Here is a 144,179-nt window from a genome sequence, read left to right as displayed (position 1 = left end):
GATTTCACATGATCTGACCAATTCCATCTGTAAAGCCCTACACACATCTCTGTTATTTCTGTATATACAGAAAAATAAAACTAGGCAGCCATCCAGCATTTGTATAAACGTGCTCTGTAATGAAGTGGGAGAAAAAAAGCATGCTAATAATACATAAATACAAACCAAGAAGCTGCCTGGTAGGGCAATAGTTAGTAGCCAGTAAGCTCAAGAAAGTGTGCTTGCTATTTACTAGCTTGTAGATATTATTGTAATACAAGAAAGAAATCTGATCCATAAACAAGACTGAAAAGAAAGAAAAGGTCAAAAAACCAATCTTATTTCATCACAAATATGCCAGACAAGTTATCAATATGTTAAAAGGATCCAAGCCCAACAGTAAATCTCAAGAACAGTTCTATCAGTTCTGTGAAATGATAAATTCCACAACTAGGAAAATAATTTAAAACATGTAGCAATACAATGTACATAGTGAGAGATAAAACAGCAAAGGTGAAATCATAGCGCTATGTCCTTACTGAACACTCTAGTAAGGATTTGCAGTTGACCTACAAGTCAGAGGCTCTTGACAACAGATTTTAAGGCCAGAGGTGAGTATTTGATTGTCTGCTTGCTATAATGTAAGGAATTTTAGTTAACTATCACTGACAGACAGCCAAATGCCTTAGATCAACTGAAGTATGGTTTCAGAAAACCACCACTTGATTTGAAAGCAGCAAGAAAAGAGACAATCTACCATTATACTGAATAGTTTGTTCTCTTGGGACGTCAAACAATGCTGAACTGAATGTCCATAGTCTGGCAAGAACTTGAATTTTAGTCTATCATTTCAGAGTTTCAACCAGACTGGCTCGCTATAAAGGAACATGATCATCATTGTCCACACCACTGTCACCATTTCAAAGAAGAAGATTGAATAAACATTGAAAAGTCTGAGACTTCAGCCTAGAAGTGGAGAAAGGGTGAGGGGCAGAATCAAACAAAAGCCAGCTTTCTGTTTTTCTTATTGACTAGCTAAGATTCCTAATCTACCTTCTTCTCCTATGCCCCCTCTCCATGTTAGAGATTTGATCGTCCTGGTGTCTACTTCCCCAGCAGTTTGCACAAAAAATTGGTATGTCCAAGTTTTGCCATGCAAAGAAGAGGCACAGCAATAATTACATTCATTGCTCTTTAAGAATCTTCACTTTCAGCATTTAATTAAATTTGTACCTATGCAGAGGGCAAAAGTGTCTGTCAGTATGCATGTCACAGTGGTTGGTGATCCTTCTAATCCTGTCATTGACCAATAAATACTAACACTTGAAAATCCTCTGTTAATGAACATGACTTCAGTAACAACAGTAGGTGACAGATATCTCCAGGCTGTTCCATCATATGCACATTTTTAACTTATTAAATCAAGTCTTTGTTTTCCTAAATACTTCCTGAAACTCAGACAAGAACATACAAGAAGTATAAATTTTCTGGAAACTGCTCAACTCTTCCATGCTCTCTTTACATAACTGTTCACAAAGCTTTTTCTTCTGGTTATGTATTTACCCAAAAGGTTTTATTAGAAATTTATCTTGCTTTGTACAACAGAATTGCATTGTAAGTGTTAATATCAGTTTAATCAATCTTTGTTTCTGTAACAAAAGAACATTTTAAAAAGAGGAAAGAATAAGAACTAAGCACAGATGAGTAAAGGAGAGTAATGCACGATGTAAATGCAGAGGTAAAGGGTGAATAAGAATTAAAGTTGACCTAATTAGTCTTGTCTTCAGCCATGTGTGAGCACCAACCATAAGTCAATAAAAATCAAGAAGCTGCCCCTGTTTGTTATACGTCCATAAAACCTAATGGAGACACAAAAGAGTCTGTCAATAAGGTAGCTCAAAGTCCCCTTTTCCTTTACCATAACCAATGGGTGAGAAAGGTGTCTAAGCTTAGCCAGGGAGGTAGTGGTATAAGCTATTATTCTTAGTAAGTATCCCTCTGGCCCAGTGTGGCTGCAGAGTCCCTGGAATCCTTCCCAACATAGTACACCAGAATATTTTGCAACAAAAAAAGATGTAAAACACACAAACATCCATAACTTTGTGTTTGTTTATCCGTCACTGAAAAACATTGCAGGTATAACATGTATGTTCATTTTAAAGGTCATTCACACACGAATCTCTTACAATTCTTTTCTTAAAGAAGTAACTGAGGTTTTGTTCAGAGAAAAATTCTGTTTTGATTTGTCTCTCCATGCCTTTATTTGTTTCACAGTCTGGACTGAGGATAAAGACAATGCGCAAAAGATGGTTATTTGTAAGCATTGCTAGCAGGGATTGAGTGTCAGCTGGCAACCCAGAGAAAAAGACCGTTTTCTCAGGTCCAGTTCTAGTCTGAACAAATGTTTCACTGTGAAATATCAAAATCTGAGCTATTCCTTCTTCCACATGCACAACAGGTTTTGCAAAATGAAAACTAGTGTATGTTAGTGCTTTTAAATCTGGGCTATAAGTAAACCTCTAACGTTTGCGTCAGCTTTGTTGGACTATTATAATGTATTTCACTTCAACCAAGAGCATCAACTGGTTAAATTAATATCCTTTCCATGCTACCACAGAAAAATACAAAGGGACTTAAATCCATCCCCTAGCTCTATATGCATTAGGAGGCAATATACCATTGATTGCTTCAAGTGCTTTCAATATTAGTAGTTTCAGACACAACAGAACTTACATAGGCAAGGCTAGCCTGTTCTGAGACATACATATTCCCTCTGCCCCCTTCACTGCTGCGAATGCACAAAAAAGGTCAAACACAGTCTGTTCTGCACCTCCAACAAAAATGTTCCTTCCCTGCCTAGCATATATGCCACATACATACCTCTTAATCATCTGTTTCTCGCCCGCATTATAGCAACAGGTTAAGAGCACAGCACAATTACTCTGTGCTTTAGTTACCTCCAAAAGGCAAATTTTGCAGAGCAATCGGAAAAACTGAAGTCATTAAAACCTGCCCAAGGCTTGGGCCAGGACCTTAACATGTACGGGGTTGAGTGGCAGAAGTACCAAACACCATATCTGCCACCAATGCCAGTAGAAACAGCTCTTGCTCACTGTCTGAAAATTAGGCCACTGCATTTTAAGTTACCATGTAATCTCAGATTACTTTAGAAAAATCATTCTGCCTTTCATGCTCAAGACAAAAAGTGATGAACTCAACAAGGATCCAGAAGGAAATTTCTCCCAGAACATAACAGGAAAGGCGTCGAGATTGCAGATACACTATCTTGCAGAGCACTGCATGGAAATCAAAAGGCATACATGCGCTGTACATCAGGGGACAGCAAAAGCCAGCTGCTTCCCTCAGCATCAGGGAGCCAAGGGGGACAGGAGCAAAACACAGAAGGCAGACCCAGTGCTGGCAGCAGTGTCCAGCAGAGCCACAAGCACAGCAAGCAGAAAGTCCAGTCCAGTGAGAAAAAACACTGGGGCAGAGAAAGGGCTGGAAACAATGCAGCAAACCCATAGAAGTGGTCTACGCAGGATGCAGGATGAGCAGCCGGAGACAGGTTACCTCAGGAAAAGAATAAACTCCTAAACTTGAGCTTAAATGGGGCTCCTGGGACCATTGCAGGGGTGGATGCCCCAGGTGAGGCATGTCAGGGCCATTCAACCTCATTAGTATCCTAAAGGCCCTGTCACTTTAAGATATTGCCGCTGCCTCTTACTGCAGTGGACAAGGAAGGATTTGGGGGGGGGGGAACGGACACGGACCTAACCGAAAAAAAAACCCCAACAAAAATACAGCAACAAACCAAACTCAAAAAAAAAATCAGTTCTGTGTCTCTTTCCTCTTAAGCTTTTGTGCTGACCATCTTTGTGCTGAGGACACAAGATCTACAGCTCTTCTTAGAGAAATTAAAAGGAAAACACAGACTTAGTCCTTCAAAAAAGAAAAGCCCAAATGCAAACAGTCCTGCAGGTCAGCCCCCTAATGCCTAATTTATTTGAACAGATGTGTATCAAAGCTAGCAGAATTAAGTGTCTCCTTTTGTTAGCTGTAAGCCATTTTAAGTAGAAGTCCAAAAATGTCATAATATTTAGTATTTAATCTATTCAGGTGCAGATTCAATGGGATGTGTGGGGGAAAATATCTCTTTTGTAATGCTTTTTATCCCTCTCCTTTTACAGTGAAAAAAAAAAAGCCACTCACAGTGGTTTTCTCTATTCTTGGAATTTTTTGACAATTAATTGCCAGTGGGTACAGTTTAACTGGAGATAATATCAATGAGAATGGCATTGTTACCAAAGGTTCGGGAGCTTACAATCTCATTTCATGTCTGAGTGCATATAAGCAATCTCAAGTTACAGTTTAACTGTAGTTAAGGCCTGTAGAGCTGCACTTTCTTAGACATAAACAGATCCCACCTGTCCTGGGTTCAGCTGTAACAGTTATTTTTCTTGGTAGCTGGTGCAGTGCTGTGTTTTGGCTTTAGTTTGAGAACAATGCTGATAACACACCGATGTTTTTAGTTGTTGCTCAGTAGTGCTTACCCTGATCTAAGGACTTTTCAGTCTCTCATGCTCTGCCCGGGAGGAGGGGAAGCCGGGCGGAAGCAGAGACAGGACACCTGACCCAAACTAGCCAAAGGGGTATTCTATACCACAGCATATCATGCCCAGTATATAAACTGGGGGGAGTTACCCGGAACGGGCAGATCACTGGGTCAGGCTGGGTATCGGTCGGCGGGTGGTGAGCAATTGTATAGTGCATCACTTGCATTTATTGTTGGGTGTTTTCCCTCGCCTTTTCAGTTTTGCATTCTCTCCCCTCGTTACTTCCCTTATTATTATTATTATTGGTGGTTTTGTACTATACTTTAGTTTTTGGACTGTTCTTAAACCTGTGGGGTTTACATTCTTTTGATTCTCTCGGTTGGTGCGATATTGCCGCCGGTGCACTGTTGTGGTCACGATTGACGCCTGTTGCTCTTTGACCTTCAGCAATCCCACAACCAAAGGATCCTCTGAGAGACCAGGCAAGGTGGACAGCTACTTGATCTCCTTCTCCAAGGCAGCTATACCAAAATCCCATTGGTACCCTTTTGGGTCTTTGAAGTACCCTCTCCTGAGATAGTCTATGCCAAGGATGCATGCAGCATCTGGACCAGTCACAATGGGGTGCTTTTACCACTCCTTCCCTGTCAGGCTGATTTCAGCCTTCAGTACAGTCAACTCTTGGGATCCTCCTGTCTCTCCAGAAATATAAATGGGTTCCACCCCTTGATACCTTGATGGCATCAGGGTACACTGTGCACCGGTATCTACTAGAGCCTTATACTCCTGTGGGACTGATGTGCCAAGCCATCTGATGCACACAGTCCAGTAAACCCGGTTGTCCCTCTCCTCCACCTGGCTGGAAGCTGGGCCCCTCTAATAGCGATCATAAGATTCTCCACTTCTTGTACAAAGGGATTAGAATTCCTTATCATAGGAGTCGGAGTAAAATCAGCTCTTCCACTCCATCTGGGAAGCTACTCACCAGAGACCAAAGCAGCAACTTTCTTGGGAGGCTCATCCTTGACCGTTGTTTTGCTTTTCAATTCACACACTTGTTCCTCCAGAACTGAGGTAGGTTTTCCATCCCACTTTCTCATGCCTTCTCTGTGATCCCACAGGTAAAACCATAGGGTGCCCTGTGACGTGTACCTCCTATATGCTCCCTCTTGAGCAACAGGACACCTTCTATTAATAGCTGAGATGTGGGTCTGTACACGTGGGGAGCTGAATCAGGCCACTGCTAATTTTTCCCAGCACCATGATTGTCACAGGTGTGACCGCCTGGGACTGCCCAGAAGAAAATGCAGAATGTGGAGACAGTTCCCCATGAGCACTGTAAAGATCATTAGTATTATCACAGGTTCTAAGATTTGAAAGAACTTTTCAGCTGTGTTTTGGTTTTGATGTGCTTTCCACTCCTAATACTCCATTTATATCCCAGATCAGATGAGAAAGTATTGACTGCAACCCATGTTCATAATCAAAGAAACAAATACAATGATTATGCCTTTTAAAGGGATCTTATGTAGTGTTGTATTCTCCTTTTCATGAAAAACAACCACACGACACCAAATGCCTGGCCACAGAGCTTTAAGAGAGATACTGCTGTCCTGAGCCTGCTGAGTCAGGAAGAGGAGCAGTGACAGAGCCACCTGCCACCTCCTGCAAGTGTCACAACTAGTGTGTCAATTAGTACCAGAGAAAGGCAAAATTAAATTTGCCATCTTTAACTACTTTGAGGATTTTGATATACACAAAGAAGCAACTCACTTGCCTGTCTTGTAGCCATTCTGTGAATAACAAGAAAATTTCTGCCACTTTCTCACTTCCACAGTGAAAACCAACTTTGCTCTGGCATTAAACCCAGCTGAGTTTTTCCTGACTCTGCTGTGTACTGTGTCTCAGAAGTCAACCCCTGAAATACTTCACAGAACCAGAGAGAAAGATGTAGGCTGTACTTTGTATGACTTCCGAAGCTAAGTTTTTGGGACAAATAGCAAATGTCAGTGAGCTGTGTCATAAAATCCTAAGTTTTTTCGGTGGATTTATGATAATACAAGCAGCTGTAGGGGAAGAATTTCCTGCCGGAGCAGAAGGTGGTGTGGGAAGTTGTGAGGGGTGAGGTCCAGCATGCTGATGGGCGGCTACACTTAAAAGGAAAAAGGCTTGAATGAAGTAAGTCAGAGACACACTTGATTCTGAAATGAACTGACAGTTCATTTATCTTGCTATGAAGATCATCTTCACATCTTTCCTAATTTTGTTTTATGTAGTGTATTCATACTACTTTTATGACAATTACAGGAAGCGATAAAATTGTTTTACTGCTCCTCAGAGGTGCTATTGTCTCCAATTTGCTTGGTACTATGGTCTTCACTAGTTAGCCCAGAAATACACATCAGAGATAACTACACCATACACCATTTGAGAGGCTGGAAATAATTAAACATGTTTTCATTACTCAATTGGCCTGGAAAAAGTGAATATATTTCAAGCACCAGTTCTGAAATACTCTTTCAAATGCTGGCAGCCAGTTACATCAAAACCTTCAAAAAACCTTGAATATATTGTCAGAAATACACAGCAATGGGCAAAATAGTGAGCTGTGTGATCCGTGAAATACATATTATTTCCTTAAAGGAAAGAAAGTATATACCTCTGCAGAAAACAAAACAAAACAAAAAACCAAAGTGACGATATGAAAAATATGAATGTAATAACAAAGAATACTTAACAGAAACAACTGTCTATAAGCACTGAAGCTAACTGAAACTACAAATACACATAACTTTGAAAATCAAGCCAGCAAAATTTTCTTCTTCAGATTTGCCATGTAATTAAAATTCAGCAAATAGTTTCACTGCAAAATAGCACATTGTGATATATGAACAAGAGATTACCTTTGTTAAACAACTTCAGTTTTGATAGTCCTGCCCTACATATCCTCTGATTCAGCTGCAGCTTTATTTTTACAAAAATAAAAGGCTAGAGCCTACAAAGGACTTAGGTGACTAAAAAATCAGGCACAGAAGCCTCTGTGCTGAGTGCACAGGCTCCCTGCAAAGTCCATTCAGGGAGCCAGACTCCTCACAGCAGCATGCCAAAGGGAAGCTGGCGGGGGGTTGAAGCCACTCAGTGTTCCTCCAGCTCAGCAATCACTAGATGGCAATTAGCCAACAGGGACACTCTGTCGTCAGGAGCACACCACAAACGTCACTCACCCTTCCTCAAGTGTGGGACCAAGTGGCACAGGAGCACTTGCTGTTCCTGATCTCCAGCCCCAATCATTCTCCTGGAGGGAGAACCTATGTTTGTTCCTTTCCTCATGCTGAAGTGGGCAGACGTTTTACTTTATAAATAACCCACAGGCCCAGGCTGTCACAGTGGAAGTGTACCCTTTTTGTTTCGGGTCCTGAGCTGCCTGAGGTGTGTATCTATAACCTTCTTAACTGGTCTGCCCATCTTTAATTCAGGTGCACCAAGCACTGGACACTTTGTAAATGGGCTTTTGCAGAATTATTGCTCTTTTATATGAAATGTGCATAGGACAGCAAAGAGCTTTTAGGAAATTTATTTAGAGATCTTAGAGCTGTGTAGGCACTAGAAGTTCTGTTTCATGAAGAATTTCCAACATATAACAAACCACCTAGACTCCAAACCATCCAGGAAGGTAAGTTTTAGCAGGGGTGACTCAAAGGAGGGAAAATTACTGTAGCTGATCAAACTTTCCAAGTGTTATAATTTACAGAGTGGGATAAAATACAACAGAAACAGAAAGTAAAATGCAACGGGTAAAATCAAAAGCAAAACTTCATTGTTATGAAAATAGTTAAATTAGATTTTGTAACATTGTGGTGATTATTTCTTTGTCCCCCACAAAATGAAACTTTGCAAATTGTATCAAATATAAGAAATGCAGTCTTGACGGAATCATACATTTCAACAGAATATGATCCCCTCAAGATTTCTTTGTCCTAGACTGTTTCTTAAATCTTTCAATTCTTTGAAATTCAGAAATCATTCTGAATAGACACAAAATTTACCTTTAAGCCTGCTTGTTGCCAGAGCAATTAGAAACATTATTAGATGAAACAGAAAACTATAAGAAAAGCTCTTTCTTCACCAAGTATTTCAAATTAGCTTTCAAAACCTAATATCTCTGATGGTTTGTGAAATGTGGGGATATGTTTACTGTTAACATCAACAGGAAACTGCTTGCTTCAGCCTGCCTTTACAAATGAAGCGAATCAGATACAAAATTGTTTGTCAGTGACTTCAAATTTGAAATAACACATTCTTCTTGAAGCTAAGACAAATGCAATTTAACTGACTTATAAAATACTTTTATATTTAAAACTGTCATTCCTATGATCTGATGTTTTTCATGACTTGACAGTTACATTAAAACAAAAATAAATTTAAATCTGAAACAAATATGCCTCCACGGTTGTAATTTGAACTTCAACCAATAAAAAAATCAAATGTCAACAACGAAATGTGTTCAACCTAAAACAATATCAATATTAGAAGAGGCATTTTCCTCTTTTCATTCTTTTCATTTGAACTTCTAAACATTATTATCTCAAAATATTTATAAAAATTAAACATGTATTTACTTAATTGAAACCATTCATGAACCACCAAGCTCTTTCATAAAATTATGCAAAGAGAAAAAAGAAAAAAAAATAAATTCATTAGTTCTTATTTTTATTTTACTACAATGAGAGTGAAGCTCTGTAAAACGTTCCTGAATCAAATCAAACAAGTTTTGGTTAGTAATTGAAAGCAAAATAGTCATGCCTCAAGGATGATTCATCTTGCTGTAAATTCTTTTTTCTACAATTACAGTTGAAACATACATCTCCAGTGACATAGGTACATATACGCAGAATCTAACTGAAGATCTCACTCAAATCACTAAGGTTAGTTTTCATTGACCTCAAAGGGTAAATGTAGTCTTATGGCCTACCTGTGGATGAGCAACAATACTTGCTTTCACATGCAAAGTACATTTTGTCCATTTACAGCTATAAGAACATGCACCAGAATGTACATAAGCAGCTTTATTTTTAAATAAAATGTGTAGCAGCTACATATAAACTCATCCCATAAATGGGTAATTCGGTGGTTTCCTCTTAAAAATATAACTTAACCAGACATACCAATGTTAAATGAGCTTGGTGTAATGAAAATCATTGTACTTGTTACTGTTGTATTATATTTAAAACAAGCCTGCAAGTGACAAGAAAAAATAAAAGATAGGTTCTAATTGCTCCTGCAAGGAAGACACTTCATAAAACTTCAGACTGCCTAACCTAGTCCAGCAAAGCCAAAGGCAGATTTACTGAATGCCCATGTTTCCCTTAAAGGAAGGAAAACAAGGACAAACTCAACATCACATTAATACACTCTAGTCAAGTAGCTCTATGGAAAGTTGAAAACTTCAGGAACAGGACATTCAGACTTTGACCTTGGGCTGCAACTCAGGACTTATTAGACACCTGGGAATCCACAGAGAGCCCATGAAGCAAAGGCATTTTCTTACACGAAGCCCTAGGTAAAAAACAAACAATAACACTTAAGATTAAAACTAATTTTTTTCAACATTAATTTTTTTCTTAAATGCAAATAATGATCACATGACCCTTCATATCTTTCAGCCCTATGTGATGTTTAGGCTGACAGTCTTTTTGTTATTTTGGGGAGGACTGAAGACTCTGCTGCCTATTTAAAGGAGCTTAGAGGATGAGGAGCTGCTGAACTGAGGCCTCTGCAACAGCAAAAAGTGGTGTTAGGGTCGTAACAAATAATACAGTACCAACAATTTAATGAAGCATTTCTTTTTGTGCATTAGTTAAAAATTAATTTAGAATCCAGAAGTCTGATCCTGATTTCAAGAAAATTTATGTTTAAACACCCACTGAATTGTACAAAGGAGAGAGAAACTTCTAAATTATTGACCACTGCTGCTTATGTTGTCTGTTTGCAGTTCAGGTGTCTGGTTTCTTAAGGGATTTTTGACTGATTCAGAGTCGCCTTATCTTAAACACTGACCAAACTCAGGCAGGCACAGACATAATCTCTACCACAGTAGGATCAGTCTGACGAACCAAGGCAATGCATCACTCCCATGACACTGGGTTTTTCTAACACATGGAATTACACTAAATAGCACATGCTTCACCTTTGCTCTCCCAGCTGTTCAGAGCAAGCATAGCGAGTTTTGGTTGTACTAGATCATCACTGCTCTTCATATCGGTAACAGAAGGATATCTAAACAAGTAGTCCCGGCTCCAAACTCTTCTTAGGAGTCACCTTCCAGTCTGCTGGTCCTTCAGGATCTCTTTATTTCAGTAGCATTTTCACAGACTTGGTTGTTTAAGGCTAGGAGAAATTTAGATTTTGCAGGAAAAGGAAATATTTGTGATTGAAATGAGTGATAAACAAAACACACACAAAAAAAAAATAAAATCCAGCTTTCTAAGACAGAAAAAGTTTTCTTTTTAAGGCTGAAAGAAAAGTTTCTGTGTAAAAGCTTGTCTGCTTTTTTCAACTACAGTTAGTTTAGCTTCCATAGGCTTAACAAAAATTCTTCCTATGCAACATCAGGATTCCTTGAACTAAAAGTGGTAAAAGTAGTATAAATCTGACAAATAGTAGCTAAGATGTTCCAGATATAAGGATGCAAAACCCAATTTGCACAATTAGAACACCATATTTAAGGGCAATAAAGTCAGTTTTGTTCCTTACATTTTGAAAATTTGTTCTTTTTCATTTTGTTTTCTTATTCAATTTCTTTTGGTATGTACTATTAAGATTAGGTGTGCCTTATTTTTATAAATCAGGGTAGTTCTATCTCACCCAAAAAGGCAGATTTATGCTTACTAAGAATTTGAAGATTGTATAATTAGCTGCAAAGTAAGAGCAGAAGAGAACATTTCATTGCAGAACAGAGCATAATTAAAATTCACTTACTTTGGTTTTTTAAAACGTACATCTTCTAAATTGCTTTTTTAGATGACTAGATGGTGACAGTTAGGCAAACTGACTGAAGCAAGCAATATAACAAAATAATCCAAGGTAAAATATCACAAAAACAATAAGAAGGGATTCTTTAATCTTTTCAATGGAGCTGGTCTGAAAATAATGATAAAATTTAATTTTAAATATAGTCCAGTATAAAATGAGCTTTACTTTTGTATTATTTGATTCTGCCTGTTTTACTTCTTTACTAGCTATATCTTTAGTGTAATTATATGTTTAAGTATCCTTAGCAGCAGTATGTTCTTACCTGTAATGACTGCAAGTAGGTATGAATAGGTGTGGGAGGAAAAGAAGATTTTCTGTCTTGTAACTAGATAGTTTGCTTTTTTACTATTTCTTTTTTATCTTAAGTCACAGCAACTTGGCAACATTTTTCTGACAATCAAAATATTTAGTTTTGCTAAATTTTGGAAGTTTGTTCAGAAAAAAGATTAACTTCTCTTGATAGAACAAAAGATATCCTGTTTCTTGTCTTCAGTGCTACCAAAGGGAGATGCAAGATGTAGTAATCTACAGAACAGTATAGAAACATGGCAAATTTTATTAAAGAGGTGCTTTCTTACTGTAATCTTACAGCTTCCTCTGATCCAAAGTTCAAGGTCTTCCTGAGTAGCAGGTTGTATCTTATGTTTATTAGCCTTTGATAGACTATTGTTCTCTGAATCTGCTTAGTGAGTTTTTAAATTTATGTTAACATACTGTAGCAACAAGTTACACACATTAATACTTTTTTATGTAGGAAAAAACCACTACACAAACCCAACATTTTTGTTTGGTTTGAAACTACTATATGAGATTTAATTTGATTTCCATTGCTTCCTGTATTCAGAGAAACAGTGAATATTCTATTGCATATAAACATGCCTTCCCCAAGCAAATAATGCTGCTTTAGATCTCAGTAATTTCTCCCTTATTTATGTGTGTGTGTGGTTCTGTCTTGTGTAATCCTAACATATTTGTATGTCCTTAACTTAGAAGCCAGCCATTTGTTTCTTTTATCAACCTTCTCTTCTTTCAATTCACCTTATCTTGTTTTACTGTATCGCATTTTAGAACAAGACGATCAGGAATTAATTCAATATTGAATCTGTGGGCAATCAAACAATATATATGGTAACACATGATGTTTTCTATTTCATACTCAGTCATTTTTCTAGTATTTCTTAAGCTTTGATGATTGTTTTTTTAAAAAAAATATTTTTCTTAATATAACTTGACAACATTAAAAATGTCCACAACTGCAGAAGGCCTTCTTTGCTTTCTAGAGTGAAGGAGGAATAAAGTTTGACATTAAAGGTTTCAAGTTGACATCTACAAGTTCTTAAACAAAAAAAAAAAAAGAAGAAAAAATACATTGTCAGATTGGAATCTTGATATAGACAGAGTGATCTAAGTGAATATGAACAACAAATGGTGCAGCTAATACATTATAGAATCATAGAATAGTTAGGGTTGGAAAGGACCTTAAGATCATCTAGTTCCAAACCCCCTGCCATGGGCAGGGATGCCTCACACTAGACCATGTCACCAGCTGCATAAAATGCCCTGCACAGAATCCCTCCATCACACTGGCATTTTCAGACTGGCTTTTCCTACCACGGTTGTATTTGGATATGTTTTTCAGCAGCTGTGCTGTCTTTGACTTTCTGCCCAAACACAGGAAAGTTTTCAATTCTCAGAAGTTACTGTAAACACTAAACAACAGAAGAAACCCCAACACGCCCCCATCACATACTGAATGCCTTTTGTGCTATTCAGTCTCCCATTTTGGAGACTGAAACTGGATGAATTATTAACTTCTGCCGGCAATCCAGTGTCTTTGCTGGGAACAAACTATCTATTTCACTATCTTGCCCTCTGGAGTGCTTGCTTAGCTCCTGGTCTGCCCTTCCCCACCATGGAATTTGCACTACAAACCCGTGCAAAGGAGAGCATCACCCATGCTGCTGAAGCTGCTAACATCACTCCCCCTTCCTGACCATTTGCCTCTTCACATCCAAAACCAAGAAGGAATCATTGGCCCTTCTTGTCCAATTGCAAATGTGATTCTTATTTTCGAAATAACTGATGCTTTTAATGGGAATTTTTCCTTCAGTGTCTCATTCTGAACACTCTGACTTAGTGAAGCCTATTTGCATGAATGATATTTGAAAATAACTGTAAATGACCTCTCCAATTCTATTTGAACCATACATTTAGACAAAAAGAATGATAAGATTTTTCAATTAAAAAGAAAAGGAAATTGGTTATGTGACACTTAAGAGTTTTATCAGGTCTTCAGTGATCTGTAGAAAGTTAAATATTTGTTTTGCAAAGCAAATTCCACAGCACATTCATCATCACTGTTCAGTTCTATGGGATACAATTTTGCTGTGGGAGCACAAGACAGAAGTCAGGGTTCCAGTCCTCCATTGAAATACAGATGTTGATTTTATTTCTGACCTAGAAAATGTCACTTAACTTTGAGTCTTTCACCTACTAGATTTAAATAGGCTGCATTATTTTTACCTATATCAAAAGGATACATGATTGTGAAAATCATGTTTTAAATGGCTCTTATGAGGGCATGCAATGGGAGTGGAGATGTACTATTTTTTTCTCTCAGTCTCAGGATGTTTAATCATGTTGGGTGGTGTGATGTAATAGGGACAACAAACATGGTAAATGCTCACTACACTTTATCCTGCTCATCTGCCAATGGTTATTCTGACTACTACCTTTGCAGCAAGGAAAAAAGAGCACATTTTAATGCAAACTGAAATGGGGAAAACTCTTTAACATATTTGCATAAGCTGAAATTGCTGATTTCTGAGATTCCTGCTGAGATTCCTGCGGCTGAGGTGTTGGCCTTGAGATGGATAACTGCTTCCGATGCCTGCCACCATATCAGAGCCAGGATGTACCCACATTTTTCAAAGAACGGGCCAGGAGTACTTTCCTGGCAGATCATCCAGATGATGCTTTCCTATCATCTCCTTGGAGATGGTCTCTGCAGTTGCTGGCGACCTAAAGATACAGGAAGGAGGTAGGGGTACACACACACGCGGCTGCTGAAGAGAAGACGTGCTTGAGTCCTGAAGCAGATATTTCCTTTGCACAGTCAGGGCTACCCTGTAAAGTTGTTTTACTTCTATGATCTCCTTTTTGAGAGGGGAATTTCTAAATTAGGCCAATGAAGGCCTTAATGGCCTTAATGGCACAAGCTAGCTTTTAATTCATATTTACACTGAAACCTCAGCTCACTGTTCCAGCAGCATAAAAGGCTATAAAATTCAAATAAATTATATTCATAGCCACTGCAAGGCCTCCTTACAGTGTGAAAGTGACAGAAATGAGATGCCGGCACGTTTGCAAAGTACTTTGAAGGGAGCCTTGTTTTATAAATTGGAAAGCATTATAATCTTTCAACTTGCTACCTCGTGAAGGTTTCTTGTCTTTCCTCCTTTTATTATGAGGACAGGTTTGGCTGCAATCACTTTACACCCTTGGCTGACAAGAGTATATGGTGCTGCCATCCACGACACTATCCCTACTAACCTGATGAGCATGCTGGGGAGGCTTCCTCCTACCAGATCCTTCACCACCCCAAAGGCTGTCAAACCTGTTGTCACTCACATATTTGGAGTGTGGCCGCTCCAGCATGAGATGTGTGTGGAGGAAGCTGAAAAGGTACAAGAAATGGGAATAAATTTGGAAGAGAATGGAAAAAAAGAATATAAGGAGAACTTTGCTAATAATACCATACAATAAACTACAGAACAATGATCCACAGAGTGCTAAAACTGACTGGTAAAAGAATTGGAAATGCTGTTGTAATGAACAGATATGCTTCAAGTATATGTTTAACTTCCTTAGGTCAGATCTAGAATTCTTTATTTAGTCATTAGTACAGGTCTTGAAATGGATATGCCTTTTTTTTTTACTTTACTCCAGATAAAGAACTGCAAATTTGGCCTTGTCTGCATGATCCATTCCTGGCAGTATCAAACTGAAGTCTTTAACATTTGGGTTTGATAACCTACTGTTCACAAGCAATTTATCAAAAGCATTATTAAGTTAAAGACTAGCTGATTGCAAAAGATTTTTCTATTTGATTTAACAAAAGTGACACAGTAACCAAACACACACACTCTGCTGTCTGTGATTTATCTATATGACACTTTTATCTCAAAAAATTGAACAAAAATAGTGATAAATAGGTCAGAGACCATGAGTTCTACTTTCCCATCAAAAGTTAAACCCCAGCGTCACATACGGAGTGAAGAGTTGCTCATGTAAATCTTCAGCATGACAGACCTGAATCTTTTCTCACCAAAATCACTACAACTTAGAAGGTAGTCTAGTGAACCAGTGCACCAGTATCAAAGAGCCCAGAAGAAAGCCACTCCCAGAGTCCTAGTTATGTAAAAAGCAAGGTGATGCTTTTTAGAAACCTCATCCTGAAAGGAAATCTGATATCTATAATTTCATTTTCTTAGGAGAAAAGAACCTTGATAACTCTGTCAAGGAATGTTGTAAATCTGGATGTTGGAGAAAGAGAGCAAGGGTGACTGAAATACCACAGTGCAGTGGTTCATGCTTTCTGTTTAACTGAACTTCTTTTACATTGCTTACACAAGGATATGCATTACTCAGAAGATTACATGCTCACAAACTGTTAAAAAGCCTATGCAAAAAACAATCTATAAAGAGGAAGCTGAGGTGCCTTAGTTTATTGAGTCACTTAGGTCCTAAGACTGTACTTACAGCCTTAATATTCAGGCTAAAAATCAGTCATGAATTCTCATTCATCACCAATGGAACTTTTGTTCCTGTTTCATGGGCCCAGTACACCAAAACATTAGACTTCCTCTGCCAGTGGCACACCTATGTAACACTTTGCTGGAGTTTTGTACCCCAAGTCTTAACTTAAAAGGTCCTGATACATACTTTTTTCCAAGCCTTGCAATAAAATTCAAGGAAAAAAGAGTAAAATTGAGATGAGTGATACGAGTTAACATACATTTCATGAAAGTTGTGTTAAGAGTATATACACTAAGATAATTTCCAGTAGAATAGAATTATGCCGCAAAGTGCCTGGAACCTTATCTTGCTGTCCCACCAATTTCATGCTACAATTTATTTCAGGCAAGTTAATCCTTATTTCTGGCTATATTTAGTTAAGAATTGTGGCCACTGGTGGTGAAACTGGTCCATTTAATATGTTATCCCAACAGAGGGAACTTTAAAGCAAATTAAAGAGAAAACTGACTTGAAACAATTGCACACAACCAGCTGTCCAGTGACAGAACTGATTTGAGTATAAACTGACCTGAATTGTGAGTGATTCAAAATTTCTTGGCTTAGAGGAGAGAGGATATTTGCAGCATGAGATCACATGATCTCTGAGCAACAGGATTTTCATAGGAAATCCATGTCCCTGTAGAGACTGAACAGCAGGGCAAAAGCAGATAACTTTCAGAAGTCATTGCTTTAAATAACTGTAAAAACTTTCTCTATTGTACCTTTCGTAAGCCATAATTCACCACATTTTTTGCAATCACAATTATGAAATTGTACTGTTATTGGTTACTAAATAGCTGAGCTAATATTGAATGCATGCTAGCACAGTTCATGAGGGCAGTCTGTACAAGACCCTTCTGACAGATAAGGGTAACCAGAGCTATTTAATAGGGAAACTGAAGCAAGGAGATGAAATTATTTATATAAATCTGTTGTATATAAGTATCTCTCTCTGCTGAGGTCCCTGATAAGTTGATATTTGCTGCCTATCTCTCTTTATCTATGTCATTGTGCCAAAAGGAGCAATATTAGTGTCTAATAGCAATAGTGACAAAGGTACTTCAGCAATTTTCTTCTCTTCTGCCCTTCAGGATATAGCCAGAGAAATGTAGATAAGTAGAGTGACTGATTCCTAAGCTTTGTTTAAAAGAAATACTCAGAGCCTATCTGTTTACTCATGGGCACAAAACAGGTGATTTTCTCTAGAGAAGAAGACAGTACAGAGAGGACTCTCTGAATATTACTTATAGCATGAGAATTCAGCATTATCTCTATGGGATCAGAAGTTCAGAGCGAAGTTTGAGGTACTGTTTTTTGCTACACTGAAATTCTGAGCTGATTTCATTCTTTCAGTACTTACCATGGCAAGAGGCTGACATGACAGCAGAGCCGTTGTCTGTGAAAGGAACTGTGACTACTGTTTCCGTCTATCTGAGGTTATGTATCTTCCAACTTAACCCCTATTTAATTGTCCTTAAACCCAAACACTGATGTTGCTCTGCTCTTAATTACTACATGTAGTGAGGCATTGCTCAAAGACACACCAGAAAAATAGAAATTTGGATTCACAGCCTCCATTTATTTAACCAGATTATAAAGATAATATACTCAGAAGACAGAAATAACACCAAAAATACAGAGATGAACTTTCTAGGAGTTTTATAAATGTGCCAAGTCTTCAACATCCACTTATGAGTTCTTTGTAGAATAATTCTAGTGAATACATTTATAAATGTATTTCCAGCTTCTTTCTGGAACTCATGCATGATTTCTCCATTTTCCTGAGATGCAAACACTGGTGAAATGATGGGTGCAGTTTGGTCTTTAAAACGTAACTGGAAAAATCATTGCTGCAACAGTATAGTATCTCTTTAGTTTTTCTTCCTTCCGAGTTACTTCTCATTAGCTCCATCCCAGAGGCAGCTTTTAGTGCAGCTGTTCCTGCCATAGCATTTGCCTTGTGCTAGCTGTTTTCAGTTTCTGTCCTCCATAGGAGAGTTTCATGCTTATCTTGTCATCTTTCTGAGGCAGCACATATCATACCGAGAGTCAATAATAAAAGAGTTCAAATCCAAGTCAAGACAAACACCCAACTAATGATTATCCAAAGTAGACAAACTATGAAAGATGCCACCACTGTCATTCACTTTACTGCATTTAAGTCTATTCGAACAGCCAATGAGGGAAAGAGATAAGCCACTTGTCACAGGATGTCCAGAATGCACTCCAAAACCAGTGAGAGCTTACTGAATGAATGGTTTCCATGCAATGTTGGCAGGGCAGAGCCTGCCTCTGGGGTAACAGTCTACATCAACAGGCAGGCTGTACTCTGTGATTTATGAGGGTCTGAACCATGGCTTGAGATCTGATTTACTTGGCTAGTCCACTGCCTTTAAAAGGAATCCCAAGGATAAGGAGGTGAGTTTTAATGGTGAAATATAATGAATGTTCTTTAAGTTTTGATTATTGGTGACACCTACTCTTTAACCTGACTAATTCAGTTATTCCTGAGGATGCAAGTTACTGGATTAGCTTAAGGAAATTATTCTTAAAACTAAACTTTTTTTCCTGTAGAAAGAGAGAGGTCCAAACTTCAGTCTTAAGCCCCACAACCTAGACCAAAGACAACCAAAATACTGTCTTAGAATCATGCAATAATTTTGGATAGAAAAGACATCCAGAGACCATTAGTCCAACATTCACTCAAAGCAGAGCAAATATCTAAGTTAGATTTAGCTTTGAAAGACTGAGTAACTCAGGGTCCTATCCAGCTTCATCCAGTAGAGAGTCCAGCTAAAAAGCAGCTAGTCCTCACTGAGAAAAGGTCAAACTGTCACCACTCTCTGCTTGTTCTGAAACCAGTGCCTGCTCAGGGAGCAGGCAATTGACCTAAGAGGAAAGATATGCCTGTGGTTCCATACTGTCCTGGTTTCAGCTGCAACACATACATGCCTGGATCTTTTGTCAGAAAGATCCAGGCATGGATGGATGGAGCTTGATTGTTTCTTTTCATTCTGTTTAATAAAGCAATGCAGATTGAGCACACTGAACAATGAAAAATTGCTCTTCTGTGTGCCCATGTGAAAAATACTCCATGGAGTTTTTACCGGATTTTGCTAATGCATGTAGAAAATGCATCTTTCAAGCAAAAGGAAAAAGGATCTGGAGAGCACTCTGGGACTTTTTCTAGGAACTGTGCTCTTCTTAGGAGCTAGAGATACCGGATACAAGAGAAATTTCAACAAGATCATAAGTGGCATGGGCCCAAGCCCAAAATATAAGCATCAAAAACTTACAAAAGAAAATATGGAAAGGAGAAAACTCAGGATATGACAGCCCCATTGACTATTTCACTTCCTTTGAAACACAGAATCTGCCTACTTTCCATTAAAGATCTCAATGAGTACTTTTCTACGCTAAGAAATGTTCATGAGCTTTCCCAGTCAATTAGACCAGATCTCAGAAAGACTTTTTGGCTTGCTGTGGCTCTGCTCTAGCCATTTCCTAAGTAATTACTTCAATACATTTCTCATTTAATACCAATAGCGACCTTTACAGTTGAAGCTGAAATACAAGCAGTGAGGTGTGGATTGTTTTTTCTCATTCAATGGTATCAAGTGTGAATTAGTTTGATAAACACAGTAGCAAAAACCTGATCCAACAGACATCTGTCAGTGATCAGGGAATGCGTTTCTTTCAATGCAGGTAGGATCATAAAATCAGGAATAACTGTGCTTAATATAAAGATAGAGAGGACATAAGCTATTCATGAATCAATCAAAGAGGTCATAGCCTGAGTTGTTCACTGATTCATACACCATTTGTACCTGATTTTGCTCTGCATTAGATACCTTTATTCTCTATTTTTAACTCTTCTTGTTTGAGAAAACTGCTCACTCAAATGTCATATGCTTCCAAAGCCAAATATAGATACAAATTTCTTTGGGTTTTAGACATATGCATGGTGTTAAAATTCACAGTGATGCATGTTAGGGAAAGATCCTGTTCTGATTTCACACTTCTGACAATCTGGAGCACCTCTTTCTACTTCAGTGAAGACACAGTCATTGAATCATAGCAGAATGTGGGTCTTTGACTTTAGGGTGGCTTGTAAACTATTGAAGGCGTATTTTAATTCCCCCAAAAAATACGCATACCATGAACAAAAATTTTGCACACCTGTCTTTCAAAACAGAAGAGCACAGATAAAAGGTTGGAACTACATAAAATTATGTATAAACCTCAGGGATCAGATTTTAAAATATTTCAACTCCTAAATGTGCAGAACTACCTTAGAAAGGTGAGGTGCCTTTGAAAAACCGTCTAGCAACCTATCTGCTTTTTAAGACAACAATATAGCTTTTAAAAACTGTTCCCAAGTAAGTCAGGATATTAGTCAATAGGCAACTACACAAGAAACAGCTACAAATAACTGTGCATCCCCTTTATAAAAAAGAATCCTGGCTTGAACAAGCAAATGAATTTGGCTAATTTTACACATTTTGCACATATGTAGGAACTGCTTAGCTATATGGGTAATGTTTGAAGAAAATGCCTCATTTACTCATGCAAAGGCTATTAAGGCTTCTACAAAGCAGAAAATTAGTTAATACACTCAAAAACTTATTGTCTTTAAAATACTTAAAGGCAATTATGCAGGTTTGCATTTCTTCCCATGCCTGATACCAATGTTGATGAATTTGGTGACAAAAATATTGAAGATGTATACTAAAAGCAGGGAGAGATGAAGGTGCTGGTAAACATCTTCAATTTTGTTTGATAAATTCTGTTATTTTCAAATTTAACTGCCTGTTAAATTACAAGTCTGTCAAACAGAATTGAAAAGAACCCCCTACAATTCAGACATAATTTCAGCCCAAAATTTACCAAGAAAATTGATTAAATGAAACAGGAAAAAAGAAAAAGAAGAATGGCTGAATCTAGGTAATAAATTCTTTATGAAGTATTTTTTGGACTTCATCTTATAAGTTCACAGTCTGAATATCCACTTCTGAACTCCTATCTTAGTACGTGCCAACAGGGATTTATATCTCCAGTGACTGTATCCAAAAAATCCATCATCCTGATTTATTTTCTGTCTTTTGCCACATTAGTTGTAAATCTAAAGGGCATGACGTGGTGTCCCCAAGTATCCTGTAAAAAGCAAAATTGCAAAAAGACAAGAAAATATAAAAGCTTCTGCTTGTATGTTCATTAGAACCATGGCAAGAGAGGTATCTCCTTGGGACAGTGCCATTATCCTAGCTTTACAGCTGACACCAAAATAGTACAGTAACTGGATGCGCATAAATAGCATAGATAATTATATTCCCTTTCATTAATTCCAAAACATCTGTGCATGAGTCCACAGTTATAGTAAGACTTTTCAAATGTCAAAGTGATGCTGGTAAACCAATACTACCATGCATGACACTATGCTATGATGAGCTCTCAGGTCAGCCAGGGCTACCTCATGGGTGGCCCCAGTCTCATCCTGCTCCAAGTGGTCCTGTTGACCACAGCCAGTGAAAGAGCTCATGTGGGGACAGCATTCTAGTTCCTCAGCTGCATTTACACATACAAGCTCTCCTCAATGTCTTGCTGGTTCATAGAATACTGCTTCGCTGACATTTGCTGTAACTTTTTGTTTTGCTGAGTCAGTTTCCCTTAAAATAAAGATTTGCTCACATGAACATCAGCACTTTCTCCAAGTGACCTCATATTCATTAACCTCTTTGGAGATATTATTTGTAAGCTAGCAGGCATGTCTCCTCTTTCTTCTAAATTTAGTTCCTTGTACTTTCATCTTCCTTTTTTGACAAAGAGAAAGCTGATAAATCCCTATTTTCATTTAAGTTACAAGATCTCCCAAGCTCTTCTTTATATTTTTCATCTCAGAATTAGTGTTGTATTTTGTCTAGATTTTATTTTTATGTTTAAAACATAAAATATATGTTTTAAAATATAATGTTTTGAAATAGAAACAAATGGGATTAAATAACTTTTTATTCGTGAGGCACAATTTAACAATGAGCTGAAAATGGATTATAACTGTGACCAACAATTAGGCAAAATTCTTTGATGGCTTCATGTCTTTGTTATTGAAAGAAGGACTTAACAGAAGATGTGAATGACACAAATGTACATAATTTTAGAACCAAAATTAGTATCTGGGAAAAGCATATGCCTAAATTCAAGGATGTTTCTAAGATTTCATTCAGAAAAGAATGAAAAAAAAGAAAGGATGAAAATTTTTGTTTTATTTGCTATCAGGAACTAATTAGCACCTTCAAAAGCTCTAATCAAGACAAAGATAGTTGTATAGAAGGTGGGTTGAGTTAATATTGGGACATAGGATCATTCCAATATGTATCAAAAAGTGCCTTGCCTTGTCTAGACTACAGTTTCAGAAAGCATTAGCTAGATTCAGTCCTACACAGAGAAAGCTTTTAGCTGCACTGGAAAATCTTCTCGAAACAAATCAAGATTTGAATGCAAACTGAAATACCAGTTTAATCCCAGAGTAGCTTTTCTTATTGTGGTTTAGCTACCTTTACAGTTTAGCTTGGGGAGGTGGAGGTGGGAGGTGGAAACCAACCCATATTGCACAGGAAAATTAGGAGGGTTTAACTCTTCCTGAACATAAAGTCTAATTATATATCATACCAATATACCTAGTGAAAATTTTACATATAGACCATACCTATATGAATGTCTTTACCATCCTGTATACTAAAATAGATAATTACATCACTACAATGAGTTGGTAAAGGCTTTCTATAAAAATGTAGCATTAAAAAATGAAAAAGAAAGAAAAGACAATGTCAGTTCTTTGAGCAATATGAACTACACTTGCTGAAACATTTTTGGCCAGAATAATTTTGCTATGCTGGTTTCTCCAGCATAGCAAAACCTGGATAGATTTTTCTAGTTTGTTTTTCACACTTTATCTGACATATGCTGCAAAACTTTCTGGAGGATTCCAGGCCAAAGTCTTCGCAGAGTCTTAACTAGGATAGCTTCTATCTCCTTTACTCCTCTTCTCTTTTTTCCCACATATGTTCATTATGCTTCAGATTAATTTTAAATTTTAGTCTTACTTGTGTATAACCATGCAACCATGATCCTAGGGTAAGTATTTCAGTCAGTTTGGGGTTTTGTTTACTTTTTTGTTTGGGGTTGTTTGGGGGTTTTTTCATTATTAATTTAGTATATTATCATTGGAGTTTTTTTGTGGCAGTAGAAATTGAGATTAATAGATTTATGGTTCTTTATCTTGCAGGAATTGCTTCTGTACTGGTAGTGCTTCAACAGACATGTTTCAAGTGGAAGCTGACAGGGCCTTACATAGCTCACTTGGCAAAAGAGCAACTTACCACAGGGTAAGAGTGTGAAATTACAGAAACGTGATAGCTGCCAGCTACATGTTCTTGTCCCACAGAAAATATGACTGAACTTACCTCTTACCTGCCAGCTTGCCAAACAAGGCACCAGCGCAAAACATGCAGTTTACATCCACAACATGGATGCAAAAATCTTCCAGATAGAAGGCAAAGCAAGCACCTTAGATGAGAAATCTTCGGTCATTACAAGCAACTACAAATCTGCCGGACTTGCAGCTAACTACAAAGAGGAATGTGAACCAGAGACTTTACTTATTTATAAACCTTATACTCCTCAGCACACAACTTCTATCACACTTCTTACATATCATCAGCAACTTTGGCCCAGAAAGTCTCACTGAATGCACAGGAGCTTAAGCAGGCACATGCAAACGTGTTTACTCAGGGGTACAGAGGTGTAGCAAGAAAAACAGCTGAATATTAGAAAGAGTTCCTAAGAATTCTATTCCCTCCTATAGGTAATGCCTTCTCACTCTTCCAGCTCCTCCACATGTAAATCACATTAATTTACACTCCATTTCACTGACTTATACTCTAGTAAGTGAGTGTAACTAGGTCTTCAGGTGTCTAACTGAGCATGAAGAGCTCTAAATTACACATTTGACACATCACCTCTGAATTTAGCTCATAGGTTTTAAACAAAAGCAGACTAATAAATAGATAGTTTGGAGGAGGGAGGACATTAAATATATGTCCATTTTGGTTTCTTGAAGTTATCACTGTATTTCATCAAAACTAATCAAAAGCTTCTGCCTTTCTACTTGAACCATTATTGAATTAAAATAGAGATATGCACAAAATTCTTTAAGCAATTATTTAAGCAGGTTAAAAAAAATAGAAAAACATGGAAACACTATATAAATCAGGGTTTGAGTTTTTTGTCCAGTGTTTTTTCCTATCTCAGTTTGGGTCTGTCCCTGAAAACAAAAGTTTCAGAGAAATGCATATTATTTTCTGTTTTGGACCATGCACTGAAATTTCTATTGTTAAACTTAATTCTGATTCACTGTCAATTTTATAATGGAATATGCATTTAAGTAAATTGCTGATGAGGTTTGTGGCAAAGCTACCAGGCTATGAATAGCATCTGAGAGTCAGTAAAATACTATTTAGAAACAGTGGAATCTATTTATTACCAGATGACTTACTCATAAGGTCAATTATTGCAATAAACATTTAATTAAATGGTGATGTAAATTTGATGAGCTTACTCACTAAAAGTAAGGCCTGATCTGTTTTTTAAAAAGGTGAATAACAGAACTGTCCCTCCATCATTCCAGTTAAAATTAATTGGTCTCTTGGAAATCTCCTAGTTACAGAAAATATACAAACTTCTTGGTTCATCTTCCCAATGAGAAGATGTAATGCAATGAGAATGAGCTTTCTCAAAGCAGAATAAAAGAACAATGTGATTTACTTTACTAAAGGAAAAACAAAAAAAATCCTGAGGATTATATTTTGCAAATGAGAGGTTTTGTGTATTTTTTTTTTTTGGGTGGGATATTTTTTCCCTGAGCCTGGGGGAGGGTTTCTTTAAGGTATGATGTGGAGTTGGAAGAGAAATAGTATTTAAGCTGAGAAACCTGTTATTATTAGTGCTCTGCCTCCACAGTTTTAAAAACAGATTTTGGTACATACGAGAATGGGGAATTGCATTGCTCCGTGACTTCCTCCCTGATAACAAATTAATTAGATGCCAAGTGCTAAATGCTGTATTCAATGCATTCAAAGGAACACTTATGAAAACAAAAGAATTTGACATCTGAATAGCCTGTGTTTGCTTCTGGAAACATTTATTACTTTAAGGCTTCAAAATAATGACAATCTGTAGAATGTAGGACTCACATTTAGAGCTTATATTTCCTCACAAAGATCTTTTATTTCAATTCTAATAGAAGTCATTCTTAGAAATGGTAATTATATACCAAGCTCACCCTGCCAGCACCACACTGTACAGCTATGAAAAGGAAAAGACTTACTTTTATGCATTTGATGAACCAGAGATTTTCTTCAAATCCCTTTGTTAAAAGCCTGCCCAATATTATGAACCACACAATCTTACAGTCTTCATTCAGACAACATTTTCAGTGAAATAAAGGCGTTTTCTGGCTTTACAATACAGGCCATCAATTTACCCTTAGTTCAAATTACTTCAGCTGATCAGAGTTAAGAGAGACTTTGTGAGTCTCAGAACCAGAAAGACACAATGAACTACTTGAATTTTTGAAACACAGATGTTCCATACATATCTGTCCTGTTTAGCATCTCTAACAATAACCTCAAGAAGGTGATGAAGTTTGCAGGTGACACCAAGAAAGGCAGGGGAAAGAGTTGATACAGTTGAGGGTGGAGGTACCCAGACCTGCTGAAGGAATGGGGCCAGAAAGAACTTTATCAAATTCAGGAAAGACAAATATAAAGTCCTGCACATGGGAAGCAGAGCCTCTTGCAGCGTTGCAGGCTGGAAATGAACCAGTTGCAGGCAGTTCTGCTGAAAACACCCTGGGGGTCATCATGAATAGCAAGCTGAGCATGAGCCAGCAGTGTGCACCTGCAACAGCAAGTACCCAACTGCATCCTGAGCAGTAGGAACAGGAGGAGAACACATTCAGGAAATCATGAGAAGTATTTATTCCCATTTATACACTACTCATTAGACCACTACAAGACTACTTTGTCCAGTTTTGTCCCAAACCACACAGTAAAGACATTGATAAAGAGGAGGGAGTTCTGCAAGAGCACCAACGTGAGTGGTATCTGGATCCTTTGCCCTGTAAAGAGAGGTTGGGGAACCAGGACTTGATCAGCCTGGAGAAGAAGGTGGTCTTGGAGAGACCTAACATGTACCTGGAGGGTGTTGATAAGACACAGCCAGCATCTTCACAGCGATTTGCAGTGAGACTATGAGAAACGAAGCATAAACTGAGAGGGGTTCAAGTGATATATGGAAAAACTTTACCCCCACAAAAGCAATCAAGATAAAATAGGCTGCCAAAAGAGGTTGTACAATCTCCATCCTTTGACATTTTCAAGATCTGGTGGGATAAAACTGTGAGCAATTTCATCTGACAATGAGTTGACCCTGCTTTCAGCAATGTGTTCAACTAGAGCAAAGTAGTATTGTAGTAACAGTGGAAAGGAAGCTCCTAGAAAAGAAGAGATGTCCTAGGTGTCAAGTTGCCTCATTAAGGATTGCCCATATGTCTCTGTAGCACTTATGCAAGGTACTACTAGAGTTATTACACATCATTCCGAATAACGTCTACTTTTCCTCTTCTGGTTCATGCTAATTTTGCACCAAGGAAAATAAGCTATTCCAGTCACAGCCCATTTTGGAATGATTATGTGAAGGTCATTTATGCCAGCCAAGCTGTACATATTGGTCATGCATTTCTTAATATTTTTGTCCATGAGAAATATATTTCATGAATCTTTGTGATTTCTGGTCCCAGATCTCTGGCTTACTGAATTTCCATTAAAAATACCTCTTTCTCTTTGGGTTTGTTGTGTTTTGGTTTTAAATGTGAGCATCTTAAAATTTTATCTTTAGTTAAGTGAGTAAATTAAATAAAACAAATCCTTGCTTATGACTTTTTAGACTATTTCTTTTCCATTAAAATTAAAGGGGACATTATTTAGGAGGTTAGATGATAACTGCTGAAAATTCCTATCAAGCAGTATGAGTCTCCCAGGTAAACATACACAGGAAACTCATTTAAACATGCTTAGTAGTAATTAGCCCATTTTCCCCATAATACTCTAAAAGTACTATTGGAATGCGTTAAGAAATGCATTTTATTCACCTAATAGGACAGAAAACTTTATCTGGAACCATTTTTCTAAATTGTGTAAATACATATCCAGTCATAGAATGATATTCTATTATGACTTCTTTGCCTTCATCTTCACCACCAAATGCTCTGACCACACCACGAAAGTCTTGGAAAGCAAATGCAGGGACTGTGAGAATGAAGACCTTAGGCCCACTGTAGGAGAGGATCAGGCTCGAGACCATCTTAAGAACCTGAATGTGCACAAGTCCATGGGACCTGATGAAATCCATCCACGGGTCCTGAAGGAGCTGGCGAATGAAGCTGCTAAGCCACTGTCCATCATATTTGAAAAATCCTGGCAGTCAGGTGAAGTTCCCGATGACTGGAAGAAGGGTAATATAACCCCCATTTTCAAGAAGGGGAAGATGGAAGACCCGGGGAACTACAGACCAGTCAGTCTCACTTCTGTGCCTGGCAAAATCTTGGAACAGTTTCTCCTGGAAAACATGCTAAGGCACATGAAAAACAATGAGGTGGTTGGTGACAGCCAACATGGCTTCACTAAGGGGAAATCCTGCCTGACCAATTTGGTGGCCTTCTATGATGGAGCCACGGAACTGATGGACAGGGGCAGAGCAGTTGACGTCATCTACCTGGACTTGTGCAAAGCGTTTGACACTGTCCCGCATGACATCCTTGTCTCTAAATTGGAGACACATCAATTTGATAGATGGACCACTCGGTGGATAAAAAACTGGCTCGATGGCCACATGCAAAGAGTTGTGGTAAATGGCTCGATGTCCAGTTGGAAACCTGTAACAAGTGGTGTCCCTCAGGGATCGGTGTTGGGACCGATCCTGTTCAACATCTTTGTCGGCGACATGGACAGTGGGATTGAGTGCACCCTCAGCAAGTTTGTCGATGACACCAAGCTGTGTGGTTCGGTTGGTACGCTGGAGGGAAGGGATGCCATCCAGAGGGACCTTGACACGCTTGTGAGGTGGGCCGATGCCAACCTTATGAAGTTTAACCAAGCCAAGTGTAAGGTCCTACACCCGGATCGGGGCAATCTCAGGTGCTGCTACAGGTTGGGCGAAGAAGAGATTCAGAGCGGCCCTGCAGAGAAGGACTTGGGGGTGTTGATTGACGAGAAGCTTAACATGAGCCGGCAGTGTGCGCTTGCAGCCCAGAAAGCCAACCGTATCCTGGGCTGCATCAAAAGAAGCGTGACCAGCAGGTCAAAGGAGGTGATCCTGCCCCTCTACTCTGCTCTTGTGAGACCTCACTTGAAGTACTGCGTACAGTTCTGGTGTCCTCAACATAAAAAGGACATGGAGCTGTTGGAGCAAGTCCAGAGGAGGGTGACAAGGATGATAAGAGGGCTGGAGCACCTCCCATATGAAGACAGGCTGAGAGAGTTAGGGCTGTTCAGCCTGGAGAAGAGAAGGCTGCGTGGAGACCTCATAGCAGCCTTCCAGTATCTGAAGGGGGTCTATAAGGATGCTGGGGATGGACTCTTCCTTAGGGACTGTAGTGGTAGGACAAGGGGTAATGGGTTCAAACTTAAAGAGGGGAAGTTTAGATTAGATATAAGGAAGAAGTTCTTTACAGTGAGGGTGGTGAAGCACTGGAATGGGTTGCCCAGGGAGGTTGTGGATGCTCCATCCCTGGCGGTGTTCAAGGCCAGGTTTGACAGAGCCTTGGGCAACCTGATTTAGGGCAAGGTGTCCCTGCCCATGGCAGGGGGGTTGGAACTAGATGATCTTAAGGTCCTTTCCAACCCTTACTATTCTATGATTCTATGATTCTATATATTCAGGTTTTTTAAATTCTATTTATTTTTCAGCTGCAAATCAAGCATATCTATGAAAAACAATGCTAAACCTGAATATTTCTACACATTTCCAGAAATGTACACAAACTTCCAGTAGGTACACAATTAATCACTGAATCTGCTGAGATCACAGCAGCAACTTGTTCATAATTAAACTTTTTGCTTACCAGTGACAAAAATATTGGCATGCTACACTTATCTGCATGTTTTTAAGAGATCTAAAAACTAATACAGTTGCTATCAATGTAAACCCTTTTCTGAGATGTGGAGGATGCAGAACATCTGCCATCTTCTTTGAAACAGGTATAACTGAAACTGAGGATTAAATCAGTGAGAACAACTCCTGCCTTCTTAACAGAAATCCAGAACAGGAGGATGAAGGAAATAGCACAGGTGTGGCCATCCCTGAGAAAATATCGAAGCTTTGCAATATCATTTGTAAAGCCTTTCCAGCTTTTGAGAGATGATATCATCAATTGCTGTGAAAATAACTACTCTGAAGTTAGAAACAAAGCACAGGGGAAAAGCAAACAGGCAATCAGACTGATGTCATTTTTATGACTCAGGAGTTCAGAGCCTGCAAGAAAATTTGAAGTTTCTGAGGTTTCAGCACAGGTATTTACTGATAGCCATGGGTTGTATAGGTTCTTTTGAAAGACTGGAGCCCATGACAGTTTACCTTCAGCTAACCATTGTCTTCTGAGAAGATAGGAGAAGGTGATTTTCCACCCTGGCAATACCAAGAGACTACTTCTGCACCCAGCATTCAGTGATTCATCACTGAGAAAGACATCCAGAGTAGCTGCTTTGTGATTCACACCACCTCAGAAAGGGCATTGCTTTTTCACCACTGTCCAGCTGGATTTGGGATTGGTAAAAGACTGACATATGAGTTGATAATTTCCACTAACTGGAGTGGGAGAGAGTCCTGCGATGAGAGGATACCTTCTTAGAGCACTGCCGTGTTCAGCTGAAGTAGGACACGTGCCAAGAAGTTATCTTTCCTCTTCTTAGCACTTACAAAATCATCTCCCAGATGTACAAACTGTGCAGGGTGGGAACGCAGGGTGTATGATCTTTTATTAGTGTGCTGGTTTTGCTTAGTTGTGGGCTGGGGTTAAACCACAATAATTAGAAAGCTGCAGACTTGCTTAATGCAAACACACTAGGATAATACAGAGAAACAAGTTGCATAAATGTTGAATTTCATTTAAAGATTGTTCTAATATAAGCAGATCCCTGGCTATATGAATATACTTGTGTATACATGCGTTTGTATGCTATACATGTGTATGGATGAAGATTCCTGACTATGCAAGAAAGAATTAATGAAAACATTTTCACAAAATATTGAGTTGCAAAAGGTAATACAGCAAAAAACCTTAATTTGCATTTAACACTGAAAAGTGATTGGTTTGTCCTGTTGTTTCATGGTATAAGAAGTACATCCAAATAAAACAAAACTACTGATTACAAAACTACTGGTTAACAGTACACTGAATCTAAATTAATATGAAACAGCTTTCAGATATCCAATTATCCCAAACTTTTCTTTATCCCTACCTCACATTTTAGTTTTTATAGCTTTGATTTCCTTTCAGCCTTCCTTTCAGACTTTCACTGAAGGTTGCACAAATAGTGTAAATTATATATTCCCTGCATCTTTTTCTTTGGGGATTCATTTTGTTAATAGTTTTCAGATCAAATGTGGTGCCACCAGGCATCTTGTCACTCTTTCAGCCTGGAGGGAGGAGCCGATGATGAAAGAGAGGTCACAGACATGCAGAAAACACAATATAAGCCAGAAGAACTATTTGGAAGATGACAGTGAGGGTTGCTTCTTTGTAGAAGGCCCTTATAAACCTCCCTCAACATATGACCAAAATATGGCCAATGATTCCCAAAATGTAAAACAGGTCACATCCTTCCTTTTTCCAAAATGCTTTTGTGCTCTGGTGGATAACCAGAAGGCATCTATGAAGTTTCAGTCACAGCGTGGACTTATTGTTATCAGAAGATGGGGAAGGACTTGATATATGGCCTAAAACACTGACATTCCAGTCAAAAGTTCTTTGCTTGAAATCTGGTTCATGAAAAAGACTCTCAGTGGCAACTCCACAGACTGGGAGGCCTTCTTCTTGATCAGGAATCATGCCACAATGTCCCAGTATAATCAGATTTTGCCTCTGGTTCAATATCTCTCTAGCTTAAAGCCTGTCTCAGGCCAGTTCCTCTCATAAACTTCTCTGGCAGTAGTGTAGCAGGAGTAGTAGAGCCAAAATCCACTGAATTTGAGAAGTTACTGTTAAGTGGAGAGGCTGTAGCTATAACTAGTCAAGGGGATAACAGCTCTAAATGATGTGGCCAGCTACATAAGCTGGAACAGAGTTTCCACTTTCATCTGCCATTGCTGAGCAGAACTGGGAATGAAGACTGTGGTGGTCCTTGGTATATTAACACATGCTGTGTTTAGATACAACAAAGCACTGATGGTAATACAGAATGAGAAAATTTTAAGGGAAGACATAGTGGGGAGGAAAAAGGAGGAAAAAAACCAAAGAAAAAAACAATAATATGAAATTTCTAGAAGATATGCATGTCTATGTGGCATGGCCATTTCATCTTCCGCTTTGAATTATGTTTTCCTGTGGGCAAGCTGGGGCAAAGCTGAAAGTTACTAGCATTTGCTGTCTGTCCTGCAGGGGGAAAATGGCTGTATAAAATACAGGAGCAGAGATTAACTGGGGTATTTTCTCTGACCCTTTTTCATTTTCTTTTGTAAGCTATAACAGCACATTTTCTTGCGCTTATTACATTGCACTTAGTGATTTAGGGCTTGACATTCTGTGGTAAGATAAGGGGAAGTTAAGAAAAGAAAGTGTAGAGGGAAGAAGGAAGGAAAGGAGTAGAAGAGAAAAGCAGGCAGCATGAGAAGAGTTATAACTTCTGAAGCAATATATAAGTCAAATTGAAGAACTAATTACAAGAAATAGTTAATCCACAATATACTTTAGCATAGATGAAGAAAATAACCACCCTAGTTACACAAGTGGCTGTAGTGGAAGAACCAATCCATTGGCAGAAAGGAGGTGAAAGCTAACAACGGTGACCAAATGGCAGCAAAGAAGAATTCATCAAAAGACTTGAATTTGCTATAGCACTTAGCAAGGCAAATTAAATGGCAGGAACAAGCACGCTGTGAAATGGCTGCACAAAAAAATGACAGAATTTGTGACAGAGCAGCAGAGAAGCAGAGGACGTGAGGTCAGAGATACAGTCCATCTGTGGCCCTGAAGGCCAGAAGAATGGTCTGTTGCTGTCAGAAATAAGTTTTTCATGGGCTGCCTAGAGAAAACCCCAAACTTGTTCCATTCCCATTGTGTGACTAGCTGCTTCTAGTGGAAGTTCAGAAGTCTCTCCAAAGCCATGTATGCTCTATGTTGAAGATCAGGAAATGGACTAGAAATAGAATTCCTCAATCTTTCAAACATGGATAGCTGCCAGGAGTCTTGGATAAGTACCTATTTCTTCATTGTTTCTTCAGGATGAATGGCAGTATTGATAACAGGTGATGCATTCTGCTCTTTTGGATGGAAAATCAGACACTGGCAGCTGGGATGTGTGGGTAAGTGATGCTGTAGTTGACAAGGAACTGGTAATCAACAGAACAGTGGAAAAGAAGAAAAAAAATATTACTCAAGGGAGTTGAGATGAATCCATTTTACTTGTGCAGAGAAGGTTCATATATAATTTTATCATCATTTGTAAGCAGTTGCATGAAGAAATCAATGATGTATAATCTGTAGTAGGAATCAATGGCTGAAAATTCAAGACAGGCAAAGTCAAATGTATAATTAGCATTGAAGGCAATTAACCATAATGATGGTTATGCTTCTAAGCTGTATATGTTCTTTCTCAGCTAAAACTTACTAGCTTAATACAAACATTTTTAAATCAAATTAGGCATTTTCTAGCAATGCTTCATAGATCCCTTAGATCATTACACTGCTACTTTTAAAATATAACTCTTGCTAAAGAATGTTTTTCTTAATTTCATGGTACAGAGTGTATAAAGATATAAACTATTTCTGGTATTTACAAACTTAATTGAAGTTAAATCAATATGCCAAAAGTTAAGAAGGCTGGTGAAGTATTTTTCATTTTTGTAATGGCTTCTGCTCTTTTTAATGTTTTTTAAGAATTTGCACACACTATCAGAAATTTCTGGTTTAGTGAAAGTAGAAAAATTAATTACAGAGGGATATGAAAGCAAACTGAGCCTCAACAGATTTCTTGTGGCCTGTTACTACTTCTAGTATAAAGAATTACTAAGCACTAAAGAGTACTTTGTTCATCTAAATTCAAGTAAATAAAGTTCTAGGACTCTGAAATCAGCTTTCATAATGTAATGATACCACAGTTAGACCTGCCTGAATCTCTGTTAAAAGCAAAATAATAAACCCATGCACATTCATGTTTTCCTTTTGTATAAACCACCATAGTTTTATTGATTCCATTTAAGTTATACCAGTACAAATCAGTTAAGAATCTACACCATAAAGTATATACTTTTTTATCCGTCTAACATCCCTCACCTAATCACGAGAAGGATTTCCTTGTGGAGGAAATGATGCTCATTTGTCCCATTTTGCAGAAAAGGAATGCAGTATCTGTACAGCGCATAATTCATGCTTTTGACATTCCTTTCCTTCAAAGCAGGCCTTTGAAATTTCAGTTCTTCACTGAAGTTGCAAATCACCTTTTGGGACCCAATTTTGCTAGTGTATGTGAAAAGACATCTTTGCTTATAACATCTTTGCTTTTAAAATAGCATGTAACAAATGATGAAATGGGTACCTAGGAGAAAAAATATCTAAAAGACAAGCATAAGCAGTTACATGAGAAGAAAATACTAAGGAAATATTTTAATTAAATAAAAATAAAATGTAATGCGTAATAAAACCAAGAAGGAATGAAAAGCATCAGTAACAGTCCTTACCTCATCGTGGCCACCAATCTAGTCATTATCAGTTGACAATTTTACAACACAAAAGAAATTACTGACAACAAGGAATTTGGAGTGCTTTTAAGTTTTCAGCTATGTCAAGGACAGTGTCCAAAGCATAAAAGATAGAATGGGAAAAAGTGTGTAGACAGCTGTGGGACATAACAGATCCCCAATCCTGAGATTTATCCTGCCTTGCTTTGGCATATTGGTCTTGTACATAAACATTAGTGTTAAGAGTATAAACACTTGCTAAATGTGAAAAAAAGCATTACCAGTATTTCTGGGTTGAAGCTGCTAGAAGGTTATAAACACACCTGGTAATTAAAAAATTAAAAGCAGAAAGCAGTTAGCAATCAGTAATGGATGGTCGAGGAGGAATAAATAATGAGGAAGAATGCAGACAAGTGCAGAAAGACATATAGAGCATTCAAAATGCTAACAGATGACAGACAGTTCAGTGCAGATGACTGAAATGTAATTATGACTTTGATGAGCCTTCATGGCACAAGACTACTCTTTGTTCAAGATAAAATATGAGGAATACAGATGAAAACAGATGAAAAAATTGGGAGACAAGTCATTGTGCTTCATTAATGACTGATAAGAAACAGAAAGAAGAAAGACATATCAATGCATTTAATGAGTCTTAACAGTCGAGTCGTGTATGTCTGTGGATTAGTATGTGCATCCTTCACAAAATATGAGCATTTTGAAAAATAATGAGAAACAAAAGGAAGCTTTTTCATGTACTGTTAAATATAAGGTGTCTACATGAGCAGTCAGCTAGAAAAAGATCATCAGTTTCCCTGACTTCTGCTTCTTCATCCGTTAACTTTTTTAATCAAGATATGTAACTTGAACAATTGGCCAGGTGGTTTATGGATTTTTTGCACATTTCTCTAAAGTGTCAAACAATGGCATGGCCAGAAGTAGCAGGATGTTGGCATAGCTATACCAGTTCTTTGATTCATGGCATCAAAGTTATGCAGTCAGTGCGATCTGACTCAGCTGATCTAACAGATTTTGCCCTGCAAAAGCAGGAGACATTTTTTGCCCAGTTATCTCTCAGAAGGATAGAACTCCAGATTCATAACAGTAACCAAATACATTGGAAGCAATTTTATGCCCTCCCTTTCAGTACAACTACAGAAGAGATAGTCCCAAAAGACACACTCACCTGTCTGCAAAGACAGATTTCCTAGGAGATATTAAATTTCTTAATATTATCCCCTGCCAATCTAGAATAAGTCAGATCAATTCTAGGAGACCATAAGGTAATTAGACCAGGCCCTGAGGATATATATGCTCATGGCACAAACATGATTCAGCATTCCTGGCCAGTTTAGAACGTGGAAAGAGAAAAAAAAAAAAGAAAAACCGGGGGTGAGAAAGGGTAAAAACAACTCAAAACAAGTAAATGCAACCTTAGTAGTAACAAGAAAGGAGATCAAGTCACAACTGCTAGCTCCAATCCTTTCTCAGTTACATAACTGAAAATCGTGAGATTCAAAACCTGCATTCAAAACCTGCATTTCTCAGTTACATAACTGAAAATGAGATTCAAAACCTGCATTTCTAGAGATATTAAATTTCTTAATATTATCCCCTGCCAATCTAGAATAAGTCAGATCAATTCTAGGAGACCATAAGGTAATTAGACCAGGCCCTGAGGATATATATGCTCATGGCACAAACATGATTCAGCATTCCTGGTCAGTTTAGAACGTGGAAAGGGAAAAAAAAAAAAAAAAAGAAAAACTGGGGTGAGAAAGGGTAAAAACAACTCAAAACAAGTAAATGCAACCTTAGTAGTAACAAGAAAGGAGATCAAGTCACAACTGCTAGCTCCAATCCTTTCTCAGTTACATAACTGAAAATCGTGAGATTCAAAACCTGCATTTCTAGTGGAAATCATGATGGCAATCTACAACATGATATGGAAATCTAAACCAATACTGATCAGGAATTTATTTCTGCCAGTAATTATCTTACTTACTTACTTTGTATTGGTTAGTTGATAGGTTTCTTGGGGTTTTTTTTTTTTAGCTTTTTTTCCCAGTTTGAGGATTTATGATCCTGAAAGTTAAGGGACTTTTTTTTTTTCCTCTTTAAAATTTTTTCCCCCCTTTAAATTAGAGCTGTGACTATTGACTCATTTGCAGTGGGGCATCAAGCAGGGCTGGTTAAAGTTGTTACCTCCCCCACTTGTACACCTGTCTCTTTCCTCATTTTCCCTCAGCAGGAAGAGCTTTCTTAGACTGGCAGCAACTCCTGATAATTTCCAGTTTACAGCCTAGCACGAAAAAAAAGAAGATGAAAATTTAGTCTACTCAGTGCTAGTATATCTTCTAGTGTCAATTGCAGATGTTCAAAAATACAAGAATACAAAGAGCTTTGAGCAATAATTGCTTAAACCACCTTAGTTTGGATTACTGCAAAAGCCTGAGGGTCTCAAGCAACCACCTTACTCCAGAAGCCAGCTCTATCAAATTATCATCAATTATAAAGAAAATCATAATACAATTGTTCAAAATGCTAATAGTGTACCTCCTCTGTGAGGCTGTCCAATCTCATGTACAGCAATGAGAAAAACCAAGAAAAGTGAAGCACTGATACTATCTTAAATGATCTTAAAAGTTTTCTTACATGTAGATGAAATATTGTATCTTTCAAATACTTAATGTACTAGACTATCTAGTATGGACTGGCAAAATCATCTATTGCCTTGAGAAAAGAGCTGGAGCTTGTTTGTGAGCGCATGAAACAGCCTTCACAGAGTTGATGTCATGTATTGATGAAGTATTATGTGTATGCAGTTGCTGGTGGTTAATATCATAAATGTCAAAGTCCTGGGGGCACCCATAGGCCCTGACTGGGTCCATCATTCCCTGGGAGCCTCCACACATGCTCTGTTGTGATGCAGGGGCTCCATGTCAGCGCAGGGCTGGCATCCAGGCCTGGTCTGATCACCGCTGGAGGTGTTCAAGTCTCCAGTCCTTTTGAATGGCCCTTGGACACACAGGATAGCCTTCTTTCCAGGGTGGTCCTACATGGATCCTGAGCCTGACTCCGCAGCCTATCATGTCGGGAAATGTTAATGGACGTTGTCCCCAGCACCCTGCTTTGCCCACCCTACATCCCTCCTGCAGAAATGACTGAGTGCACTGCCTCTGCCTGGGGTCATCCTCGGCTTCCAGCTCATCCTCTCATCCTCCCTTGTGGAGCAGCCTTGCTGTTGCTTCTCCCTGACAATAAGTCCAGCAATAAGCCAGTAATCATGACAATGCCAACACTGGCCATAATGATATTCAATAGGAAACAAGTCAGAGACCAGAGAAATACAAGGACAAGGACAATGAAAGGACATAATTAGCCTATTTTATTTAGCAGTGATTGAAGTAAATTTTGTTGAGCAAATGCACAAAACAAACTCCAAAGATGCTCCAATAGTGAAAACCCAGCTTGTAAAAAAGCTTGTAGAGCTTGCAGAAATCTGTTCCTCTGCTGAAAAATGCTGACAACCATGCATATGCTTCAAAAATAACACAAATTAGTCAAACACTAAAAAGTCTCCTCTCCCTAACTCATTTTGTTTGGACTTAATAAAAGTCACCAACAAACTATTACACACTCAAGCAGATTCATTCTCTTCAGGGAGGATTTCACTCCTTCTCTAACCCTACCAAAAGAATAGCTTAACTTCTTAGCATTCTTTTTGCCTCAGGCACAGAAAGGAAGATCATTTTATGATGCAAATAAAAAGTTCAGTTTATCCTGGGGGTATATTCCTGGCTCTTCTTCGTAACTACTCCACCTAGGACATTGTATGTGCGGTGAGTTTAATTAAATAAGACCGTGGTTGATTTCAAGTGAAATTTATCACCATCAAGGAAGCAGAAGTAACTGAAGAGAAAATTCATCATGAATTGAGGAAGAGTCTCTTCGAGTCAAAAGTAAAGAAGCATCAGACTTCAATTACTTAATTATTAATTCTGCAAAATAATTATTTTTTTTTTCTGGATCATACCTTCTCCTGTGCTGCTACCTTTGCACACAGCTGTCTTCTTTGTACAAAATGGTCAGCACTCTCTCACAGGCTAAATGAATATAGTACATACAAAGCCAATACAGGTCATTCCCCAGGGACTGTTCTCATGCACTGTTACCTTTGCATACAGCTGTTTTCTTTATACAAAATGGTCAGCACTCTCTCCCAGGCTAAATGCATATAGTACATACAAAACCAATATAGATCATTCCCCAGGGACTGTTCAAGGTCTTGAGAATTGCAAAGATTGCAAAATGGAAAACGAAGAGGAGTGGAACTTCATAACAATGATCGCTATCTGAATTAAGATCACTCTAAATTTGCAGTCCTGGTACAATCCTGCAGATGGGTTTTCTCACCAGAAAGTTCGTTCTGCATTCCACTGGGGAAATAAATTTAGAATATTTTGCAGTACTGCTACAGCATGGGAAAAAAAATCTGCTGGTACTAGCAACTAAATATTCTTCATAGCATCAATGTAAGTATCCTCATACCTTTCTGCAGTGCATTCATGCTTCCACATAACACATATCCCTCATTAAAGCACATCCCCTCTATTTCTCTGCCAGCAGGCCATGGTTACCTGGATGAGTGCTGAATCTTTCACTGGCTCAGTAGATCTCATCAGAGATTCTAACAACATTTCCCCTAAGCCTAAAAGGCAATGCTTTCCTGTTCATAAAGGGATTATTGAAGTGGCATAAGCTTTCTTCTACTAGATCATCATTTTAGGACTGAACAAAATTAAGCAGGTGCCCTATGTTTCGAAACTGATGAAAAGTTCTTGACTGCTGTGACAATCTTCCTATTCCACTCAGTCCACAAATCTGTGATGTGGGTGCTTTGCACTACTGAAGAGCAAGGCAAATGGTTTCACAAGATATTTTCACTGCCTCAAAATCCTTTCAAAGACCTAAAAGCTTACTGCCAATTTATCAGGATTCAAAACACATACCATCTGCCTAGTCCTTCTGCCTGTATTTTTTTTTTTTTCCGGTAATCATTCTGTACCACAGTGACGTGCTTTTCCATCCTCTAGTAACAGCTCTGGAAAAGGGACCTTCTGGTCCCTTTCCAGCGTGCAAAGATTATTGCTCATTTATTTCTCAGTTTGGAGGTGTAATCATGTAGCCTCCAATTCTTGACCTTGATGGTCAGGGTAATGGTTTTATATCTTCTTCTTTATGTAATTGAACCCAATTTTCCTTTTCACCTATCCTGTTTACAATAATATGTTCTAAGATAAATAAACAGGAAGTATTAGAAAAGGCTTCACAAAATAGTATTATGTCTTTATAATAATCAAGGGATTAATCCAGAAAAATGAAAAAATCAATAAATTTCAATAGAAAATTTACATTTTCCTTTGTACCCTATTACACATAATTAGCTTATACTGGAATTGAAAGAGAGCTAAAAACAACTGTCAGACAGACCTCAAGGTTTTTTTAAAATACTGTAGAAAAAGATTTGGTAGCCTTGCGTAAAGTACTTCATGGAAATCAAGCAGCTATAAAGCTCTAAGACATATGCTATGAGCCCTGGGGTCTATATTATAAATTGTAGCAATTTTTTCACGTTATCTCTTTAAATAATATTGAAGGACTTTGACGGGGCTAATTGTTATAAACAATTTTCTTCTGCCCAGCTTTTATAAATCTTCATCATTCTAAAATCTGTCCATTCATATTTATTGTGCTGAAAGAAAACTGCCTCATCTTAGATCATTTAAAGGCACTCTTCCATAACTGTAACCAACCCCTTGAAAATACAAAAAGTTACAGAAATGGACTCAACAGATACAAAAGTGAAGGAATGATTTTAGCTTGCTTAACCTGTGGATAAGAAAGTACAAATGAATCTGGGTTTTAATCAGTAGAAAATTAGAATGAGTGAGCTCTTGAAGTCCCTTGGGAGATAGGGCAGACGGCCTTGCCATCAGAAAGATATGCTTTTTCTAGAGTAGATTGATAGTCTGCCTTCTAGCCTTCTCCTCTTACAATAAGAGTGATGAATGCATAAGGTGCAACTTAATGAATGCTGTGTGACTTTCATTGAGGTGGTGTTTCGATTCTATATGGTGTAGCTAGATTATGCCTGACAGAAGTGTGTGGATTTTTTTCCCCAGAAACATAAAGGGTCAGGGACAGAACCAAAGAGGAAAAGATTTCCTTTATTTTAAAAGATGATGATGTCAATGAGAAGGACCTTAACTATTTTGCTTAGAAAATGTTTAAGAAAAAATGTACTTGGGCCATTTGTATGCCATTCACAAGGTTTTACTTATGCCTTCCACTCCCACCATGGTAAGTAGTTAGGTCAATCATAACTTTTTTCTTTTTCATAACATATTGATTTCAGTCAGTTGCTTTTTTGTTTTTCTATTTTTTTTTCCTTCCTTTCCCTTTCCTTTTCCCTTCCTTTCCCTTCCTTTCCCTTTCCTTTTCCTTTCCTTTTCCCTTCCTTTCCCTTTCCTTTTCCCTTCCTTTCCCTCTCCTTTTCCCTTTCCTTTTCCCTTTCCTTTTCCCTTCCTTTCCCTTTCCTTTTCCTTTCCTTTTTCCTTTCCTTTTCTCTTCCCCTATCCCTTCCCCTCCCTTCCCTTCCCTTCCTTCTTCCCTTCCCTCTTCCCTTCCCTTCCTTTCCCCTCCTCTAAAAATTTTTTAAAGAAGTTGATTCTCCCAAATGTGATGAAAAATTCGCTTTATGATATTTTTCTTCTGTCAACTGTATGAATTTAAGGCCTGAACCAAAAGTTGATATTATGACAAAAACTGAGATTACCGAGTGTTTTAGATCAGCCTCCCAGTTATAAAACTACTACTTCCATCTCCTTTTATCTTCTCTCTAGCAGCTGCAGAGATCATTCTAACTATATTGATAGAAAAAAAAATTAAAAAGACAGTTTCATTTTTAGAATCTTTCTTAATGTCACCCCATTTCACATTCTCTTAAAAATAAGTGAGGTTGTATTACGGTTCAGTGGACCATCACTCCAGGGTAGCCATCCTGTACGATCACAGATAATTTAAAGAGAATATATGTCTATATTCTTCTTTCAGTTTACTGCCTTTCAGCCATGCAAAGCAGTTTGCTATTAAATACATATATGTTTAACATATTCCAGGGGGGTGGAGTGGCGGTGGGGTGTATGTTTAAAGTCCAAGTAATCAGACTATAACCAAGAGTAAGGGGAGGGTGGGGGCTGGGAGGGGGGTGAACCAGGTTAAATAGCGTGTGTTGGAGGGGGAACACGGGGGAAGTTTTCCCCTGCGGCGGCTGCGCTCCGATTGCGGCCGCCAATCATCCCTCCATCCCTCCAAGAGCTGTGCTCTGCTGCCACCTTGGCCGCGCCGCGGGACGTGCAGGCGGCCCCGCTCCGCGCCCGCGGAGCTCCCGCGGCGCACCTGCGGCCCCTGTCCTCCCGCCTGGGAAACCTCAGTCTGACAGGTGTGGTCACCCTCTCCACGGATGTCACCCGCTGTTATTAATAGGACAAAGATGCATGCAACGTCTAAAGGGTCTGCTTTTTTCTGCAGGGGAGCTGGGAGTGTTCTTCAAAGGAGGTTTATTTGCCCATTGTGCTTAAATTCGAAACTTAGAAATGTGGGTGGAGAATTTTTTTTTTTTTTTCTGCCGGTCTACTTATTCAAGGATTCTTCTCCTCCCTTGCCCATCCTTATTTTACACATTTAATGAAGAGACCACTCAGATTCCCCTTCACATGCATCGACCTGCCTCGGTGCCCTTCCTACTGCCTGACCACTGGGACTCTGGAAGGAGCTCCTGGTAGCCCATCCCACGTCCAGGCTTTCAGTGTCGTTCAGTTACAGGGGGGGTGTGTGTGTGTCCTTTTCTTTGGGGGGGAGCGGAAGGGTAAAAGAAACATCATAATTTACTGAAAAAATATATAAATTAATATTAGAAAACCAATGGAGTTTGCTAATTTCCTTGTTTCCCTTTCTACATCTTCGAGTCACAGTGGTACAGTGTTGTCTTGACATCAGGCTCTGGGCTGGTGGCACTGAGTTTGAAAAGCTTTCATGCACTTCATTTCATCTTTGAATTGCACACGCTTTTTCTCTCATTTTTAAGGCTCTTTTCTGCTTCGGAGGAAACATGTTCTGTCATGCTGGAGTTTGCTCGTGGTAAATATTTCCTTTGACTAAAAAGTGCATCTGTGAAAAAAGGCTTTTTAAATTATTTTTTATTTAATGGAAATGTTTCTTTCTCACTTGCTCCTTTCTATGTTATAATCAATAACCTGTAAACGAGCTGGATCCGGAGATCTGAGCGAAACACTTTCGGATCTGTACTTTCAGCGAAACCATGCTGAGGAAAGTGCAGAAGCTCGGTACATACGTGTGTGAGCGGGATTCATGCGATGCGTGTGACAGTTTGCATACCAGACTCGGTCACAAAGTAGGGGCCGCAGGTGAGTCCCCGAGATCTGCTTTGCCGAGAGGATTTTTCCAGCTCCTAACTACAGAGGAAAAGTACTCAGTTCTCTAACTGCTCCCCAGAGTTGGTTCCGATTTGTTCCAACTGAAAATAATCAAGAGTAGAAAATGACACGCAATACACAGTCCCCTGCTGAGTAGCCGTGTGTGCTCCGCCTCCGCTCGAACAAGCGCTCCCCGCGGGCTGAGCTCTGGGTGCCCTGGCGAGGGAAAGGGCTGCGAAGGGTTAAGGCGCTGACTTGCCTGCTAGGCAAAGTTTGAGGAAGAATGTGTCTGAGGCTGAGTACTCTGCAGCCCCGCGTTTGAAATCTGTCACCCTCACTTAGGAGTTCTACGTCTCTGGTTGTCACCGGTGAATAATGAGCACACGCTGATAAGATCGCTCCGCGGCGTTGCGCCGGAGCCGCCGACGGAAAAAGAAGAAAGGAAATTACGATGCGTTTAACCGCTTGAGAAGGGTGTTCTTCAGCGTCATCGGTGGGTGTCAGGGTTAAATGACCGGCTGGCCAGCAGCTTGGGAAGAAAATTTCCTTCCTCTTTTCCTTGAGAGAAGCCCTGGGTGATGGTGACAAATGGCAGCTATGGAAAACAGAGACCTTGGTGGTGATCCTTAAAATAATACCATGCCTGAGACCAGCTGTTCTGCTACTTTCTTCCCTTTCGACCTGCCGGACGCGGTGGGCTTTGGGTGACCTACTGAGGAGGACCCACCTCCGCAGAAGCAGGTAACGGCTAGTTAAGCCACTTTCTGGATTGGCACGATCTTGATTTGACCAAAGTGCGTTCTGAGTACTTTCCTCTGATTTGAAGTGTGGTCTGGTTGCGGAATGGGGACAGGAATAATTCCACCTGACGTCCCCGAGCATGTGGGACAGGGCAGCAGACTGTAGCCTTGCAGAAGTTTTCAGCATTCCCACTTTTCTCCGTGACTGGGGGCATAGGGGGCAGAAATGACTGTGATCTGCTTTGTCTTACGTGTTGTTGACAGATTACTAGTATAGGGCACGTGGAGAAAGAAGGGACGGGTGGACAGAGGATGAGAAAGACTTAGAAGAGAGGGGGGTGTGTGGGGGGATGTGTCAAGAGAAAATGCACTGGTTGTCCATCAGCTTCGGGAAAGAAATTTAAATCATGCTCAAATAAGTGCTCTGAAAAGTATGCAGAGCCGAAAAAAAAAAAAAATTATTTTTATATATATAAAAGAAGACAGGTCTTAAAAAGTCAAAAAAGAGCCAGAACAGCCTTTGAAATAGGTTGTTCATTCGCCTTTGGACCCTACGGGGTTCCTGATCCTTTCATCCCTCGAGAGCAGCTAGAAGCTGCAGGCAAGAGACTCGACTTCAGAGCAGCTCCTCCTCCGAGCCAGGGATACAGGCTCTCCATACGGGTCTGATCCGCGCCAGACCTGTTCCCTCCCGGCCGGCTAAGCACCGCGGACGGCCCGGGGCTGCCTCCCCTCCCTCCTGGGGGCCTAGACCAGACCCCGGCCCCCATACAGCGGTACCGAGAGGGAAGTGGGGATCTCGTTCTCAACTCCTTTCCCCTCGCTGGGTCCCCTGAAAGATGCCGAGATACCTGCGCTTCCCCTTCCGCCCCCCTCAACCCTCCCAGTTCCCCAATCACTCCGCGCGTCCGCGTAGGTGACTGCACAAAACCTTCCCTGAGCGGGCAGGCAGCGCGGAACGGCTCGGCTGGGCGCTGACAATACGCCGTGGCTCTCCGAGTCCCCCTTGGAGGGCACGGGGAATTAGGGGGGCGGGGGCAGGGCTGTGCGGTGATGGGCAGGAGCAGCGCCGAGCACACCGCGGCTGGGCTGACCCTCGCTGGGGCTTCGCGGTGGGATCCTCGGTACGGCTTACTAAGCCTTTGAAGTCGTGAATAATTTAGCCCCCCCGCCAGCGAAGGGCGAGGGAGGTGCGGAGACAATGGCGAATGATTCAGCTTTGGAGGTACGGCTGAGCAGAAAATGCAAGCCAGTAAGCAGCCAGGAGTGAGGGGGAAGCAAACCCCAAGGCATTTCAGTCGGTTGCCTTGTTTCCTTGACACATGGCATTGATCACTCTCCTGTTCACTCCTCCATCCCTCCCCAGCCCCTCTCTTAAAGGAACTCGCAGCAAAAGCCGTATTGTGCATTTTCTTTACTAATGGAGGAATTGGAGGCAAATTCTCTTCGCACGCCCCACATCCAACCTTGACGGCTGTATCCTATCGCTCAAGTGCTTCTCGGTATTAAATAGTCTTGCCTGCAAGTGGACTTGTCAGGACAAGGCAGTAGCTTACTAGGGAACTGGGCGGCGGGGGAAGGGTTACCCCGAAACAAGCGCAGACAGCCCGGGTTGCACACACATGCACACACGAACACACACGAACACTCACCCTCACTGAATGTGCACAGGAGACACTGGGGGTGCGTGGGGAGTGTGTGTGTTAGCGCTTTAGGGCAAAAGGCGGTTTCTCCAGCGGTTTTAAAGTCTTTCTGACTGATGACGGAAATCAGACGGAATACTAAAGGAGGTCCGGCTCTTCCCTGAGGGTTGGACTTTCTTTTATTCTGTGTTTTATTTATTGCGTACTGCTATTGCCTACCTAAAAGTTCACAGGGAAGGAAGGAAAGAGGAGGTGGGGGAGGCGGGCTTGTCGGTGTCTGCACATGAAATATCGCCATGTTGGTGGAGAGCACGGCTGTAATTATTCCTAGCGAGGGCACTCCCAGCTAGGACCGCAGCTCGGGGAGCTTTTCAGCTCGCTCCCCGGCTTCCCTTCCAATATACCCCGAAAGTCCCCAGAGTCGCGGAGCCAAGCAGCCCCGCCGCCAACGGCGGCGATACCCCCACCTTCCTTTCCCGCAACCCCGGCCCGGCGGGCTCCGCGGTAGGGCGGGGCGAACGCCCCGGGGGCTGCGCAGCCCACGGACCCCCCCCCCGCGGACAGCACCGCCCGCTTGCTTCCCCTCCCTGGGTGTACGGGGGGAGGGCGATTCCAAGGGCTCGCAGCTCGCTAAACTGCTCTCAGCAAGCAATGGGTTAAAAGCAAGGGGGGAAAAGAGGGTAGGAAAGAAAGAAAAAGAAAAAAACCTAGCCTGACTTTGCCTCTTGGAAAGCTTTAGGTTGCAGCCCTGCCTTCCAAGCATTCTTTAAACTAGAAATGTGGGAGGGACTCCCGGAGAGAGAGAGAGATGGCTATCAACTGAATTCATTACTGTAAACATCTCCCTGGGGTGTCAGGCAGGGAGGAAAAAAACCGCATGACTTACATTAGCAGGGAAGAGTCAAATCTGAGGCATCACTACTGCTAAGATCAGCCTGCAATCCCAGCTGAAGGCAGGCGCAGGACTTGGAGAGAGCGACACACACACTCTCACATATACTCACATATATGTGTCCGATGCCGCCTTCGACTTCCAAGGGTCCGGGATCCCCGTGCCTGCTCCTCATGTGATCCTTTCACCATCTCGAGACGATAGAAAGAAAAAAAATTTAACAAAAACCAAGACCAGGCGCACCCGCGGTCCCTTCTCGTCTATTTTCTACCGAAGAAAAAGGAACGGAGGGGGAAAGAGCGAGCGAACCGAGGCGAGAAAGTGCGTTGGGGATGCCAGAGCCGCGGGTTGCGCGCCGGAGGAGGAGGTGGCGGAGAAGGGGAGACGACGATGCCGCTGCCTCATAAGGGCGGCGGGAGGCGCGGGGGTCGCTCCGGAGCGGCGGAGGCCGGCGGGGAGCAGGGCCGGCCGGGAGCGGCGCGGCGCGGAGGGCGGCGGCCACCACCGAGGAGCGGCGGCAGCGGCGGAAAAGTTTTGGTGTGGGGGGCCAGAGGCGCGGAGGGGGATTATGATCGGTGCCGGCGAGGGATTCTCAGACACCGTCAGGTACAGTTGGGATTTCATTTCTCTCTCTCCCCTTTCCTGGTAATTCTAGCTCCGGGCGATTTAAAGCCGTGGTGCCCTTTGCCTTCAGCAAGAGGGAAGGTCCCCTTGGTCTTGTCTTCTCCAAGAAGGGAAAGTTAAGGAGCTGGGATCAGGTTATGTGTCAGAAATACCGCCTCCGCCTCATTAGAGCTCCGTGTCTGCGAGCGTGCGGCGCCGGGCACACCACGCACGGATTTATGAATGGCCGGTGGCAAGTGTCAGGGGGGTCCTCGTGTTATTTCACACCAGCGTGTGGGTCAGGAGTGGGATTCGGAGCTCGCAGCTGCAGCAGGGTCCCGGATCCCCAGTCCCATTTCAGTGCCGAGCGGGAGGGTGCCGAACCCGGCCCCCGCCCCAAGGGCCCACACGGCGCCGGCCGGGGGAGGGAGAGCCTAGAACTACCCCTGCTGCAGGGAAGCGGCCGAGCACCTGGATTGGCACCACCGTTGGTAGTATTTGTGACGTGGTTTTGAGAAACGGGACCTTTAAATAAGTGAGCCTTGGTCGGAAGAAGCAGTCGGCTTAGTTCTGCGCTGGCAAGTGTTGAATTGATCCACGGGGAGAGCAAGGAGCTGCGCCTGGCGGGGGCATCCGTCAGATCCCCGTCAGCAGCCTCCGGAGCGGGGCTGGGGGCGGGGGGCAAGGTTAAGGGAATTGGATCAGGTCTTCGGAATACAGAGGAGCCCCTGAGGACTTAGACGGTGATCTCTGGCAAAATAATAACAAATACTGCGCGCGCGTGTGTGTGTAAACAAAAAAATAACCGCAAAAAGAAGTGAAACAGCTGAAAAGAGGTCTCGAGCATAAGATAAAACCCCATAAAAGATAAAGAAATCAGCAGGAAAGTAAGACTCTTCAGCTTCTTTTCGGAATGGGAATCAGTCAACAGGAGCTTTTAATTAATTTTAATAGAGGAAATCTGTTTTAAGGCTTACAATAACCTAATAAATCCAAGGCACAAATCCGTGTAAATTCCTGTACTGTGTGTGGAACGTACTGATTAGATTTCTTCAGATGTTGCTTTTTGCAATGCAGAGCTCGGCTAAATAGAAAGGAAGAGGTTCCTTGCTTGAGGATCAGGAAAAGATATTAAGGCAAATCACATCTTTCTCTCTCTCTCTCTCTCTCTGAAAGGTGGGGTATGTGTTAAAGAGAGGTTTATTTAGTGCACCGAACTTTACAGTGCTTGCAGGGAAATTAAACCAGGTTAGAGAAATTGATCACTACTTGAGTTTAAAAAAACCCCACAAACTTCCATTGACTTAATTCCCTGCTTCATTCACTGACATGGTCTTTCTCTAAGAGCATCTTTATATATTTGTAGTTTCAGAGGAAATTCATGAATTGGTTTTAGATATATGTGTTCTTGGAAGGAGAAAAATCCACCCTTGCATTTTTCAAAACACTTAAAAGGTACTGTACCTATACCTCTGTCTATCTTCCCTTTCTTCATTTGAAGAGTCAATGTATGTAGTGTTATCATTGAGGTACAGTCTTTACATAATTAAGAAGATGCAACAGATGTTATTTAAGTCACCACTTGTGACAAAAGTGATGTTAAAATGTTAGTGTTGTTCTATTTCCTGAAAACTATGTGAGAAATTTCAAATATCGTTACCATTTGTAGAAGGTTTGCTATTTAAATGTCTGTTCTCCTCGGCAGCGAGGCAGTTAAAAGTAAGGGAGTGCAGGCCTGGAGTACTGTAGGTGAAACAAGTCAGAGCACTGTGTAAATATAGTGTCTGTAAAACTACCTGTGACTAGAACAGTGGTCAGTGTTTTCCAAAGTCCAAGGCTGTAGCAAGAAGAAGTGGTGCTGGAATGCACCCAGTGTTCGTAAAAGAGTCTCTCCTCACATGCACATACACCCTATATTTTGTATAAAGTGATGTTATCTGTGTTTGGCTTTGAGAGCCTGGATCTAATTCGAGCCACTGTTACAAGGCACATTTATATCCTGGCCTGCTGGATAGTTTGATTTAGGATGTAGACATATTTCCTTTATGCAACTCTATACCCTCCCAGTTGGAATCTGCATTACATAGGCTATGGTTTCCTTTGAGAATCAAGAATGTACTTGCCTTTAACTGCTTAAAATAGCAGTATCTAAAATGTAGGATGTTATTAGGGCTGACTTCTCTACCCTCCCAGAAAAAAAGGAGGACATAGTTTTGCTAAGCCAAGAAAACGAAAAGGAGTTCAAATGAGCATCACTATCAGGCTTTTCCTGTACTTCACTTTCTATTTAAAGAACTAGAAAGAAGTCACACTTAAGATAATATTGTTTCCAGGAAGGAGAGAGCTTTATTTCTTAATCATCTCTGCTACCTCTTTAACCTCAAAACGAGTTCATTTTTAACTAGGTTACTTACATGTAGCTTTCAGACTTCAACAAGACGGATTCAAATCCAGTCCATTAGTGACCTCTATCTGTGAGAACTGTATAGTCAGTGGTGGTTTTTTCCCTTTTCAATTCACCATTGTGGATTGGAAGCACAGGCTGTAAATTGTTTTGTTCCTTTATACTGGCAAATCATCTAGCTTGTCAGGTTATCAATGTCATATCCATTACAGACAACATGATTTGCTAGTGTTTTAAAGAGGAAACAAGAAAACCAAACTCCACTCCCAAACATGAATCCAGAACTTGAAAAGAACTCTAAATCTATTCCAGCCATTCCAGTGATATGATGGACATTTGCAAAAATAAAAAAAAAAAAAACAAAACCAAAAACCTACCTCAAACCCAAAACTATCTAGTAGTATTGAACATCAATAGTAAAGGAATTGCACTGATGTTTGTCTGATGGTTTAATACTTACTCTAAAGCAGGCTGACTCTATGTGAAATTTTATTGCCCCTGAGTGCTTACATAATAACTGAAACTTGAGACAAACACTCAGACCAGATATGCTATAAGTAGACTTTATAGTAGCAGGGTGTTTAAAAATGTAAAAAAAAAAAAAATAAATCCGGCTGTGTCTATATTAGGAATACATGTCAGAGATCAAGGAAAAGGGGGTCTTTATAAACAGATGGTCTCTTTTAGGGGATTATTAAACCCAGCTTCCCAATACTAATTTGTCTGTTGTTTATATCCACAGCTATATTCCATGTTTTAGTTAGTCATTGTGAGTGGCAGTTGAGGACTTGATCAGCAATATCTTTGGGTAGTGAATACCATTGTTTGACGTTTTCCAGATTGTAGTTGATTACCTCAGCATTTGGTAATATGATGTTTTTAGGTGTTTTCTTACCTCCCCCTTGGGCAGTCTGTTTAGGAGTCTTTCTGCCATTGCTTTTTATTTATTTCCTCAAGTAACCAAAAGAGCTGGAGCTTGCCCCAGAGGTATAAAAATTGCTTTTTCTTTTCTTTTGGTAAAATAAATATTTGTATTTTTTGTCTTTTATTAAAAAAAAAAAAGAAAATAATAATATATAATTATTATTGTAAAGCAGGTGAATTTAACATATACTGAAGATATGAGCTTTAGTTCCCCTACAGCTATGTGTAACCTACACCTTTCAAGTAATTGACTTCTTTATTTAGGAAAAAAAAAAGAGCAACCACAAAAAATTTTCATTAAATTATGTCTTTTGACAGGCATGTTTTATGCATTTATTTTAAACAAACCCAAACCTTAGTCCATAGGTAATACTTAGGAAAGAAGTGTTTGAAATAAAAACTATTCTCTGTTTAACAAATTATATTCTAGTCACATCGAACAATATGTCCCAGGAATAGTGCAATTTAATTTGATTTTTTCAGACACTGGTGAAAGGTGTTGGGACCTTCTTATAGCTGCTTTTTTTTAATTGATAATTTACCAGCTAACAGGGTTTCTTTTTCCCCTCTTTGATTCCTTCTTCTCACATGGCCCCTTGAACTGAATCAGAATTGAATACTAGCAACAAATTAAAACAAATCCATCATGCTTTATTAGCATTCCTGAAAACTTAATAATGCATAAAGAGGTCCATAAAATATCCCTTCTAAAAAGAAATCTTGTGCTGTCTGTCAGCTTTACCTAGAAATAATCTGTATATTTTATTTCAAGCTGTAAAAGATTTGTTGATTAATTTGTTGTAAAAGAAACCTTTTCTAGCCTAGTTTAATGTGAGGATGTATTTAGAAAAGCATGTGACACAGGGAACTGTTGGTCATTCAAAGGTATGCTGTGTATCATTGCTTCTGAGTATATCATTGAAACTGATCCTTCAGTGCTTGCAGACAAAACTCAATAGGCTTTTGATGTACAGGATCAGGTTATTGCTAGACTTGATCCTGCAAAGCGATGATTTTACTTTGGCCCCAGGTGAGAGGTGACTTGCTTCCAGCAGGTGCTGGTCAGTATTTTGTAGGATGTGCCCCATCCAAAGCAGAATATTAAGGGTCACAGATAATAGTCGGACTTGGCCTGCAAGTTAAAAGGCTGCTTTCATAACTCTTAATCACCAGCTACCCATTCATGAGGTAAATTGTCATTGTAATTTTCTGCAACAGCTATGGATTAAAGACTGCAGTCAGAAATGTTGAAGAAAAAGAATAATTTTGAAAGGTAGTTTGGACAATAATCTGTAGATTACTGTAATGGTCTGCAGTCTGGTGTTACAAATCTCAGCCCAGCTAGCGACATATCTTGAGCCACAGAATACAGAAGAGGGCATTTACTTTCTTCTACTGTCATTTATTTGTGAATATATCACAGTGAAAGTGTTTGGATGAAGGGGCAGAAGTTCTGCTCTTTGGTCAAAGTTCTTTATTGTGGCCAAGCTGCCATGAGTAATCTAATTGACTTAAAAATGCAAAATATATAGACATCAAATTAGTTCCTTCCTGAAAGCATGCTAACTATGATGAGTCTGAAACTATCCCACAATCTTTATTCAGACAAAAGTGACAATATTTGTTTAAGGTCAGGGATCTTCGGGGAGAATTATAGGCAAAAGATCTGATTCATTAGCCATTCACTGTCATGTACTTCTGTGTTAAGCAAGATCTGGGCAGGCTGATGCTAGACACTTCTCTCATAGTAGATACTGTAAACTGTATGGAAGTACATGACCCATTAACAGCAGGAAAGGTCAGAGCTCAGAATGAAAACCCTCATCAGCACCTTCCTAGAACTGAAATAAGTGTGTGGCAGTGTTACTCCCAGTTCTGGCTGGCAGCTTTTGTCATTCCTTCATCAAAACCAACAGGGAAAATTAAACTGAAGAGAAGAGCTTTTCTTGACAGCACTTCTGGTCCTGCACCCCGTAGCCACACGCGTAGCTCGTACCTCACTGAGCTGCTCCGTAAGAATTAGACATGTGGAAAAGGGTTACCAGTGTAGAGAAAGGACCCAGCGCTCCCACAGCATGTCCTAGCACTGCTGGGAGCCTTTGGTGGTGCTCATATGCAGTCACCAGCCTTCACACAGGTTGCAGAGGACCATGGTCAAACTGCAGTCATGGGATCATCAACCACAGGCTTGTAGGTTCAGAGTTACAAATACATATTTCCCTTGAGGTTTTCTGCATGCTTTGTCTACAGAGAAAAAGAAATGTTATATTAGAACTGTTTTAAAATAGGTGTGACATTCACAATGTCTTTGGAACTGAATTCAACAAAAATAAGTATTTTATATCAAAATCTTACTGACAGAACAGGAGATTTAATATGCAGTTCTGAAGAAGAAATGCAGGTTTTATATATTTATATATATAATTTTTGTACGTGTTATATAAGTAACTGTGACTTTGTCTGTATCACAGAGGTCTCCCTCAAAAGCATATATCATTAATTTCCATTAAAAATTAATTTTATTGGAGAACTAATCAAATTAAAGAAGAAGAGAAACTTCAGTTTTTCCTTCAGTGTGTTGAAAGTTTCTGTGCTGGGAGAAAAAAACCTGAGGTATTCCCAAGAGATATTGCTCCCAAGGTCAATGGAAAGACTCTGTAGCAAACTTACCTGTACTTATGAAATAGAACTTCACAGCTGAAAACCTGCTTTTTAAATTAATGTATTTGATTCCAGACTCAATCCTTCTCTCTTTCACTGGCAAGTTAATTTCACAGACACTCTTCTCATGATTAGAGATTACTCATGTGAGTAATAATTTGAATACCCAAAAGTGATGTCATTTAGCTTTAATTGAAGGTGATACAACCTCAACAGTGTGTCTCTGGTTATACTAATGTATATATGCTTTCATTAGTAGTTTCTTCATGTGTATATGGGAAAACAAGCTATGTAAGTACATGTCATTTAAATGACTAGAACTGCATCCGTATTAGGGTTGTAGCAGTGTATGTGTTTGTCACAGACACAGCCTACATAGGTATACTTCAATAAAAACTATCTATCTGTAGATTAGGCATCAGGTGTGCATATCAATTAACGAATTATGATTTTGGTAAGTGAGGTGCTTTTAGTGACCCTAAATGTCTGAAATTCTAGCTGAAACCTCTAAATGAAGGAATATTTGGTAGCAGTACCTTATAATTTCATTTGTGATCTAGGAAGTTTTTCCTAGGTGGTGCTGCTTCTGTCACTGAGAGATTTGCATCCAACTAAGGGTACCCTGTTTAGCAATCTGGTTTGTCTGGTTTCACAGGCCACCTCATTGACTGATCTAGGTTTAACCTTATTCTTATCTTTAACCACTTAGTTTTGGAGTTAGTCGTACATGCTCCTAGACTAAAAATTATTTCTTAAGCCATATCAGTTGAAAACTTGCTGTTTATTTCATCATTTGGTATAGTTACGTAACGAAGAAAAGAAAATTGCTTTGATACCTGAATCGGTATGAACCTGGATTGGGTGGTTGGAGGACTCCAATTTAATATGTTAATGCTTTATACGCATATTGCATCATGTTGTATTGATCCATTACTGTAAGCCCCCACATTATTCATTGAACAAGAGAATCTGGAGGTGGAAAAGACATATAAGGCTAACAAGCAGTCATCTCTCTAGTACACTCATAAAATTTTCATTCTTCATTTAAATGTTTTCAAAGATTTTGTCTGAGAAATTTCATCCTTTGAACTGCCCATAGAAAATTAATTTCCAGCACATAATAAGTAAATTAAACAGGTAAAAAGTGCTATTATCTAGACTGATAAATTTCTCCTTCTTTAAAACAAATTTAGCAGTCTAACAACAAATGTTCTCATACTGAAGATGAGTATACAGTTAGAGAGTGCTAAAATTTAACAGAACATGAATACATACACACAGACACACAGAGTTGTTCCCAACTGTATTGCTAAATCCTGTGTATCAAATTGGTATATGCCCAACAGTGATTTTTGAAATAGCTCATTCTGGGCCTGTGCCATGCTGCTCAGTGAAGAGCTGCTTCTTGCAGCAGTTCAGCAGTAAATTGTAAAATGCATTTTGCCACTAGAAGTCTTTTTTTAATTTGAGAAATTACTTTAGCTGTTTGACAAAATTAACTTCAGAACCTTATTCTTTAGCAGTTGTGCAGCAGAATAACAGTCTTTACTCAGAAAGAAAAGTGTCTACTATTACAGCTTTGAAAAGACTTAGGCAAGAAAGAAGCATCATGGGCACCTCTTTATTTATTTATTTATTTATTTATTATTTTTAAGTGCGCCCTTTGAATGCCACAGATAGAACCAAGTCCCTTGTAATTGCCCAGAGATGCCTAAGCCTCTGTGGCAGAGCATATGACAGTAAGTTTACTCTAATTGCTTTAACCATGTTGTGCCCTATCAAAATCTCTTATTTATTCATGTAGTATTGTGTATTCATAATGATAAACATGCATGTATATGCATGCAGGGGGACACACAAACAAAATGAAAAGAAAAAAAAAGATTTCAGAGAGAATTAGAATTGCAAAGGATCATTTAACAAAATCTATTTCCTTCTGAAGCTTAGTTAGCATCTTCCTTTTTTATTATTTAACTAGGTAGCAGGGCAATCAGTGAGACTGCAGTACTTTGAAACAGTACTGTATGTAAGTTTCTCTAGTTTGTTAGCCTTACTCCCCTACTGCTTTACCCCCACAGTTAATAGAGAACTGTTTTCACAAATAGTACTCTGTTTAATACAATTTTTAAAAGAATGATGCAACTGGATTCTTTTTTTTTTTTTTTTTTTTGCTGGCAACAGGGTATTGAATCCCTGTCTTCACACTAGAGCCTTAGTTTATAGTTACATATAATTCCAGTAAAATGCAGAGATTTAAAATTAAAGGGGGAAAAAAAACCCCACCAACACACAAAACAAAACACCCCAAACAAGCACCCCAAACAAAGAACTAACAACAACAACAAAACATGGAACTATGGAAATCTCGATGCTAATAAGATGGGGAAATCACAGTGCTAACAAGATGGTTGTTTTCTGTCCCACACTGGAGATAATCTTGTCAGTATCTATTTAACTTAGTATTTTGTACCAAATACAGGTTTCAACTAGATAGTCTGTTACCACAGAAGTCAAACACTAAGCTCTATCCTCAGATCAGCACAGTGGATCTTTATAAATCTGGAATAAATAAAATGTTAGAGTTGCTGCCGTCAGCTCTGGCAACAGAACTGTCGATCTGCCCATATTCTCCTTCCTGCAAAAATTTCTTATCAGGAGATCCACACATCCTACATGGTGTGACAGTGGATTTACAGCTAAGAGGACAGAATGACTGAAAGCAGATGGATGGCATGAGCATAAATAAGTCATGAGTTGCCAACTGTGGGGCTTGATCCTGAGCAATAGGAGAGGCAATTACAAATTTTAGAACCTCACTAATGATAAGAAGCTCTCTAGGTAGAAGGGTTTGGCTTCAATTCTTAGCTCTTAATTTGCCCAAAGTTGGAAGTGCATAAATCATACTGAATGAGCAGAGATGACTCTGAAATTCATAACCAGTCATCTCTGTGACATTGATGGGAATTCTATTCGATCAAATGCATAGGTATTCTAATTATGAACCTCTGATATTCAGAACTTCCCTTAGGCCATCAATATCTCATATGCAAACATATTTTACAAGCTGCAGAATAATTGTCTGGTTATGCATGTGCTGACCTAGAGAAGACATCCTACAGTCTAGCCACCCAGCTGCAGAAAGATAAGCACTGGGAGAATAAACACCTTTAAATTTCAGGTAACATCATTATCAGTTCACAAGCTACTTAGGTCTTGTGAAGAAATATTTGGTGATCTTGGGAAGGGGTCTTTAAGTAGTCCTGTATATTGTCTTGTGTTGAATGATAACCATGGTTGACAGAAAGGCATTCTTTTTAACTCCTTCAATGCTATGGTAAAAGATTATTTCATACTTACTAGAAGCAGAAATAATGCAAAGACCTGTAGCCTTGCTATGAAATTTACACTTCTTTCCACTATCTGAGGTACTTTTATTGACATGTATCCTGGTAGCAGCATAATTCTCTCCTGTTCCTCTTTCACTCTTTAGTTTTCTGAATCAGAATTTTTCATTAACTCTTCAGCTAAAAAGGATCTCTGAAGCTGCAGTTCATTCTGTTATGTCTGTCATGTCAGGCACATTAAGGACACAAAGTATCTTAAAAATACTGTCTAAACTAACATAAGTAATAATGCTGATGAAAGCTTTTATTTTCACTTAAATGTTTCCCATATTATTTCTGCAGGTCAAATATTGTAGTATTGTGCAAAGTGAAAATAAAAGCAGGAAAAGGAAAGTGACTAGAAAATATCTGTGGGGAAAACAGGATGAAAGTGAGGAGTAATCATATTTTCCAGACTGAGTGAAGAGATAAACAGTCAACTTTCTGTGCAACAGGAAATTGGAGTTTCCTAATGAGCATGGTTTTAACTTCCTAAGCTTATATTCATCTGAGAGGAAGACTGTTGACTGCCATGAGAGGGAGAGGTAGGGCAATGCATAATCTAGGAGGAGCTGGGGCAGGAGAAAAGGGTATGTGAAGTTCCCCCAGTTCTTTCTGTGTCGGGCATAGTACAAGGCAGTCATCAGACAGAGTTAATGGTATCTCAGAGTGTGTTAGCTCTAGAACAGATCCCTTATTGGTTTGGTGAGTCTGTTTGGTGAGCACTGGTGTAGTCCCTACTCCCTCTTAATATTATTCCACATCCTCATTTTTGTGACCTTAGAAACTGTGCATGTTAACTGTAAGAAAAAACAGATACAGAGTAAGATGTGATGGATAAAGCAATTAGTAATATTCTCAAATTTTCCTCTCAGGCATGGGTATATACACAGAAAGTTCGCTTTACATAGATAAATCAAAGGGGAATAATGAATGTTAATTGTTATTTAAAATATACAATATAAATCCTGGCAGCTTTTGTGTCATTTAGTTTCTCTTGCCTTTAGAGCTCTCCTCTAAAAGAGATTAGAGATCTATTAGGTGGCAAAAGAAGTCTGAATTAGGGGAATACTGGGGAAAATACACTTGGGGGCAAATGACACTAAAGTGGTTCTTTATTATTATTGTTTATAAGAAACATGTTAAAGGAAATTATCATTGTGCACTACAACATACAGTATTGTGGTGTTGCTTCTGTGTCATCAGCACATTCATGCTGTCCTGTTGATTAAATCACTGTCTAGGTCAAACATTGATCAAACTCTGTGTTATGGTCTGGGCTTGCAGTGTGCTCTTTACCCTTACAGCTGAAAGCAAGGCAGAATTCAACACCAGATTCTAAAATCAGCAAGGGAACAAGAAGTGGTGCACACTGAGGACTTAACCAGCATAGGTTGCAGGAACTCCCTGCATGTGTGTACATGTAGGAGAGTTGGCATTTCTCTTCCTCCAGGCACACCAAATGCCCACAATCATCAGCAGCACCAAGTCTGGGTGCTTAATATAGAGGAAGCAGATAATTTATGTGGAAGGTTATACTAAAGATATATGCCCTTGCTTTATTATAGAGAGCATGTATTTTTTTTTTTTTTTTTTTTTTTTTTTTTTTTATTTTTATGATTTCAGCATTCTCCACAAGTGTTCTGGTAGTAATAATATTTGGGACAATATGTAACTCTATTTATTTGCTTGCTTGTAATTGTGCAGAAAGTCTAGTAAAGATTCTGACTAGAATTCAGTTACCATAACTTTAAAAGAGAAGAAAAAATTCAGTGGAAAGATGGCACCGTGTGAGTTAACATGTTAGCCCTTCACTCTTTCAGATCAAGCTTCCTGTGAGTGATAAAACACAAGTCAGATGAATTTGGCTGGTCTCAGTCAAGCCTCTCATGGATAGTTGCCCACATGGGAATAACTACCACATAGATTAGCTCTTTGAATAGTTCCAGGACAGGTGTGGGACTGAACTGCATTGGCAGAACTGCTCTGGGGAACTTATGTGCAGTGCCTCACTCAGAGTTACCTGTCTTCCCTTCTCACGAGTGCTAAAATTCAGCCAAACATAGTTTTTAAGTGACTGTTTCTGGGGAGTTGGAGAAAACTCGTATTTATCAGATTTGTAAGTCTTTTGTTAAACATTTCAAAGAAATGAAGTACAAGTGAAAATTAAAATACCCTGAATTACTTCTTACTAGCCAATGTTTTGCCCCTGAGAACAGGAACAATGTTATGTCTTCTGACCCATCTTTCCTAACAGTGTAAGATAAATAACAAAAAAGTGCAATAATTTTAAAGCTTAAGAGGGGACAGAATGATACAGGGTTTCTCTTGCTGAATACCAAATTTCTGTTCCTGTTTGAAATCCAGACATATTCTACAGTGACCTATATGAAATGAAAGGTGGACTCAGGTAAATCCGCCACTATTAACAGACTCTCATTTTTCCAGTCCCTCTCAGAAATGAAAAGATTTGTTAGGTAAGGAGGATGAACTGCTCATTCACCTCCATGTCCTCTTCTTCCTCTGTTCTTACAAAGCAGAACTGAGCCTGTCACGGTGTACAAGTCCTTGTAAAAAGCATGTTATCAGAAACAAACTGTGCTATTTTTTCTGACATAAAAAGAAGCAACACAAATGAAAGATAGAAGGAAGAGTTAATGACAACAGTTGATCAAAGGAGCACTGACACATGAGAAGATTCAGAAAGCTGCTTGATGTTAGATGTGTAGCACTTGCATAAACCAGGGCTGGACCAAGTTTACAGCAGCTGAATATCCACAGCATAAAACAGAAAACTTCTCTATTTGGTTCCTTATTAGAGATATGACTGTTGACCAGCCTTGTGGTGTGGGAGCTGACACTATGTTGTGTTCTAGCTGCCTATGAATCAGTATAGAACCCTGCTTGGGCATACGATTGTCTAAGGTCAGGTTTACAGCATTGTTCTAGTTACTTGCCATACAGTTTGGATTTCAGATTCATACATGGACATGGTTATGTAATTTATTGAGACAGCCATTTATATTGCAGTTATGTTTCTTATATCCATCTTATAGCAACTGCTGTACCTGTTGTGACTGACATATTTTCCATGACATTTTTCACGCATTTCACCATTGCTTATCTAATGAAGCATGATTTTCACATGCATGTGACCATCATGGGCATGTAGCATGGCTCTAAAAAATTTACCAGCCTAGCCTTCATCTCCTTTTGCCAGAGGACTGCAGACATAATGGTTCTGTCAATGCAACTGTAGGCTTTTAGCACTTGCATTAAATTTCAAACTGATTTGTTTTAGTGCATTAAATAATTTCTCTTGCTGTGGGAACTCTCTGCTACAGGAGTCGAGAGAATAATGGCAGAGGTCCTCTATCAATTTGCTGTTTTTTAATTTCACTTAAGCCTATAATTGTGCATATTCTGATGATGGTGTTCTCTAAGAAAGATAAGAACAGTATGAGGAAATTGCTTTAATGTTACTGCAGATAATCGAGTACTGCTGCTTTGCAGGTGAATATTTACCTCCAGAATCTACAGTGAGACTTTACGCTTGTCTCCAAACTGGAATGGACAGCAAAGCGTGTGGACCTTTGCTAGCTGGTAACCAGTGATGTCTTTTAATATACGATTCAGCAGCCTTTTCCCAGTACAAATTTCAGTAGTACCCCAGAGGCAGTTAATGTCTAAGAATAAATGTATCCATTTTGTTAGTAATTTTTTCCTTTATAGAAACTAATAGAGTGTTTTGCAACTAGATATAAAACAATCTGAATAATAACGAGACACATTCTGTTCTGTTCTATTTCATCTTACATTCTGCTCATTGCTGTAGTAGCCTAATGCCAATCTGTAAAACTTTAATAATATGTGTCATTACAAAAGAATTTTGTGGTGTTTGATAATATTAAATGACTTTATTTCATGCAGAGAATTATTAATACACAACACGAGACACGGTCAGTCAGAATTACAAAACTTTCAATTCCCTTCTGAAACTGAAATTCAGGGCAGGGGTTTGTACCCATGATTATTTGTGGGTACATGAGTGCATGGATCACATTTGTAACTCCACAGACTTTATATGTATGAACAATCTAGATAAGTAATTAGCAAAATTACATCAATTGTGCTGCATATTCCAACTGTAAATAACAGTGTTGCAAAAGTGACTCCCAGTGGATCGTTCTTTTAGAAATGTCATACGCAGCACCTCTCCCTCACCCCTGCTCTCTCTCTCTCTCTAACTACTATCTTACGCTCCAATGCTTGAAACCCTAGATATATTAAAACCTAGGTCTTCCCACCAAGATTAAAGAGTTGTACTTTCATGGTTCTATGATTCTATCTATTTTAACATCTCTTATCTGAAAGAGCTTCTTTAAGAAGGAGTCTACAGGTTCACTAACAGATATAGGTACAAAGATGTCGTTTAGATTGTGTGGAAATAAGATTAGAGCCAATGTGACAGGAAGCGCATTTCCCCTTCCTTCACACTAGTTCGTTTCTCCCAGGTAATTATACAAGTTGAATTCATCAGCCCAATGTATTGCTCGCTTTTGCGGCATTTCCAGTTGGAAGATTCTACTTATTATGAACAAGTATGTGTTCTGTAATTGCGGACAATCACAGGAGGATCCTTATTTCTTTCCCTTATATACATTGCAATGCTGTAAATAAAATCATGTGAACTAAGTGTCTTCATATCTTGTATTACTGGCCTGAAATAGAGGAGGATCTTTCTGACAATTTTTCACTACCTAAATCTTCTCATGACACACCACTACCAATAAGGGAAAAGCAATTTATAAGATCACACTTTTACCACAGGTTTTCTCCAGTATAAATCTGATATCTGGAATTATTTTACATCTACATAACTGGAAATGAAGATGCTTCTTGTTTCAAATCCTCATCTCTAGGGTAAAGCAGAAACAAGACGAGCATCCTTAGAGCAGAACAATTGTAAGTAAGTCTCACTGCAAAACATATTTAGGGCTGTAAATCAGAAATGCGGTGCACGTGCAGAACTGTGTGAAATGCCTGAAGTAAAGTAGAGGGTGCTGATGGTTTATGAATCGATGCATAAGTATCAGTGCATTGACAAATCAGATGAGTAATTACAAAGTGCTGCCTATTTGTACAAGCCACCCATATCCATAGTAGTTTAAAAAGCAAATGCAAAAATCCTCATTTTGGAAAACAGAATCAAAAATAGAACATTTAGTCCAAAGGGAATGTCCAAAATTTAAGTTTTTCAAAGTGTGTTAGATTTTCATAAAAAATACTAAGTAATAGGGAAGTGAAAAAGAATCCTCTACTTTCTTGTATAAAAAGTGGAAAAAATCACATTCCATAAACAGCAAAATTATCACATTGTTTGAGCCAAGTTTCTGATGATTAACATGCTGTCCTGTAGAGAAACTCATACATGTGATTAGTATGTGGCCATTCTGCCGCTTCAGTGTGTGGAGCCCAGGAAAATAATAAAAATAAAACCAGCAAAAGAACTTCCTACTTCCAGCCCAAGTGTAAGCATTAAAATTGTTACTATAATCAGATAATTCCTATTGTAGCCACAACTTTCACAATATCTTATTTTTCCATATACAAACTGAATTTGGAGTAAATATGAGAAGGACGTTGTAAAACTGTCCAGAAATTACAGCAAAAATGTGGAGAACACTATAACACAGTAACTATTACTGGTATAACTTAAATATATATATCTATATATATATATATATCTATCTCACCGTTACAGAGAGCTAAAGGCAGCCAGAGTTGCTTTTTAAGGATTTTGGTTTCCATTGTGGCAATGTCAGAAATATTTTCTCAGGAGTATTTCAGTGCATATACAGTATTGCTCCTGGAGAGAATTGACTCCACATTGCTTGAATTTAACAATATCTAAGCCTGTTCCACTCCCCGCCCCCCAAGCTTAAGAGTGATGCAGCTGGATTTGCAGTCGTTCCATATCAAAACAATAGAAGTCACTTTGATTTCTCTCCCACCTTCCATCCTTCCCTAGAGGTGACATTATTATTATTATTATTCCTGTGAAATACAGGCTTTCATTTTATACTATATATGACATTGGCTTCCTCTATTTCCAGCTTGATCAAAAATAAATTTGTGAAGCAGCCCCTTTCCATAGCAGAGGCAAAGTTCTGCAAAATTCTGCATACTTTAATTTCCAGTCAAAGTCAATAGGTTTTGATCATGATAACCATTTTGCAGAGTCTCCACATATATTTAAACACACAGAAATGGCTTGTGGCTCTCTTCGTTTGGAGGACCAAGAAGCACCGCCCATTATATTGTTAATTTTTTGAGTAAGAAGATTTAATTCCAATATATAGTATGACCTAAAATATGAATCTGAGACAATTTGAAATAAAAGCCTTTCTGAAGAGCAAATTTTCTCATACTGACATTTTTTTGTTTAGTTGTAGCAGTATTGTCTGTAAAGTCCCCAAAGCAACAGCGGTAAGTAATAAAAGTAATCAGAATAGGTAGCAGGTTGGCTGGCATACAGTGAGAATTAAAGCAAAGACCAACCTCCCTTGGTAAATGTTGATATGAATTATTAAATGAAACAGTGGCAATATATAGCCTGTCACAAACAGTTTCCTTCCAGAGACATGGGAAGAATTAAAATATATTTCAAAGGAAAGTTTTTATGCATGTCTCCAACATCTTGGTTTGCTTGAATTGCAAAACTTGTCTCTGTACGAAAACTTCCCAAACTAAATTCCCAAATAAAGAATGTTTATTGGAATAATTTTTGCAATATGTGGCTTATTCTAACAATTTCTTATATATATATATGAAATTTTCCTTCTCAAGTATTTCTTGGAGAGAGAATATCATAGTACTGTAGTGGGTGTGATTCCAGTGGGCTGAAGGTGTGGCGTCTAGTTACGGATTAGCTGCTGATGCTAGAATATGTACTCTGTAATTTGAACATGCAGGTCTGCTCCTCAGTTGGTCTGTACTGACATAATTTTCTTGGCTTTAATTATCTCATCATTAGATGAGTTATGCTAGTTTAGGATTTGAATTAAGGAATGAACAAATGGTCAACTAGTGATCTGACCTCTAGATAAGCATTCCAGAGTAGCAAAAAATTAATGATTAATCCATTCCTCTTAAATTTAACACAAAGTTATTAATTTTCTCTTTGATATTATGCTCAGAAGTGGCTGAAAATTTTAGAAATATTTAAATAAATTTCAAATAAAACATTTTGATGTGGTGAAACTGGGTATTTAAAGTGATGCAGAATTACTTATTTGCTGCCCTAAACACTGTTTTGGTCTGCATAAACCCCTGAAATTTAGTACCAACCAATTGTCATATGTAATTGATTAATTTGGATATAGTTCATTTTTAGGTACTTGTGTGGCTAATAGCACCAAAATAGCTGAGAGTCTCTGTTTACTAGAAGTGAGTAAAGTTCCTGAAGTCAAAGACCTAGGTAATGTTTTGGCCTTCAGCAAAATCAATAGAAATAATCCCCACTGACATCGAAGGAGTGAGGTAACTTCTGACTAACCTTTCCATATCCCTTACAGCTAATTGGGACTTCATTCGAGCCCATCATTCAGTAGCTGCCAAAACTTTTAATATGCTTATGACCTCCTTATGCTTCCTCTCACATGTAAAGGAGCATCCATCCAAAGTGAAGTATAAATACTTCACTTGTGATCTGATTGCTAGTTTTAACTCTACTATAAAGTCCTATAAGCCACCTGGAAAGGGATAGATTCCTTTTCTGTCTGCTCTTCCCCTGGTGGAACATGGGTACTGAGACAAGCATGCACCCCAAAACTAGATGAAAAAATATTATACAGACACCTGGAATCTAAGCTAATACAAATTCCGTGTATAATTCAAAATCAGTTCTGCATGTTACCAACTTCCAACAAAACCATGTAAAAATTACTTTAACCTTCCATGATCTAAAGAAAATTTGTAAAATCAGATGCCAATACTTAAATGTGTCTTTTGCCATATAGACTTCTTACATTCAGACTTGAATTCTTCACAGACCCTAATACATTGCCTTTCTTAAAAGTGTTTTTTTCTTGATAATCAGATAAAAAAATGCTGAGATGCTAAGTACTCCCCGAGAAACTCAAAATTGTGGTTCTTGTCTCACTAGCTGGAATGCCATCTTTATTCTTTTAGCCTTTGTCTAAAATAAGCAGAACTTCAGGACATTCTTCTAACAGAAAAAATTATTACACAGTCTCCAAAAAGTTATGGAAGCCTCATTTCTAGACACAAATAAAATTAGTTTTGACAAAGCACTGATGTATTTGTCTTGAAAATATGCCTGCAGTGACAGGGCTGGAGAAGCCGACATAAGGAAATTTATTAACTAAATTAAATTTTCTTAATTAACTGTGTTTGGTCATTTGGAATAACAGAAGAAATGACCAGGATTGGATCTCACCATAAAATACATAACTTCTCATTTGACCAAGAATGCACTGACTACAACATCATTGTCTTCAATCGGAGCTGTGGGTGAGTGATTAAGAAGATAGTGGGAACACATGACACTGAAAGAACAGCAAGAGTCTGTTGAACACTGGCAGAGTTTTTGTCCAGGTGCTTATTAATAAGATCTGTTATGTATATATTCCAGATCTTATGTCCATAGGCCCAATTTACTAAACTCTTACAAATGTCTAAATTTCCATTCACTTCAGGAAACCACATTCGCATAAAAGAAGTACATATGTTGCAGCCAACATTGCATAGGGTGGAAACCTCTGGAAAGATAATATGATAATTTATGTTATTGAACTCTGCATGCATCCAGTTCTCCTTTCTTTTCCTGGTTCTCTCTTACCTCATCAAGCTCCTTTTCCTTTGTGAGGGACAATATCAGTACAATAAATCATTTTAAAATAAAACTTTTTGCAACAGAAGTAATATCTTGCTGACATAAACTGCTATGTTGCACATAAGATAGGGAGGTATATTTTATACTGGGATACTTTAGGTGGCATTAATAACATCAATATTTATATTGCTATAAGCTTAACTTGCACTAGAGTGTCATTTATATAGTGTTATGTTTCCTGCAGGTATTCTTCCTGTCATATATATTTTTGGGTTTTTGAAGGTAAACATTTAACAGAACAAAGCCATGTGTATGGAGTTTCCAGTATTTTTAATGTTATAGCTATAAAAATAATTACCTTTATGCAGCCATCTGCAGCTCTGTGCAATGCCTTCAAACTCAGGTTCTTTGAGATTATTAATAGCAATAACGTTATCTCAGTAATGTGAGAACTGTAGCTGTCCAGATTGAATATCACTGGTACAACTGCACTGGAAAATGTGCCCATCTGTATTGGTTAAAAATATAAGTATTAAATGAAAGAATCACCTCTTCCATTTCAAATATTTCTCAAGCATTTTGAGCAAAATTCTGGATACTTGTTACCATCAGGAAAGTGTTAGGATTACCAAGAAAGTATTGAAGATGTCAGAGCTAAATTTCCACTAATTTTTGAATATTGCTGCAAAAATGATTAAAAGCCATTTTGTGCTTGCAAATTTTTGTAATAAGATTATCAAGCATAGTAATAATAAACAAGAAAGCAAGAAAAATAGTTATTTTAAGCAAATACCTGAACAGCGTTGTTGCTATCAAAAGAAGAAAGATTTAAATCTGCTGGACTATTCAAGCTTCTCCACTGATCAAAAGCACAATAGTTTTATTCAATTTACTTTGTTTCACAGTTTCCAAAAATTAAAGACAGGAAATGCTATCATTGTTTATTGGTATGAGTCCCATACAAATAAACAAGAGTTATTAAAGTGTTTCTAGATCAAGTACACAAATACTGTATATTATCATCATGTTCTTTGGTGCAAACAGCCTGAAATGAGATCTGTCTGTCTACACAAATTTTATTTTTAGTTTACTTAATTCAATTTTGTTATTATACTGTCATTTTCATTCCCCATGATAAGTTAATGCTATACTGGAACTATTTAAACGAATCACAGTGTCGGTAAATTTTAAATCATGCTACTTGCCTAAGCTTATATTACTGAAATAATGTATGATGAGCACTTTTGTGAAATCATGTGAAATCAAGTATGTGAGTGGGCAAAAACTATCACCAGCACCACCAAAAAAACAGCCTTTAAAGGTTTAGTAACTAAAGAGCTACTTAGTGCAATTGTGCTTTAGTGATTAGAGGAGGGAGAACCATATTACCGAATCTGAAGTGAAATCCTGGCTCTGCAGAAAGTACTGGGAAATTTATGTTTACTTCAAAAAGATGAGATTTCACTCTTGGGTCTTATTCCTTCAGACTCTGCTGCTGACTCACTTAGCTTACTTGGTCAAGTCATTTAACCTTTGGTCCTGTCTGGTTAAAAATTCTGACCTATCCCAAAAAGTTTGTTCAGAGCATTGCTGGTGAATAATCTACTGTCTGTAGAACACTTAAAGATGAAGCAGTGAAAGATGATCTTTGTATGAAATAGCCCATAAAGATCTAGACATTACAGTCTTTTTCAAAACTGAAATCAACAGCAAAATAGCGTTTCCTCTGTTTGGTTTGGTGGTTTGGTTGCTTCCTTTTTTTTTTTTTTTTTTTCATGAGACATGCATTTTTCACAACAAAATTTGTTAAAATTGAGAGGAGAAACTACACAAAATAGAAATATTTCAATCAGAGTGGATAGGCCCAAAAGGAGCCGATATTGTAATACAAAAGCTGTTAGGTAGATAGAGAGAAATGGAATATTCTAAAGTGGTTTTTTCATTATATCAAGTCAAGGGTCTATATAAAGAATACTATAAAAATAGACCAATACTATAAAAATAGACAAATACTTACCAAAGTGATTGTATTCTCTATAGTTAGGAGCTATCCTGCTGAACTCAGTGCCACAGGATATCCATAAAGTCAAAAAGTTATTATCAGGACAAGTATCAGATATTTACATGGATAATGGGGTATTCTTAGTTACAAAATAAAAGTATTTTATGGCTATGAGGATATGTGCCTTGTAATGGAGTCAATTAGACAGCACTTACTTAATCATTCTGGAGCTAGGTGGAAGCTTATAAACTTGTTTCCAAATACATGAACAAATAGAATTTAGGATCTCTTGAGTGTTTCAGTCTTCATGACTTTCTGGTGATGGCCACTGCTTTTGGCTGGTCTGGCTTGCCCTTCTCCCATGTGTGATGTATAGCATATATTCTCCATATGAAACAATTTTTATTTCTAGTCAATAGAACAATTATTAACTGTTCAGTAGAAAAATTATTATTTCTAGTCAACTTACAATATTGCTTAAAAAGTTAGACTATCTTTCTTATATTTTAAGAACCAACCCTCTCATTCTGTCTATCACATAGCCTTTTCAGTGTCTGTTTACCATGTTTAGTACCCATTAAAGTGAATTTATCTAAGCTACTAGTCTACATTACTGAGCTATATTTTATAAAGATTTTTCATGCACCTGCACATGATATATATATGCACCTGCACATAAATATTATCTATGCTGCATACATTTATTAGAATTTGCAGCCTATGTAGTATTTTCTCATTCTGATTTGCTTTCATGAATTATGAAGCTATTGGAATAAAACTGTAGCAATTTTTGCCACCATAGGATTAATCTGTAACAATAGTAACAGTAATAGTAATAGTAATAGTATTTGCTGTTGTGCTTATTATCATAGCACAACAGCAAAAAGATAGACGATATCTATATACACTCCTAGAAAATACCTAATACGAGAGGTTTTCATCCAGCAGAATTTGTAAGACCCAAGAGGGTTAGCATTCAGATACTTAGGTTATGACATCACAGTGTCATTTTCTGGGGATACAATGATGCTATAGACAGTACTTTTTCTTTCTAAAGCCACACAGGAATCTAAGAAAATAGAACCTCCTAACCCTGCTTTGAGTGACATAGATTTCATTATCCTTATTGTAAGGAAGCAGATGAAGAGATAAATTTTTATAAATCCTTCCAAATAAGTTAAATTAGTCTCAGTATCAGGGTTAGAACTCTGTTACTGAGGTTATAGTGAAGATGATACTGAAAAATGCAAAGGCAGAAAGGCTAATAGAAACATATTTAAAACCAGATGTTTTTCATCTGAGAATGCAGCAAGAGTTAAGGACATAAAAATTTTACTCTGATAATCTAGAAGATTTCAAACAGTAACTCCTGAATCATCCTTTATAATTGGAAAACATACGAAAAAAGAGCAGAAAAGAAGGAAATTATCGTCTTTGTTATTGTGGCTAACAGTTCTTTGCCTTTGTCATAATCAAGGATTTAAAACACTTATCGAGACAAATATTTACAAAAATAGGTATCTATCTGTGAAAAATGGGATGGAATGCAATTTGCATTATACAGATAGAAGGAGAAGTCATGCTACGTAGCCTGATAGCTGTATTTAACAAGATAACTGGTTTTCTAGAAGAAAATTATATTTCTCCTTTTCTATCTGGACTTCAAGAAAACATCTGATATGGTGAAATTACTTAGCCTGAGGAAGAGACTTAGAGACTTGCGAGACTCAGAAACAAATAGTTTTCTGAGTACAAAACAACAAAATGGAAGAGAGCTAAAAAAGGAGTAATTTGTCTCCAGCGATATTATCAGAATTTCTCTAGCATTACCTTTGGAGGTGACAATTATTAGCATTTTCATTTATTTAGTTTATTTGGGAATTTAGTTTATCAGGAATAATGACACAAATTCGAGATAAATTCTCATTAGAATACTGCAATAATATATGAAAAATCCTTGACAGTTCTAAGACACAGAAATATCAGATTTATGATGAAATTAAGCAAAAAAAAAAAATTAGGTATTAACAGATTTATATTGTTAATTAACAAAAAGTTTAATTTGCAGGCTAGGAAAACAGCAGATGGGAAGTGAGAGTTGGATGTAGAAGTCAATCACAAAATACTTGTATGACTTGACCATGACACAGAGAGAGAAAGGAAAGAAAAGAAGGGGAGAGACAAGAGAAAAAAGCATCTTCGTATATATGAAGCGAAGCAGGTAATGAAAAATTGATGGTTAATAGTAGGAATGGTTAAAATTATTTGAAACATTTTAGGGAGTATTCAAAAAAAGGTGTTTGAAATAGAGCAGGTACACAGACCAGCTGCTTCGATATTTAGATGAATGAAGAGGCTATTTTACATGAGGGGACTGAAAGAGCTGGACTTAGCCTAGCAAAATAATTGCTGAGAAAAAGTATGATTGCTTTCTATAAATAAACGGGGAGCGGGAGGGGGATGAACTATTTTTGCTAAAGGACAAGGTTAGACAAGAACAAATGAATATAAACTAGCTATGAATGCATTTATTCTGCAAATTCATAAAAAGGGTTTTAAGATTGAGCTCAAATGAGATGAACAGGATTATATGACATGATTATTTATGATAACAGGGAATTGGATTCACTGACCCAGGATGCCTCCTCTAGTTCTACAGCATGTGCTCATACAAATTGCAGTTCCGTGCTCAGACTAGTGGATCACGTATTTCTGTGATTAGTTGCTTCCTCTGCTGAGATCTTGTTCAACATTGTCTAAAGCCTCTTCAGTTCTTGTTTCCAACAGTGACACAGTCAGGGAGACAATTTTGGATTTGCTGCTTTTTTCTTTTTTCCTCCTTCTCTCTCTGTCTTTTATATATAAGGGAATTAACACAACACTTCTGCATTTTCCAGTGAATTTTCAAGCTTTGCTTCATGTATTTTTGGCAGAAAAAAAGATCAGGGTGAATGAAGGCAGCAAAATACATGACAGGTAGGTGGTAAACTTTCTGAGCAGAAATTATGTATGAGTAGGTATGAACAACAACCAGTTTTACAGCTACTGTAGCATTACTTCAAATATGAGCAGTAATGTATACACATGCTACATTTAAATTTTGGTATAAAAGGCATTAACAGCTACTTTGATTTAACATTAAAGAAGTATTTTCTTTTTACAGGCATATACATAATTCAAATACAGAGATGTAAATATTTCTCTGTAGATGTTTTCTGTATAAGTTCTGCTGATTCCGCAGAATTTTCTGGCTCTCACAAATCACTGAACTGATTCTGTGAGCAACCTGATGCCTCAAAGTGCCATGTTGTCTCAGGTGACTGGGATGATCAAGGTGCATCTGCTCATCTGGTGACCCAGATTTCTTTCTTCATGAATGGGGTAGACGGAACTTACTTTTTTCAAGAACAGGCAGCGCTGATAATTTGCCTAGAAGGACACACTTGCAAGCTATGAACAACTATGTAAAACTGTGCATCAGACCTTGAAGAATTAGCTTTATAGTCCTTGGACATGATGCTGCAAGAACTTTTTAACTAAAAGAAAACCATGTGCAACTGCATCAAGTGCAATATGTAAAAAATCTCTTTACTAGACAGAAAGTTTCTCTTTGCCGTTCATTTGGTTTTGAAAAAAGAAGCAAGGAAATCTGTGAAATATAAACGAGTGATTTGGGAAGAAGATAGCAGAAAGGAAGAAAATTCTGGGAAGAGTTAAACAAGCACTAAACTTTTTATTCATCCACTGTGAGTTCTGAGGGCTATTAGACAAAAGGTAAATCAGTCATAATGTTCAGAATTTCATCTCTCTTCCTGCTGCTGAGCACGTGCTGTATCTGACTATGATATTGTCAGGCATGTTAGAAAAATAACAAAGGAGTGTGAGAGCAGCAGTGCAGAATAAATTAGTGTGTTGCATTATGCTCTGTCAGTCATAGTGAATGTGGCCTAACACAGCATGGTGTTTGTACCTGGATGGTCTCAAGGGCTTAAAGTTCTTAAAAGGAAGGTTTCTTCTGAGATAAGTTATTAAGAGTTTCATCTGAATAAGGAATGAAGGATGTGGCCCTTTAGAAACAATGGTGTTCCAAGAGATTCGTATGTTTTTGTTAATTTAAGATGATGGCAAGCAGTAGCAGCATATTTATTGTATAGCAGTGACTATATTAATAGCCACTACATAACAGCTGAAAAACATTCCTTTTCTGTCTAGGCATGTGCCCTTAGTACATTAGCAAAGGTTCAAGAACAGAAGATGACAGGCTTTCATAGAGAATCATGCTGTTAAAATAACATTCTTTCCTGTGCCATAGCTTCTGGCACTGGAACCTACCATCCTGTCATAAATTGCTGACATCAGTGTAGTACAGCATTAATATTATGTCTTTAACCCCCTTGATACCATTTCTTTGGGTAAACCCTTATTAGATTTAGAAAGAAGGGAAAAAAATGAACAGGAAAAAGAAATATATATACACACGCATACTGTGTGTTTCTTGAAGACAAATTTCAGGACATAAACTTCGGATTTTCTTTAGAACTCTCATAACTTTTTCAAAATGATATCATTAATGATGATAGTTCTTTTCATTTATAAGTGAAAGAAATATTAGATCACATATATTTAAAATGTCATCCTTCAGAAATTCCTGATAAAATCTGTCTACGTCAATGTATTAGTTTTAATAACAACAGAATTTAGTGGGGAATAGGGAGAAGCACTCTTTAGCTGTTCCAGCAGAGTTTTCTCTTTTTTTGGTGACTGTAACTCCTTTCACTATGTGGATCCTAAATCTTGGTTCTTCTCTATTTAATTCTCTGCAACTTTTATGTTACATCTGTTACTGCGAAACACAGTCTTTGTGATTTTTTTTTTTTTAGCCATTTTACTCTGCTGATTCTTGATTCATAAAGAAATACATCTAACTATAGATATGACTGAATGCCAAGTAATAAGACATCTAGAAAGGACTCAGAGTAAGCCATGGCTTCTTGGGTTGCAAAAGGGCCAAACAGTTTGCAGTGTCAGTTTACAAGTTATGAATAAATTTCTGAACTTCACTACAGCTGAAAGGGGAGTAAAAAACAATCTCTGATTAGTGACTTGAATGACTATAGAAGGGTCTTGCACATTTTTGGAAACAAGCAACACAGATATCTGTCACACAAACGTTGACCAAATCTGATTTTCTTAACCCAGAATCACAACTCTAATCAAAACTCAGAGAACAGCCTCTTACATGTTAAATTAATACTTGAATTTAATTCTTCCTGTTCAACTCCTTAAGAAGCTGGTCTTTTTCTAGAGCGCATGGTAAATAAAATCTTCAATTCATTTGATCTTTGCCCTGCATAAGTACCCTGCTTTGCAGCACCACTCTTCAGGTGTAAAAAATCCTTTCTCACACGTATACTGGAGATCCCCAGCCACTCTGGGTGAGACCACTTTACATGCACATTCTTTTCTACCTTTCACATGGCTATTTCATTTAAAATCTATATTTTCTGCTCCTGTCACCCAATTCACTGGTAGAAATTCTATATAAAGGTTGGCCCAAAAGTATTCTTGGCATGATTCCATTAATTCTTGCTTTCTGTTTACATCAAATTCTACTCTCATGTAGGGGTTCCAATTTGGTATGAGATTTAACTTACAAGATGTGGGATAAGAGAACAGAAGTTGTTATGAGATACAATAGTTTGGATTGCCAAGACTGACATATTCACCCCTGAATGTGTCTCATTTTCTTTCAGTGCACATACAGCGTGAAGATATGGAGGAAAACTGAAAGAATGAACTTTCACACTGCAAAATTGTATTTAATATACAGCCAGCTATAACAAGAGCTCAACTGGTTTGAAATATTATTTTGACTTTTGTTTGTTTGGAAAAGCACAGAGTTGTTCGTATATATATCTTCTTCCATGTTCCTTTTGCTGAAACAAGGACAGATATATTTCTTACCAAGAAGCCAATTACAAAACACAGTATACAGACAGAAAGTATCACTTTGATTCATCCCTGGAAAATAATACCATATCTTCCATTCTGCACCGTCATGGAGGCGTATGCCACTATTTCTGAAGGTGATGATAGGCTAGTAAGCTTCCTAAACTCCTGGGACTTTTGTCACTCCTTTTCACACCACTTCTATTTTTACCTTTCAGGACCCTATTGAAATCTAAGAACTTCATTCCTTTGCAAATTACAAACTTCTACTTTCTGCTGTCTACTATTGCAATCCCAGTTGCTATTTGATTTTGGCTGGGTTTTTTTTTTTTGTTTTTTTGGTTTGGTTTGGTTTGTTTTTTTAGTGTTTGTAGGTCTTGTTTCTCCATCTTTTCAGTTATTCCCTAAACTGTAAAGCGTAGGTGTCTGCTGCAGGGCTTTGGGATTTGGCCGAAGCCTCCCATTAGTGGATGATAGGAGTGTGATTAATTTTTCTTTGATACTCTATTAAGAAGGATAAGAATAAAGACATTTAAATGGTTTCTCATTTTAACGCAGAGTAGAAAATATACTAAGATGCTTATACATTGTTCTCTATTTACCCATTTTCTTATTTTAGTGAGTAAAAAAGATATATTTTCATCATTTTCCATGATTAATTACTGCAGTGCTGGTTTATCAGACTGAAAGCCTTGAACAATGAGTGTCTCTAATTATTGATAAAAGAAATACAGCACAAACACTGTGGAAGCATGAGCCATGCTTTTATCCTCCTTTCACACATACATATTGTCCCGCTCTATCCCTAACTTAGCCAGAGGGACCTTTCAATGGATAACAATCTCTATGCTTGCTTTTTTGGCCTCACAAGGGGCCAGTTATTGCAAATGGGAACTGTCATCTTTGCTGTGCACATCCACCCAGTGATAACTGTGCTGGAATTTACTTATTTCATGCAGAACTGCCATCAGCTGACAACGACTTTTGGGTCCAGAGGAGATTCATATGAAATAATAGGCCAAAGTTTGAGAGATCTTGTATTTTATTTTCAGGCTTTTCAACCAATTATTTCCTCATAATTATATCAATCTGATACCATGTCTACAATCTGTGGTTTTTTTCAGGACAGTGTTTCCAGTATAAATCTTTATAGGCTGAAACTAGTAGCAGGTCATGCAGAAACCCTTATAGATTGTCTGACTTTGACACGGAAGCTAGGGCTAATTGCATTTGACCTCTATTGCTTTGGGGCAAATCTGCACTGTCCTAGCTCTAAATTCTGATTCTTTTCTCTTTATCCCTCAAAAAAATCTGTGTAAATGGGAACTATGTTGAATTTCATAATTCTAAAATATGTTTTCTTCTTTAATAGTAACAATAAATAACAACTCTTGAGATTTTCCAAGTCATCTCGCTTCAGCCTTGATAAATTTTTTTTAGACCTACTAGTTAGTTAAAGCTAGTTTGTCTGTCATTCGTAACTGTGAGACCTGGACTTGGCTATGTGAACACGGTTATGGCAAATTGTGGCCAGAATATATGCCTGGATGGAAGACTGAATCTATATATGCATATATCCAGATCCACCTTTTCTCCCTTCTTGGCTCCAGAGAGCCAGGGTGGGCTGTGGGAACCTACCCCAGAAGAGGTGCAAAAGAGTGTGAGATTGGTTGGAATCAACCCTGAGAGCCATCTGGTCCCAGATCAGCAGCAGGATGATGCTGGTTTATATGAACAGTGAAAATGTCAGCCATGTCTGGATAGCTTTTAAATTCAGTTTACAATTAAAAATCTAATGATAGCAATACTAGTGCTATCTAATGATAGCTTTTCAATGTCACTGATTCAGGATTTTCCACCACAAAATATTCACTGTTGAAAAATAAATACCAGTCTAGTACTAAGCATCTAAAATCCTATTAGAAGTCAGGCTACCTGTGGTTGCTCAGAATCTCCAAAATACAGTTCTTCAGTTTCCTTCCTAACTAGTTTGTACCGTATTTATCTACCCTACAGAAAGTTTTGGTGACTTCTTCATGCTTACAACATGCTTTTCAATGTAAAAAGGCACATAAGTCAAGCGTCACTGTGATGCATGCGCTGCTAACAGAGCTTAGTCTGAAAAACTTCCTGATCTCACTCAGAGCTTGACTGCCATACTTCTGAGTTTCATGGATTTTTGACAGTCCTTCCTGAGTTAAAATCTTATCTTCTTTGTATAATCACGGTCTCTAAATGGTAGGAATAATAATCTGGTATTTAGAAAACATTCAGATGTTAATATGGTTATGGTTATATGATTGAAAATGGGGAACTTACTTTATTAAAACATTCAGACAGGTGCTTCTGGAATGTAGCCCTAGTATTAGTTGCCTATAATTTTTTGTTAAATGGAATTAGAGAACTTTATTTTTCATGTCTGTTTTTCCCATCTGGGTTTTGACTCAATAATTATAGCAGGAGCTAATTGCAAATTCTATATTTAGGTTGGTTAGAAATTCCTTTACAAAGTGTTATGGTGAGCTTTTCTTTCAGAAACTTTCACATCTGTCTTATTTACAGCAGACGTCTGACATTGGTCAAGAGATAGCCCCGTGGCTTTGTCCCAAACAGTTAAATTTCTGATTTGCTTGTAACACAAAGTGTTAAACAGTATGATTTCTGTTCTCTTGCTCATGAACCTGTAATCAGTATTCTCAGTTAAAGTACAGACTACACCTTTTCCAACCTACCAGAAGCTGCTGGCAGTGTTCTCAGGACATCCTTAATTTTTGGCAGTGGTCACAATAGTTGGCGTGGAGATGAAGGCCGTGTACGTCCTTTCTTCACATACGTACATCCTTTCTTCCCCATTAGTCCAAGAGAAGGCAGGTGTGCTGAACACCCCATCACGGAGACTAGGGTCATACTTTAGCCCTTCCCATAAACTACCTCTTTCTGACATATGGCCTCATCCTGTTCTGCTGACACTGTCAGTGAAGAGAGTGAGGGAGATAGGAGCTCCTGCACAGCTCTAACAACAGAACTGCTAAAGTGTCTCAGTGGCCAAGAGGAGAGAGTAAATCTCACTCAGCAAGATTTATGGGCTAGAAAAAAGCTGTCAGTAGTGCATTGTCCTTCCTAGGGCATTCACATGAACTAGAGCCCAGGTACTTTCGTTACTAGTCCCATCACCTGTTCCTGTGGGAAAAAAACGGGGGGAAAAAGAAAGCTCTGTATTCATTGTCTATGGGGAAATACTCTGCATGGTAATCAGGATTAATCTAGTCACCTGTGTAGCTTGCTTTGAGCAGTTCTTCATAATTTTTGATGTATATATTGCTTACACTATAGAGAAATGTTCAGAACTTGTCCTGCAATCCAGCTTTGCGCTGGCAGAACAAAGTAGAAGAATAAGTAGTACTGTTTATTCCCAGTTGACAATCCATCACTAGCCTGGCCACAAAAATGGGTTACCCTGCAGGTCAGATGGGCCAGGGCCAACCGTTTACCAGAGGCATCTGCTTAGAATTGCTCTCAGATGGCAAATGGCTGTGCAGAGGCTGCTACCAGCCAGAAAGGTTTAGAGCAATCTGAAGTGCCTCTAAGTTTTGCAAGTACCAGAGCTACCTTAAAGCAACAGAGCAGGCATTACTGTAGAGCGGAGATGGTCTGAGCGTAGATCATCTGAGGACCTTTTGTGGCAGCATTGCATGCCTGGTATGTTCAGCAGAGATTTGAGGAGAATACTGATTCTCCACCAGTATCCTTAGTATTAGTAGAAAAACATTAGGAGGAGCTTTGCAGTCATTCATACCATTTCCTTTATCCACTATCATATACTACAGACCACAAAATATTCTTTAAAGCCCAGTTTAAGATGAAAAGTAAAAAAAAATCTGGCAATAGGAATAACAAGTAAGAGTAACCTCTTACTTGTGAGTTTATTCAAGGAAACTCCCCATGTGAGCCCCCATGTGAGCGTAGGAAGTGGAACTCTATGCACACCTGGTGGGACAACCAATAGTGCTCTCTCTCCAAAAACAATTGGGAGTGAGAAAACATTTGCTTTTAAACCCAAACCTCACAATCAATTTTACTTAATATTTTTTCAGCCACACTAAGTGTCCATTTGAGAGACTGCACTGCTGGTAGGAGCACAGGTGAACAGTGCCAGGGAAAAGGGAAAGGTGCAGCCACTCCCTCTCCCCTTTGCAAGTGTCATCCAGCAGCCAATTAAGAAAATGTCCCAAACCCTAAATTACTCATCAAGGCAGGTGGACAGATATCTCTCGTAGGAGACCATCAAGCCTTGAAACAAATATGGTGCAGTCAAAATTTATTTAATCTCTTTGAACCCCTGGAAGTAATAACACACTAGGTAATCCAGGACTCTTCTCACGTCTGTTGTTTATATCCAGAATTTGTCTATTTTGGTTAGAGGCCTCATTGATGTACAGTCCTTTTCCTCTGTTTTACATATTTTTGCGTTGGTCCCAGTTATGTGGGAAGTATACTTGTAGATATTTTTACTTTTAACCATAGGAAATGTTTCATGAAGTGTTTTTTCCTATATTTTTTGAATCCTTGACCACTTTAATATTCCTGATTCATGAACTCCCTTCTGCAGTCTTTTCTCAATAAATTATTACTTATCAATGTTTAATAGTAATTTTAATAATTTATTTGTTCAACATGTTATAAGCAAATATATTCAGTTATGCAGTGCTTACTTCCTGGGTATCCAGTACTCCTTCTTTGGCACCTAGCGTACACAAACCCAGACATTTAATTAAGAAGAAGCTTTTGAAACAAGTGTTTTACTAAAATCAGTGGGTCAAGAGATTTTTTGCACATTCGGCCCTCAGCAGGGGGGTGTCTACTGGATATCATTATAGTTACAGCTGAAATCACGTTACACTGAACTTAATGTCCTGGCCTGGCTGATTGTCTGGGGTTTTATAGGTTTTCTAATGTTCATTGTTTTCTTAATTATCCATTTGCTGGTTTTCTATCGGACTAGAGTTTCATTTCTTAATGTTTCTACTACAGTTGAGAGGTGAAAAGTCATTTAGCAGAAAAGTACATTTACTGTAAGTATTAAATGTTTTTATTATCTCCTATGGGCAGAACTTGGACATCCTTAAATCCATTTATTTAGCACAAAATACCTCTTGCAAGAAAAATAGACCTATTTTCTATGCTCTTTTCATTGATGCCACTGTGGAAAAATATCATCACACTAAAGGAAACAAAAAGTTCAGTTCACAAATCTAGGGGAACTTAGTTGGAGCTGCTGGAGACTCAATTACTTTGATATATAAGAGGGAAAAAAAAACCCCTTAGAAATTCTGTTTTGAACAACTAAGAATCAAAGAAGTATTCCATTTCCAACAAAATACACTCCTTTAAAAATCTGGATACCATTTAATTCATGTAAGTCACAGGAGGGAGGCAACAAACAATCGGAAGCCAGTCCACCCTTTTTGAAGTGGAGTGAGCTTCACCGTGAAAGTGGGGAGATGAGGGAGAAAGAATGTAGAAAGAAATGCCCAGAAGAAAGAATGGGAAAGACATGGTGGAAATACATACGTGTGTGTGTAAACTTAGTTTACTTTTACAGAATAGAGGAAAGAGTATCCAGTACATAGTTCTGGTTGGGTTTTCCCTTGGCATTTCACTGGTATCGATATCTTTTTTAAGATGGGGGTGAGGGAGGAATAAGGAGAAGAAGAAGAAGAAAAAGCACTTTAGAAAATTTAATTGACAGCAAATAGAAGATCACCCATTTTGTAGAAGGATGTGAGGATAAAAGTAACAAAAAAACAATGCCTGGAGTAAGTTTTCGCTGATGATCATTAGCAAAGTTGCTGTAACATGCAGTGGTGTTTTTATCTTTTCTTCAAATTAAATCAAACCATGGTTGCTAGATTTTACACAGTGCATGATGGTGCATTGTACCACCAGATGAAACTTTGGGATAAATTTTCATTTTGAAAAGTGAATTAGACACTTAAATATCCTATGAAACTGATGGAGCCCATTATCTTGTTTGTTATTCAAGTTTTTAAAAGATCCCTTGATGCAGCCATAATTGCATGCCTGAATCAACTGATTTTATGTAAAACAAAGTTTCAGATACTTTCTTCAAAATATTGCTCTCCAGCCTATTACACTTAATGTCATTCAGAAGAGTTCCAAGAAACTTGGAGAAAATTGCTTTTTTGCTTTTTTTCCTAATGTACTGAAAAGTACTTTCTTGCAGTTTTATGTCTTTGTCATTCCACAAAGTATTAACAGTGTTTTTCTAGTGAGCTGCCATTGTTAGCCATATAACTACTGCATAAGCTGCAGAGGTGTATATCTTGAATTATAAAGTGGAATGGAGAAATAGGTGATGTGATTGGCATTCCAGGCAGTTAACAGAATATAGCACTGTAACAGAATTGCGTCCAGCCCCCCAGGCTCATTGACTTCAGTAACTGTCTATTCATGTGCATAAAAATTCTTTCAAAATGACACCCAAGGTTAAATCATGGGAACTTGGAAAGGGGAAACTTGGAAAGGGGAAACTTTAAAAAGTTCTTCTGAAAATAAAACAAAGGGCCAACTGAAACTAGTGGGAAATTTTCCATTGACTTCAAAGGCAGTAGAATAGAATCAGAGCCATGAATCTTCATACATGGGAAAGGAATCCATGACTAGGATTTTGTACTAGTTTCTCAGCATTATACTTTTATTATAGACCACCTTCTCTTACCAATTTTAATCATTCTGGCTTCTCTTGTAATAAAGCACATAGTCTTGCAGCCTAATACAAATAAACCTATCTCCCCTTCAAAAATATAAAATAAATGAAAAGTATTATAGAACTTGAATATTTAAAATTAAGCAATTAAATAACTATTGTTCACAGTAATGTCTGTTTTATACTCTACTAACAAAACCAATATTAATTTTGTTGGGAAAGCATACAGGACTAGATGCTATTCTACCATATTAACATACCATAAAGGAAAAGAAGGTAATAATAGTTTTTTGTTTGTTTTTTTAAGAGAGGAAGAATATTCACATTCTTGAATTTCATTACCAGATTGTGGCATATGTATTTTAAAAAATACATATTTCTCCAAAAATCTTAGATGTGTTTAGAACCAAACCTGTGTAAGATGATAAGATTTATACAGCTCCTTTTTATTCATTTCTTAAAATGCCCCTGTAATCCCGTAGTCAAACTTTGGTTTGAAGTGTCAAAATATTGTACAGTATGTTTTCTGCCAGACAAGCACAAAAAAAAATGGATGTTTTCATAAGTGGAGAATTTGGCCCTAGAACCAGAAATTCCTGAAAACTGGAGATGCATTTGCATCCTTTTTTTTTTTTTCTTGGTGTTTGGACACATTTGCATGAGTTTTAAGAAGGCTTTAGAAAATGAACTGTAAACCATTGTGTTGAGTTCATCTAATGTATCTTTCTATGAACAGAAAATTAATCATAGGAACTATGAGAAGTGAACATGAAAACGGAAGCTCTCCATGTGACTAATGTGATCAACTCCAAATAATAAGAACACTTTCAATAATAAGACATCATTGTAATTTGCAGAATATTTTATTATATAATTCCAAATAATCAATATATTTTAGAAAATTGTAATATTTGAATCAAGAGCACTCCAGGAACAGAATAAGAAGTTATATTTTTAGTTAGCTATTGCAATTTTTTTGTCTCAGTTTGAAGACTTAAGATGACTCATTCAATCCTCAGTAGAGGTGCAAGTGGTGAAAGACACAAAGACTATTTAATTTTGGCATAAAGTTGTCTATGCATGTGGTTTGTTGAATCAAGAGGTTGGGGTAATCTGCCTATGTGGAATATTCTGTCATTACCACAATGAGGTATTATTTTTTGTTTGTGAAGTAAAATAACTTCCATGAGTTCTGCCATATCTACGTTAAAACCTGGATGCCATAAAGTCTAGTTACTTTAACTCATGTGGGTCTCCATATTCCAGTTTGTTTGCTTTCTACTGTGCACAGCTGGCAGTGTGTTCAGCTATTTTTCTTTTTTTTTTTTTTTTTTTTAATTTGGTTCTGCAGTGCCATTCAAAAAACACAAAGACAAATTTCCCCTGCAGTTCAGAGAAGGCAGACTTGCAACTTTTCACCATTTAAAAGGACTTTTGTCACACACTGTCAGAGAGAACAAGGTAAAACCAGCATGGTCACTTTAATAGTTGGTACTTAAAACAAAAATGGATTTGCATAGTTGCTGTGGCTTTCGGCAGTGTGTGTTTGTGCTGTTCTGTCACACAGCACAATAGTTTCCAAGCTGTCTTAACCACAGCATCAGGGGAAACTGTGTACTTGTTTCCTTGTAAACTTGTAAATCATACTGTCCATTTACATGCTTTCAGTAAGTAAAAGAATTTCTGCAAGTACTTTCATTAAATTAAGTTCCCCAGTGACACCAGTCTTCTTCCCTATATTTGCACTGAATGACTCTGAAGTTGGTAGTAAAGGCTGAAGGGGAAAAAAACCAACCAGACTAACAAAGCTGGAGCAGTCAAACCTCAGGCCATTGAGGGCCATGTCTTCAAAGCTGGATGCCTGAGTAGAAAGAACATGTGGCTTCATTGATTGAATGCAGACTAGGAGACAGGAACTTGGCAACTTTTAATTTTACTTGTGCTCCCATCTCACTTTGCAACACTTAAGCAACTTTATTTAACTCTGAGGAAGACCTAGTATTGCCTTTTTTAGAGTTGGAACACCAACCCCAAAAGCCAAGGGAGACTTAAGACACGCTGAGTTGTTCTCCTTCTGGGCTGCTCCAGAGCTTTTCTTCCCTGAAATGCAAGAGTCTGTGATTACAGGGATGTGAATAGTGCTTGCAAAGTGAATGCTAACAGCTGTCCAGACGACCACACCATTTCTTAGAAAAAGAAATTATTTCAGCAGTTAAACACCACCATTTAGAGCTTTTCTGGGTGCAGGGGTATTCTACTTGCTGTACATTAGGAGGATGGTCTCATTTTTCAATCCTGTCTTCATCTGCTGCTTTCAACTGTAAGGTAGTTTTCACTCGAAGAGTTTGTCAGAAAAAAAGCAGTGTCTACAAAGAAGAGAACCGGAAGAGTAGAGTTGTTTCTATCAGTGGAGTGACACTAGTCTCTCCAATCACCCCTTTTAGAGGCATGCCTGACTGCTCTTGTCTCTGTAATTAATCAAAGGTTTGGACTCAGAAAAGAGAAACACGACTATCTTACATGCAGCTGCCTCTTCTTCATACTGTTTCAAACTCTACTTCTCCTAAGGAATAGCCTTCAGTTGCCACCTCATTTTTTACCATACTCATCACCTATTCTAGTGATTGACCGCTGGACAATACTGACCTAGTCTGGATTAGAAAGGATGATCAGAAAGTGAATAATGTATACACTGGCAAGTATGATTGTGCCCAGCACATCATGGGATATAATTGTCCTTTAGCAATAAAGCAATGTTTCAACCTTCATGGCTGTGTTAATGCTGTAAGATCAGTTCACTATGTTCTGCAGTAGCTCATGCAAAAGCTGAGCTGAGTCTCTTAAGAGAGAGACTGCAAATATAGCATGGAAATGAAATTCTCATTTGCGATCACAAATTTGTAACTGCATTTTTTAGAAAAGAAGAAAATAAACAGGTCTTGTTTGCTGTTACCAGGCATTTACTGACTGCCAATACCACAGCTGTCAAGAGACCATCTCTGGAATTTATTTTATTTACTTTTGCACATTCAAACAGCAGAAAAATAGCAATTGCTAAGAAAAAAGACTTTGAAAAAATGTGATTGTTATTATTTGGGTTAACAATGGTGCAGAGGAGTGGAAGTTTTTGAAGTGTTCATCCACCAAAAGGGGAGAACGATTGATCAGGATGGGCGCTGGGGTATCACTGGTGGTGATGAGATGACATTGAGTACAGGATCAGAAGAAGTAAAGGTGTAGGTATCCTCTGCTTTTGTTTCTTATTATCACTGAAATTTTTATTCTGAAATTTTATTTGTGAGAAGTAGCAAATTTAGAAAGAGCTAGCATTTTTGCTAGTCTCTGTTTACGCTGAAGTATAACCAAAGTTATGGATTCTATAGGTTAGTGGAAGATAAGGCTCTTTCAAAATATCTTATCTCAAAGGAGGTGAAGTGAGCTAGTGAGCAAGTTTTTACACAAGACCCTGACAACCTTCCCAGCAATCAAAAAGACGTAACCTAGCAAGTTCATGGACTTTATATTGACTTCTTATAGCAGCTGGTTTAATGTCCTCTTTCACCAAAGTTTGGGTAGGAGACTGAGAAGAAAGATCCCATCTATATCATACAAAGAATACAAATGGAATTGGGGGGAAAAAAAAAATGGTGTTTCTGCAGAGCTTAGAGAAGTAAAAATTACAGATGTGTTCAAACCGAAACCCTAGACGGTCTCAGCTTCAAGGCAGTGCAGTTCTAAATACAGACATTGCGGCTTTGGTATTTCTCTACAGGAAAGATTCAGAGGTCATTAAAGAGGAGAGTCCAAAACATGATGATATGTTTCAGTTCCCTCTGTGGTCACTACTTCACTCTATGAAGTTTTCAGTCTTACAAAGCTAAAGAAGGACATTGCTATTTAGGGATCTAGAATTTCCTGTAGCCCTGAAAGCACCTTTTTGCATCATCATTTTACCATTTTATATTTGTATTCACCTTATAAACTCATGGCCTCAAAAGCAGAAAAGAGCAGTGAAGCCTTATTTTTTTTTTTTTTTTTTTTTTTTTAAATCTGCAATGCTGAGTAAATAACAGTTGCTTAAGATTACATTATTTGGTCAGTTTAAGTTTAATATTATATTTATGGTCATTAGCAACAACCCAGAGTTTCAAAATGCAGAATTTGAGCTGTGTCAAATACTTTTAAGCTATCAGATACGCTACAGGATGGTACTGTATTTAATTTCTAACTTAAATACTATACAAGTATAATGGACAGGTTCTATACATGCTATATGTCTGCTGTGGTGCTCAGTCCCTAGTTCTGGTTGTAAAATATGACTCACTAAAACATAAGAAATTCCCAACAGAAACAGAGCAACAGTGGATCTAGCTCAGTGTTTTGTCCCCAACAAAGATAGGAGACTGTTGGAGTTGCTTTTTGTCATCCTTTTCCCCCCTGAACACTCCCCAGCAGTACCTGAAATGGTGGAACTAGGTATATTAGAGGGTGCATCCCTTCCTCTTCTCTTTAAGGATACCTGTTTAAAGACCATGAAATTGTGGAATCGTTTTTGAACCTGCTGAAACTGCCTGCACCACAGACAGACAGCAAATTTCACTTCACTATTTGCTGTGTAAAGGAGTATTTTGTATTGTCTGTTTTAAACAGGTATCTTACTAATTTTAATGAATCTCAGTGGCTCTTGGTAATAAAAATATGATTTTCATAGAGGTATTTTTCTAATTCAGTGCTTGTGTCAGGCAGTGGGAGACAGGAGCTTCCCAGGTGACAACTGGTGCCTGTGAACTTACAGTTAATTTGCTACAGGTGCCTATGTAAATCACCTTCAATTTTCTTTGGTTATAGTGAAGCTCAATGAGTTGTGGGAATTGAACTCAGAAAGGGACCAGAAAAGCCACAGCGAATGTGTTTAAACGTTCGGTGCTTAGTCAGTCCTTATCTGTGCTTCAAAAGTAGTTGGTTATTAGTAACAATAATGAACACTATTGCTTTGGCAAGCCTTCTTCCTTCTGTAAGCCCTACACAGAAGATTTGAGTAAATTTTTTAGGGGAGGAAGGTTAGTGCTTAAAATATTTGCAGTGAATATGGAAACAGATTATTTTTTTTTTTTTTCCTCTTGAGTATAAGATGTTTTTCTGCTTCACTGGAACAGAGGAGGGCAATATCTCCCAAGAGGTTCAAAAGCCTTGAAGATAATTGCTGCCAGGGTGGGTTAGTTTAGGCCTATGTTTGGATAGAGCATGTGGCACTGTCTCTCAGGATGTATGGTATTAGGAAATGCAGTTCATTTTGATTGAACTAGCAAGGAAAGAATTTCTAAAATAATATTATACAGTAAACAAACTTCACTGCTGTAGGCTGAGCTCATCCAATCTCATAGGAGTCAGTAAGTCTGTTATCCTCTGGAATAACTGGAACTGTTTCATTTTAGTCCTTTATAATTTCACACCACTTTTTGAATTAAGGTCAGCTATTTACTGTAATCGGTCAGAGATGTCTAGATAGATCTGGAGTGAAATGTCTGGTAAATTCCTGCCAAATCCAAGCTGAAGGAGGGTGAAAGGGGGTGTGTATGAAGGCTCAGGTGACTTCACCCCTTCATATTTATTCTAGTCTTCAGTGCCATTTCTGTTGTCTAGACTGTATGTCCTGCATAACAGAACACAGATTCAGTAGCCCAAAGAGAGAGGTGGAGTAAAGAGGGCTTTGTTCTAAAAGAAAATTTCCTTTGTGTAATCAAAGGAACATCTGCAGCTGCTCCAATTCTCAGAATCATTTTTCCAGGCTGCTTATAGGCTATGCTGTCATTCATCTCTTCATAAAGCAGAGGATTTTGAGTGTTTTCCTCATCTGCTCCTTCCACATTTTCATGTATTTATCCAATATGAAATGAAAAAGGAAGGTGCAAACCTACGCCTGCTGTTACAGGTGTATGCAATAGGAATATTACCCTGGCCATCAAAGATTACTTGCTTTTTATAATCTCCCTTATTTTGTAGTCCTTATACAAAAGGGCTGTGTATAGGTCAGAACAGACTAGCAGAGGTAAAATTGCTGAAAATACCATGGATTGGATGTAAAGTTAACACTGGCTTTGTACCCTACATCAGTGGATTGCAACAAATATATCTCTTATTAGCAAAAATACAAGTAAAGAACTTGTGTCTCTAGTAGCTAAAGTTTTGATGTAGACCTAGGTCAAGATCCAAAATTTCTCCTGCTTACAAAGATACTTGCATTAGGCACCTACCTCAGGTTTTAGTTCAATCAAAAAAACCCATCAGGAAACCCCCAAATCCCTTAGCAGATCTTCATATGAGGTCCATTTAAAATATCAAAAGGTCTACAGAGAAAACATGTCTTGACTCTTGCAGTGACCTGAAGAGATAGAGTGCTCTGCAAACAGAAGAAAAGAGTAATTGCATTTTTGAGCAGGCATATTTTGCTGCCTATAGAATATATTAAAAACTCTATCTCACTTTAAAAAAAATATTTCTCCCTCTGGCCCTCTCTCCGGTTTTATTGCCCACTGCCTCTCTGCCATCCTGAACTCATTTGAGATGTCTAGTTTTGTATAAGCACAAAATGCTGATAAGAATACTGCTGTGATTCCTTGCAATAACGATTGTGCTGAAAAGTAGCACAAGGACGCATATTGATAAGGAGCCTGTTGTCTGAAATGCTTTGGCACATGTCAGATGGAATTTGCTTTTGGGCTGAAGGCCAGCTCGAGGCTTCTGCATCTCTTAGGACCCACTTAAAAGCTATTAGGAGAGTTTAAGTGCTGTTCAAGTCTCTTGTTGGCTGGCTGCACGGGGCTAAAGGTCGCCCAGTGTGAAGCATTAATAGTAGAGGACTATGGTTTTTGCTCTACTGCTGGTAGGTGTTGTTTGTGGGCCTGCTGACAATTTTGATCTCACTGATGCAACCACATACAGACGTCAAAGGCAAAGGGAGAAGTGGAAAAACAAAGCTGAATTGGTTTCTGTGCTCTCTTCTATCTTTGTCAGGATTCATTCAACATGAAGGCTTTGAACTTACTAAGTGAAATAAACTTAGGAGAGCTCTTTAAAAAAAAAGTTTTAGAGCAGTTATTGAGAAAATATAATGACAGAAAGTTTAGGACAGAATACCAGGGGTTTATTCTGCTGTGAGCTGCTTCTTCATAAACACACATAGATGGAAGGCTTTTTCCTGTCACTCTGTACATTGTGGAGAAATTTAGTCTTATTGCTACCACAGTATCCTCTTTCCTCTGCTCATGGTCAGAAGACTTGTGATGCTGTATACCACGTGAAACTATTCACAGAATATTCTGTCCTGCAGCCATCAGCATGGGGCAGAAGAAAAATTGTCTGGAGCAACACATTTCCAGCTTCTGGAAATATGATGCCATTTGTCTCTGCTTTGTCTTTGTGTACCCCCTCTGTTGTCAGCATCTCTGCTTCTTCAAGGAAAGAGTAGAGCAGGAGAAAGACTGAGAAGTGACTTCAGTCATAGCTGCAGATGTAAACACCATTTCTTCTTCTGCTCTGTCTTTTCTTCCCCAGGGAACCAAGCTGCTGCCAGAAGTTAAAGGCAGCTAGTAGTTCCTTAGTTGATGTAAACTGTTGCAGCTGACATTTAAACATGTAATTCAGCTCCTTCATCCTGCAGGAGTAGTGCTCTTGCTAGCTGACACTGTCATCATTTATTCCTTTGTGATCCCTTAAGACTTCTCATGATCTTCTTGTGGTTTTAATTCAACCCTGAGAATCACTGGGTTAGAAGTGTCTGGTTACTATTTCTAGCTCGCTTTTTTTTCGACTTATACCTAAAACTGAAGCTGGCCTGTGTTAAGTTCTGTGCAGTCCCATGCAGCCTCCCTTTCTAAAAGAACTTTGAAGCTAAATGGGAAATCGGAATGACTGCTGGGGAAAGGTAGCATTATACCCTTTCACGAAAAAAGAATCAAACCAGAGCAAAGTGCCAAAAAAGTTTGGTCTTTCTCAGACTCAGGACTTGAGGGTTCACATCCCCATTGCAGCAAACAAATTCCTTAATCCCACCACCTGTCGTACTTCCCTCAATGCTTTTATTCCTCAGATGTCTACATTCTTAGGATGTGTGCTTGGCCATCAATACCAAAAAGGGACAACAGGACCCTCTCACTGAAAATAGTTATAACTGAGTTAAGAGTTACTGGAATCCTGAATGAAAATAAACAAAAAATGAATGGAAAAAACCCCAAAAAAGTAACTGAACAACAACAAAAAAAATCCCTAAATGGTCCATATCCTTGGTATACTGTTCTTCCTACTGCCTCTGGCATGTATTTCCTCTCTGTACTCTAATGGAAACCACTGGTTTTACTGGTGTCCAGATAAACAGTGGATTTTGAAAGAATACCACCACATTCTTGATGGTTTTGTACTGCTATAAAATAGTTACTGCTATATCTTTACTGTTTTATATTGCTGTAAAATAAAAGTTTTGATTCTGATTATATGTGGGAGCACAAGATGTTTCCTGTATGAAATGCTCTAGTGTCATTCCTGAAATAGTGAGAATATTGCACTTTCTCCACCTGTCTGTACAGAAAAGTGTAATTGAATCACTGGGAAAAGATAAGAAATCCAGATCCCCAGACCCTTGTCAGGCACTACTGATGCTGAGATATTGTACAGTTGATAAATAATTATTTAGCTGAATAGGGATTTCAGAAGCTTACCGTCATCAATCATTTTAATATCTTTCCCCTTTTCTGTTAACTGACTATCTGATGGCAATGATTTAAAAAAGTTGTTTGACATCCTTCTGTTTGCCTGTTACAGGGGACGTGTCATATAAGCAAGATTTGTGCTGTAGCTGGGTAACATCTTTTGTTCAGTGGCCCCATAAGTGACTACACTATACACAACAGGTTCTCTGAAGCAGTTAGGGTGCAAACAACTTTATTAATCTTTCTTGATAGCTCCTTAGCAGTGTTTATGGAGTAGCTCGTAGCACTGTGAAGGAGCAAAATGTCAAGTAATATTAAAAGAGGAAGGAGAGATCTCCATCTGGTTTTGTTGGAAAGATGAACGTATGGTGACACTTTCAGATTTATTTGTATCAAGATGCCTAAGAGATTGAGGGGCAGCTAGTGCCGTATTTTCTTCGTGGGCTGTGTGCTACAGATAGAGAAGACAGCCCACACTCATTTGCCTAAGACCCTATAAATGAATGACTTCCCACAACGTAATGTGACACCATGAAAAATCTCATCAATACTGTAGCACCGTGCAACTCTTTTAAAATGTGTCAGGATATTGTCTCTACAGAAGCAATGTTTAGTCACTTAGGTCACTGAAAGCAGATTTCTCAAATTATCCACAGATGTTTTGCCAGGCTGCCCACATACCTCTAGATAAAACGAACTATTTGCTTCACTGTGTAGAATAATTTATAGGTAGGAAACAATTTGTTTGCAAAGAAACAGCAGGTTGCCTTCATTTTTTCTTAGTACAAAACGCATTATGCTAAACACAGTACAGAACATTTGTGTTCCAAAAGGTGAATTATTTTAAATTAGCTTAGTATTATTAGTTTTTCTCAAACAGACGTGTCCAGTTTTTGTCACAGAAAGCTGTAAGTCCCCTGGAAAAGGGTCAAGAAAGCAAACAAAGAATTTGTTGGTTTGGTTTTTTTTTTTTTACCTTTTACTATGTTAAGTACAGCTGTCCAAAGGCAGGTAATTCCAAAACTTTCATGGTTTTAAAGTGTGGAATGTAAGCACTCATTTATGAATGCTTTCATCAAATGAAACTGTGCCAAAACTTACCTTCTTTTGAGTAAAAAGGTCAATTTTTTTAGTCTTCCTCTATCATTTTTTCTCTCTCTGCCTCTGGTCATAAATGATCAGAAAGCATGGACCTCAGGCACATTTCCTATTGAAAACATAGTCAAAGCTGGCAAATCTTCATGAAAGGTTTTGGCTTCAGTGAAATCATGTATTTTAATGAAAATGCATTTGGTTGAAATGTTCCAGATAGCTCCTCATGTAAGGCTCTTTTCATCTGCCAACTTTCTCAAACCAGCTTTACATCATCACATAGTACATTGCTAAATTTGTGGGGTCCTAGATGAGAGCCATCAAACATATTTTAGCTAAGATACAAGATCAGTTCTTTGGGGATGAAAAACTAGGGAATTAATTCACTACCGTACTGAATAGATAGTTCTCACTTTTTGAAAAATTTGTTAAGTTTTGAACAGTGCATCATTGGACTAGTAAAAAGTTAGACCAGGCCTTGGGGGAAGGTTAATAAAGACACCAATAGCCCTTTGCTAATAGGTGCAATACTGCATTTGATATGAGTCCCGGAGGTGATCATCTGTTCCTCTTTGCCCACTAGAGTGAAAATATCATGATTGTCACCATCTGGAGTAAATTTTCAACAATCAGCAACTTTATAATGAAAGCAGGGATATTTTCTTATAAACAGATGCTTGAGCTGTCAATGACTTTGATCTGCCTTAAAGCCCTACACAACTCAGAAGCTCATGTTAGTTAAAAAGCTGAAGTTCTGCACGTTTCCTTCTCCCTTGTGTTCTCTGAGGGAGTCCTACCTGCTTGTGCACAGGCAATTAAATATTTTTCTTTTTAATTTGCCATGTGTGTCCTCATTACCTTTGACAGCTACAATTAGCTGAAATAGTAGGTTTTGATGATTCCTGCATTAGAATTCAGGACTTCACAGGCAAGAAGCTCTTAGTAGCAGTTTTCCATTTCTAGAACTCTCCTTCTGGTTCTGCCTGAAGCTGAAATGATCAATAGCAAAAGTCTATGCAAGATTAATCTGTGCAGACAGGCATTCAGTTTGGACTGGGTGGTATCACAAACCAAAAGATAAATTTCAATGGATAGCAAAACAGTGTCCGCTAGTGCAGCCTGCGGTAGGATATGTGCTATTTCTTTGATGTTTTCCATTAGATCCTATAGTCTTTCCTATAGTCTTTCATTCTGTTTTGATTAGTAAAAAAGGCCATTTTCCCTGACATACATTGACTATGACAAAAATCATATTTACCTATAGGACATCTGTGTATAAGAGCAAGGATGAATTTTTCTGTCACAGACTGGAAACACGGACATTTCTGGGCTCAGAGATTTATTAATTATCACAGATGATACGGTCTTGATGAAGTTATGTTACATCAAGATTTGAGGGTAACCTATCATAAATAAATAACTGTTAAAGTAAATGCAGGAATGAAGATACATTAGTTTTGACAGGCTGTATTCTCCACATCTGAACTTTGGCACTTCAGTGCTCACTTATGGACAAGTCTGAGAGGCTGAGTAGGATGTGTGGCACAGCACAGTGCTGGGCAGTAGGAATGGCAGCCTTGAATTCATGGCTTCACCTGCGGCATTAATGCCATTGTTCTTGTAGCTATTTCAGCCCTGCTTTCTGGAGTACAGTGGTCACTCTAGCGATTATGTCTTGTAGTTTGTTCCCTCTTTTGACCTGTCACTGTTTCCTACTAATCTGTAAAAGGAAAAAAATCTGCTGTACCTGAGCTGTAGCTCTCAAGAACCTCTTTTTCTTTTTTCGCATTAACTCTCTCCCCCCCCCCTTGCCTGCCTCCTCATATCTATGCAGTAATTACACTCTGTAGTAACCCAAAAGTGAAAAATAGTCTTGAACTACGAAGCACATAAAATTCAAGCTGGGGTTAATGCCATTATTATAGAAATATTAATTTTCCTAGAAACAAAGTGCTATACTGCTCAACAGTTTGTCAGGCGTGTAACAGATGCTGCCAAACAAGCCAGATATCACTGGCGATCCCAGACATCTGTGAGTAAGATGTGTGTGCACGTATTTGTGTGGACAGAGTGGGAAGAAAGAGTCCCACATTTGTTCATTTATTTGTTTGTTCAGAGGAGAGAAAGTTTCCCTCTATCTTAGCTCCCCCTCCTGGCGGTCAGGAATTGGGCTCTGTCAGATTCCTGTTGACTGACAAGAACCTGTGCGTGACCCAAATTTCCAAAGACAAAGCTTTTGTTGATTATAATATCATGTCTTCTATGAAGGGATTTCCTGAAGCCTGCATCCTTCTGGGAAATGTGTCTGCTTAATAATTTGCAAGAATGTAGCTGGAAAGAGATAAAAGGCTCAGAGGAGCCGGAGGTTAGAGGAGAGCAAGGAGGAAAGAATGGTAAATGACGTCTTTACACCCATTGTTGTAAGATTGTACTATTCTCTAAAATTTCTCCTGCTTCCACCAAGGCAGTTCCAAATCCATTTCACTTGGCTTCAGCAGGCTGCCTGATTTGAACTTTTGAGAATAATTATAAGTGTAAATTGAAAGGGAAAACCAGAAATGTCCTGACCAGAGCAGAAAAGAATGCATGGGGGAAGAGCCCATTTGTGTAGATTTGCTTAATCATTTTGTTAACAGTACTGCAACGGCAGCAATGTCTTTCTCTGACAAAATCTGTCCATATAGACTTCATAGTGTCTGTAATAGTGTACAGAGATACTTCAAGGTTTCCTTCTAGTACTAGCTACTGATCGTTATCCTGACATCAATATCCACTTCAGAAGAGGGCACCGAGGATGGTTTCTTCTCTTCCTCTTCACCTTTCTTTCTTCCTCCTTACCTCTTCTTCTTACATAATACACACCGTAATTATGAAGCAGCCACAAGCAGCAAACATGTAAAAGGGCTTCCTGTAAAGCATTTTAGTTCCTTTGGGTCATTTTCTCAGTACCTTTGATACAGAGATTATAGACTCGTATCAAATTTTAAACACAAAGTTCAAACAGTAAACCATCACCTAAGGCTACTAATCAATTAAAAAAAGCAGGATGTTCATTCATGTGTAGGTGTGAACTCTTGTGGGAACTTATGAACTTGTGAACTTATGTGGGAAAAAGGGATTTGTCAGGTATTATTCCATAATTATTTTTGTTACCAGATGACAGAAATACAGAGGCATTTTTCTTAAGTACTAGGAACTCTGTACTAGGTTTCAGAGGAATGGAATTAGATTTGTTTCTGGTTGACATTCAATTCCAGACGTAATTGCCGTGTACTTACTGCATATTATAATTATGTAGAGTAAGATTATGACTTGATTATGACCTTGGTCTGCAGTAAAGCCAAGAAAATTTATGCCAAGTGGTTTTACGCTAAATGAGAGTCACTCACTGATATTATGAAAAGAGTAGGTGTGACCATTTGGGTTTGGGTTTAGTTGCCTTTCAATTTATGTTGCATGGCACTCATATTCAGATAAATGGATGAACTGCTAGGAAAAGTAGTGCTGAGTGGTTTGTATATCATCAGAGAAAAAAACTTGGATTCCTAGGACCTATTGTTGATTATTGTCAGGATTCCTTGAAGGAAAGAATAGCCAAGCATTGTTAATTTTATTACTTTTAAAAAAATAATAGACTTAATATAATACATGGGAATAGTAATGAAGACAGACAACCTGGCATCGGGAGCATAACAAAACTGTATAGTAATAACATGTGGTATGTGCTCCATATGGTAGCTCCTCTCTTTATTCTCTGTTATCTCCCCTGAACATTGTGTTCTCGGGCAGCCACAGGGACCTTGACTGATACCCTGGCGCTGCATGTTTGGAAGACTGCAGCATGAAAGGTGAGGAGGATGGCCCTGCGGACAGCTTTGGAGCTACTTTAAACACCACAGACACAGCCACTGAGGCAATACCGGTCAGTGAGACAGGAAAGAGTTCTGTAAGCAGGCTGCTGGTGGGTTGTTGGAGATTTTTCCTAGCACAAAATTTATGATTGAGTAGCATTTTCAGTAATAATTATTGAAAAGTGTTTGTTTATTAAGGCTAAATTATTTCATGTCTGTGCACAGCAAGGTGACTAAAGCATGAAGTTGTGTGGATGAATCTGACCGGTGATGGGGAAACTAATAAAACTTTCACCTTCCCAACTTGTAGCCAGCTGTTTCAGCCTTTTAATACTTTTAATCAAATTCTCTTAAAGGAGCTCTTCAGTTCCGGTGCTGAACAAAAGCAAATTCGAAATTGTTATCTGGTACACAAGGACAGAATTGTTCTTCTCCAGCTAGCACTAATCATGCCAAAAGGGAATTTAAATAAGGCACTTTAGAAAAAAGATAGCGAGATAAAAATGTTGATTAGAAACTGTTCTAAAGATATGAAAGGGAACGTTTCCATTGATGTCAGGAACTCAGACCACTACGCCAAAGTTTCAGACATGGCTACCTAAAACATGCATATGGTCTCATCTATTTCAATGTGCTTTTCTCAACAGTTATTCCTTAAATCCCAGTGGGATTTAATATCTTGGCTGTTGTAAGACAGGAAATGTTCTAGGCACTTGGAAGACGTGGCTTGTGCTCCAAGGAGGATATAGGGAGAAATAATAGAAATCAAGTATACAGGGTAAGGAAATAGAAACAAAAATTATCAAGGTGATAATGGATGGGCATATGTGTTATTATTGAGGCATTTGCCAGTTGATTTCTTACAGTTAATGGTGACAGATTCCCCTACCCTCATGCTCTCTTCCTAGATTGGTTTTTAGAATTTTCCAGCTTTACAATAAGCAAAGTCACTGCCATCTACTGTTCATGAGTCAACTCACAAGACTTAAAACCATGAAAGCTAAAAAGTGCCCTTAATTCGTCTACTTTCATAATTCTACCTCTGAAAATGATCAGTTCATGCACAGAGAGACTCAGTACAGTTCTTGTAAGAATACTGAAAACAGAGAGCTTGCTTGGGGGAGCCAACATGTCAGGGGTGGGAGGAAAGCTCATTTACTCGCCTCCAGTTTTGGCAATTCGCTGAAGAATGAAGTATTTCAGCCTTTCCAGCCTTCTGGAATTTGCAGAGGATGCTTTTTCTTCACAGAGTTTGTCTTTAAATCAAGCAGTTTGTTCAACTCTTCAATCTTTTTCATGTGTTTGAGGTAGAGGTTTCTAACACAGGAACATAATTCACTTTTGCATTAGGGTCCCTGAGATTTGCTGAAAAATACTGCAACTGTGACCACCACTATAAATTATTATTAAACAGTTGTAAAAGACTACTTAGGTAAAGCTTTTCCCCCCAAAAAATTATTAAAACACATTCACTTGTATCCTTGCTTCCTCATTCCTTCCCTTTGTCACACCACAGTCAACCCTGAAGTCATAAATATCCAATTAGAGTTGTCTTTGTGCTCTTGCTTAATACAATCAACAGTAGCTACTGATGCACGTTTTCTGTACTGAGTTTTATAGTATCTGTTTATTAAGGACTGATAGTTGGAGATTAGGATACTGACATTAGTAAAAGGACTCCCTTTCTCACCATCACAAGGGGAGAAAACAGTAGGAAAGTTTTAACAGATTTCTAAGGGCAAAATTCATGTAATAAGAAAAAGGAGATAAACTACAGAGTCCTAGCTTCCAGAGTGCTGATATGCTTAAGTGACTATCCAGTCAAAGCTCTTTTAAAGTGCTGCGTGTTTGACCCAATGTGCTGGAATCATTACTGAAATTTTTTATTCAGGTGTCATATTTACCTAGGTGAGAGGTAGTTTGGCCAGAATCCTAGAATAAGGTGAATGCATAAATCAGTTTTAATATTACATTCCCTTCACAGGAGATTCCCAGCAAACCAGGAGCAGCAGCTACCTGTGGCTGCACATCCTCAGCTGGGCTTTCTGTCATACCCGGGAGTCAAATAAAACCTAATCATCAATCAGACTTAGAGTCACAAGAGAGCTCAGTGCAGGGTATTGGCCCTGTTAGGAGGTAGGCTGTCTCTTTCTGATGATGCAAGGGAGTGAGAGAACCACTATTATTACTCTGTGTGGTCCTAAGCATCTCAGAGGAGGCTCTGCATGTCCTTTCTCATTTTAAAAAGACAGTGTCATGACAGATCAGAGCAGTATGATCAAGATGGGAGCCAGGCCATATTAAAGATGGATAAACTGTAACTCTAGGCTCATGTTAGACTGTAATCCTGTTAAGGTTTCTCTACAGTATCACGTCATCTTACAAAATTGAAAAGAAACTACTCTTGACTGAAATATGTGAAAGAGAAAACCTTGTGGTAGCTAATCTTACTGTTTCTAGAAAAGGACAATACACAGTATAACCTGCATTATGGTATATGTACATTTACCATTTGAATTCGTAGTGATAAGATACAGGATTTTTCAGGGTCTCACTTCTTACCTCCAACTGTTCTAGCCCTGAGGCTGACACCTGATGCTCCTCCAAATAAATATACTAATCTACAAGTGCAAGACTGCAGGGTTATAACAGTTGAGACTTTGAACCTGCCAGTCCATGGAGTTCCCAAAAGCAGTATCTGAGACATGTTATAAACTGTACAGCTGTAGCAGAAGAACAAACTTTCATGTACTTCTGAACTACATTTCTTTCTGAATTACTTGAGTGGTGCTTAAACTGCTTAAATAAAGTAAAAAGATTTTTAAACATTATTTCTGTTCTCTGAAATTCTGTTTTCCTGAAATTCCAGTTAGTCAGTTTTGATCTGGGTAAACAAAATCTGGAAAAACACTATGCTTATGTAACTGCAATTCAAGACCCTGAGATCGTAAATGGGGGAGATTTAAGTTAGATATAAGGAAGAAAGTTTTTTACTGCGAGGGTGGTGAGGCACTGGAACAGGCTGCCCAAGGAAGTTGTGAATGCTCCACCCCTGGCAGTGTTTGGACAGGGCCTTGAGCAACATGGTCTAGTGTGAGGTATCGTGCCCATGGAACTAGATGATCTTATGGTCTTTTCCATCCCTAATCATTCTATGATTCTGTGATCTACAAATGCTTGTTACTTGTCAAGGTTTATATCCTTCATTAGGTTCAAGCATGTAAAATGCAGCGGTTTTTTTCAGTCATTGGAAACAACACATAACAAGATAACATCATACAATACAGTATCTTTCATTGCATGCTTCAGAGAGTGGAATTCTTTGGTTGTAGATCTGAATGATAAATAGTAGCTGGGAACATAAAAGATAAAAAATGCATTTAGCTGAAAATAAACATTAAAGAACTCATCTATACAAATTTGCTTATGTAGCCATTCACAGAGAACTGTGTAGCAGAATTAAAAGAAGCATCTAACCCTAATGGTTTGAAAAAAGTGCTCTCCTGCAAAACTACTGTAGTTGGAGCTGCTATCCTAAAACAGTAACTTAGCAGATGTGAGCCTGTTTTGTTTAGTGCAAAGCTAATTCTGAAGTCTGTTGACAGAACAGTTCACATCGCAAACAATATCAAGATAATAGTTTTACCAAATGCATGCCTTACAGCAAGGTATCTTGTATTTGTGGATTACTGTACTTATTTAAAAGACTCTGCTCATAAGTACCTAATTCACTGTAGTGAGGTGCAATAATCTGGCAGTGTGCATTGAGTTAGAGAATATACAGAATAGCATTACAGTAATAGATGAAGAACATTCCAGAGTCTGGTAGGAAATGAAAAAAACATACCGTGATTAAATAATACAGTCGAGAGTCTATTCTGTCAGGCATCAGTGAATAGCATTCATTGAAGTCAGTGGTTCTGCAAAAGAAAAAAACCGAGCAAAAATTTCCAGTAAAATGGTTTAGTTTTAGGTTTGTAAAATGTTTTAGTTTTAGGATTTGAAACAGACTGTGAAAGAACAAAGACTGGAGATACAATATGCAAACACAAGTGATAGATCTAGCCTTCACTGAAGTCACTGAAAGTCCTTCAATCACTGCATTGACTTTACATCAAATATATTTCAAAACTATTTAACAGAAATATTAAGCTAATGTTTAATATTAATGCTTTTTTTTTTTCCAGAAAGATATAAAGAGCACAGCCTTAGAATAGTCTTCCAATGGGCTTGATCTTCTGTATTAAATATTTCATGGTATTCAGCTTTTTCTTTCCTTTTTTTCTTTTACAGGCAGGCCAGATCTGGCAGATAGCTGTTATGAAGACTTTTCTGACTTCAGAAAGCTGAGTGTAACACCAACAGACTTCACTGAAAGGAAATATTATCCCTCTGAGCAACTCATACACTGAAGACTTTTGGTAGCTTTAAATTAATCTATTGCTCACCCACAAAGACACAGCTATTGTTTCTTTCAGCACACATGGAGGAAGGCAACAAACTTCTTAACCCTGGCTAATAAGACTGTGGCTTTCTTATCAAAAGTAGGAGGTAGACCAATTATAAAAGGATTATTTTATACTTAGCCTCCAGGACTTTAACTCTGGCCTGAACACTGGACATGAATAGAAGCCAATTTTAATGATCTGAGATTTTGCTACGTGTGCTTCATTATTGTTATCACTTCTTTAACACTTTGGTACTTTATTTCTTTAAATTAGAAATGGGTTTGTGGACTAGAATGTGGCCCACAGATTGGGCTGTTCTCATGAAATCATGGCTTATCTTTTTTTCCCTGGGGCTCTACATGCAGGTTTCCAAAACTTTGGCCTGCCCAAAAGTGTGCCGCTGTGATCGAAACTTTGTCTACTGTAATGAGCGAAGCTTGACCTCAGTGCCTCTTGGGATACCAGAGGGTGTAACCGTCCTCTACCTCCATAATAACCAAATTAATAATGCTGGATTTCCTGCAGAGTTGCACAATGTCCAGTCTGTGCATACAGTCTACCTGTATGGCAACCAATTGGATGAATTCCCCATGAACCTGCCCAAGAATGTCAGGATTCTGCACCTGCAGGAAAACAACATTCAGACAATTTCTCGGGCTGCCCTTGCTCAGCTTTTGAAGCTGGAAGAGCTGCACCTGGATGACAACTCCATCTCCACTGTTGGTGTTGAGGATGGGGCATTCCAGGAAGCCATCAGCCTCAAGCTTCTGTTCTTGTCCAAGAATCACTTAAGCAGTGTACCAGTAGGCCTTCCAGTGGACTTACAAGAACTTCGAGTAGATGAAAACCGAATTGCTGTCATTTCAGACCTGGCCTTCCAGAATCTTACAAGTCTGGAGCGTCTGATAGTGGATGGCAATCTTCTTACTAATAAAGGCATAGCTGAAGGTACCTTCAGCCACCTCTCCAAGCTCAAGGAATTCTCAATAGTGCGGAATTCACTGACGTATCCTCCTCCTGATCTTCCAGGTACACATCTGCTAAGGCTCTACTTACAGGACAACCAGATAACCCATATACCACTTACAGCCTTTTCAAACCTCCACAAGCTGGAACGTCTTGATATTTCCAACAATCAACTTCGGATGTTGGTGAAGGGGGTATTTGATAATCTCCACAACCTGAGGCAACTCACTGTAAGGAATAATCCCTGGTTGTGTGACTGCAGTATTAAGTGGGTCACTGAATGGCTCAAATTTATTCCTTCTTCTATCAATGTACGGGGTTTTATGTGCCAGGGACCAGAGCAGGTCCGAGGCATGGCAGTCAGGGAGCTCAATATGAATATGTTGTCATGCCCCACCACCACCCCTGGTCTGCCACTTATCATCACCTCAGTCCCAGCTACAGCCATGCCAACTACCTTAGTTCCCACATCATCAGTTCCTCTCCCAGGTACCAAATATAATCTCACTCCCACCATAGCCACACTCCCCACTGTGCCTGACAGGGAGAACAGAGAAAGGGTGACACCTCCTATATCTGAAAGGATTCAACTCTCCATCCATTTTGTGAATGATACTTGCATCCAAGTTAACTGGATGTCTCTTTTTACTGTGATGGCATATAAACTCACATGGGTTAAAATGGGCCATAGTCTGGTAGGAGGAATTGTTCAGGAACGAATAGTCAGTGGTGAGAAACAACACTTAAGTTTGGTAAATCTGGAGCCCAAATCCACCTATCGGATTTGCTTGGTTCCACTGGATACTTATAACAGTTACCAAACTGGAGAAGACACTGTCTGTTCAGAAGCCACAACCAAGGCTTCCTTTTTGAGCAATGGCAGCAACATCCCCTCCAGCCATGAGCAGACGACTTCTCAGAACCTGGGCTCGCCATTTCTGCTGGCAGGGTTGATTGGGGGTGCAGTGATATTTGTCCTCGTGGTCCTGCTCAGCATTTTTTGCTGGCACATGCACAAAAAAGGGCGTTACACCTCCCAGAAGTGGAAGTACAACCGGGGCCGTCGGAAAGATGACTACTGCGAGGCAGGGACCAAGAAGGACAACTCCATCCTGGAGATGACGGAAACCAGCTTCCAGATTGTCTCCTTAAATAATGATCAGCTCCTTAAAGGAGATTTCAGACTGCAGCCCATTTATACCCCAAACGGGGGCATTAACTACACAGACTGCCACATCCCCAACAATATGCGATACTGCAACAGCAATGTCTCAGACCTGGAGCACTGTCATACGTGATAGTGAAGGAAGATGGGGGTGTCTAGGACAAAGAGAAATAACTCTGGGAAAAATAACCCCCCAACAATAAAGAAAAAATTACATTTGATAAATGTTACACAGATGCATTTATGCATTTGAATACTCTGTAATTTATACGGTGTACTATATAATGGGATATAAAAAAAGTGCTATCTTTTCTATTTCAAGTTAATTGCAAATGGTTTTGTAACTCTTTGCTTTTTAAATCTTAAAAAAATATTGCTAAGTACTGTACAGGGTTGTACAATAAGAACCCAATGTCATGGCAAAGGAAAGAATGACTCATTCTTCAAACATTAACCACTTTGCTGTCGAAGCTGTCTGAAGGATGTTAAGTTTCTAGGTGTCCTGTAGTACAGGAGAATAAGTGCATATTAAAACAGGGTCACTAGGAACAGAAAAAAGCAATTCAGATAAAATGGGTACAACCCTTCTGACTTGAACCCAGCAATTGTTGTTGAGCTTCAAACAATTGGAAATACTTCTGTTCCCCTTTGTCAGTTCTTCATTTCCTACCTCCAACAGAAAACTGGAGTTCTGAGTGCTACCAAAAAGGTTATGTTCTTGTTTGATTATTTTTTTCCCAATATACTTGGAATAGGAAAGGTAGACAGAGCTCAGTGTCAAACTCAAAGTGACCTTGATTCCTGTTTACAAAAGCTACCCTGAAAATCGCCCCTAACACTATATACTTTTATGATAGAAACTGTTCCTGCTTTTCATTTTGATTAAGAAGCTTTAGGCATTCTCTGACCCTTCTCAGAGGGAGATGAAGGTTATCAGTATGTATCAGATAGCTGTCATTAAGTTGCGCCTCTCTTTAATAGAGCAGCATTTGTTGAGTTTGGAATCTAAAAGTGTAAATTGCTGAAAACATGGTGCAAAAAATGATGCCAATGGAAAAGTTTCTATTGACTTTTATAGTTCAAGCCCTATTTGATTTTGGGGGTTGGAGTTCAGTATGGAGAAGTAGGAAAAAAAAACCAAAACCAAAAAGCAATGAACAAACAGAGAAAAAAAGAAAGATCTTTTAAAAATTATTTATTATTAGAGGCCTGCAAGCCTGTTATGAACTATGTTCAGCAGAGAAAATAATGTATAAATTCTGTTTATTTGTTTGTTTTTTCCTCCCCTATTCAAGTATACAGAGACAGACATTAACTAAGCATTCAATTAGCTGAGGAATTTTGAGAACAGAAGTACACACTGTCCCTCTGAGTTTCCTTTCTTTTATCTTCAGCTTTTGGAAGATTTCCACAATGGTCTGTGCTTTATAAGCAGTAGGTGGGCTTAGAATTTGCTTTTTTATTCCCTCAAATTCTTTGGCTGGAATACCTTCTGAGTCCTTGAGCTTTTCCCGCACTATGCAAAACATCATGCTTGTGTTAAAACTGTGCTGCTGCTCTCAAAATTATATAATGTTCCAGCCACTCCATTGACTCTGTGACTGCCAAGAACTCTCTTTTTCTTGCCAGCTCAGTGGTGAAATCTAATTATTTCTTTCAGTTTGTTTTTCTAACGCAGCTCACTTTCTCCTGAGCTTGTGGACAAGCAAAAGTTCAAAACGAAGAGAAAAAAAAGAGAAAACTTTCCTGAGGGAACCAAAGAGAAAACCTTTTACAGTGACCAACTAGGACAAAGACAAGTTGTTAGAAGTGGATTGGAAGTAAAGGCTGAAGCACTTTCACTATGAAATGCTTAGACTTTTCGCTTTATGAGGCTGCTTATGTTGGGAGAGAGGGTTTTAATCCTTTCCTTTGCTCATTTCACTCAACCCATTCTTGAAACCCAGCAGTCTATGAGTGTGCAGTTTCTATGATAATACGCATTTTCTGCGATGGCAAAATGAATCCAGTTATGATTAATGGCAAAGTACAATCATTGTATAAGGAGCAGCATTCTTCCCCAGTACCTTTTATAATCACATTTGGAAATTCCACTCTATATTCTGTAGATTTGCTATTTTTTCCAGCTATAACAGGTATTTTAGGAAATCTGTATGGCTACTGTAATAGTAAAGTCACTGAAATTTTACTGAATAAAAGGCTGCCATATGATTTCAAATGGGGTAATTCTAGGTAGAAACGTCTATGCAAAGCGTTTTTTTCTGTGACCTGTTTACTGAAGATTGTGATGAGAAGGTTGATACTTTTGTCTTGTTTGTTTAATATGTTTTAGGTGCTAAAGCCCACAAGACAAGCAGCAAATAGTTGTGCTTATGCACGCTTCCATTGCATGCTGGAGTTTGTTTGAAATTACGTAGAGCCAGAGATTCTCATTGGGTGTGGATGTAGTATTTAATTTCACTGAAATAACTATCTGTATGTTTGATTTCAAAAGGCATCCTTTGAAAGTATGCGCTTACTAGAATTTCATACTTCAATGACTAGTGCTGGAGGAATCTTTGTCCTCCTTGATGAACATCTTTTATTCTAGTCCTCAGGATACCATAGTTTCAAAATAAGCTAGGCGCCTTAGTTGTAGCAAATTACTTATTCAGGGAGTTCAGCCATGATGCAGGTGAATGATCCACAAGCCCAAACTGATGACAAGAAGTGTGGTTACTGTCCTAACAGGGTGAAGACAGAAGGCTTTCACAAGCTGTTCTTTTTGATCTCAGATGATGAAACATATGTATCTCTCTGTGGACTATTACTCAGATCAAAAATCAAAATAAAGGTAGCATAGTTTATGCTTTTTTTCAGTATGAAGAAGTATATATATATTGGCATGGCATACTGACAAAGTCTCTTCTATAAATACTCTTTTGAAAAAAAGTAGCAAGCCACTTATACCAAAATTCGTGTTTAAAGCTGGAACTATTATCTAAAAATTTCACAGCTGTAGTCAACTGAAAGGTCATATGTTTCATTTGAAGAATGTTTCTCCCAATTCTAATTGCTATCCACCTGTGAAAGGGTTAATGTATTTCAACCTGCAGTAGAGTCCAGGACTTTCCAAAGTGCCAGACACACAAATAGCTGAGACTTCATTTCAGGTCACAACTAGGTAAGTACATAATGGACAATTTTCACTAGGTAAAGTATTTGGAACAAGTCAGAATTAAAAATGGGCAATGATCTTTTGGTGACGTAAAGTTTAAGAATAGTAGCTCTTTGCTTAGGCTTCATAAAAATGGGGTCATCTTCACTTAGTGCCAATATCTGACCACAGATACTAACTAAAGGCTATAGAGCAGAAGTCCCAAATATGTGGGTATACAACTTATCCAAAATGTTAATTTCCAGGTCCTGAATTGAACAGGTTCATTGGATCTGGAGGAAAATGAGTGGTTTACAGACAAAATCTCACCCCTCTTCTATTGTATACTGTTAATAGCTGGCATGAATGTACAGAAAGGATTGGTGAGTGGAATAAATTAAAAGTTTAAGTGAAATTATGTTAAAGTAGTATCACAACTAATATGTTGTGATACTGCTGTGCCCAGTCCTTGGGTTCCTTCTGAAGACTTATTTGCAAACAGGTCCTCGTTTTCACAGGTGCTGTCACTGTAACAAGTGTTCCTTGCATGTAGCTTTGCTGGCAGAAATGGACACCTGATGAATGCATGGACTTTGTGTTAACAGGTTCTTATTGGAGACATTATTATTGAATTTATTCATAAGAATATCTAGGGATTGGGTTATTTTGGACAGAAAAGTTGTTAGCAGTTTTCCCTGTAAGCCAATAAAGGACTATGATGAATGTCAGTAAAACAGAAAAATGAAGTAGCATATTCTGTTTGCTACTAGGGTAGCTCAACTGTATTTTTCTCTCAATCATTTTCTCTTTTCATGAGAGAAAATTTCTCCCTCTGAGAAATGTATTGATTTTAATTTTGCAAAAAAACCAACTTTATGCATATTGTGGTGTCGTTATGGTTTTAAGGGTCTACATAAGGCACTTTATTAATGATATTGAAGTGAAATCTCAGTCTCGGCTTTTGACAGTGAAGTGGTTAATTCCCATTGAGTTCTCCATTTATAGTACTTCTTCACCTTAAATTTAACATGGAGATATTAAAGTTTTTACTTTAGAACATGAGAATGATGGTTTTACTTATGACTTATCTTTCCAGCTCAGTGGAAAAACAAAATAGAAATGAGTGCCAAAACCAAAATTTACTGGCTCTGAGCCTCATCAAATCCTGCCTGGTGCTCTCTTCTAAACACAGAGATAATCCTAGGAAGCTTATGACCACTCCTTCCCTGAACTCTACTGAACAGGGCACTTTGTATCCCAGATGATACTACAGGCAATATTGAAGCATTTGGCATTAAACTTTTGTACAGCAAACAATGTCTTGCTCTTTAAAAGGACACTGGCTAGTGGTCCATCTGGAAAACTAGTACAAAATTGATTTGGCAAGCTTTTATTATGCTGGGGCTCTGTGGAAATGTGCCTCATGAGAGCTGAATTCTGATACAGATAAGCTTCTAAAAAAAATGTTGTCTTCACTTGGTCCCAAATAACTGAAGATGATCTTTCATAAAATTGAATTTAACTGAGACCTGCACACTTGATTCTGTTCTGTGTTTGATATATTTTATATCTTTAACATGGAAAAATAGATGGTTTGAAGTCTGCGTTATCTGTTTTCTGCAATCTGCCATGTTGCACGCATTGTTAACTTCAAAACCTCACTATACACTATATATTATCTTGTTGACATATTCAGTAAAGAGTTATTTAAAAAATACAACAATCCTGCTGTATTTATATGAAGAAGTTAATTAAAATAAGGATTTGAATATCTGAAAGGGAAAACAGAAAAACAAAAATATTGATCTTCTGTGCTTTCATTCCTGGAAATGTTTTCAAACATTCTACTGTATGTCCACACTCTCTTCAGATTCTAGAAAACAAATATTTTCATCTCTCTCTCTCAAAGAGTTAAACCATTTGTTACTTCAATTTGTCAGATTTATCTTTATAAGACTATCTCATTCTGATATACATATAGGAAAGCACTGTAAAACAGGAACAGATTGTATTCCAGTGTTTTCATTAAATAGGTACACTTAAGCAGCTGTACATGTCTATAACAAATACATATATGTGGAAGCTGTGACCAATTATGTGCATAGTCATTTGGTACATGCATTTTTCATTCATCCTTGACAATCTTAAACATTTTACCTAATATTATCTGTTTCCTTGAAATGAGATGTGATTTTTTTCCAATTCTCCCTTCAAACTTGTTCTTAAATTCTCAGAATGCACAATATTCAGACATAGGCCTTAATAAATTTTTGTATATCTTATACCTAACATATATGGTAATATATTCAGCATATCTAAAGAGATGCTTTAGCTATTTAGAAATGAAAATTACCCCTTTTCTAGTTACATACACAAGAACTAATTTTAAGCATTGCCAGAACTGGAAATATTGGATGTTACTGTGTCACTTAGAAGCTTAGAAATGTAATATAGCTGAGTGTCACAATTTCCCTATAAATTCTTATTCTCTGACTTAACCCTCAATATTAAATAAAAATACGGAGAGCTGCTGTGCAATACGTCCACATCTAGCCCCTTCACCACCTTATTCCATGAACTTGACATTTTTTCTGAGCCATATTAGACGTTGGGAAGTAAACCGTCTTGCCTTACCACAGGAAGGTGGACAAAATAGGTAAATGACAAACACTTACCATCACTTATGTACTTCTGGCAAAAATAATGGCATCATCACTTTCAATTGAGGATTTTACATTATCTCAAAAAAGAAGAAATTTGATAAACACTAACTACTTCATCAGATAATCTTGTAACAACTCAAAATGATTTATTGTTGTAGAGATCAATCTTTGTATTTACTTTTTATAGTTCCAAACTCAGTTATCTGGAGCTGTTTACACACATGTGCATGTGTGTATAAATTCCTGGGGGTTGCATATAGAAGGTTTAGCTATAAGGAACTCACAAAGCAAGCACGTGGAGGATTATTTTTCGTTATTGTTCAGCCAACATTTTTCACTATTTAATTTTAAAAAGAGTTCTTTCTTCTACTTAAAATTAATTTTTCTAAAGAATTCTTGTGTCTAAGATGATTTATGGTGCCACATGGAGAAATTACATTCTGTTATTAAAGTATGAAACAAAGGTTTTAATTCTACTTGAAGTGCCATGGTCTGTGAAGGTTCAAACTAAAAATCACTAAGCAATTTATGTTACACAGATAGAGACTCAGTGAACTTTTAAACAATAATTTACATTCCTAAAACAAATTAGTACACTCTTACAATGAAATCCTGACCCCACTTATTTCAACTATAAATCAGAATGCTTACAGGAGTACTATATGTCAGAAACATTATTAATAAACACCCAGTACTACACATTGCATAATATATCACATGATGTATCCCCTAGTGAAAAACATTAACTGGGAGAGACAGGCATTAGGCCTGTGCACCTCTTTTGAAAAGCTAGGGGAGCAGCAAAGTAGGCTTTACTGAAATGGACCTTTAAAGCCACAAACAGGCCACCGAACATAGCAAGAATGTTCTTTTGCGCATAAACACACACATTTTCTGCTTACAACTCCATATTATGGCTAACATATATGACTGAAAAAAATGCATGTATAAATATTAAGAGCTTATTAGTACAGTTACATTTTGGTAGGGATACGTCATGTGGAATAAGAAGAATCTGTGCACTGGCTCTACTATTTACCTTCCTGTGTATAGAAAGGATTCATATACAGAAGGAAGAAACAAAAAAATAAGAAAAGTAATGCTGATTACAGTGCCTTGAAGAACAAAGATGGTGTGTAAACTATTGCAGAAAATCCAACTCAAACACGTGTGTGTCTACAACTTTAACATGCTCTGTGCAGAACTGAGAAGTGTCCATGATAAATACTAGTCAGAGTGCTAAGCTGAACACGACCGTTCTTGAAAAGCACAATTGCCAGTAAGATTCTATTCAAATGGTGTATTTCTTGAGTCCAAACCATATTTCCACTCCTACAGTCTTTGAACAAGTGATCACACAGATAAATAAAATTCTATGTGATTGGGATTGGAACAATGGAATGCTGTAATTTTCATACTTTGAAACTGCCTGTTTGGGATGAAAACAAGGTAGATTTTGTTCTATGATGATGAAATATAGTAATAATGATGGACAGAACATATAGATACTCCTCTTTACTGACATTTTATGGACACAATAGAGGACACATACATATGCTCTATACATACACATTTGTGACATAATTTTAAATTTCCCTTACAATTTTCAGACTCTTCATATGAGATTCACTTCTAACACATGTACTATATTCCAAACGTTTAAATCCACTGAAATGACTGCAATCCCTTTCAATTAATAGAATCAAGAAAATGTGATAAAATGAGCATTTACAGAAAGTGCTCAGTACTTTCTCAAGGCTTTAGCTGTGAGAAAAAAAGAAAGAAACGGGGCGGGGGGGGGCCCACACAGACAGAGACAACTTTTAAACTACAATACTTTTGTGCTTCTATTTAGAGGGTAAGTCCTTCCAAATTTGTAATATGCTCACTCTAATGCCAAACTTTGGTTTGACTTGAAAGTCAGACAAATTACAGTGTTGTGAGTCTGACCTCATACACCTTCACAAACTGATTTGTTCACTGACAGTTCAGGAACCAATACATAATTTATTGCTCTCTGACTTGCAATGCAAATGTTAAGAATTTTTCCCCATTGAAGAAACATGTTAAGAAAATTTGAGAATTGGTGTGAAGTCAAGTACTGCAGTATATGTTAATGTGAACAATTTCATTTATTCCAGCAAGGCATTAGCATGTCTTTGTATGTGAGGACTGCAGAAGCAAGGCATGAACATTAACTCTTATGTCATTTTCAAGAAAACCTTTCTCAGCGGTATTAGACACTACTCGTAGCTGACAAAAAGCAAGTATGACTTACCGAGCATGTAAACAACTGGAAATCTGAGAAAGGAGAGCTATCCCAAATTATTATAGTTATTGTAATAATATATAGTTGAGTACCCTAAAAAATTAAAAAAAATCTCATGAAAGTATTGAAGCTTTTGATATTAAAGGCACCTAGAAAGCATGTATTTTATTTCCCATACACAAGAAATTAGTTTAGGCAGTTTTTCTCTTACATCTGCATTGTAGGTTAGTTTTGAAGTAATCCCCCCCACCACCACCTTTTTTTTTCGCAATTACAGGGATTAGTATTAGGCTTATGGTACTCTCAGCTCTAATTGGTAATGATGTTCATTTGGAAGTCTGTCCATACCCTGATTTACTTTGTCATCTATAAAAACTTTGAGGGATAGGCTACTTCATGTGTGATACTTGCCTTCATGACAAATTTGTAGTTAACTATGCTTCTATACATTTCTGTTTTGGTTTTGACTTTCCTTTTTATAATTTAACATTATGAATATGTGGAAAATGGAGCAAGTTTAAAGTAGAGCAAATTTATTTTCTGCTACAATTATGTCAACGGTAAGACTGTGTCTTCTTTTTAGCAGAAGAGGAAATTTAAGAATACTGAGTTAAAGAATTATCTGAAAGAATTTTGATATCAATTTTAAGTTTAATTCATTATTTTACAACATTTATTTACGGTAGTCATGCTAGGAAGTTGAGCTGGGATCGCTGGATAAACTCAGGTTTGTGGTTATAGGAACTTCATGTTTATAGCTTCAGATTGTTACTAGTAGCTGCTCAAAGAGAAGGAGACAAAAATTTCTTCTTCCTTACTCAGGTACATCAGATTCTTTTCTGTAGTGATCAAGGAGGAAGACAGCTACTTCACAGAGATCTCCCTGAAAAAACAAGGTGTCTAGAACAGAAGGAAAATAACTGGAGTCATGGCATTTCTCTTTGCTGACTGCAGAGGCTGGCAGATGCAGAACTGGATCATTTTATGCGGGATGCAGCAAATTACAGGTCCTCTGCAGCATTATATATGACATCTGGTTTGTACAGGACCCTACTAAGCTATCTTCACTGAGGTGTATTTTCTTGGAAGTTTGTAACAAAACCCACAAACTATGCCTATAAAAGCTAGGAATGATCTGAGTTTTGTTTTGTAGGCCTTACTTCCCATTTCCTGGAAGTTCTGGAGTTCAGGTACACCACTGTATTTAAGGAGTGTGTAAAAAGGCAAGTTTGGAAGGTCACGTTTTTGATGATTCTCCTTTTATCAATGCAAATGCAAATATTAGCAGACAAATTCCAAACCGTAGCAGCTGTGATTATTGAGTTAGCAGTCAGATCGGACACTCCTACTTTCAGTTTAGATGTCTATTACTTTTCTCCATTATTCCTTGTCCAGTTGTTTTCTTAACATTTGAAACTAAGCAGTTAGTTAGGACTGTTGCTTATTTGTCACAACACAAGGAAAAAGTTTTTACAAAACCATTATACCTGCAAACTATGATGAGGATTACCCTGCAAAGCTAAGCTACAGAAATGCTGGCAGTACGGTGAACCATTCGTCATGAAGTAATGATCTTCTACTGTGATATTAATTCAGTTTATACCTGGACTATGAAAAATCCAGAGGTACCAATCTCACAATTTCCTTTGCATTTACTTCATTTCTTCTATGCCATATCCACCTCTATCATGATTGGCTTAGAGGACAGATTGCTGCTTGCTGCCTCACATGATAATGTCACTTATAAGTGTATACATTTAAGATTAAAACAAGAAAAACAAAGCTGTTTTCTGATTGCCTGTTGTAATAGTAATTTTCTCTGTATCTGTCTACTGCACTATTTGTTTCTCAGCATTTTTACACATAAGATACACACACACAAACATATGCACAAACACACTATATGTTTTTATGTGTGTGCATATGTGTATATATAGAGACAGATACTCAAACATACATATAAGCCTATATATGTATATCTGTATGTATAAATATGAAGTGGTCTATGTTAAGTCCCATAATGGTCTTTTGCTCTGGATTTATGCACCATTTGGTGCCACTTAAGCTTGTGAAAGAGAGAAAAAATGTAGAACAGCGTGGTTTTTTGTTTTTTGTATTTTGGTTTTTTTTTTAATAGGAATTGTATTGTCGGTATTGGTGAGAGCATCGTTTCAATAATGTATGTTATTTGGCAGCCTGTGCACTAAAACTTGAACAACACGGAGAAGTTTAACATACTTCCTGGAAGTGGATACTATGCACCTTCTGAAATACACTTTTCAATGCAGAAAGCTTTGAAAACTAAGGAGTGAGTTTATAGCAGGACTCTAAATAAACTGTAGACAGAGGAGAATGTGGGAAAAGACAGTACGCAACTAAAACTCAGTATGAACAAGAAGGGAAAAAAATCAGATGTTTCTACATCATTAGCACTACAGTTGACTTTTCTATGTCATTTTCTTCTCTGTGGCCTATTTTTCTTTCCCTGTATTTGACAGCTTTTCCTTCTCATGTGAACTGTCTTTTAACTCACTCTTCATCTTTTGCTTCATGAACTCTTTGTTATATGGGATTTTTGTGGAATGCTCAAAATAAGGGCCTCTCTCATACACGAGGTGATGCGTTTGCATGTAGCAGCCCAAATGGGCAGTGTTCATTGCCACTCATTCTCCTCAATTCATTTATCTAACTGTAGCCACACAGCTAATGTGCTATTACAGGAAGACTTAGAAATTGGCTATGAAATATTCCTTCGGTGTTTCATTTTAGGTCTCTATTTGCAGTCAATATTCAACAAAGCCCACAGTTGGCTTCTGTTGCTCTTACACAGTTTAGGCATCCTGACTCCATAGTTAGAAGACATGAACAATAACATGTCAAATTCAAGGACTAGGAGCAGGAGCTGCAAGGCTCAGGACCATGACCATGCTCCTGGACATATTGTAGCCTACAGGCCAAGTCCTCTGCACTCCATACACGGCTCAAATAATCTTTACTGCCCTTTTCTGGGGCAGCTCTGGTGGGAAGAGATTTCCTTTTAGATCTACAAACGTATGGATCCCTTCTCGAGGTCATAAATTGATTTATTCATAAGTACTATTTCTCCCTAGGTGAAGAGGAAAAGATGAGAGGCATGTCTCCACCCATTTGTCCAAAAAGGGCAAGTTGTCCCTGGAATGATCTAAGAAAGGGGTCCCTCACTGAGTATGCAATGTTTCCTTGTGCTAACCAGGATTCTTGCCCAGCTACTCTCCTTCTGTGAAATATGTTCATTCAGTAGTTAAAATTACTCCTGTCCATGCTTATACTGTGCTCTGAAGATTTGGAACCTGTATGTTTTACTGCAATTTTTAGCTGTTAATTTACATATTCTGATTTTAGAGTTTTACACACCTGCCTTACTTAGAAAGCAGAGCAGGGAATTTCATGTGGAGTTGTAACCTGATATTCCCCTGTTTTAAATAGCTGCCATCGAATTTAAAACATATTTTACTATGGGTTTTCAGAGTTTGTTTTTAACCCATAATGCTACATACATATTGCTGAATATATCTCTCATATTCAGAAATACTAAAGCACAAAGAGTGCATACTATCCTAGAATTTGCTAGTAAACTTCATTGTTTTTCAGCTAGACATCACCCCGTTTGTAAATGAAATGATACAAGTAATGAATTTCCTTTTAGTTTCTGAAGTTTCTACTAATTTGCAGTGAATTTGGAAAGCTGCATGCTTGCCAGTTAAAACAAATCAAAATTTCCCAGCTAACATTCTTCTATCTTGTTACAGAAGATAATTTGTTTAGAGATAAATTTCTGCAAGCCCAAATAATCCAGCAAACAGAGTTTGATCAGGAGATAAGATTTATCTGTGTTTCAAAAGCTGATCTTAATTTGAAATTGTAGAGAAATGCACTGTCAGATGAACGCCTTCTCTGCATTGATTCTAAAGTTGACGTATACACATTTGGGTTTAGCTTTTGACAGCTGATGAAGAATGAGAGTAAAATAACCATAGCAAATAGAAAAGTTGTAAGACTAGCAGCATTACTTTGTTGAGTACAGAGTATTATATGCCTGAAATAACATTAATTTATTCATGTTAGAATTTACTGTTTGCTGTAAAATACAGTTGTATTCTCATAGAATTAGAATGGTGTGGGTTGGAAGGAACCTGCTGTGGGTAGGAACACTTTCCACTATATCAGGTTCTCAAAGCCTCATCCAGCCTGGCCTTCAAAGTGTTATTCAGAGTGTATTTCTCATACTTATGTAAAAAATGTGTTTCAGAAACCAAATACTTCAGAAAGGTCTTTTAGCCATGCTAAATACCAGTCCTCCAGTGTATTGATTGCTTCTAGCCCTGACAGATCTTTGGTAATGCTCTTTTGGGTTTGCTCACAGGTTTTTTCCTTTTGTTTTTCCTGCTTGACTACCCTGGCTGGAGCAGACCATGTGGAGTATATGCCATATTTTCCCATGTGCAGGTTTTTCTCAGGGCAGCCGGGCAAGTGGGAAGGGGCAAACTAGAACAGATCATTTCAGTCCTCTGATGGAGACCCAAGCACAGTTTGCCAGGCAGCTCCACCTGAACAGCTAACAGAGAGCCCTCAGCAGGTGCTATAAAGGGGGAGGATTACAACAGAGTGATGGACCATCACCATGTCTGTCACTTCTTGGTGTAACACTATCTGCCACATGTATCTCCAACATTCAATCTAATGCATGTATATCAGCAAATGGATCCCTGCTGAATGAGCTGTAGTGTGCTTATGAGCCCTTTGGGTGACATGAATGGCATAAAGGGGGCTTAAACTTGGTTTCTGATTCTAGCTGAATATTCTCCAGTTTCTATTCACTAACCACGTGCACTGCATTCTTGAAAAAAATGTTAGAACTGTAAATTAAACTGACAAAAGCAAAATGATTTGGAACTAATGGTAAATTCAGAGTTAATGTTAAAGTCTTCAGCTTTTACATATTATATAATACTTTATATTCGTATTTTTAATAGGAGATCCACATCCTTTATGAGTATTTGAATGCACCTCTTTATTAAAAAGATAATAGCAAAATGTTGATTGCATGGGAGCTTAAAAGGGCTGGTATGACCTGTGGATCCCATTACAGACTTCTTCACAGGGAATTATTCTAACAGCTCCAACAAGTTCTGGACTGAATCCTGAATCCTGAAGCATATCTTTAAGCAAAAACATGCTAAATCCACCATCAGATTAAAATAATTTATGTGGAAGTTCATCTAGATCAGTTATGGTTTCTTCTGTAGATCCACATATAAATTTCTAACTTTCAGTGTCATATAGTGCATAGAAAATAGAAATTTTAAAACCAAAATGTTAATGATCCTGAGTCCGCATGCCTGCCAATTCTTGCTTATAATGGGACAAATGATATGTCCTTTACTGACCTACTTGGGATAAGCACTATGTAAAAGCTAGGCATTTTTATTATTTCACCATATGCAGTTATATGACCTCTGCTGAAAAACAGTAGATTTACCTAGAGGCATTTTATTAGGAGATAAGAGTCTGGTTTACCATTTTAACACAGAATTTACCATTTTAACATAGATTTTTCTTTAACCTAAGATATGGGGTCCACAGGTTTGCAATAAAGATATATATACTACAATGGAATTTTATTATCACAATATCCACACTGTTGCTTAAAAACATTACAGGTAAAAAGGAAACAGTGATTATATGTAAAGCCAGGAGTTAATTATTAGTATAACTGAAATCTTAACAGTCTAATTAGAGAGTTAGCCAACATCTAATTAAACAAAAAGAAGAAAGTAAGTAACATGAAAAAAAGGATACAACTATGCAAAAAAATAAAAAAGCAAACCAAAGCCCAAACCAAAAATCTCTCAATAATAATACCGCTAACATTGCATCACACATTTCCTAGCTGCTAACCCTTTTGCTGGTGTTCTGTTGACCCTTCCACATCCCCTCAGCATCCTTCCATGTGTTAGGGTAACGTGTGGTGAACCACTAGCACTCAGCTCCTTCACTGGGAAGACTGTGATGTTGACACTGTTGATTTCTTTTTCACTTTAGGATCTCCTGGGGTCATTTAACTTGTTTGCTAATGGTCTTATACATGCTTTGTATTCGTTGGTCTACAAATCCATGTTACATCCAAATTTGCAGAATATGGTGCACTTGTGATACTCGTAAAGCCAGTTTTGTCCAGGTCTGCATTTCTTTAACCATTGATGAGTTGTTCATAGCCATGGGTTTTCCAGTGCCAGCCTGTGACCCACCTTTTATCCCATTCCTGTATTCCTTTATACTGCATCCTGTGCCTCCTCTTCTCAAAGCCTCTACTAACATACCAGGCCTTTAATTCTCTGCATTGCTTCATTACATTAGAGTCACAAATATCTCATTTATACAGAACAACTACTTACTACAACTATATATAAAACGATGGTTATACTATAAGAAGACAAGCCATATTAAAATCAATTAAGCATGGTCATCTGGCTATAAGAGAAAAATACTGCTATAGCTAAACCATGTCAAAGAAGAGTTCCAGGCAGATCAAGACAAGGTCAGGCAAAGTAAGATTAAGAAGCCATAGTCCTGAGGCCTCGTAAACACTGTAAAAATTCTGTGATCTGTTGCTAGCAATGACAATACTGCAATGATAGCCGTGATAATACTGTATTGCTGAGCTACAGGCTAGAACAGATAGTGCATGTGTTAAAGATGCTGTAATAGACTCTTGTACATTTTCTCTAACCTAGTTTACAGACTAGTATCTGGGTTATTATAGGAAAGAATCTATTTAACAATAAAAACCCATTATCTTAGTTTTAGGAATACCTATAAAGTGGCCTAAAGTGTTTAAAAATATAATTGAAAATGTGGCTTAAAAAAATTTGGGTTTAGTTTTCTGTTACTACCTCTCTATAGTTTCAGGTTTATGATTTAGTCTAAATAAAGCCTTCTGAAAGAGAATGTACTGTGGAAACTCATGCCAAAGGAGGTAATAGTTTCTGCAGTGATTCAGCAACCTTAACTTAGGGAAAATCTGTTTCTGAGAAATCTTTACAAGCTGTCAATTCCACTTAAGGAGACACTATCCTTCTCAGTGTGATGGTTGGCTTCTCTAATGAGATTGCATTTCTCATAATACTTTCCTAAAGTTGTATTCTCATGCTCTAGGTTACTTTTTTTTTTCTGAGCAGATTCTGAATACTTAACTTTACCAGCATTTAATGTAATCGATAATAATTAAGTCTTGGATTGAGATCTTGCTTTCTAAGTGAAAAATTCAGCGAATCACTTTTTCTGAAGAAGGTAGATATTCCAGATCACTCAATACTTCTCTAAGAAGTGTACTTTCATGTGGTTGTATTTTATATGCCAATTCCTTACTCATGTAAAGGCACAAGGATCTGAAATCCAGCTGAAAGTCAAATACAAGATTAAACAGATATTCAAGGAATTTTTATCATATTGAAGGGATGCTTTAGAACATCTTTGTTGTATAGGGCACCTTCCATATTTTTATTATTTCAATACCATCCTTAGTAGGTTTCCTAAAATTATGCAGCCTAGTTCCACTACTTAAATCAAGGACATCCCCAATGACAAGATTTCTTCGTTTGTTATTTTTGAAAGGCAGTATTTCCCTTATCTCATTCTGGTTTGGTGGACATCTAATTATATCGTGTCTCTTACAGAATCAAGTGTGCCTTCTTGATGTATTTGTAAATTTATAGTGGGATAATAGCAATAGGCTTTGTTTTAATCTAATTAAGGGTTGTCAGGTGGTTAAAAGCAAGTAGCCTTTATAACAATGAAAAAACTTCTTCCCTTGAAGGAGGAAAACACAGTCTCAAAAGAAAGCATTTTCTGTATTATTATTTCATTATTGCTACTTATTCACAGACTTTCTGCTGTTAAATAAAATGTCACTGAATTTTATGAAAAGTGCTGAAAAGAATAAACCTTCACAATAAATATTTTCTGTTGCATTTTCAAACAGCTAACATAACTGAAGGCATATTTGTACTTCAGCTCTAAAATTCCATATGTTGAATTAAAAAAACCCAAAACCTTGAAGAATAAAAAATGCCAATATAATTTGATAGAAAAGCCTACCAGTGTTGATTTCATTCCTCAAATGATCAAATGAAACAATTTGAAGTTGTTTTCAAAACAGACTTTTAATATAACAAAAGCAAACTCCTGAATATGCTGTTTTGCCTCTGATCATTGCTCAGCTGGATGTCCTCCATATGCCTTTTCTCTTTTATTCTTGAATGCGAATTGTTTTTCCAGCACAGATATGATACAAAAATAGGCTTTTTAAGGTGGGAGAATTCTGGTTTTAACTAATTTAATACATGGAAGAATGTATTCTAGTCACACCTTTATGCCCTTCCTATCCATTGATATGACTGTAAAAAGCATTAGATCATTTTGTCAATTTATCTGGTGACGATTTTTTACAGTTTATTTTCTAAAGCTTTGCTTAGTCTTAAGTGTTTTTTAGCCATGCTTCTGCATCTAAATGTTAGCTATTTTAACCGTTTTGCTTTTATCAAAGAAAAAGTCCTTGTTAGCAACCTTTTCCTTTCGATACTTCCATAATTTCCCTTCTGCTTGGTTCACAGAGTTTATACAAGATTCGGTATTCCAAGTATAAAGAAGAATTAAAAGTCCGTATCTGTTTCCCTCATACCTTTGTTCTTTCTTCTTCTTTCTTGTTATTTTTTTAATTAATGCTAATTCTGCAGGATCTTTAAGTCAAAGTGTGACAGAATTCTTCCCCAAAATGTACTGCAAAGTACAAGTTTCCAGCCAGGGTTCTCCCTCCACAATAAAATTGTTGCATGAGCAATTAATGAAGCTGACCTGCTATGAATTTATTTCACATGTCCCATATTCTTCTCCATTCTTCTCTCCACTCCTTTTTCTTATCCATTTCCCTTGTGTCCCTTCTTTTGGTTCAAGGCCCACCTCTAGTGGAGTATGTCTGTTGCACCTGTATAGCACTTTCAGTTCTTTCCATATTACCTACCACCCCTTAAACGTGGAACTAGCTGGGAAATAGCAAAAGGATGCTCTAAATGACTAAGAGAGAGTAGTGATGCAGCGATCTAGAGATAAGTCATTGCAGAGCTGGGGATTGCCCAGCTGATTGAGCTCTATCTAGCTTTCCCTGAGAATGGTCATTTATGGAGACGCTGAAACCTACCCGGTCACCAATTTTCACACATTTTTGAGCATCTGGGTGTCTCTGAGACCTTTTGTTCTCCTACTCGGTTAAAAACAACGAACAAATTAAAAAACAAAACAAAACAAAACAAAACAAAACAAAAAAAAAAAAACACCAGAAAAAAACAAACAACAAAACAATCCAAACCCCACCAAAACGAAACAGCAGAACAACTCAAACAGGTGTGACTGTCAATCTAACAGGCAGACACAGGACAAAAATTATAGTTTTCTAAATAAAGCAATCCAAAGTGGTGCTGCAAGAAACAAGAAAATAATCTAAGGAATTAATTATGCTAGACCAACTCAACAAGGTATTGCTGTGATACAAGAGCAAGAAAATCAAACGTTGCATTTACAGTTGTGTTAACAGCAGTGCCACATATTAGAAAAAACAGGGTGATTACATAAGCCTTGCTTAGGCATGAAGTCAGAAGATTTTTAAACCAGAAAGGACAAGAAGTGTAAAAAAAAGGAAATAGTATTAGAGGATATAATTCATCCAGCGCATCACTTGTTCTCCTGTAAAATGTTAAGAGATGTATAGTATTTTTGAAAGCCTCTTTGCATTTCAAAAGATGTCTTTTCAAAGAAACATTATAGTTTATACTTTGACATAAGTTAAAGATGTGCCAAAAATGGTAAGATTAAAATGTAGGTTTTAATTAAGCCATGCTTTGAGTGCCCTCTCAACAGAGGTTTGATTTGAGGCTTTGCTTAAAGCCTCTTTCTTTATTGTACTATATTGTGTAATATAGCATTGAATGCAAGGCCACTTTCTGTACGTCAGAATATGTTTACATTTGTGGGGTTTAAAGTTATCTAAACTTAAAACTAACAACAGCACTTCTAGAGAAACACAAATCATTATATTATTTTTTTTAAATTTCACAATTGCAGTTTATATCTGCCGTACTGCATCAGGAGGCTTGGAGCATCTTGATCTGGGATGTAATGAGCTGATTCAATGAAATGTGATCAAGTCTATGGATCACAAAATCTATGAATCAAGACATCAAATGTCCAAATTAAGTACAAAAATAATGAAAATTTCAAAAATATACATTTTGCCTAATCCTTGTTTTTCTTTTACTATAGACTATTTGGTAATCACTATATTTTCAAACATTTTTGCACAGATAATTTTAAAGTCAGAAAAAATCAATGTTCAGTCAATTACATGTTTTCACTGGATTCTAATTTTAAAAGATGGCAAAACAGCAAAACTATCAGTTGTGCCACTGGTGATAAAATCAGAATATTTGTAAAAGTAAGGAATTTCTAGAATAGGATACAATACTGATTTCCTGGTTAATCAGAAATCATTCCACTGAAGAAAAGCCTAGAAATGTGGAGAAAAAGTTCATTCTGTTCTCAGAGCACATAGATGAATTTCAGTATTTTGATGCACCTTAAATGAATATAGGATGCTGAAAGTTACAGTTTACAGAAAGCCTTAAAAGCTACTTAATTTTGCCTCATTTGTTAATTACAATTTTCAAACCCCCATGGCCTCATATTACTGGCTGCAACTCTGTCTGATAGGATCTTCATGAAAACCTGCTATTTTATCCAAAACATTTTTCTATTGATTTTGCAAAATGTGGTTCTGCCTCTGTAGAAAGAGCTAACTCCCAGAGCAGACTTTTGCTCTTTTCATTATTAGTAAGTATATCTGACAGAAGAGGGGTTTGGGATCTTTCCTACAAACCATATTTATGGCATTTTTACATCTGTAATAGGCTTTCAAACTATTAATGCTTGCAGTTTGTGGTACAGTTTGACTGTGTCATTTCCTGACTCTGTAGGTAGATTAATTAACCTGTTCATTTCCTTAAATGTTCCCCTCCCAGGAATTTTGCATCTCAAAGTAGTTTTCAAGGATTAAGGGTAGCACCAAGTCTTCCACTTCAAAAGAATTCTTGCAACTATTCCAGCTGTACCACTTCTTCCAGGTCCTTTGGCCTTTGATCATATTTTGTTGCATCAAATGTAATGCGGATTTTAAATCCCCAGATAACACTCTGAATATATAAAGTTCCTCCTTCCATCCATCACTGCTTCACAAAAAATGTCCATTGAGATCTGAAGATTTATGTTTTTCTTTATGTATGGCTGCATAAACTGATGAACAACAAGATTCCTGAAGTACCTTGTAGTTGCCAGTGAGTAAATAAGGTAACACTATGCTGCTGTTGTAATCTCTTTTGGTTGCATATATTTTCGATTTAGCCTTAAGAACTTTGATGGAAATGTTTATTAAACAATTTATTTCTGGATAATAGGAGACAAATGTCATTCTGTAGTTCTTTAAAAGATCATAAAAGTTTTCACTTCATATCTGAAAGGACAAAGTTTTAAGATATTAGGTAGCAAAACTTCTTGCCAGGATTAGAGGCAGGGTATTTTTCTCTATCTAGCCTGATCCATAAGTGCACTGCTAATGACAATGAAGACCATTCAAAATGGCTGTTTGACCATGTGAGAGAGAAATTTAGTGGGACTTTTCTGGAAGCAAATATTCTTTTCAGCTTTTGAAGTCTGGTCACAGAAGCTACAGCAGTCCTTACTTCACCCTGCCTGATAGGATGAAGAAGAATCATTTCTTGAGCATTTCAGGAACATTCTTGATTTTAACTGAGAAGAGTAATGCGCTAGCTGTAAAATGCAGCACGTGTCTAACAGTCTATAGGTGTAGCTCTGACAAGGCCCCTCATCTTTGAGGTACCTCTTCGTATAGGCAAAATTTTCCATGAGACATTTCTTTTTCATGTTATGCCTGCAATGGCACATTAAGATAAAATCTTCTACATAGAAAGAGTTTCTTTTCTGATACATAAAATCTTCTTGTAGTGCTGGTGGTTTCATTTAACAGGGCTGATCCCCACCCCATAACTCTTCTGACTTCCCAATATTTGTGTCAGTGAGTGTACCCTAGGCCTTTGATACCTCTGACTTTCTGGCAGTGACAGCTTTATCTGTGCTATCATCTACAACTTCTCTGGTTTTAGCCATTCTATGCCTATCATGAAAGAAGAGGCAGTGTGCCTGCAACTAAGTAGTAACTCTTGCTAGTGAGAGGCACCTTACACCTTCCCACACAAGGATAAATTCCTGTTCTTCCCCAGCCAATTCCGCCAAGTGTACTCCCCATTCTTCATGATGTATTCCAAGACTATAAAAGCTTCTGTCTATTCTGGCTTTTTTCCCACTCTTGCAATCCTATATTCTACACTCTATCTCAACAGACACATTACGTCTTGCTTACCTGCTGTCAAAAGCAACCACTTGTTTCTGTATGCATTTACAGCTCTGGCTGTGAAGGTTCTCTTGGGTAAAGCAGTCCTTAGTCAGGCAAAGGATTTTTTACTCTGAAAATTCCCTATGCTATCTTATCTTTTAATCTCCAACAGAAATGTACTGTTGAATATTATTCTTTTTCTGTCACCTGTTCAGTAAAGTAAACCCCTCTCTTTGATAGCACCTTCAAAACATTTATTCTTGCTTGTTTAATAGACTGAGATTCAAGTGGCTGGGCAGTAGGAACACAAATTCCTTGACTACAGAACGTTTGAACAATTCCTTTGGGACCTTCAAGCTTCAGTTGTCCTGCTCACAACAGTGACACACAGTTACTACTGAAAAATATTTCTTTCTATCTTAATCTCATGATATAGCTTCTTCTTCATGCAGCTCAAATGAAAGAATAGATTTTTTATTTTTCAGATTTCTTACATCAATACTTAGGGAAGCTGTGAACTTGATAAGAACCCAATTTTAAGGATCACCATATCTAGTAGTGTAGAATAGCTTGCTGTTAACCATATATATTTAAATGGCCACAGTTCGAACCAGATTATTATAAAAGGCAAATAAAAAGTATCTACATTTACAACAATGTTATAGATGCTTGTAAAGGACAGGTAACAAAAGGACATTATTTAATTATATTAACATATTTTTTTTCTGTCTGTTGCCAGTATTCAGCTGGAGACTTTCTCATTCAAGGTGTCCATCTCACTGCGTAACTACTTTCTGAGGGATTTCTCCTGGATAATCAAATATTCTTTCTAAGCTATGCTAAACTTTGCTTGTTTGTTTTTGTTTTATTACCGTAAATATTTTCCTAGGAGCTCTTCAAGCCCATCATTTCTCGGGATCCTCTAGAGCTTTCCTTCCCAAATAATTTTCTCTTCCCAAAGTTTCTTCACCTGTAGTGATCTAGAGATAGTTTCGACATTCTTCTGGTTAAATTATAGACTGCTTTTTTTATTCTTGGAAATGCAAAGTCATCTGTTCTAGAATTGCCTGTTAACATCTCTTGAACTCTTTTAGTAGTAAGGTGCTCTCTTCCCCATTTGATTACTAGATATGTACATTCCAATGTAAAATGTGTCCACATACAAAGCCTTATATTTTACACCAACCTGTAAACTGACAAACAGGGTTATAGGTGGCAAAAATGCTTGCCATTCATTACCAGCTCTTAACTGAGACCAGGCATGACATTAATCAGTACTTTGAAATGATAGTGGTCTGGGATAAATGTTGCCCAAACTAGTCTTTGAGGAATACTGTAGCAATTCCCAGCAAGCATTAGATTGGTGCTTTCCAATGAGAAAACAAATATTTTGTTGGAAATCTTGTAATTAAAGTAATAACTGAACTATTGTAGAACTATTGTAATCAGGTGCTTAGATTAAAATTCCTCAAATAGAACTAGAAACGTGGATATAATTACTGAATAATAGAAAATTAGTCTGGGAAGGATGTTCTAAACCTTATAATCCTTCCTTCTCTTCTACCTCATGACATTCCAGATAGATATCCATGCAATGCTTTGTATTTAATGATAAATACTATGTCCCATGGAATTTCATCTGGAGTTTAATTACAGTTTCCCAAACCCTTGCTAAAACTTAAATCCATTTATTCTTATTCTACTGGCCCTGGACATAGAGAATGAAATAAAATTTATTATTTGTTTCTACATGACCATTTTGATTTTAAGAACTACTGGTTTTTCTAACCTCTGTCATGTCTTTCTTAACCAAATAAGGTCAGATCGTTTAATCATTTCTTGTCATTCATGCTTCTAAGATCTTTTCTTTCTCTTCTTTTCTCTCCTGATTAATCTGTCCAAGCAGTCTGCTTGTTTTTTTCAAGGGCATCACAAGAAAACTACATATTGAGGTGCTACCAGTCCTAAGGAAATCAGAATTGTGTTGCTCTTATAGCTGTTGCTCCAATTTGGCATTTACTTTTCACAACACGGCATTACACTACTGATTCCTGTTCAACTTGTGGTAACATCCTCTCTTTATGCTTTATCCATATGTGAAGTAGTCCTTGAAAGACCTCTGGTAGCTCTGCGAGACCCAAAATTTCATTTTCAGAAATTATACTGACCTTCCCATGTACATTATATTCACTACTAGGTCTATTTATTTTTATACTTTGTCTTCCGGCAAGGAAATCAAACATGTTGGTCCTTAGCTGTGTCAGTTCCTGATAGCATCTTTTTTAGCTATTTGTATTTATTTCTGTGAAGCACCTTTTAAAATTACTAGATTTCTTACTATATTTCAGAAATTTCATTTCTGAGTCCCTGTAGAACTCATAAGTTAATATCACATGGGTTGACTGTTTATTAATATTAATTTTATCCGTTTATTCTAAAAACTTTATTTGATGCTTAGCTCAAAAAAAGTTCTGTGGTTTGTAAGAAGTTTCTGAACTCGCATGTTCTGAACCTTCTAAACTATGTTATTTTCTGCCTGTCGTGAATATGAAACATCACTATGTTCATACAAGTTACTGTTCTGCCTCTTCACCCCTCTTTGCACACTATGAGTTGTTGGTAGTTCTAAGTGTGGAACCAGTTTTGCATCTCCCACTGTGATAGTGTGCTCACCCCCACCCTCAACCTGACCTTTATTTCCCATAACACTGATAAACACCAGCAGCAGTTGTAATGGATGTGTCTGGCTGTGATGGCTGCATGGCTTAAAGTCAATTCAGGGGAGACAGACAACAACACAATAACCAAGGGCTAATTTGAGCAACACGTGCTCTACCCACAGTGCTGGCTAAAGTCCAACTCAAGCCAAGTTTGGAAGAAACTAAATTCTGCAGTAGGTGTGCAGATACGACTATGTGTCAATCATCTTACTTCATAAGTAGCGGACAGTCCAGGGCCTGTTGAGTTCTCCTACATGGCAGCAGGCTGCACTCCAAGATCTCTCCTTGAGTAGGGATGCTTCTTAAGGTTAATCCTTGAGGTTGAGAGAATGCTTATCACGTCAGATCTCGATAAATGAATTGGGAATCAGCGTGCTGAAACTTTGAAATCTTAGCTAAGTGATATAAAGAATTGATTGTGCATATATAATCCCTTAGACATAAATCACTGGCCAAGTCTGGGACCAAGTCTGGATTCAGCCGCACCTAAACTCCCTGCAAGAGTTTAGAACACAAAAGCATCCTTTCTGAAGCTCATGTCTCAACAGGAGGGTCAGAAAGTTTTGCGTAACCCTGTCCTCTATGCAGTAAATAATTAAGTGTACTTTGTCATCTAATATTTTTAAACCACTGTTGCATTAATCATCAAACTTTGCTAAATTGATGGTTTATATCGATAAACCTATTGGTAGTTTTCTCTTACAAGTGCTTCACTCCATGCCCAACACCTGTACAGTGGTTCTATTATAGTTCCTTAATTTGTTAATGAAAATGCCATTTTAGACAAAAGCTTCATAGAAAACAAACTGTATGACTTCTACTGCTTTTCCTTCTGTATCACTGTTACAACATCACAGACAGAAATTAGATTGCCTTATTACTGTTTGTGCTTGTTGGTCAAAGTTGGCCCATATTCATCATTGTGTTTTCCCCAAGTGCTTACAAATCTGATTTGTTTGCTCACACTATTCAAATTAATTGAAATTAAACTGATTGTTCTTCTATCCACAATTTCTTCTTTTCTACTCTGTGGGTTCAAAATGTGTGAAATGGAATCTGTTTAATAAGATTTACAGCTCCTACAACATACATACAGCAAGAAGAATATTTTAATTAAAATTAATTTCATTAATTTTTCATTAGATTTTTCTACATTAATATCCTTTCACAGACACCTGAGTGTCATGGTATTTTAAATGATTGTAAGTATCACAGACTTTAGTTTTAGATCTCACCTGAATATTGAGGGCTCAACAAGAACATTGTCTCTTAACATCTGAGGGAACTTGAACATCATAGAATCTCATAATATTGCTGACTACACCTATAGCAAAGCTTCATTGCCCTCTTCTGTGAGTTACCTGCAGGAAACGTGTACCACAGTAGCACCGTTGTCTGTGGAGACAGAGACCAGATGGGATGTGTCTACTGTGTGCACCTTTAGTTGTGTCTTTTTAAATCTTCTCAGAAGTTAATGGATCATGGGTTCTTCATAGCACTCATTAGCAGTGGACATAGGAGATGACACTCTCTTATTCTTATTCCTGGAAGTAAGAGCAATGAAAATTTACAAGATCCTCAGTAATTTTTATTTTTTTATTCCCCCTTCAGAGCTCAACTCTGGCTCTTATTTCATTTAGTCACCTGACACCTAAAAATAGAAGGGCAAAAATCTGACCCTTAGGCAAAAGGCAAGAATTTAATACGAAGAAATTTTGTGATAAGTCCAAATGCACTTCAGTGAAACTAAGATTTCATAAAGAAAAAAAAATCTGTTATTTTTTCTGTAACTGAGCTGCTCTTCTAGACTGTATGAATTTATTTTGTTAATTTCAAAGCAATTTCAAAATTGCTTCAATTAGAATAATCTTGAAAGTAGTTTAAGATAACTCATTGTCTTTTAATCTGAGGTAGGATTCAAGTGGACATACTGTCTGTTACCATGACTCAGTTTTAACTTCTGTTAAGAGACATGATATCAGATGATATCAGACTGCATGGGCCATGATTGCAGCATCTTAAGCTCTTGTGCTAGTTATGGATGCAGAGGCACAGAAGAGTTATTAATTGCTGAGGTTTTGCTGGTCCTGAATTAATTCCAACACAGAATTGAATCCATTTGCAAATGCCGATCCATGCACCAAAGTTCTTTGGTACAGACACTAAGGAAGGGCTAATTCTTTTCTCTAAAGTACAGTCATCTCACAGGAGATTGTCTTCTAACTTCCAAAACCACAATGGTCAGACTCCTTCCTGAGAGAGATTTTTGGTTCTTCCTTGGCTAGAAACAGCTTGGTGAAGGTTTTGGAATTACACATTTGGATGTTGGGAAGTCTCACAGTCATTAGGCAGAAAGTAGACCCACTAAGCTATTTTGTAGCTTTCTTTGAACTATACTAATTTAAGTTTATTCTTTTGTCTTAAAGAATACCATTTAAAAAAGAAAATAATAGCATGATCCAAAATGCATACTTAATGTTTATATAGGAATAAAAAAAATGTTCCTTTTCTAGATAACTGATTAAATTTCAGAAGCTGGTTTTAAACTGTATATTTTCATTAATAACACATTTCCATTGAATGCAAATACTAAAGTTCCGCAATGTAGCATTAACACAATAATTGGCTAGAGATGTGGTAGTTTTGTCTTTCTTAAGATTATATTGGGGGACAGTTTAGCAGATGTCTGAATTGCGCTTTGTTAATAACAGCGGCAATGCGCAACCTGAAGAGATGTCATTAAGATTCATTTTGGATTAAACCCTAAACAAACAGAACACAGACCTTACGAAAATCCAAGAATTAAAAAAGGAAATAAATTGGATACAAGGGCCCATATGCTGTGTACAAATCAGGCCTATTATCTTTGCTTACCTTATGGCAGAGATATCGTTTATAAACCGTCTTTATTGTTGAGCGGAGATAAAAAAAACTGTATGCTAACAGTACGTTATATCTTATCTCTCACAAACAGGTGAGGAGTCAGCTCTTTCTATAGGAAAAAAAAAACCACCTCACACACCAGAAAACACAAAAACTAGGTGTGTTTATTTACTGTGTTTATTTAATTGCAACAGTGAAAACACAACTAACAAGAAATATCATCTACTTCTTCCAGACAAAATGTATCCCATCTGCTCAGCCTAAGTAATACCAGCTCAGCACCAGCCATCTCTTCCCAGACACCTGAATATTAGAATTCGGTCGCACTGCAAAATTATTAAATCAAAAGGCCAAAAAGCTCAAATACCCCTTGAGGTTGAAAAATGTCCAGGCTAGCTCAAAGGCTGATGGCTTCAAATATATTTTGCTGACTAGAATGAATGTAGGGTTATTTTTTCATTTCTTTGATTGTTTTAATATAACTTTTCTGTGATTGAAAAAGACTTCCTACTTTCAGATATGCTGTTGGGTGCAGGAAATGCTCCTGCTCATACATAAGTGAAAACCAAATTCGCCTAAGCTTTTCTGATGGTGTTTTAATGTCTCTCACTGTCACCCTCATTATTTAAAGTCAATCAATAGCAATGTACATTGGGGGATTAAATGTTTGGGGTTTTTTACTATCAGAGGCAGACCCTGTGGTTAAAAATAACATAAAAAATAAAAATAAATTTTAAAAAATGCTGGAACACATTCATGTGTTCCACGCATCCTGTTGCATCTTACATGTGCATCCTTAAAAATGCATCCTGTTGCTCTTACATATTTCCTGTGTTGGTTTAGCCAAATCACTCAAACTGTTACAGTAGTATAAAATCTAGGATCAGTGTGTATGATAATGTATTGAGGTTTAGCCAAATCACTCAAACTGTTACAGTAGTATAAAATCTAGGATCAGTGTGTATGATAATGTATTGATATGACAATGTATAATGATCTTTATTATTGTTTTTGACTGGATGTCTTCTTTGTAAAAGGGGGCCAAGACAGTGACATGCAGTGTAGACAAGCTACAAAGCTACATATGCTAACATTTAAATTACAACATAAAATTATTCTAGGACAAGCAATGAAGGATATACCTTCATTATATCTTCTGTCTGTGTATACCTTACTATACAAGTACTCGCACCATCTGCTGCTGTCATACTAACCCTTTAAAAGAAACTGTCCTGCTTTGGATTAATATATCTTTTGCTGGGAGTTCTGGAAAAATTCCCAGCTTAATCTAAGCACACCAGCATACTGGAAAGCTAACAGTAATGTTTACCAACTATACCTAACAGTCAACAAACACAGCAGTGATGGAAGATATCTGGTTTATTTGTTCTTCTCCTGTAGTACATTATTTACATTAAATTCTGTTTAAAAAATGACTGTACGGCAGGAAAGAAGATCACCTGTTTGATTTTTCCTTGATGCAAAATTCTGGATCCCTTTTCAAGATAGAGGGTGAGCTTATGCCTTTCTAAGAGCAGGAGCGCCTGTGGAGATGAAGGATGCTACAGGGCACGTGAGGGGTCAGCAAGGGCAGAGAAAATGGGCAGGCTGAGACCATCCAGCAGGAGCAGAGAGGAGGAGGCTCCTGAGAGCAGTAGGAAGCGATTACATAACCAAGACAAACAAGTACAGAGCGAGGACTGTGTGGAGTGTGCTACAGCTGAGAGGCCCTGGAAATTGATGGAGTGAGAGAAAGGAAGGAGGAAAAACCCACCCTGCAAATACATATGTGTGTGCAGGAAGTTTTAAAATCTTTTATTTTAATCTGTCTCTACTATGCATATCATATGTTCTTCATGTTCTTAAAAAAATAAAACGCCTTATGTCTTGTCAGTGGAATCCAGTGAGAGAACAAGAAATAAGTGGTATAAAATGGAATACAAAAGAATTCAATTCAACATTAAAAAATAGAGGGGCTTTTCTTATGAGGGTGACTGAACAGTGAACAGATTGTCTAGAAAGGCTCTGGAGTCTCCACAATTTGATATATTGAAACCCAGCAGGACACAGACCTAAGCAACATGACCTGAGTGACCCTGCTGTGAGCAGGAGTTTGGACTAGGCCAGTGTCAACCATTCTCTGATTCTGTCTTGGGAGAGGTTGTTTGGGGAAGTGGAAGTTGCTATGTTTATTTTAATTAAAAACAATTATTTTTCTGTGTTTATTTAAGTAAAAAGTGTGGACATATCTATCCATAACCCCTGGCTGACTTGCACTTCCACAGCAGAAACCTAGCAGCAGCTAAGATCCACATAAATATGCTGCTGCATCAGTAGGTCCAAGTTACTTCAACAAATTGAAGGCGCAGGGACACAAAAGGCAGCAAAGGCCACTAGAGGTCACACAAACTATTTAAAAGAACACGAATGAAGTTATTTATACTCCAGTTAGGAGTTTTTTCCCCTTCCACCTGCTCCCCTTGCTTGGCAGTCTCAGGTCACCTCCCTTCCTGATACAAGGCTGTGGTCAGGTATGTTTAGCTTGTTTTCTTTCTGAGCCTGATTTTCAGCTCTGGTTTAGTAATGTGGAGATGATATCACTTCATGGAGAAAATTCCACTGTGATCACAGGCTGTGGAAATGTCAAATGTTAGTAAGAAAAGTAATCTCATGCTAGCTGAGAAATGTTTTTTGTGTGTTTCAAATACATACTTAGTGAGTGAGCAAAACAGAGTATGGGAGAGCGAGAAGCAGTAACAACCATCTTCCCTAAACCAATACAGCAATTGCCTATAAAATTTCCAAGATCCATTTCACTGATTTTTATAACAGGAACTGATATGAAAGAGAAACAAGACTCTTTTATGGTGAGACTCCCCCACCCAAAGATTTATCATTACCTTCAGTCTACTTTAATATCCAGTCTCCTGACTTACAAATTTGCATCTTACTATCTCACTACTGTCCATTCTTTACATTTGCTTTACTGTTTGTCACATGCACATGCAGAGAAATAAGATTTCAAATCCAAATACTCCAAGATTTAGGTTGGTTTTCTGTTTATTATGGTCTCCACACACTTATTTGTCTGTTTTGCCTAGAATGGCTATTTATGGATTTTTATTTGATTCAATATGTCAAACTGATTCCTTCAAACAGGTCAAAGGAACATATGTGTTGAGGAAAGAAGACAGAGCTCTGCAGATTTGCCAGGAGCTGCAACGTTCAATCCTTGCATTTAGCGTACTTAAAATTCTATTTGGAAATAAATGAACACACAAACAAACGGGATTATTTTCATCCTCTACTTTGTTTTAGCTGGAGTTATTTTTTAGAAAGTTCTCCAGAAATTAATTCAAGATGCTTTTGATTCTTAATACTTTCTAAATCCTTTTAGGTAAGTTACACCAGCTATCCCATGTCTGGTATGTTAAATATGGTATTATGGTATTTCCCTACCTCAGTCCAATGATGACAATGACTCAGTTTGATGGTACTGATGATGAGGATCGTACAGATAGTGGTGGTTGACATATAGTTTTACTGTTGTATGAAGTTTGTATGAAGCTTGTTTCTGTATATTTTGGAATATCGCAAGTTATTCATTAGGACAAGCCATTTTTATTTGTTTTGTTTTCAAATAACAGGGAGAAAGAGAGAGAGAGAGCACCCATAAAAAAACAGAGGATAGTTACCATAGAAGAACACCTGGTAACCAAAGTCACCTGGTAACGTAAGTCACTTTTATGGTCTGAATTAAGGCTGGATCCTGAGCTTCCTGCTGTCCTTAACCAAGGTAAAAGCTCTAAATACCATACCTCTTAAATTAGTCCCTTTCTAGCTTCTCAGTAAATTAGTCCCTTTCTAGCTTCTCAGTTTCAACTTCTCTGCGCTGGATTTTGTTGAGGCACAGAAGAATGTGGATATAAAAACATCTGTGTCATATCCCTTAATATATTTTGTGCTCACCAGTGACCACAGCAAAATATTTCCTTTGCTAAAGCCTCCAATAAGAAAGCTAATGATCCATTGAAACACCTCTGCTTTAATGCATGCTTTGTCTTGCACCACAGAAATTCCCAGAGGAGGGAGGAAGAAGCACAGGATTTAGTTTTATGCAGCAAGAAACAATGGGACGTGAATTAATTTCCTTTCCACCTATAACAAGGGTCTTTTGGATATCGTAATGACATGGAATTTGCAATGAAAATCTGAAGAATGAGCTGATTGCATATAGCAGGTTACCAGATGGTTTTTAGTTAAATAGTTAATTAAGGAAAAAGAAGCTATATGAATTATGAGTTGCAGACTTGTAGTTTCCTTCATAACCAAAATAAACAGTCTATGAGAATATATAGATGGATGAAACTTCTTCTTTAACGTAAATCACTTAATATGTGAGTTTGCTAGCTACTAATGATCCAGTTTCCAGTGCTTTATAGAATGCACTTTGTGTGCAGATGCAAGATAGACAATTTCTGTTCCATCCCTTCCTTCCTGTTTCTCTCTTTTTCTCATAGTCTCTGTCCATCATTTTCCCTCCCTCCCTTCTTTCCTTCTTTTCCCTTCTCTCCTCCCTTCCCTTAATCTCTCTCTTTCTTTCTTCTGCAAAACCTCCTTTTATGCCCAATGTAGAAATTATATTGTGGGTCATTTATCAGAAAAAGAAAAAAAAAGAAAAAAAAAAAAAGAAGAAAAGTAGGAGTTAAAAAGTCAGGAAATAATTTTGGAAACCTAGTACACTTAGAGTAATTATTTTGTTGTTCTGTTGTGGCTTGTTGAAGAGTGTGTTTTAACAGGTTACCAGGAAAGCTTTGTTTTGTGCAGGTGTATGATATGTAGGATGTGGAGGCTGGGGGAAGTGACCCTGCACGAGCTGTAATATCAGAGAGTCTTTTGTGAAACAGGCTAAATGTCATTTCTGTAGAGGCAGAGTGATGAGGGAATGAATGCTATTTGTGGGAGTGATGGCTGCAGATGATCTCATTAATCTTTCGTTTTATGGACACCGGTTTCAAAGGCAGACAAAAATGACTCAGAATGTATAATGGCATAAAGGCTAGTCTCTGACCACTCAAGGTACAAGCAAGCACAGTACAGAGTTTGCTTAAATGTCACTTTGAGTTGTTATCCCTGGCTCTGGAGAGCTTTTTCACTCTACTGGAGCCTGGAAATTAGTCTTAAATAAATACAAAGCAAGATGCTCACTTTTAAGTCCAGGTGAGATACATTATTAGGATGCTCCAATAAGATATATTATCTGGATTCCTACATTACAGGAGGATGTGAACAGATGCATTGCCACCTGCGACACTCCAGAGCCAGAAGTCCAGGAACAGTGTAAGGTGGGCCTTTATGCATTAGTGGCAGCATTCTACTGGTGATGCTTAATTATTTCTGGATATTGCACACAGAATAATTCCAGGAATTGTCATGTTATTTTCTTATACTCCTGCTCTTGTGCTGGTGATGAGAGCTTTAAGTTTACTTTTATTCAGACTCTCTGCTTTTTTAAACCTGAAAAGAAACTTGTGTTTTAGCCTAATAGCTTCTTCTCTACCCGCCCTCTTATCCTGTACCCTTATGGAGTTACTGTCTCAAGGCATCTCTGGAGATAGAATAACCACTCAGAGAAGTCTACTTTACTGTAGATGAAAGTTCACTTCAGCAAACCCCAACTTTTATGAAAAACGTGAATGTTTCATGAAGAATCCCATGTCCAGTAAACAGCTCACTCTCTTAAGGAGCTAAATTAAAGAGTTCCGAAATTTCTACTAGAATTTTAGCTGACCTTTGCCTCAATAACATCTTTGCAAAGCAGCACATCTTCTGGTTCTCCAGGGTAGGACTTAAGGCAAGTTTCACTGCGTACCTAACTGTGTAAACAGCCCAAGCCAGCATCACTACATATACAGCTCAGAGTGGACTGTGTAAATCCACTGGCAGTTCATAATTTAAATTAAAAAAAAAATCAGATATGGATGAAGCAGAGACTATAAGGGAACAAGTATCTCCTTTTCTTCACCCTACTCATGTTAGCACTTTTCAAGGAAAGAGCAAGATTTGTCACAGCATGTCAAGGCATACTTTTTTGTGCTATCCTCTTCTGGACACCTTGGGAGGCCCCTGTGAATGCTTGTGTGACACAGTCACTCTGCCCACACTTGTCTAAAGATGAATATGTTCAGAAAGAAAAATTTCTCTATTAATTTCAGCATGTTTCAAAATTTCTTCTGAATTTGCAACTTGTACCTGAAAAATAAAAACAATCTCTAAGATTTAGTCTCTCAAATGTCTTAATCCCATGTTAACCTCTAGCATTGTATTACCAAACAATATTTGTTGTTACAAATTTTCAACTGTTACATAGGACAAACATTTCAAAGATTTGAATTTGCCAGAGATGCAGCGTCCTGCAGACCTCAGTGAGAATTACATTTTCTGTATGTCACTACCACCTAAGTATTAAAAAACAATGCTAAGTAATTATTTTCTTTATAACCATAACTTCACTTCATGGAAGGACTCTTTCCTTTCCTCACAGGACCCCCCAAAAAAAGTATAAATTAGTTGGAAATTTTTCACCCACAACAGCAGCTCAACTTCCACATTCAGACAGGTGCAATGTGTCTATATAGGCACAAGACCAGTAACAAATGGTCTTTTATTTGCATCATCAGGGGACCAGCCCTGCACATTTTCTCTGATAGGTGAACAGAAAAGCAGACACTTTTAAACACTGTTATTTTGTTTGGTTTGTTTTTTTGTTTTTTTTTTACATTCCCAATTCTTCCACCTGCAGCCAGATAATATCAGTTCTTTGTGTGTGTATAGAGCTTGGGAGGAGCACACAAGTAATCTTTTTACTCTTTCAAAGCTTGTGTAAGTCCAGATGGAATGGCTGTTCTCTGTAAGGAAGGAAAGATTCCGTATCTAAGATCTTTCAACCACAAAGTGGTCAGAGCAGAAAAAAATTGGCATTATGACCTGCCAGAAATCAACCAGAAATATCTGTTTATCTACAAATAATCCCTCTGCAATCTCTAGGAAGCAGGCAGGCTCCTGTAAATGTCTGTAGAACCAGTTTTAGCTCATATTTAGTAATTGGTTAGATATCAGGTTAACCATGTCTCTTTACTTTCACTCAGTACAACCACATTCTATGTACTTTTAAGGAGATGCATCATTTCTACCACCAGATAAGAGATTACAGGTTCATGAAGTACTTTATTAACCATTGGCTTTCAACTCATAATACAGTAGGAGTTATACCCAGTAGGATTGTTGAAACATTTCTTCAGAGCTATGTTGGCATGCCTTATTTACAGCAGGGCTTGAGACACCAGAGCTGCACTCTTCACTAAAATATGATTCTGTTCATCTGTATGAAAAGTAGGTAATACTTTATTATAAATCCAATGAGGCTGTGAGCTTTCATCATAATTTGCAAAATATTCAGAAAATACTGGCTTAGAAGAAGTGTGTAAACTAACACTGGCTGCTGTTATGAGTTGTATCTCCCTGCTGATGCATATACCAAATCCTGCTAACATAAAATCTAACATACAGTGAGGCAAGAAGGGCTTCCTCTAATGAATTATTGTTTATTTCATGATTTACTCAAGCAAAAAATATATACAGCATATGAGTGGGTAATGTTAACGTGCCCAGCGTTTTTTTTGTTTCAAATTATTTTAAAGTAGTTAATGAAAAGCACATTCACTATTTTATGTTGGGTGGAACTAAACACTTTGCTTATATGAAAGAAATTTGCATCAACAAAACTTTGTCAGTGTGAATATTCTGGTTCAAATTCCTTCTGTAGATGTTTTTCATCAAAACAGAGATGGGCACTTTTATGAAAATACATGTTTCAAAATGTGATAAAAACAGGATCATCAACTTTTGTCTGTCTGAAGAACATCAAACAGTAGAAGTTTGCAGTGGGTAGTTAGCTTACACTAGTACAGAATTCATTAGCAAAGACAACTTTTGCAACTACGTCACAAAACTTTTTAACATGCACAAAGGATGCAGTCCTGTCTCCTTTGTACATCCATTGGGTTGAGTCACATTGTATGTGCAGATATTGTGGATATCTGTACCTTTTTCATCTAGTTGGCTATCAGGTGGGAAAATGAACATGTGGATAAACAAACAGGGCTCAGCGGCCTACCCATATGCATACAGAAATCAGACCCATCCCATCTTCCCCAAAGTTCCATATGTTGCTTTGTTTATAAACTTAATAAAATAGACACTACTTCTTGCACAACTAAAGAGTGGAAGCATTATTATCCCTTAAAGTCACTCCAACCCTTAAGCATCATTAGATAATATATCTTTTTTTCTGAGAGACACAGAAGATGGAAGTTTGTTTTAGTACATAACATCAGTCAGAATCTGAGTCTTTCATTTTCATTGTGAAGTAGTTCACTCACAGGGGTGCCACAGAAGGTCCATTAATGTCAGCTGCTTTTGCAGCATGACACTATTAACATTGGGAGGAGGCTTGTTGGCATCTGCCTCTTTGCCATCAGTCACAGTACTTGAAGGTTATCAAGACACAGAGACTTTGTAGGCTGAATGCCCACACAAATTTTCAGGTAGCAGCAGCTACAGGTGTATATATAAAAATATATAGGTGTATATATAAAAATATGTATAGGATTCTGCCTAGTTCTTGTTCAGTGCCTTATGATTTTCAGACACTGATCATTGCTTTCCTGCAAAGCTATAAAGTGAAAATGAGGTGAATGAAATGTGATAAAGAATTTACAGATAATAAAATGAATTCATAGAAACTCTCTCCTGCTGTCCCCATCTTTTTGTCATACACACACACAGACAAATACAGTCTTTTTTTAGATTGCATTCACTGAATTATAAAGTATATGTCCTATGCTCTGAAAGTAAACTTTTTTCCTCTCTGTCTTTCACTGTGGTAAAAAGGACCACTAACAAAATGAATTTAAACTTTGTAGATATTTATAAAAAATTCTACATGGCAATAATAATAGCTTAGCATAGTACTCTAGCTGTCAAAATTATGTCAGTGTGCTTTGTATGATATATAAAGATGTCGTATTTTTACTGAGAAGATGCTTTTTTTGCAGTACCACTGGAGTTTACAGCCAAGCTGACAACCTGCAGAGAAGCTTACGTGCCCAATTAACCCCTTTTAACTCTATGCAATTACTGTTCACATCCATTACACTTTTGATGAAGAACAAGCATTAATAATCACACCACAAGCCAGTACAAAATTAAAACTTCAGCAGCCATAGTGCAAAAGCTGCCAGGATATAAGAAAATAGTAAGAGTAAGATATTGAGTCATCCTACCACCCAGCGCAGAATTTTTACAAAATGAAAGAGGTTATGCGCCACTGGGCTGATTGATTGGGCAAGCAAAGGGGATGCAAGAAAATTGAGTTCCAGTTTGTAGCTCAGGCACAGGCTAGATGGCTTGCTCTCATAAATTCATCTATATTAAATCTAATTGCTATCTTATATTCATGCACTGTTAGGTAAGTAAGTCATGCGTTGTCCCCATCAGAATCCAGAACACCCCTAGGACATGGGTTCTTGGTCACTCTCTCTGTGTGATGAGTTGAGCTGCTGAGAATAGAGTATATTAGAAAAGCATCCTAACAAATTCATGTCTTGTTTATTCTTTCCAGCACAGTTCTCAGTTTCCAAAAAGAATCTAACAAAAATCCAATATTTATCTAAAAGCAAGATGAACCTATTAAACCTCTCACAAAAGACAATGTTAGAAATATGTTGCTTACTTTGAAACCAGAGTGCAACAAAAAAGTAGCAAGAAAATAGAAGTTTAGCTGTAGTTTTCTGATTTCCAACAGTAGAAAAAAGAATCCAGGCTAGCAATTTGAGGGTCTTGGACTGAAATCTTGGTGCTGCACACACCAATACTAAAGAAAAAGGCAGAAAGTGTGGCCAACTGAAAGATACCCCCACTGTGGCCAGTATGTTCACTGTATATCATGCTGGCAGGTCAGGTCAGGGACACTTGAGTCTACTATCAAGAAATTCTGCTGCAGGAAAATCTGCAGGAAATCTCTTCAACACAAAAAGTATACAGATTATTATGAAATTTTAGAAAGAATTACAGGATCATGCGTGATCACCAGGCCTGACACAAAGGTGAATTGCAGTAGTAGACATCTTAGGAGATTTTTTTTTCTGCAAGTCCCTGTTACACATTGTATCAAACTGAATAAAGTTAACATCTTAGAAACACATAAAAAACCAGCAAGTGAGAAGTCTTAGCATAGCAGTCTACAAATAATACTCTGCAAAGCAGAAAGGGTTGAGCCATTCTATAACAAATAAAACAAAGAAGCAAAGGCCTAGAAACAATGAGATCAACTTGGTGCAGTAAAGCTCCACCTAAATCCAGAAAATTGATATCAGCTAAGCAGAATTATGCATAAAATAAAAAAATAAAAAAAAAAAAAAAGAAAAAATCATTTATTTGCATTCCTTTTTATGGTTATCAGAAAAAGAACTGGTAGTTATGTAGAAACTGCAGAGTTAAACTGCAGAGAGCATTCTTGGTAAACCACAGCTTCTGCTCAGCAAGAGCAACATTGTAGAGCAAGAAAGGCTTTAAGAAAGCCACACGTGGCATCTCACACAAATTTACAGAAAACAGCAGCAACAGAGAAAAATAAACAGAAGGAATCATGGAGAAAGAGCTGGCAGAAATAAAAAGTGTTGCATTTTAGTTTTTAAAAAGAAAGAATAAAATGTAATCAGCTTGTTCAAAACCAGTTTTGGTTGACTTTGAAAGACAGATTGCAAACTGCTGATTGAAACTGGCTTGCATTAAAGAATAAAAATGAAGGGTCTCAGTGAAAGTGCTTCCAGAGAATCAGGAGAAGGTTGATCAGAAATAGCTTATTTCACAGCTGTACTGAAAATGGAAAATATTGAAGTTAAATCAGAAGTTACACTAAAAGCTTTCATATATTATGCTTTTCAGGTAGAGCCTGACCTAAATCATATATTATTGTAGCTGTAAGATAGATACACCTTAGGATAGTCTTTTCTGTACGCAGACTTAAACATTTGAGAGCACTGCATGTTTGAAATCTGTTGTTGATAAAACCTAGTCAATTCATTTTATCTCAAGTGGTCCATTGCTGTGAGTGGTCAAAACAAACCAGCAGTTATAAAAGGGTTTTTTTTTAATGGACTGGAGGTGCTATCATTCAGATAAAATAAATTTTGTACCACACAGTTACTATAAAAATACATAAGTTGGCCAAAATATTACCAGTCAATGCATATAAATAACCAGTTAGTAAAAAACTAAAATGAAATTTAGAAACCTGCACATGCATTATCAGGTAAGCTTTACTTGATCATCTTTTTCATAACTGTGCCTTAATTAGATTGTAAGGGCCCCAGGGGTCATGTTAATTTTTTAATAAGTTTATAGAATCTGGCCCCCATACAAAATAGACCTTTGGGATAGTACTGTAATAAGAGTATCAGCAAGTGACATCAGTATTAAATGCCATTATAAATGGAAGGTTTTCTGCAATTATATTTTAGAACTTCACAAGCCTGAAGGAAATCAGGTAAATTCAATAATGTGGGAATCTGGACATTTTTGCTCCCACTGAAATAAGCCTACCTCTGCAAGCAGAAGCCTGTGTTCCTTAGAAGTTACCAGGATGTAACCACAGCCTAACACCACTCCCTTTTTCTTAGACACTGTCTTTGCTTGAGTGCTGTCACTTGACAATAAAAGGTTGTTCTGAGATCAGTGTCACCAGAGTATTTTCAACTCTCAGCTAAGCTGATATTCAGGGAGCTTGTGATTCATAAAGCTGCACAAAGTTACCTTGACAGCCACAGGAATGAGACTTACCGCAGGGAAAGAGAGATCACAGTAAAGTGAAGAGCCCCTCCCTCTTCCTCAGTGATTTCTTTATGGGTTTATTTATGGGTTTAAACTTAAACAGGAGAAGTTCAGGATAGATATAAGGAAGAAGTTCTTTACTGTGAAGGTGGTGAGGCGCTGGAACAGGTTGCCCAAAGAAGTGATAAATGCTCCTGGCAGTGTTCAAGGCCAGGTTGGATGGAGTCTTGGGTGACATGGTCTAGTGTGAGGCGTCCCTGCCCATAGCAGGGAGGTTGGAACTAGATGATCTTATGGTCCTTTCCAACCTTAATTATTCTATGATTTGGACAGCAAACAGGTTGTGTGGAGTAAAGTGCAAGTCCTTTGACAGCTTCATCATCCTGCAACTGCCCCACCAGCTGCAAGGGTGACATGCACTAAATGTTCCAGTCTTGGCTTCTTTGCAGGTGCAGTTCCATTTCTTTACATAATTTGTACTTTGGCGGTAGAAAAAGATTATAATAAATGAAGTGTTGCTTTCAAAGTTTCAGACACCAAGATCCTTTCTTTTTTTTTTTCACCCTGTTTGGCAAAGGTGGCTTTAATTTGACTTTCACAAGTGCAAAAACCTGTCCTTTTAGAAGTTGGTCAAACTATTAATTTTATAGCAAGGACAACAGAGTACAGTAAAACTTTTTCACAAAGCCAGACAGCTTAACCTAATTAAATGGCTGTTTTGACAGGTGGTTTAAAGTAGAATGAATGTTATTGAGAATGGCTAGAGTCACATATGATGAGTGTCTGTGTGTTTATGTGTGCAGGTGAAAATGTGACTGTGCAGGGGGTGACAATAGATCTGTGTCCATAAAGCATATTTTTTCCCCCAAAGCTGCAGCTGTTCAAGATTTATAGATTTATTTCAATTAATTGTGTTAGATATATTGACTCAGGTGAATGACTACACCTGGATTACAGTAAAAGAAAGATGTTTATGAAGGTTTGTGATGTCATTCATCAGGGAAAATGAGATGTGTGTTTTACAAGAGGAAATGAGCCTTGTAGGAAATACATAAACATTGTCGTAAGGGATCTGATTTCTGGTTCTGTTCAATATCAAAAAAGATCTTTGCCCAGTAAAATGGTGTGTTTGTAGTAGGAGGTAATGAGCATTCAGGTCTCCAAAAGCATGCTGAAAGAGCTCTGAATCCATCGGAGTTTCAGCAGTTTGGCACAGTAGACCAGATTAGCAGTCTTGATCCTGCACACAGAAGTTCCACCCCTCAACCATGTCCCATCTGCATGAATTCTCAGGCCTTCCCTTCTGCAACTGTACCTATGTATGCAAGTCTGGCTTGCGGAGAGCTAGGCAGATATAGTTGTAAAAACAGTGAGGGACTTACAGTCTAAACTGCTATGTAGTCACTCTATCCACTTCTTAATTTAGTTCAGGTAAGATCCTTATTATTTTACCTTGACTTGTAAAGTCTTGTGTTCTCAAGCATTTTGATACTGTCCTTATCGTCCATTAATGGTAAGGTGCTCTACAGTCACCTATGTACACTTTCCAGGAGTATTGACTGTTGCCATAAAGTGATAATAATTCAGTTTTAGTATCAGAATAAACATACTATAAACAAGGTAACCTGTCAGAACTGTGGTATGTTTTTGGCTGAGTTCATGTATTGTGCTAAGAAAGCATGTTTCCTTTTAGAAATGTAAAACCAACTACCTTTGTGCCTTTGAAGGAGATTTAGTTTGGGTTTGGTGGGGTTTGCTTATTTACTTTATGTCATGCTTGCAGTCCTGCACTTATGCAGTGGATACAGCACAATATATCTTTCTTTAAGCTCTTTTTTTTAATATCTGCCTAGAAAATTGTTGATGATGAGTAATTCTGAAGAATAAGCAGGTTGCTCTGGGTTCACTCTCAGTCTTCAGCATTCTGATTCTCACTCTGCTGATATTTCCAGACTTACATAGCTCATTCTTTATTAGCTATAGCATCTATATGTCACTGAAACAGAAGAAATCTTGAATCACCTAAACATTGCTCTGGTAGCTTTGTTGGTTATTTCTGTTTTGTTCTGAGAATGTCAAGGGAGAGTTCTGCAATGTGACCTGATGAATTTGGAGCAAGGAGGGAATCTGCAGACCCAGCCATCTCTGGGTTTGCAGCTATCCACCTGGGTGACCTCGGGTCAATCTTCAGTGTTCCCTCTTCACGTTTCATTTAGGTGCTTTCATCCTTTCTTCATATTTAGAAAGTATTCTCTATAAAAATGCACAAAATTACTTCAGCATGTTCCCACTTACAGCACACTTAGAACTATTTTGCATGGTGATGCCTACAAAGAACTTTAAAACTCAGGCTGCCACTATCGGTGAAAACCACCCATCATGGGTGGTTAATCAATAGACCTACAGTTTCTTCGTGTTCCTTAGTCTGGCTGAATCTATTAGTTGTCTCTGTGGCTGTGTGTCTCACTTCTGCTCCGACATGTGCTTAGCACAGCAGTGTGACGATGAGCAGGTCTTTGAAGCTCTGTAGGAACTGAGAAAGCAAAGAATTTTCTTACATGTGCCTCAGTTTTGCCCATGCAAAAGTGAGAATAAAATAAGATCATTCAGAAAAGCATTTTGAAGTGCACTGAAAAAAAAGAGTTAAGTATCCTAGGGACAATTTTTGATCTTCACAATAATAAAAAAATAATCCAACCAACATTTCCACCCATCAGTCAAAATTCTTATGTACACAGACCCTGCTTATGTAATATTTAATGAGCTAGACCAATTTTTGCTGAATGGTTTCCAAAATAACTAAAAGTAAAGTATAAGGAAGTATATCAGGATGTTATTCTGCTAGAAAAAGGTATAGAAAGAGCGGTACCAGCTTGTGTAAAACATTTCACTAAGTTCCAGAAATTTTCAAAGCAGCTTGGGAACCTAGGCTCCTCAGCCACTCAATCCTAGCTCTTTATCAGTTCTGTCAGATAAAGGGAGAATTGCAATCGTGCATATGGCTTGTGAATTTTTAGCCAACATCTGAGAACTATCCACTCATTTATGACAACTGTATCATATGTAAAATGGCTTTTAAGGTGTTGCGGTTTTGAATCAAGTTGGTGATTAAAATGGAATAAAATTCAAGCAAACTAAAGAAATAATTAGAGGTCAAGCAGAGTAAAGAAATATTTTGTACAAATTATCAGGTGGAGACATGAGAAAAATAGTCTAATATTAAGTAAAGCAAAACAAAATTTCATATGGTAAAGGGATATTATTCTATATTTTAGATATTTCTGATTTACATATACACATAAAGCTACCTTTTTTTTTAATAACTTTGAATATTTTGCACTTGTTCTGACTATTAATCATTTTCTTCCACCTCACACTGCCATTTGGCTTTCCTCCAAGACATTTCAGCATTTTTTCTCTGAGCCTGTGAAGATAAAATTCATTTGTATTAAGAGGCAAAGTTTCTACATTCTTTTCATGATAATAGGCAGCACCTATTTTTCATTCAGTGCTGTGAGAACTTTAATAATAATGTCAGAGGAAAATCCAAGTAGTATAATGGGATTAAGAATCTAAGTTTTACAGTACCCTTGGCTGGTCAGAGAGATGAACACAGGCCACCAACAGGTTAAAAAGCCTGGGTAATCACTTTCATTATAGTTGAATCTAGAAAATTGTGTTGTCCACTTCAGAGGCTGAAGAAAACTCTCTTTGTCCAAACTTGGCTGATGTTCATGGGCAACTAGTTGTACCAAAAGAATCGTAGCCAGAACAGTCTGTCAGCTATGTAGTGCATCCACAGGGTCTTAGGAGTAATGTGTAATCAGGGTAAAGAAAAAGTGAAAAAGTGGAAAAGTGGATAAAAAAGGGAGAGAGAGCACTCAGGATTCTGAGGTCTTTCCAAAAGAGGTTAAAATCAAAGTTACTAACAGGACCCACTGCTTTACTGTCAACACTTGGGGACCTGACTGAAGTAATCCCAAAGCATAAGCATGCTACCGAGGAGCACTGAAGAGTCTCAGTTCCTATAGGTTTGAAACAATAACAGGGAAATTTCAGGACAACACAGACTGGGAATCTATTGCATTTAGTGAGAAATTACTTTAGGAAAAAAAAAAAAAGACTTCAGGTTTCCACTGGGAAAGAAAACACTGCAGAGGAAAAGGCTGGAATCCATTTGAATCTTGGCATAAAACCAAAGGAAAACCAAATTTAAAATGAGGCAAGGCCAAGACCAGAACTGCACCATCCTATGCTTAAAACGAATCACTCCATTTTCCATTTTTCATTGTGGAACAGCTATAACTGCTTTACAGTTAAGAATGGTCACAGATTTGGTTTTCTGCCAGCCATCTTTCAGTCAATCCCTTTTGCAAGCTGCTCCAAACCCAATCTTTCTGTTATTTAGCATGCCTCATCACAGCTTTGCAGAACGGAAAAAAAAACAAAAAACCAAGGAATTTTTAATTGATCGCATTTTGTAAATCACACCTATTTTTTATTATAATTTAAACAAAATAATCCTAATTTTCCTCTATTCTAACTCCAAAAATTATTTTCCTTTTAAAGCCTAGATTTGTGTTGGCATTGATTAATGTCTTTGTACAGGATAGCATAAGAGTTACAAAGATACAAAGAAATTCTTTTTCATACTTAAACAGGGAAAGTTTAGATTAGATATAAGGAAGAAGTTTTTTACTGTGAGGGTGGTGAGGCACTGGAGTGGGTTGCCCAAGGAAGTTGTGAATGCTCCATCCCTGGCAGTGTTCGAAGCCTGTCTGTGGACAGAGCCTTGGGCAACATGGTTTAGTCTGATGTGTCCTTGCCCATGGCAGGGGGGTTGGAACTAGATGAACTTATGGTCCTTTCCAACCCTAACTATTCTATGATTCTATGATTCTATGATATACAATGCAACAGTTGAAAGAAAAAAAAAAAACCCATACCAAAACCCCAAAACAAAAGCAAACCAAACAAAAATATCAAACCCAAACAAACTAAAAACCTCTGATGTAATGGACCTGATTTTCATTTGCGCAGTTCTGGAAGCATAAAAAATCTTTGAGTGGGCATAAATTTTATTTAAATACACTTTATGGTTCCTTTCTGCTGCCAAAATGTGTAAAGGGGCCTTTATGTAAATAAAGAATCAGGGCCAATGTATTTCAGGAATATGTTTCTTTGAAAATCTTTGCTATACCTAAACTCCTCACATTTTGACTTCTGGGACTACTCACAGATTAAGTGTACGAGATTCTTACTCTGATCAATAATAAATGGAATCATCCATATAGAGCTAACAGCTTATTTCCATTGCAGAATAAAATAAAAGGAGAAAGATTGGGTAGGTAAACCTGAAATTTTCAAGACAGTAGGAAAATGAGGAGATCAATTTTAACAAAGATTTTGATTGGGGTATAATTAGCAATTCTGAGTTACTTCTTAATGGGCAAGTTAGGTACTTACAATGTTTCTGCCATTTTCCATTCTGTTACCATATTAATGTCTTCTAGTGACAATTTCGTGATGACAAGTGGGAAAAAAAGAGAAATTGAAAGAACTGAAAAGTTCCCAAAAATCATATTTCTTTCTGGGAATAAAAGAAGCTTCATAACAACCCTGGAAAATGGATCATTTTGCTGAAACATTGAAGGATACATGGTGAGCAGCTACAATGACTAAAATTTATGAAGTAACTTTTCTCTATCACATCATAATTCAAATTGTGAGGTAGCCACATTAAGTTCTGAAGGTCTCTGTCATAAGGACAAGGAATCTACTGTATCTTTCAGATAAAATGCATTATTCTTGCATTTGATTTTAACAATACCTGAAAGTATCACCATTTTCTCTGTGGCTTAATAGTCTGCATGTTGATTTTTATTAATGCTGACCTTTTAAGTGTGCGATTAATGGCATTTTTTACAAACTTGTTTTTTTTCACCCAGCATATCTCAGTAATTAAATATTTCCCCTGCAATAGCAACATTAACCTACCTAGTCAGAGTTTTAATATCACATTTGTTAAATGAATCATATTTAAAAGGCTGGTATAAGAACATATTAAATTTTTACGAGGAATAATTTTGTCAGAAATTTGGAATAATTATGATTAAAGAGAAATATGCTCTTATATTTAAAAAAAGGGGGAAAAAGAAAGAAATGTAGCTCAAAATAATATCTGACAAATTTAAGGTCTTAATATATTAAAGAACTTGTTAACAACTGCATATCTGG

At 37.8% G+C, this 144,179-nt stretch overlaps 2 protein-coding genes across 3 annotated transcripts; one reads left to right on the top strand and one right to left on the bottom strand.

Moving 5' to 3' along the window:
• Positions 1 to 33,095: 33,095 nt before the first annotated feature.
• Positions 33,096 to 46,770, bottom strand: LOC115606380 (caskin-1-like). Its single transcript, XM_030482220.1, has 3 exons — positions 46,456 to 46,770; positions 46,259 to 46,337; positions 33,096 to 33,193 (listed from the first exon to the last, which is right to left on the bottom strand). The coding sequence occupies exons 1-3, from the start codon at positions 46,768 to 46,770 to the stop codon at positions 33,096 to 33,098; spliced, it is 492 nt and encodes a 163-aa protein (XP_030338080.1).
• On the top strand, positions 42,483 to 107,080 carry FLRT2 (fibronectin leucine rich transmembrane protein 2). Of its 2 annotated transcripts, none has more exons than XM_030483412.1 (2): positions 42,483 to 43,612; positions 97,598 to 107,080. In XM_030483412.1, the coding sequence occupies exon 2, from the start codon at positions 98,028 to 98,030 to the stop codon at positions 100,014 to 100,016; it is 1,989 nt and encodes a 662-aa protein (XP_030339272.1). In that variant the 5' UTR covers positions 42,483 to 43,612; positions 97,598 to 98,027; the 3' UTR covers positions 100,017 to 107,080. The 2 variants fall into 2 exon arrangements, with proteins under 2 accessions (XP_030339272.1, XP_030339271.1); XM_030483411.1 differs by lacking the exon at positions 42,483 to 43,612 and adding an exon at positions 45,287 to 46,752.
• Positions 107,081 to 144,179: the final 37,099 nt, after the last annotated feature.

This window comes from Strigops habroptila, chromosome 4 (genome assembly GCF_004027225.2).
Source record: "Strigops habroptila isolate Jane chromosome 4, bStrHab1.2.pri, whole genome shotgun sequence".
NCBI lineage: Eukaryota > Metazoa > Chordata > Aves > Psittaciformes > Psittacidae > Strigops > Strigops habroptila.
Note: the sequence above shows the minus strand (reverse complement) of the source record. Positions and strands in the feature narration are given on the sequence as shown.

Bases quoted from the DNA above. Each gene is read 5' to 3' on its own strand.
- LOC115606380 (XM_030482220.1), bottom strand. From the start codon at position 46,770: ATGAAATCCCAACTGTACCTGACGGTGTCTGAGAATCCCTCGCCGGCA. The intron at 46,338-46,455 runs GTTCGCTCGCTC...TATCGTCTCGAG, and splicing joins CAACGCACTTTCTCGCCTCG to ATGGTGAAAGGATCACATGA. The intron at 33,194-46,258 runs GTGAGTATATGT...TTGAATTTTCAG, and splicing joins GCGGCATCGGACACATATAT to CCATTGATTCCTACTACAGA.
- FLRT2 (XM_030483412.1), top strand. From the start codon at position 98,028: ATGGGTTTGTGGACTAGAATGTGGCCCACAGATTGGGCTGTTCTCATG.